Raw genomic sequence first — 135,000 nt, 5'->3', positions numbered from 1 at the left:
AGTGTCCCAATACTTTCGGGCACATAGTGTGTAACTCCTTTGCAGCAATGCAGTTTATATTTGCAGATAAATTCATTTTATAGAATATTTAATTTAAAATAATGTTATGATGAAAATTTTCTTTTTTCTTTTTTATTTTTACAATATCAATATTTTGGTGTGCGGCTTTTGTTTTTTGTTTGCCGTGGTTGGAATGAAAAGCTAAAAGAAATTTAATATTACAAAATCTTGCATGATTTTTATTTAGCTCTATAATAAATCTGGTATTTTTTTTTTATAATTTAATTGTGCTTAAAAAAACAAACAAACAAAAAAAAACGTGCCATTGTTGTGTCTTGTTCGGAAAAACATAAAAGATTAAACCTACAATAAATCAGAAATTGTAGAATCAAATTGTTTATTATCATTTCTGTTTAAAATATTTAGCAGTGTTTGGAGTTTGAAATAAAAGTATGTCTGCTCCATTTCTTTGATCACCTTGTTAGAAAATCAGTATAGATCAGTATAGAGAGCACAAAACACAAAAATAGTTCACGATCACGTCTCGGAGGAGTGGATGGAGAAAGAGCGTTGTTGTGGTGAAGGAAGCGCTCGAGTCGAAACGCACAATGAGAAAGTCCAAACTCGGCTTTAACTTCCTGTCATTGCACGAGGGTGCAGTGTGTCTTTGCACTTTGCTTTTAGTTTTCATTTTTAAAAATGACTTGCTTATCATAATAAGTCATACTTAAGTCATTGTTGGCTATTTGAGGTTTTGGTGTATATGTGTGTGGCATAGTTAGTGTTCCTGTTCTCTATGCTTCTAGATCTGTCATTTTGGTTTTGGTGCTTTCGTATATGCAGTGTAAAATGACTCGTGTGTATTACGGATAATAATAATTGCATTCATATTCAGAGTGTTCGATCGAAATGCATATGAAACAAGGAAAGGTCAAATTGACAGAAGCTGTAGGTGTATCTGTGTTTTACTGAAGTGTTTCCATTTGGTGAGACTTTAAACTTTAACTTCACTCCATTTCAAAGTCAAATATCTCATTTTTTTACTTACATTTTGCGAAATCAGTCTTTTTTTATTCGAGCGGATAAAAACGCATCTGGTCAAACACGCGCCAATCCACCAATCAGGGTCGAGCGCAGAACGCTCCATTTTAAACTTTGGCGCTTGGTGTATCTACTCATCACCAACATACAGTTCAGCGTCAGGTTAACAGCAAGCAGAACATTGAGAGAGGAATAAATGATGATGAAACTCCAGAATCAAAACAACACCCGCAGCCTCGTTTACACAATTCTTTTTTTTTTAAGTAGTTAAAGAAGGTTTCGGGCTCATGATCATTTGAATAGAAATCAATCAGTGTTTAAGTCATTAATATCATTCTATTAATAGATCAGTGTTACTGAGAGTCACATTTGAGTCTTTTCACATAAACTGAGTTGATTATGCAGAGTCTTGTTAATCTCAAAAATGATAATAGGAACATTATAGTTATAATAACTCAAGGGTTCCCTGGTGGTCTATTGGTTAGGATGCGGCGCTCTCACCGCTGCAGCCCGGGTTCGATCCCCGGTCAGGGAACCAACCCCAGCCATTAGGGTTGCACAAGCTAGTGCACTCTTAGTGCCGGTCCCAAGCCCGGATAAATGGGGAGGGTTGCGTTAGGAAGGGCATCCAGCGTCAAAACATGCGGATCATGAATACGGATGATCCGCTGTGGAGACCCCTAATGGGAGAAGCCGAAAGAAAGTTATAATAAATCATAGTACTTTGAATACTTAGGCAAATACTTTTGTAATTTTACTGTACGTGTAAAGGTACAATTTTACTTTTACTGGAGTCACATTTTACCGAGTGCATCTCTACTTTTACTCGAGTTTGTGGTTTGTGTACTCCATACACCACTGCCCATATTTTTTAAGATTTTCCTCCGAAAGAAAAAAAAATCCAGTTGGAGTTGGAGCTGCGTTAAAGATAAAAGTTGACAATATATCGTAATATTTTGGATTTACAAATCTCTCAGTTTCTCAATTCTTTTGTCCATATGGTGTATTTGGCTGGGACCTGGACATCAATTTATAGGCTTTCTGTAATTGCTCTGTAAATTTTGTGGATTTTTTTTTGTTTCTCCCTGCCATGTCAGTCATTTATTTATAAATTGACTATTAAATAAACTGTCATGTCCTCGTATATCAACTGACTTTCATTTCTAATTCTGGAGTTGTAGTGTTTAAGCTCTATGGGAGAAGGAGAATGAGAGACTGAAGGAATTGAGCAGTACTGCAGAAGTATTTAAAATGTTTTGACTCACAGGAAAAGTTGAGTGTGTGAAGAGAAGTGCATGCTGAGGCTTGATGTTATTCTTTTGCTTTCCCTCTCTCACACACACACACACACACACACACACACACACACACACACACACACACACACACACATAAACACACTTTTTTTCTCACTTTGTTTATTTCCTTCTTCCTTTTTTCCCACCAGCTTTATGCCAAAGCTCAGCAAGCCAAACTGGCAGCAGAAGAAGCAGGTGAGCTCATTTGCAAATCATTTACAGCACTGCAAAATAAGCACATGCACATTTCCTGTTTGTGTATGGAAATATATATATCTATATATACACACACACACACACACACAAACACTTTATTGCCAAAAGTTTTGGGTCACCTGGTCATAAGTACCTGTGATTTTTGAGCATTGCATTCTACATTTAGTCCCAGTTTGCTCTTATAATTCCCTTCACTCTTCTGGGAAGATGTTCCACTAGATTTTTGGGTGTGTTATGGATATTTGTGCTCATCATCCACAAGGGGATTACGAAAGGCAGGTACTGATGTAGGTGAGGAGACCTGGGGTGCAGTCAGCGTTCACATTAATCCCAAAGGTGTTCAGTAGGGATGAGATCAGAGCTCTATAGCAGGCCACTTTAAATCTTCCTCTCCAAAGCATGTAAAGCAGATCTTCAAGGAGGTCACTTAGTGCACAGGGGCATCGCCATGCTGGAACAGGTTTTTGGTTTCCAAGTTCAAGTGAATGAAAATTTTATTACATCGCATTTAAAGACGTCCTGTACAATTGAGTGCCTCCAGATTTGTTGTTTGGAGAAGAATCTCATATAGCAGGAAAGGTCAGGTGACCCAATACTTTTAGCATATATATACGTCTAAAATAAAAACCATTCCAGGTGACTACCTCATGAATCTGATGAATGCCATGTATAACCAAATGTAGCTATAAAACATATTCCTGGTCATTCAACACTTCACACACATTCACACTCCTTCACTGGTTTATTCTTTTCAACATTAATACTGAATACATTCAATCTATGAAAGAACACGCATTCTCATAAGGTCGTCACATGGAACGGTTTTCCAACAATTTTGAGGATGTTGATGGGTGTTGAGATCTTGTTGACTGCTTTTCCTTCACTCTTTGTTGCACCTCATCCTAAACCACCTCAAAAGGATTTAGCTCTTTAATAACCCGAAGGTGTGTTTGGGGTCTTTGTTGTGTTATAAAAAATAAAGTATGGTATCACTAAGTGCAAACTAGATAGAATGGCATTTCGCTGCAAAATGCTGTGGTAGCCATGCTGGTTGTCCTCAAATTTGACTAAATCACCAACTGTGTCGCGAGTAATGCAATACCACACCATCACACCTCCTCCTTCTTGCTTCACATTCCAGAAACATCTGTTCACACTGTGTACATCTAACAAAGACATGGTGGTTAGAACCCAGAATCTCAAATTTGAATCATCAAACCAGTAGATACTTTTCCACTGATCTAATGTCCTTTCCTTGTATTTCTTGGCCCAAGCAAGTCTCTTCTGCTTCTTGTTCTCCAGAATAATGGTTTCTTTGCCACATTTCAACCATGAAGGCCTGACTCAAGCAGTCTCCTCTGAACAGTAGATGTGGAAATATGTCTGCTACTTAAACTTCAAGAAGTCTTTAAATCAATCGGTGGTTTCTGAGGCTAATAATTTTAATAAACGTATCCTCTGCAGTACAGGTAGCTCTTTGTCTACCTTTGTCTCATATTTATATGAATATGAATATGAGACAATATATGAATATGAATATGCCACTTTTTGTAGTAAGACCAACGGGCTTATTGAATGACTTTAAGCTGAAGAGCATTTTAGAGGCAGGCAATGCTTTGTTTATAATCTTTAGCTATCCAGTTTTGTGTTCAGTCTGTGCCCATGATAGCATCAGATTCCCATTCATGGCTGACATGAGTAAAACCCAATGTGTACCTCTGAAATTGTAGTCTGTCCACCTCAAGGTTGGCTGTTCATCTTTCTTAGATGCCTTTCTTCTCATTTCTAACCAGTGATTATTATAAAACCTTTGAGTATCTGCATGCATACTGGTGACTAAATGAAGGGAAAAAAGTCATATGGACACACAAGCCACAAGAACAGCTTTAGTAGCCTTTGATTTTTCCAGTGTCCAGAACCGTACTAGATTAATGAACTCTTTAAGAAATGTCCTCTTAGTTAGTATGATGGTGGTGGAGGTTGTGGTGGTATTGGTGGTGCTGGTGGTGCTGGAGAGCACTTTAGCTGGATGATCCTTCACATTTATTCCCAGATCCGGTAAATTTAAAGACAACTGATTCACATTATTTTCAGCTTCATGAAACTATTTAGTGAACTCTCATGCCCCAGGGTCAGGGCAGAACCATTATGGAATGGACTATGCTCATCTGGATTGTTTTAAAGGGGATAGAAAAAAAAGGTTATCAGTCAGGAGAACAATACTGAATTGCTGTAAAATCTATCCAAAGTTTGGTAGAAAATCAAGAAATAAATGTCCCACCCTCACCCCCAAACAATATACTTTTTCCACTGTCATATATATATATATATACATATATAATAGAGTTTAATCTTGGGTGTGTTTCATGCAGACAGAGTTTACAACCAGAACATACTTGTGTTGGGAAAGATGCAAGATGAGTGGCTGAATGAGCATGTTAAAGCATGTGAGGTGAGAAACACACTTATACACACACACACACACACACACACACACACACACACACACACACACACACACACACATACAGTTCGGCGTGGTGTGTTGTGGTGGCATGAAACCGAGCAACTGTTACCACCCTAAATTTGATTATTTTCCTGCCGTGTTCTAATCTTTTTATGCTGCAGCACTTAGTCAGTAAGTAGAGATTTTAAATATTAAAGAAAGATTGATTGTATTGTTATTTTTACCCATTTATAGTAGATGGTGATGAGACAAAATACTATTTCTTTCTGCCGTACACAATATGCATCATGATATAGAGGTTTCCAAACAACCTGTCAACGATTAGCACAGTTACAAATCAGTCTTTGAAAATGTGTTTGAATTCATGTATGCAATCAAAATAAACAGACATTTTCTACCAATCTGTAAAAATAACTGACAATCGATAAGCAAATCTAGTGATATTTTAACTATAAAAAAAAAAGAAATTATATCCAAAAATATACAGATCACCGCATACTTGATCACGAAATCGGTATTATACATTCAATACACACCAGGAAAGCAAGTTCCTGTTAGCACTTATACCACAGCAGCTATAAACCGTCATCTTACCAGCTAAAACAACGTAAAAAAAAAAAATTAGCTTGTTAGTGCAAACTCAACAGTTGCTAGTTTTGCGGCAGCTCGGGAGATAATAAAACCTGGAAAGACGTTCACAGACGAAGAATATATGAAAGAACCATTCATTCAGCGCCACTCTCTCACAGCCAGGCAACACTCCCACGGTTTACCAGGGACAAAAAGGCATAAATTGCTAACATCTAAATAGAATAGAAATCACACTAGTGCCAACTAGTGGTGCAACCAGGCAACTACCTTACGTCTGCATAAAACAACAAATTGTTTTATATTTATTTAAAGGTCGAATATGTTTTGCGGCTCCAGGTAAATTATATTTGGTGGGAGAAGGGCTAAAAAGACTCTTTTGATCGTCAAGTTAACAGGTTACTGGGATAGAAACGCATATAGAATGAAGTATTCAAATGAGCACATACATATAAAGATATTCCTTGAAGTACAGCTGGAACTACGTTCAGAGCTGCTGTTTTAGACCATTAACATCCTCTGAATAATTATATTCAAAAATGTTATAGTGTTTTCCGATTCAATTTTTCTGTATTTGTGTTCAGATATTCGAGAAACAAGAAGTGGAAAGGATCTGTGTGTTACGGAACATCGTGTGGACTCACCTGAACCACCTCTCGCAGCAGTGTGTGACCAGCGATGAGGTAACACTATACATTAACACTCAACTGTGCATCATATTTTCAGTAATGTCCAGTGAATTGCTGTATCTGTTTTGTCACAATTTTGTAGGAGTTTATTTATTGGCCCAAAAATATCAAATGCATTCAACAATCACCTCATACAACCATTAGGAAATTTCTGGCATGTGCCCCTGCTCTTTATACAAGCAGCTCAGAGCTGCCGGGTTTTAGTATTTCTATCAACAGGAATTTATCAGTCACATGCTCTCCTTTATTTTAAAACAGCAAGATAGCAAAGTGATATATATGTAATACCATAGGTATGTAATACTAAGAATTTGCTTTTATTGTAGTAAATTACTGGATGATTCTGAGGCATCGGTAATTGTTTGGGACTGGTGCGAGTTCGTTTTGAACCCCTTACCATTAGTTATAATAGAGCAGCGAGAGTTCACTATAAAACCTTTTATAAGAACGCTGATAGTGTGAGTTCTGCACAAAGGAATTTTGGCGTCCCAGTTAGGACATGATCGTGTCCCGTATGCTAATTTCTATGAACCAGGGTTCAGCCTTATAAAAGAAGTCCCCAGGTGGTGTTGAACAGGCCACACACCAGAGAACATCAAGGCTGTTCGAGCTGTCATCATGTCTTGCCTCGCATCATCGCTGTGTTGAGCCGACAGGGTTTTTTCCAAAGATTTTGTACCCACGCAGACAGGGCATAATCATGACGTCCTAATGATGTCATGACACTGAAATCCCCTGTGCACAGCACTCCCACGAGCACCATTCTTATATTACAGCGAACGCTCATTGTGCACCACTCCGCCGCTCCATTATAACTGATGGTGAAGGGTTCTAAACGAGTTCACGCTGGTTACAAACAATTGCCGACCTCCCTGGTTTGCCAACTTCTAGGTCTCAAATGTCCCGTTTCCCAACCACAATGTATTTTTGGTTATCAAACGGGCTGGCAAAAATTATAGCTTCTTGACACGCCACCAAAATAGAAAAATGGTGCTCTGTAGATGACTGAATCATTGCTTTGTAAACACCCACACTTTTTCCATATTTTTGCCCATCTATTTTCTTTAGCATTTATTGGAAATTTTTTTAAGTTTACTATTTTGTGCTAAAGGTTAAAATATACACAACGGAAAAGCTCTCGAAAACTCTCTTGAAGGTGGTGAATGGAAGATTTTTCACTTATCTTTTGTTTTCCGTCTTTGGTTAACACTATAGGTTTCTTAGTAGACAAATTAATCAATGCATTAACAATTATATAGAAATGCCCCCCAACCCACATCAAGGTGTTTGTTCTCAGAAAAGAAAAGAAAATCTGTGGCTTTACTGTTTTTTAATATACAGTCAACCCCCGGTAATTTGCGGGTTATCATTAGGAACCTAACTAACAGCAAGTTGCCCTGATATGTCAGAGCAAAAGTAGAACCCCTTGGGTGATGAAGACCTTCGTCTAATCTCCTCTGTCAGTCATTGAATCAATTGTTACACTTGCACGAGTCTTTAAGTGCTTGTTTACAGAATGGGGCAGTGGTTTGCAAAGGCAACACAAAACTTCCAAACAGGAAATGTCTCAACATCCTGTGCGCTTTGTAGTACACGCTGACAATTGATCTGACACTATGTAGGCCTTTAGGTTTTGTGACAGTGCAAGAATGTGATGCAGATGCCACACACACTTTCTAAATGCTAAAAAAGCTGGTTAATTATGTGCATCAACCTCTCACCCTTCTTAATATTTACAATTCAATACAGTGTGTTGTGGGCAGAAATCCATTTAGAGCAGGGGTGGCCAACCCGCGGCTCGCGAGCCGCATGCGGCTCTTTGGCTGGTTTCATGCGGCTCTTACGTTCATATCGATTTTTGTGTGTTTGATTTTTAATGTGCGTGTTCGCTTTGCTTAAGTTCAATACGTTATTTTTAAGACTTAAATGAGCTTGCCCCTACTGGAAAACTTTGCGGTATATCAGACCTTGGCATGAGGCCAATCATAAATTACAGGGATGCACCGAGAATTTTCGGAAATACTCAAATCACTGAAACAACACGGCAGAAACACAATTGTAATGACGCAATAAAAAAGCGCAGCAGCACACTGTTATCTGGATAAGAGCAACATGTCTGCGGTGTGCGGAGAGCGATGTGCAAAACATGCAATGCTGAAATTTCAAGAGGGGGTGTATCTGCAAAGAGTTTCTCCAAGTCGGGTTTAATTTATCACCTGAAATTCAAACATCCCGATTGCCATTCTGAATATGAGAAGAACGCGGCGCAGAAAAGTAAAGTCAATCCGAGCATGCGTACTCCGTCTGTAGAGGATGTTTTTGAAAAGGCAGGAAAGTTTTCCAGTGATGGTGCCAAGGCAAAAGGCATAACACAAAAAATTAAGGATTTCATTGCCTTTTGAACTGAATTTTCATTTCGGTGCATCCCTAAAATATTATCATTGGTGTGGCCCTCTGACACAATTCAGGTTTCTCATGTGGCCCCTTAAAATTAATTGCCCCCCCCTGCGGTATATTCATCTCACGCACATGCGCATTTGACGAAAATACCGTATTGAACTCAAGCGAAGTGAACACGCACATAAAAAAAAACACAAAGTCTGTGTTTTCTACCCTGAAACACGTGAAATCAAAGCATCGATCTGTTCTGACTGACACCCACGTGTGGGAATTTTCAGCCAAAATTCCCACTAAGTAACATGCATAGTAAAAAAAAAAACGCTATTGTAAATTATTATATTTTTGTTTGTGGACTTGGTTAAACTAAGAGATTCTGTGTGTGAGACAGTGCAGTGTTCATTGTTGAAAATGACTGTCCTGTGGTCTTAGAACTGTAGGAGTCCATTTCTGTCATAATGTTGGTGTGTGACATTTACAATAAATCTGGCTGAGCAGAGGTGTGTGTGTGTGTGTATGTGTGTAAGAGGAAGGGATGGGTGATGTTTATGTGTGCCCATGTGTATGATGTGGCTCTTTGCGGTAACACGGTCAAAAATGTGGCTCTCTGTCTCTGACTGGTTGGCCACCTCTGATTTAGAGATTGGAATAAATAGATCTAAAAGTTTATTTCTTTATATTATTTTTCTATACTTGTAAACATACAAAATGACTTTAATGCATAGTTCTTTCATTTTTTTCCACACTTTTACTTTAAAATGATGAGAGACATATACAGTGATGCTGGCATCATTGCTTGTCCCTATAAAGAAAGTATGGCTCTGATTCTATTCAATGCCCTTTAAATAAGGGGGTCTTTAATCCCAGTCTTCATTAAGATGGCATTGTTTTAGTGCTTGTTAGTTCTAGAGATGGAGGTATGCTATTGGTGCAAGTTTAACTTTGGTGCTAGTAAGACTACAAGGAGGTGTGGTCTTGTTGCAAGTAAGTCCCTTGTAAAGGAGACATAGCCGTGATGCCATACAGGCATTGCCTCTTCGATCCTGTAAAGTAGGCAAGGCTGTGAGGTTTGTCAATTCCTATAATGGTGTGGCCTTGGTGCACATCAGTTGCTGATGCAGCATTGTTTTTTGTCAATACCTGTAAAAAAATCCTGTAGCCTTGCTGCCTTTCAGTCCCTTCTGAGAAACTGTAGCCTTGCTGCCTGTCAGTCCTTTCTGAGAAACTGTAGCCTTGCTGCCTGTCAGTCCCTGTTAAGAAAGTGTAGCCTTGCTGCCTGTCAGTCCCTGTTGAGAAAGTGTAGCCTTGCTGTCTGTGAGTCCCTGTTGAGAAAGTGTAGCCTTGCTTTGCTTCCTGTCAGTCCCTTTTTAGAAAATGTAGCCTTGCTGCCTTTCAGTCCCTGTTGAGAAAGTGTAGCCTTGCTGCCTTTTAGTCCCTTCTGAGAAACTGTAGCCTTGCTGCCTGTCAGTCCTTTCTGAGAAACTGTAGCCTTGGTGCCTGTCAGTCCCTGTTGAGAAAGTGTAGCCTTGCTGCCTTTCAGTCCCTTCTGAGAAACTGTAGTCTTGCTGCCTTTCAGTCCCTGTTGAGAAAGTGTAACCTTGCTGCCTTTCAGTCCCTGTTGAGAATGTGTAGCCTTGCTGCCTTTCAGTCCCTGTTGAGAAAGTGTAGCCTTGCTACCTGTGAGTCCCTGTTGAGAAAGTGTAGCCTTGCTGCTTTTTATTTACAGTAAGCTCCCATAAAAGAATTCCACAAAAGGATGTCAAAGCTTTGATGCCAATCTGTACTCATAATGAAGGTGTGGCTTTCTTTCCAGTCAGTCCCCATGAAGGAGACATTTTTTCCTAAATATAAAAAAAAGTCATCATCAATTGCAAAACTATAAAACTTTATATAAAACAGTTTATTACACTAACAAGTACACAGGAAATGCAAAGCAAAAAAACAGCAATGCAGCTGAAGGACATAATGTGTGTTAAAAGGTTTGAGCCACAGAGAGTTTTTAGAGCCTCAATGCACCTTGGAACACATTTTGCAAGTCTCAGGAATGGAACTGAATTGATGAGCACCGTTCTTGCAGAGATATTCACATAGTTGGGGGTTTTTCATGACGGTGGTTGGAAGGCGTAGTCAAGTGGTCGCTCTCTTTAGGATAGAAATGTTTCATCATATGTCAGAATAACACTGTATTGATTTGTACTGACATTTTACTGGAGTGAAATTCAAAGGAAATAAATGCCCTCCAGGGCAATTCATCTGTGAGTAACATTAGGCATGAATAGACAAAGTACAGTGAAATTATGAAACGTGTGTAAACAGTAAATGTAGCAGTGCAGACATGTTGGTTCAGCTGACCAGGTCGTGTCTTGCACACTCTACAAAACTTTTCTTTACAGTCTATGAGCAAAAAAAGGTCAAGGAAACTCTTGTTAAAACAAAGAGTCATCCCTGTGAAGGGTGTTCTAACGCCCTGAGGTTTTGTGAAACACTAGTGACTCGTTCCACATGTTACTGTTTCACAAACATCCATATGCAACGTAGTGCACTACACACTGTATGATATAAAAATATAGTCTGCTTTTGTGATATACCTATTGTATATAAGATTCTGAATATGTTTCTTTGGTGTGTGTGTATGTGTGTGTGCAGCTCTATGAGGAAGTTAGGAAGTCTCTGGAGCAGTGTGACATTCAAGAAGACATTGAGCACTTTATCAACTTGAGGAGGACTGGAGACAAACCTCCAGGTGATTCACACACACACACAATGCCCTCACACACAATTCTGCCCAAGGATTTGGTGAGCATGAGCGGAGTTCAAACTTGATCATCCAATCTCCCCTCTGATCTGATTGGTCCACAGCTCCCGTACCATACGAAAATTTCTACAGCAATCAGAGATCGTTGCCAAACAGACAGCCGCCGTCCGTCACCAGGTGAGTCGGCGTCACCTCCTGTTGTTAAGCTGCGTTCCTATTTAACTATAATCTGAACAATAAGTAAACAACTGGAATGTGTTGTGTTCTGCTTCAGGAGAGGAGCTGCACCTCCATTGCCCACCTCAGGAGGTTTAAAAAATACACACGTTTGTATTTTCTGATTAAATGCTGGATCATGTTTAAATCTTTTAATTAAAGCATAATTTTGATATTTTTCCTAGGTGATGTGGTGTATTCGACTATAGATGAGTCAGGATACAGCGTAATTCGATATTAACAATGCACAAGGTAAGACAGTAAGTAAGTAGACATTAATGAATGTCTCACTTAATGCTAATGCAATGGAAATAACCAGTTAGCAAAGTGCAAGCTACACGACTAAACCATTCCACAATCGTCTCAAGAGTCTTCAGGCTCATTTGTAGATGAACGCAAATCAGCGCAGCAAGCTAACATCGGATAATCGTAAAAGAAATGATTTAGAACCTGATAATCATAAAAAAGAAAAAAAGCTAATTAACACCGGATAATCATCAAGTTAATGACCATGAAAAAAAATTTATGAAAGAAACTAGTTAACATCGGATCATCGTAAAAAGAAGCTAGTTAACACAATCATAAAATGAGCCAGATAACTCTGGATTAATCCTAAAAGGTAGCTAGCTAACATTTAATAATCGTAAAAGAAGCTAGTTAACACCCAGATAATCATATAAGAAGCTAGTGAACACTCGATAATTGTAAAATAAGCTTTTTAACACAATCATAATAGAAGCCAGACATCCAGATACCACACAGATAACTATAAAACAAGCTAATTTACACAATTGAATTATAAAACAAGCTAGCTAACACTGGGTTCTTACTGAGGAGTTGTATGTAATGGACATGTTTAACTAGCTAAGTTTATATGCTAACAAATGAGTTTATAGCATGCAGACACAAGCAACAATGTAATGCAAGAGAATTCTACACCCTCTATGAGATTCTCTGATGTACTCTGAGTACTATGAGTACTAAGTACCTATGGCTAGGCCATAGCTTAGCATCATTTAGCAACATAGAATGCAGATCTATGAGTTTAATCATTTAAAAATTACAATTTTCCAATATGTAGGCGCATCGCTATCTACACTTAGTCCCAATTTGCTCATATTTTCCTCCACTCTTCTGGGAAGATGTCTTACCAGATTTTGAAGGGTTCTTGTGCAGGTTTGTGCTCAATCAGACACACGGGTGTTAGTAAAGGCAGGTACTGATGTAGGTGAGGAGGACCCGGGGTGAAATCAGTTTCCAATTCATCTCGAAGGTGTTCAGTAGGGATGAGATCGGAGCTCTATAGCAGACCACTCAAGATCTTCCTCTCCAAAGCATGTAAAGCAGATTTTCATGGAGCTGGCTTTGTGCACAGCGGTATTGTCACGCTGTAACACGTTAGGGTTTCCAAGTTCAAGTGAACGCCAAATTTTATTTTACCGCATCTAAAGACGTCGAATACAATTGTGTGCCTCCAGATTTGTTAAAACAGTTTGGAGAAGAACCACAAAAGTCTACTGTAGAAAAAAAATGTGAGAAACTCAATAACTGGTTCAGGAGAATGTATAAGGATGTAGACAGTTTGCACAATGCTGAACTGGCAGAAATATGCTTCATTAAACCAAGATGGTTATTTTTAACTGTAGATATCAACATTATTATAGTTTATTATTACGAGTATCAATGAGTAATAAATGTAATTTGTGTTTGTTTTTTTGTTTGTTTGTTGCAGATTATTCTCCCGGATGTGTCAATGTTAACTGATTCCTGGGTCGTTCAGTTGGTGTCACTTTGAAATCAGTCCTACCTTCAGCACATAATAATAATAATAATAATAATAATAATAAGCGAAAAGACCATAGAGCAACAGTAGAGTAAGAACATCACACTGTATTCCACTACACTGATCCAACAATTGTGTAACTTATTTACTTTTTTTTGTTGTTTTTATTATCATAATCGTACAATAATACAGTAATTAAACCACTCTTATGCAAATTTTAAATCATCTTCAGTAGATGTGATAAAAAATATATGATGTAAATATACACTGGAGTGTACTCTTTGGTAGGCGTGTGTTCGTTTGCGGGTTCTGTCTTGTTAGCAGGTTGTTCTGCGAGTGTCATGAAAGACACGGTTGTCTTTATTTAATTTATTTTTTTACTCCATACGATTATTTAAAAGTTGTCCCTTATTTGCTATCAGCTATCTCCGAATGGCCCACGTGGTAAAGCGATGTACAAAGGATCATTATCTGAAAAAAAACAAAAAAAACAAAGACATTCTTGAGGCTTTCTTCTGATACCATTTTGTGATAATATCGAACTAATGGATGGAATGTGTTATGAAAATTCCAGGAAAGGTTTTGCATTTATCTGTGTTACAGACGGAAAGTGGCGTGAACGATTGTTGTGATTTGAATGAACGCTGTGCTGTGTGTTGCACTGCCCTGTACTGCCTGCTTTAATAAAATCCGATTGTCATCGTCGTGTCGTGTCCGATCTCTCCTGGAGAAAAAAAAGCCTGACGTGTGTGATGGATTAGCGCCAAACGGATGCAGATAATCATGTAAGTGCAAATGTAGAAAATGGCGAAAATTCAAGCCAAAAACAAAGAGGAAGAAATACAGATCAGAACCTGAAGATAGAGCGTGAATACCATCTTATAATATACAAGTATAATATAATTATAATCCCGATATAATTAATGGAAATGGAAATCAGGAGTTACAGCAAAGATGTACAGTCGTTCTGTACAGTAGATGTACAAAATTAAATCAAATAACGGTTCACAAACTTTCTACCATTGCCCACTTTAGAGGGGGGGATTATCAAACTCCACCCCAAAACATGGTAATGAAATACTCAAAAATGTCTAATTTATTGAAATATCAAGTTCTAAATCAATAACATTTCATAGCATCAATTTCAAAAGTAGAGAAAATAAATGTGTAGTTGTGTTTGGTACCATAACTGCTGTTTTAACTATTTAGAGTGTGTTTGTGGAGGTTTGTGAAGATTCATTAAGCCATAAGGGTGTTAGTAAAGTCAGGTACTGATGTAGGTGGGTGTGAGGAGGCCTGGGGTTCAGTCAGTGTCCACATTTTTCGCAAAGGTGTTCGGTAACGTTTATAGATTTATAGCAGGAGATCTTCCACTCCAACCCATATAAATCTGTTCACAGAGCTGCTTTGGGAACAGATTTTGTGTCTCCTTGTTCAAGTGAAAGGAAATTAAACGCTACCTTATCCAACGACATCCTGAACAATTGTGTTGCTCCAACTTTGTGCTAAGTTTGGGCAAGAACCACAAATGGCTGGGAAAGTCAGATGTCAGGTATATACAGTTATGTAAAGTATTTCAGTTCTGTTCAGGAATCCAGAGGAACCTACAGCCTCCGTCCGGCGCATGCGACGTAAACGTTTTGCCATGAGGGAAAACCCGGGTCTGGACAGTACAGTGATCTCTGATGGATATCTTAAAAAAGGCACACTTCCCCTCTCTCCAGGGGTCAGACTTTGCAGACGGCGTGGCCTTTAAAACGTGTAAGCCGTGAAAGGACCCGAAAACCTGCACCGGCTCTGAAGCTGGATGTCCAAATGAATGATGCTGTGATTGTTCATAAACTTCTTGGTCCAATCTGGATTTTTTGTCTGGACTCTCTGCGGGACTGTCAGTGCTGCTCGGCCATAATTGTCTCTTCATGCCTGTGTTGGTGTGTTCTGACAGGATTGTGTGTGACCACTCCTCTTCCTCCTCTGGCGGTGTGTGATCGAGAAGAGACTCGAGCCATGTTGGTTGTAGATCCGTATCGAAATGCCATTCAGGAGACTCAGCGCACGGGAAAGAGTGTGAGTGTGGTGTGAAATCAGACAAACAATCAGAGGTATCTTCAGGCTGTGATGTAAATACCTTGAAATGGAAAAATAACATACAGGTGAAGTCACTGTAATTGAGGTGATAGGGCTAACTGTGGGAGTCATGGCGCCCCCTGGTGGAAATACCTCACTTTCTTGACTTCCGTTCATTTCTAAATTTAGCGTTATTACCAGAATCTATTCAAATGAGGCTAATCATTATTACAACAATGCAGATGAAGTCTACGTACATACAGTACCAGAGGTGGAAAGTAACGAATTACATTTACTCACGTTACTGTAACTGAGTAGTATATTTGTGTACTTCTACTTTTTTAAGTAGTTTTTAAAATAAAATAAATAAAAATATATATATTTAGCAAACAAAAATAATGCATATAGTACCAGTCAAAAGTTTGAAACAGAAAAGATAAGTCAGGCCAGAAAATCTCAAAAACTTTAAATGCATTCCCATCAAACGCATGATGAAACAGGAAACATCTCAGAAAAGGAAGACCAAGAGCTACCTCTGCTGCAGAGGATTTATTAGAAATACTCGCCTCAGAAACTGCCGATTCACAGCACCTCAGATTAGCGCCCACATAAATGCTTTTTAGAGTTCAATGGCTGACATATTTCAACATCTACTGTTCAGAGCACGTTCATGGTCATAATTTCAATGTCGTCAGTATTCATATTAAAAACAATCAAAATAAACCATTGAATATGAAGGTCTGTGGAAAAACTCACTGTTATTTGCAAGAAGCTAAAGAGAGAAAGTGGGAAAAAACGATAAAAGACAGAAAGATAAGAATAATAGATAACTGGAAAAAGAAAGAGAAAGAAAAGACTTTCTTACTATCTGTAAATTACCACTTACAAAACACCAGCATGTCATCGTTTATTATTTTACCGCACACTGCATTCCTTTTAACAGAACACTGGTCACATGGTCTTAATTTCTACTCCAAATAAATCACAGATACAATCATTAGCTTGCTCTGACTTACGTCCAGTACAGCAGCATAGGTCTCGGCCTGTTTGACCAACTCCTTCAGCTGCGCGTTCTTCTCCTTCAGGGCTGAGATCTCCTCCTGCTTCTTCTGCACGCAGATGTGGAGCTTTACATAGACAGAAAGAGGAAACCATTATTCAGGGGGAGACATGAACTCCAGAAACACCACAGGCAGATTAGAGGATCTTACCTACCCAATAACATCTCGAATAGATGCAATAACATCTCAAAAAGACCCAATAACATCTCAAATAGACCCAATAACATCTCAAATAGACCCAATAACATCTCGAATAGACGCAGTAACATCTCGAATAGACCCAATAACATCTCAAAAAGACCCAATAACATCTCAAATAGACCCAATAACATCTCGAATAGACGAGTAACATCTCGAATAGACCCAATAACATCTCAAAAAGACCCAATAACATCTCAAATAGACCCAATAACATCTCAAATAGACCCAATAACATCTCGAAAAGACGCAGTAACATCTCGAATAGACCCAATAACATCTCAAAAAGACCCAAAACCATCTCAAATAGACCCAATAACATCTTTAATAGATGTAATAAACTCTCAAATAGACCCAATAACATCTCAAAAAGACCCAATAACATCTTAATTACAGATAATGAGTGATGACATGTATGCATGTTTTCTGTTTCCAGTTTAGCATTGTCTTCCTGTCTGTCTCTCTCTGTCTCTCTCTATTTATCTGTCTCTTTCTCTAATGTTCAGTCTCTCACCTGTCTGTTCCTCTCAATGGCGTAATCCAGGTAATGTTCAGCAGGTTCCGTTGCATCCATCATGATCTCCTCTGCTAATTTAGATTGGATGGAGTCGTCTCTGGAATATAAACAAAAATACAAACAAGTGAAATAAAAAAAATAAATGTTTCGTCTTTTCATAATCAACAAATAGTTTAAAGACCCTTTCAGTATTCAGGAAAAAATTGCAAACACAAAGTAAACAAACAAGTTAGAGAAAAACGTGTCTTTCTTATGAATCAGTGGAACCAGAAACAAACAAATAATTTATATCAAACAAATAATAATAATCAATGAGCAAATATACAAATAAAGCAATAAAGCAAATAAAAACAATAAAGCAAAGAAAGAAACATACAAATTAAAAAGAAGCAAACAAAAATAAGTTAATTAATTTGAAAAAAGAATGAATGAAAACTACAAAACCAAACTTCGTTGTTACCTTATTGGAAAAGCATCTGTATGTGTGTGTGTGTGTGTGTGTGTGTGTGTGTGTGTGCGCGCGCGTGCTCGTGCATTCCAACAGACTAAACAGACTGTGATGATGACATTAGAGCTGCACGCGCTTCTTTTGGCTCCTCCCCGGCGGTTGAGAAGAGCGGCTGCAGCGCGCGCCGTGGCGGTTGCACCGTTGCCTGGTTGTCGGGTCGCCAGGCGCGAGCCCTTAGTGACGCCGCGCTCGAGCTCACTCCGCGCGCGCCTTGCGGCATGGTCCAGTCGAGTTTCGCGCTCACAAACAAACCAACAAACAAACAAGATCCCTAAAGAACCTTTCCGTAAACGTGTCACATATGACATCATACAGACGGTTTGGTTACAACTTTTTCTTTGAGATTGAATAAAGAAATGTACCGATTTGAGATGATTGAGTGTGTAATTTATTAGCAGTGGTGCACAGTAAAGAAATAAATTAATTCTTTATTGAAATTAAGTAGTTTTTCCGCGTATCTCTACTTTACTCATGCTGGGAGTAAAGTGGGCAATAATTTACACAGATCTGACCTCAACCCTACTGAACACCTTTGGGATGAATGTGAACACTGGCCTCCTCACTCCAGATCTCCTCACTCCAGACCTCCTCACTCCAGATCTCCTCACTCCAGACCTCCTCACTCCAGACCTCCTCACTCCAGGCCTCCTCACTCCAGACCTCCTCACTCCAGACCTCCTCACTCCAGATCTCCTCACTCCAGGCCTCCTCACTCCAGACCTCCTCACTCCAGACCTCCTCACCCTCACGTACACCAGTGCCTGACTTTACTAACACACTTGTAACTGAATGGATCTCCACAAGCACTCAGAAATCTAGAGGAACATCTTCCCAGAAGAGTGGAGGCTGTAGCAATTGGGAGTAAATGCAGAATGGGATATCATAAAAAAAAAAACACACAAAAAAACACATTTTGTCCATATAATTATTTGAAGATACACAAAACCAAATGTTTTGATACGTATTAGTACATCTATATCTTGTCGGACACTTTGAACCTTCTTACATGCTGATATAAGAAATAAATGTACACATTGCAAATATATTTAGTTTCATTTCTGCAGCCCAGCTATATATAAGGTTAAAAAATAAACAATAAAAGGGTAAATATATATAACACAAATCCATCCTACACAAGCTCAGTCCAGCTTGGACCCAATACTGGGTTTCTGGGGGGTCATTTTCCAACCTTGTATTATTTGTGTGCATGATTAATATGCAAAAGTTTGGAAACACCTCGTCTTTTATAGTTTTTGAAAGACACACATGTTCCCTTTGTTTCCATGCAACTTTATCTTTATTTAAACAAATATACAAATATGCATAAAATACAGCTTCACACACTCTTTAACAGGTTGTTTCAACCGAAATACTTTGCTATGCCTCATGTAAAACTTGCCAAAGGTCTTCTTTACTAGTTGGAGATTTCTGACTTCGTGATCCAGTTCATCCCAGAGCAGTTCATTAGGGTTTAGGTGCAGAGACTAAGCAGGAAATTCAATGATAGATATCACTCCAGACAGCGTGTACAGAGCTTGGACATGTGCTTTTGGCTCATCGCCTCATTGTTGTATGGTGAAGTCAGTGAAATTATTAACCATGAGACATCATGTGAACATGCCCCCCATATGGCAGATAAACTGATAATGTGGCAAGAAAAAAATGACTGTGTAAAACAAAAGCCACATAACCAACATATGAGCAAATGAAACAAAATTTACATTTCACAATTCTATCATGTGACACAAGAATTCAAGTGGTTGTGATTAAATAATGTAACCATGTAATTATTGTAAGAAAGGATTCCCATTCAGTTGTAATTCCACGTTTCACCACTAGAGGCAGACATGTATATATACAGTATTAGTTTGATAATCAACATTATTCACTATTTATTCACTTTTCAGTACGTAACACAAATAATTCATAAACAGAGATATCTTGTATTTGCAGACAGTAATGTATACATTAAAAGGAACGTCACATCAAGAATACTGACTTTTGTGTTAAAATACAGTTTATTTTCTATTCGGTTATATTTATACAACACTAGAAAATTTCCTTTCCAATCACTAGCTTCATGCTAATCCTCTTAGCACAGAGTTTAGCACCTTCACACTCGATCCTGATGTAAATGTTTTAAGTATCCATGCTGTTTTTATATACACACTGCTCATACACACACACACACAGCAGCTGAAGAGCTGAAGTAGTCTTTAGAGCTTTTTTTGGATTTAGTCCACTTTCTCAAGTCCTCAGGATGGACTGTTCAGCGTAGAAGTTTCTCAGATTTAATCAACTCCAGAATGATCTGTATGGTCTTCTCATCTGAAAAAAGAGCACAAAAATCTGTGAGGTGAAATTTTGACTTGTAAACTGTGCATGATTAAATACTATATTCATTCATTTCAATTAATAATACAACCTATTTATTTACTCCTTCCTGCAGGTGGAGCTGGACATAATCAAACCCTTTCTATATGGGGTAGAGACATCTGACTGTGTTTCAACTGCATTTGTATAGCTCTTTTAACAACAGACATTGTCCCAGATTAGTGAGAATGGACATTGGCCAAAATCGGTACAAATGGAAATTGTCCCAAACCAGTACGAATGGACATCGTCCCAGATTAGTAAGAATTGACAATGTCCCAAACCAGTAAGAAAGGACATTGTCCCAAACCAGTGAGAATAGACATGTCCCAAATCAGTAAGAATAGATATCGTCCCAGATTAGTGAGAATGGACACTGTCCCAAACCAGTAAGAATGGATATGGTCTGAGATTAGTTAGAATGGACATTGCTAATTGATTTACAATTATGTTCTGGTGAAAATGTATGCGAGCCTAAACATCACCACATGCCAACTCCGAGTTTCCAGTCTGAATAAAACCTAAACCTGGGATTATTTAAAATCAGGTGTGACGTACCTTCCAGACTGAGTTTAGGATTTGTTAGCTTTCTCTCCAACAGCGAGTCGAGGAGCCCACGCAGGTGTTTGAAGATCACACCGATTCGGACCGGGGCCTTGAGGGAAAGAGTAACAACAATTTTACTTTTTTAGATATCTATTATCTATATTTGAGTGTCATATAAAAAGAATGGGCTTCCCCTATCAAGTTTGCTTCCTCTTACAATAAAATTAAAATACGGAGAAAATGTAAGAGACATGAAGCCAGAACAAATTAAATGCAGGTAAAAAAAACACCCTTTCCCTCATACAGGATGATAGAATGAGCTCTGAAACTAGAAATAATCTTAACAAATAGGACGAGCATTGTAACGGTGAGACAGCACCCCCTAGTGACTTGCATACAACTGAAGACACAGTGATGGGGACAAACCTGGAAGTGAATCCATCCATCCACTGAGACGAGTCTTTCCCTGTGCTGAACGTCGATGTCACCCCCAAACAGCAGGAGAGGGAACGGAGACGTGAGGGTCGTATCACGCAAATACACCTTCGAGTATTTCACCTTGTGTGTCACAAAGCACAACATTAGTTTGTACATAATCAGCGTTGGAAAAGTGAATAAGTGTGTGTGTGTATATATAACACTGTATATTAGGGTTCTCCATAACTGAGGCGTTGCGATTCGCATATCCAACGATATGATACGTTAAAAGATACATATGAAGCGATACGATTCACCGCTGTTGCGATCCGGAGTGATCCGTTTTTGATTTGATTTAACACGATGCGATTTAATGGAAGAAATATGATGCATCAGAATGGTACACTTTTATTTCTTTAGTACAATCAGACAGCGAATCACGAATTTACTTAAGCGCCTTCTGACCTCTAACAGGTCTTTGTAGTGTGACAGAAAAAAGATGTAATAAAACCAGATGTTCTTTTCCTGTTGTGTCTGCAGGAAGATGCAGCTCTACCTCTGCCATGTTAATCTGTATTCTATGTGACTCAGGACACGCTGTTGCGATACGCCATGGTTAAGTATCAGCGGTGGTGCTGAGAGAACGCGCTCGAGAAACAGTTTCACAAGGAGGAATCGATTAAATAGTCTTCACAACTTATTGGTCACTTATTGTGACTTTGAGAGCATTCTGAGCAGCTGCATCACTGCCTGGTTTGGGAATTGCACCGTCTCGGATCGCAAGACCCTACAGAGGATAGTGAGGACAGCTGAGAAGATCATCGGAGTCTCTCTCCCCTCTATCATGGACATTTACACCACACGCTGCATCCGCAAAGCACACAGCATTGTGGACGATCACACACACCCGTCACACGCATACTTCACCCTCCTACCATCAGGAAAACGGTTCCGAAGCATTCGGGCCGTCACAACAAGACTGTGTAACAGTTTCTTCCCACAAGCCATCAGGCTTCTCAACACACAGAACTGAACAGAACTCACACACACTCACACACACTCACTTACACACGCACACACACACACACGCTCACTGTGTGTTACTGTTACTGAACTGAACTGTACAACCTGGACTAAACACATTCATCACTCATCTCGATCCACTCCATCACCATTTATATATTTATTATTATTTATACTATATTCAGTACAATGTTTATATTCAGTACAATGTTTACATGCTGTTTTTGCACCTTTTATACTACAGTATAATGTTTACATGCTGTCTTTGCACCTCCTTGCTGCTGTTTTTTGCACTACATTGCTCTTTCTGTTTGTATTTTCTCCTGGGTATAGTTTTTACATTCACCTCACACAGTACTGTATATGTAAGTATACAGTAGGTTTACTAGTCGGCGCTATACTTGGTTTTTGTCTTTTGTCTTGTCTTGTGTTGTCTGTCTGCACTCTGTCTGTCTGTACTGTTCTTTTGTTTGCACTGTTTGCACCAGGCTGCACTCGATGCACTTTATGTTGTTTTGTTGTTTTTGTGTAGCACCAGGGTTCCGGAGGAACGTTGTTTCGTTTTTACTGTGTACTGTGTACCACTGTGTATAGTAAAAATGACAATAAAAGCCACTTGACTTGACTTGACTTGACTTAATAAATCTATTCTCACTGTTTTGAGACATGTCTATTCTCACTGGTTTGGGACGATGTTGAGAATGGACATCGTCCCAAACCAGTAAGAATTGACAATGTCCATTCTCACTGGTTTGGGACATGTCCATTCTCACTGGTTTGGGACAATGTCCTTTCTTACTGGTTTGGGACAATGTCCTTTCTTACTGGTTTGGGACATTGTCCTTTCTTACTGGTTTGGGACAATGTCCTTTCTTACTGGTTTGGGACAATGTCCTGGTTTGGGACAATGTCCTTTCTTACTGGTTTGGGACAATGTCTATTCTCACTGGTTTGGGACAATGTCCTTTCTTACTGGTTTGGGACAATGTCTATTCTCACTGGTTTGGGACAATGTCTATTCTCACTGGTTTGGGACAATGTCTATTCTCACTGGTTTGGGACAATGTCTATTCGTCTAGTAATAAAAGTATAGAGCATCTACTAATAATTAGATAGAAATAGTTTGGAACTCCAACTGAAACTTATATACGTCGCCGGGCAAAAGTATTTAAAGCCTCTGCAAACTTTTTTTTTTTTGCAAATTTTTTTTAAACGTCAAATTAAATATGTAGAAATCGTAAGTAAGAAATGTGTATATTCGACTACGTGATTTAGATTTCTATATGGCTACTACTTATCGCTTGGTGTGATGCACGCTATCGTACCTTCTCCTGGTAGAGCAGCCAGCCGTGTCTCTGGAGGTTACGGTTAACGGAGGACGGATGGACCTGTGCCTTTCCCTGCGGCGTCTCCACAGTACAGGCTATGCGCTCCTCTGGGAGGATGGAGGGTACAGGCAGGATGCGCCCTACGTTATCATATACGCCCGCACTCAGAACCGCCACTACGACCGGGGCTTCCTGTTTGGAGTATAAAGGTTGAGAGGATCCACTCAGGCCGGTCTGCTGCACCATCCGGATGAGTTCCTTCTTCACACTCTGAGCACAAGGACATAGACATTTGTGATGTTTGAGAAGCTTCATTCTTTGGTATGTGGAATATAAATGATTAAAAAAAGGGACTCTCGTGAGGGAAAGACCTTTAAAAGCTGCTATACATTTGTGATATCAGGAACCAACTTGTTATATCATTATATATAGAGAGATTTTTACAAAAGCAATACATTATCAATACATAAACGCTGGAACTTCTGGCAAAAGAAAGAAAAGTGAGGATAAAAGGCTCAGGTTGTAATCCAGTGGTTTAGGCATTGGACTTTGGATCAGAAGATCAAAAGCTCAAGTAAAAGCTCAGAACTGCACACCCTGAGAGATGATTTATTCCTTATGCATCTATCAGGACACACATTGCATTATGAAGTGGCTGCAAACATCCAGAGTGTGTTTTTTGTTTGTTTGGTTTTTACCTCGATGGTGATGAGAGCGGTTCGGTTCAGGAAGTGTTTCCTGCAGTAGGACATTTCAGCACGCTGACCATCGCAACGTGCCTTTAGCCACCTATCAGGAAAGCAACCAATCACATCAAACACCGATCTACACTTAATGCTGTACTGGAGCTACAAGCGTAATGTAGCCTAGTCATTAAGGTCTATAAGAACAAGCGTACAATCTTCTGGTCTGAATCATGCAAAATAAAGATGTGGAGAATAATCCAGAAGGCAATACGTGCACAGACCCCTCCATGCTGCTGGATTTAAGAACTCACCCCTGGTAGGCGTTAAAGATGGTCAGGTGATCAGAGTTGGCTGTTGCTATAGCATCTCTGGCCAGGTTGGCCTCCTCCTTCCTGTTCATTGGAGTAGAGAATGGAGACTTCTCCGAAATGGCGGCTGCGATGGTAGCCTGCAGGTCCATGAAGAAAGATGTCATTTAGAGATTGGATTTCATACTTTCATACACAACACTATAGTTTCAATATGAGCTGGAAAGCTACAAAGACAGGAGGCTAAATTTAATTTTTACAAAGCAGAGTGGGCGGGGCTAGTGACCTCAAAAAGTGAAATCCCGCCAGTGATATTGACTATAGCTTAGGGGTCCCCACTTTTTTTTTTGTGTGAGGGCCACACATTTTTTTTCCCCTTTTAAAGGAATCGTCTGTAACAGAAAATGACACGGGTCGGAGTGACTACTGGTATTATTGTGGTGATTTTATTATGATTTTTAATGTATTTAATCAGGATCCTAATTCCAGATTAGTTTATTACTTTGTTCTGCACTGTACACACAAATAATCACTTTTCAAGAGATGCATCACCTATTAAAAGAACATTATTACGATCATAATACATTTTTTTTATATTCATTGCTATTTAAATTATAACATTTACTTATGAATATGGTTGGTGGGTGAATCAATCAAATAATTAGGCTTCTTCAATAACTAGAGGTCAACCGATTTTATCGATACTGATAGCTAGGTTGGAAGGTACTCGCGGATAACCGAATAATCCGTTAAATTTTATTTATATTTAATAAAAAATACAAACAAATAACACCGTGTAAATTAGTACTGTACTTATTTCCAAAAAAAAAAAAAAACAGTTCTAAATCATCAAAATGCGCTAAAAAAATCTTAACATCTTAATTAATAGATCTAACTATATAATTAATACATTATAAATAAATCGCTCTCCGTGCAGCGCGCAGTCTCGCATGCAAAAACAAACCGCACGTAATGTCGGTGATTCGCCTCTAGAGGCCGCTCTCGTAAAAACAGCAGACTGGAAAACGGGAAAACTATCAGTATGTATTTTTGCCGATAGACATTCGCTCCAGTGCAACTATCGCCATTGTTCAGAGGGCAGTTCCATAGTTTTAGGACCCCTGCTATAGATGGTGTAGAACGTAAGGTTGTGGGTTTCAATGGCCAGAAGCGATAAGTGTAGCGGTGTATTCTCTTAGTTTTTATATACAGACGTATATTTCACGTTTCCCTAAAACAGAAAACTTACAACCGGCTCCAGACAGCCCAGGATGGCACCAAAAATGAGCATCTTGCCGATCTTGGCGTTGACGGGCAGCGAGGCGAGGTGAAGTCCGAGCGGGGTAAGTTTGTAACTCTCCCTCTGACATGCCCCGATCTTTCGTAACATGCTCACAGCGTTACACACGGCCTGCTGGGGCGGCGCGTCCAGGGCTTGAGACAGGAAGTCCTCCGGTGAGCCGTACTCGCACTTCTAAACACACAAAAACACACAGTGGACCTTAACAGAGTTGAGAGACGAGTGAGTGTCGTTATAGATTGGGGGTGAAAATCAATTGGTGTAGAAAATAGCATCACGTAGGGTTTGTGTATAAAAAAAAACATTGGATTGTTGTTCACAATTTTCTCAGTTAATAGATTTGGTGAGTTTCTAATTTTTTGGCTTGTGTTTGCATCAAGGAAGCGCCGCCCTCAGGACTACACTGTTCCCACACCCTTTAAAAGCACCTCACAGGTCACATACATTTCAAGTCAGATGATCAAGTCATAAATCATAAACCCTGATAACGGATAGAAGAGTGTGATGAGAGTGTGTTACCATGATGTGAAGGCAGAGCTCCTCCAGTGGCACTCGGAGGATCTCCGGTTTGGAGTAATCGATAAAACCGTTAAACCTGCAAGAAAAAGAAAAACACTGCAGCTTCACTGATTATATATTATATTTGATCTGATTTATTTAACTGAGCAGGTGAGGGTTAAGGGCCTTGAGCATACCCCCCTGTCCTCTACATCTGCCTCTTTCAAACCAACTACCTGCATGTCTTCCCTCACCACATCCATGAACCTCCTCCTTGTTCTTCCTCTTTTCCTCCTTCCTGGTGGCTCCATCCTCAGGATTCTCCTACTGATATACCCCATGTCCCTCCTCTGCACATGTCCAAACCATCTCAATCTCCCCTCCCTCGCTTTGTCTCCAAAACATCCTACATGCGCTGTCCCTCTAATAAACTCATTTCTAATCCTGTCCATCATTGTCACTCCCAACGAAAACCTCAACATCTTCAGCTCTGCTACCTCCAGCTCCACCTCCTGTCTTTTACTCAATGCCACTGTCTCTAATCCATACAACATCTCAGGTCTCACCACAGTCCTATAAACCTTCCCTTTCACTCTCACAGATACTCTTCTTTTACAAATCACTCCTGATATCACTCTTTTCCACCCACTCCACCCTGCCTGCACTCTTTTCTTCACTCCTCTAACACACTCTCCATTACTTTGCACTGTTACCCCAGGTACCTGAACTCCTCCACCTTCTCCACCTCTTCTCCCTGCAACCGCACCACTCCACTGCCCATATATATATATATATATATATATATATATATATATATATATATATATATATATATATATATATATATATATATATTTTTTTTAATTATTATGTATATTTATGACCCTAAACCAAATTAAATGATTCATAGTTTAATTCAATTAAATTATGACCAGTTTGAAATTCCAATTAGTGTGTTTTAAGAAGAACAATGTTGTAGACGATCCTGATGTGTGCTGATTCAATGTATTTCGTCTACACATGCTAATCTCTCACATCCACACACACACACCTGGTATTACACACACACACACACACACACACACACACACACACACACACACACACACACACACACACACACCTGGTATTAGTGTACAGGCGGAAGCAGAAGCCGTTTCGGACGCGTCCCGCTCGGCCCTGCCTCTGAACAGCGCTCGCTTTACTCACAAACGTTTCCACCAGAGAGCTCATCTGACTGCCTTCATGATACCTGCACACACAAACACACAATATTTAACACAAAAAGCCCATTTCTGATTCTGATTCATCTTTTACCTTCAATTAAATGAAAATCTGCTTTGAATGCAGTCTCATCCTTTCCATCATCACCACCCACATCCTCCCTTAAAGCACCTAAAGAAACAAAATCTATCTTTTCCCGGCTGATTTCTAATCTCATCGTGTATCTGTTCAGCACGAGCAATAATTCCACACATTCTTTGAGTGTGGCAAAAACGTGCAGCCTTGCCGATTTTCTTTTGTTTTCCCCGTGTCGATGACAAACACCACGTCTGGGATGGTGACTCCGGTTTCGGCGATGTTTGTAGACAGAACAATCTGAAACACACACACACACACACACACACACCACATGTAAACACAAAACCCAAAACCATACACTGACCCCATACCCTTATCTGAGGGAATGTAATACCTTTCTGGTTCCAGCAGGGGGCACTGTAAATGCTGCAGCCTGCTCCTGAGACGAGAGCGTAGAGTGCAGCGCTACGAGTTTATACCTACAACACAATATCATTCATTTACAACTCCATAACTGAAAATAAAATATATAATATAGACTCATCCATCCATCCATCCATCCATCCATCTATTTTTATTTATTAATACCCCTAAGTAATCGATCACATAGTTTGTTTGCTGTAACACATTTTTTATTAAAAATCAGGATAATGGTTGGGGACCCGTTTTATTGTCAATTATACCACAGTGCTGACAAACTCTCAATCCTGACTGGTCTAAAGATGTTTATAGGTTTTCGATCACAGCAGGTCAGACAGTAGGATTTGCAGTAATTAATGAACGCAGCACAGTGTGAAGCATCACCTTTTCTTACTGCTGAACCTCTTGTCAGTGGTGAGAAGGTCATAGAGCTGCTGAATGTGTGCCAGTCCAGGCAGGAAGAGCAACACGGCGCCATCGATCGCAGCAAACTGGGGAGAATTATCTAAATAAAAAAAAAAAAATAAAAAAACATAACCACAAATATCCTCATAACATTTCTGCATGCTAGTAATGTGGTTCCTATTAAGATTTTAAAGTAACACAGTCCACAGTAGGGTTGCAAAATTCTGGGAATTTTCAGAAACTTTCCATTTGAATTAACAGGAATATATGGGAATTAACAGAAATAAACTGGGAATTTACAACATTGCGAGTCAGCACACATCAGGGAACTTAAATGTAATTGAAAGAAAAAAAATCTTGCAGGATAATTTTGGATTAAACAACCAGATCAATCACAAGCACACTTACTGAAGGGCAACTGAGACCACGCCCCCTACAGGCACTGTGCATTCATAACATAACACACTTCATTTTTTGAATCCTGCACACAAAATAATGTGTAATAATTACATCGATATTACATTTGTTTAAGTATAAAATAGTTTCTTTGGCTGTGTGTAAGTGATTGTGCAACTAAATATTAACAATTAAATCAAAGTAAAAAAATGGCATTTTATAAATGTATTAGTTTGCATGCATTTAAGTTTATGACCAAACAAAATGCTTGCTTGTATATAATACAGTTAAAATAAATGTCTAATTAATTCCCTTATATTCATGTAAATTCCCATAAATTCCTAAAAATTCCTGGAAAGTTTCCAACTTGGAATATTTAAGAAATTCCCAAATATTTAAGAAGTTCCCAAAGCCCCAAATTTTGCTGAACATTTTCCACCCCTCTGCAACCCATAGTCCAAAAGGTGTGCAGATATTCGCATGGGTGAGGGTTACCCAGGTATTGGAGCAGCTCCAGGATGAGCTCCATGTTGATCTTGTTGGGGTTCATGTGCTGCAGAGCGTGACGTGTTCGCCCGCTGAAGTGGTCCAGCTCCGGTCCCAGATCCCAGCACGCCCCGGGGTCCCGCACGACCGTCTCCTGATGACATCATACGCAAACATGCTTTGATTAACGTGTTTAAATCACATTTAAGTGGCACGTGATGTGAAAAGTGCGTGTTCAGGACGATTTACTATTTAATGCTAATTTATATTTCCCGTGTTTAGTTAATTCGGGTATCGACTTCTTTCCGAAGATCGATTAATCAATCAATCCACAATTTACACACACACACACACACACACACACACACACACACACACGCGTATGTATAAATATTAGGAATGGTAAAAATTGTGGAAGCTGTATGCACACACCTGATACTGCACAGCTCTTCCTCCTTTCTGCGTTACAGAGACACTGATCTCCTCCTCTTCCTCCACAAACCTCTGACTGTATTCAGAGTCCTGGTCTAACACATAACCTGTCACCTCCACAATGTCCTCCAGGTGGAACACCTAACACAAGAATGAGCAAACACACATCAGGTTTTAGAGATTGCTCTACTCTCAAATCAGCGAAAGCAGTTAATTAGCAGAGGGGACGTGGAACAGGAAGTCGGACTCACCTCTACAGGAAAAGTTTTGCCGGGAATGGTGACGACGGGACATCGGTTAAAGTAATGCGCGAACTTGTCGCAGTCCACCGTGGCGCTCATGAGGACGAGGCGCAGGTTGGACCGCTTGTGAACCACGTCCTTTAGGATGGTGAGGAGAAAATCCGACTGCACGCTGCGCTCGTGGACCTGCACACAGTGAACCAACATAATAAACTACTGGACACTTTATGTACTTTATACACTACATGGACCTCAAACTAGAACATTTGTGAACAATCCATTCTACATTTAATCCCCATTCACATTCACTGTTATAACAACCTCCACTCTGAGGCGTCCTGAGAGTCACATAGAATACAGATTAACATGGCAGAGGTAGAGCTGTAACTTCCTGCAGACACTACAGGAATAAGAACGTCTGGTTTTATTTCATCTTTTTTCTTTTGCACTACAAAGGCGTGTTTGTGAAAGGGCCGCGCGTTAGAAGTCAGAAGACACGTAAGTATGCGTTCACCTCGTCCACAATGATGTGTGTTATGGAGGACAGAAGAGCGTCTTCTTGTAGTTTTCTCAACAGGATGCCGGTGGTGCAGTAGAGGAGGCGCGTGGATGCACTAGAGCGGTTCTCCATCCGAATCTGATATCCACACAGAGAGTTCTGCACACACACACACACACACACACACACACACACACACACACACACACACACACACACACACACACACACACACACACACACAATGTTTTGGCATTACATCTACAAAGGGAAATGGGGAAACTGATATGACTGATGTGATTATCAGAACTGGTGGTGTCTATGGTTACTTTTGATTCCTATGAAAAGCTTCTCAACATGATGCGGAACAATGTTACGGCCCAATGGTCATGTTTCGCTTCTAAAAAGTCTAAGTTTTATATCTCAATCATCAATTTCCAGCAATATTTAAAATTATATTCCTTTAAAAAAATCCAGCATAGAAATTATGAAGACATTCATGCAAAAGATGAACGTTCCAGAATGCAATGCAGCTATTTGGCTCGACTAGTTAGCGCTGTAGGAGTCGAGAAGCCACAACGTTCTCCACAATGTTCTCAGCAACATTCTTCGCAAATTTCTCCACAACCTTCTTTACAACGTTCTCTATAACATTCTCTACAACGTTTCCCACAATGTTCTCCACAAATTTAGAGACAACTAATAAAACTAAGAAGTGGTTCTGATTTAGATTTCTTTCTCACCTTGCCCCCCGGTTGGTCTTCACTCCCGAGCTCCTGGTTCACTCTGCTTGCAAGACTCATGGCTGAGATCCTCCTCGGCTGAGTGACCACCACGTTACACTGTCCCGTACTCTCCTCTTTTCCCAAAGCCTCCTCCAGGATGAACTGTGGGATTTGGGTGCTCTTTCCGCTGCCCGTCTCTCCCGCAATGACCACCACACGGTGGCGCTGTAAAGCATCGAGCACCCGTACGCGATGCTGAAACACAGGGAGGCGCTGGCGCTCAGGTAACAACCTGTCGGAACGCACAGACCGCGATTGTTGGAACTGTTGACCTTTTAGCAAAAATCCAATACTGCTTTTTTAATTTTTTTTTTAATTTAAATAATAAAGTTCAGTACTATTTTACATGGCGTGTTATGTATGCAAAAGCAACCACCACCATGCTTTACTGTGTGCATGGTCCTCTGAGGTAGCCGGAGTATAAACTATAAATCAGATGTGAAAAATATTTTTACTATTAACCTGTGTGCCATCTCTGAGCCACGGAGCTGCAAAAAGAGCGAGCGAGACTTCTCTTCCACCTCTTTCTCTTTCTTCGTCTCTACTTTCTCTTCATCTTCCATGTCCGCCAGGGCTTCCCAAGAGTCCTCGGTGCAGCCGGAGTTGCTCGGACCTACAGGGCCAGGCTCGGGCCGGGGCTCCTGCTGTTTGACGCGAGCGAGAAGACGGGAGATAAACTGATCGCGTGGTTTGTTAATGGCAGAACGCGTGAGCTCCTCCCGCTGCTGCTCTCCGTCACGCCACTCCAACCAGACGTCCCGGTAGGGAGGAGGGAGCAGCTGATGGACCGACTGAGACACAGACAAAGAGAACAGGATATGGATTTCTCGCTCGGCCAAACATCCGTTGTTATATTTAAGAAATAAATCTACACACCTGTCCTTTCACCAGGTTATACAAAGCGAGTGTGGCTCCAAGATGCTGCGCCTGCATGCCGTCCTCCGTCAGGATGGTGGGACAAACCTCCAGCACATCATCGGGCCTCTGAATACGCACCCTGACACACATACACAAATCAAAATCGTCTTTCTGTGGATTGTGTTTGATTTTTTTTTCACTTTCAGGTGTATGGAATTAATAAATCACTCAAATTCAACTCACTTGCACTTCCAGTGTCTCCCAACTGGAACTTTCTGGAAGGACGGCGCCGGGCTTTTGGGCAGGTTCTTCCTGCACCAGTCGATCAGGAACTGCTTGGGCGACTTTCCCGTCCAGCTGCGCCCCATGTAATCGAAATCACGGATGTCCTTCGGCTCCTTCGTCGTTTTTTCAGCTGATACAGAGATCATGGAGTTTTAAGTTGAAAATAAATAAATAAATAATTACATTATTATGAATGTTTCATGGTTCAGATCGAATGCTTACGTTTCTCCTTCTCTGGAGGCGTCTGATTGGCTTGTTCGAACAGCTTGAAGTTGAGCTCCTCGTTCCCAGCTGCTACAGGAGGAGGTTTTTTGTCTACTTTAGGAGCCTCGGTCACTTTGATCGCCGGGTTAAACATTGGGTGAGACTCCAATGGCTTCATCTCTGAAAACGACAGCGATATTTTAATCGGCAATGGCGATTCGGTGGGGAAACCTGCCACAAAAGTGTCTGACATATGGCAATGATGATGTATTTGATATATTTCTCTATATTTTTATTTATGAATGATGAAACCTTGCTGGATGACCCGGATGCGGTCCTGTGCACTGCGCTGTCCTGCTTTGTCTCTTTTGGCTTTAGCGTCTGAGGCCATCTCCTTCGCATCGTACAGCTGTGCTGTTAGAGTCAGATAACGCTCATTCTGGAGACAAATGTTTCAAATATGTATAATCAATAATACAGTATATACACACATGTATATATTTTTCATTTTATATATATGTATGTGGACACCTGACTTCTTCAGCCATATGTGGCTTTTCCCCAAATTGTATATGACGTCTTTGAATGTTTGAATATTAAATATCCCTTTACGTCACTGCACTAGGAGACCCAAATCTGTCCCAGCATGACAAATGTCCCTGCGCACAAAACCAGATCTATGAAGATATGCTTTACATGGGTTGGAGTGAAAGATCTCCTGCTATAAAGCGCTGAGCCACAGCCCTACTAAACACCTTTGGGACGAATGTGAACACTGACTGCATCCTGGACCTCCTCATCCTCACCTCCATCAGCACTTGAGTTTACTAACAAACTTGTGGCTGAATGAATCTCCAAAAGAACAAACATCTTCCCAGGAGAGCGGAGGTTCTTCTAACAGCAAATGGGGACTAAACATAAAATGGGCTGTTCAAAAAGAAGTACATACTGGTCAGGTGTCCACAAAATTCAATTTTATATATATATAGACTAACAGGATCGAATTTTTTGTCAGTCTCTGGGGTTTGAGATCTATCTTCATTCCTCTCCTCTTCTTCTCCGCTGCTCTCCTCCAGATCCTGTTCTGCGTATCTTAGAATCCATTCCTTTACACTCCCTCCATCATCTTTCACCTGCAATAGTCCAGGTCACAGTTTGCTTCAGATATTATAATGATAATGATGATAATGATAATAATAATAATAATAATAAGTAGTAGTATTAGTAGTATTCCTGAATAAGCAAAATCTTTAAAACTAAATTAATTTTCACATTCTTGATATTAATATTCTTAATACTAAATAGAATTTGTATTTCTTTTAGATCAATATATATATTTTATACAATTAACTATATGTTTATTTTCAAATCTTTTTAAATCTTGGCCTTATATTTAGATTTAAATATTAGTTTCACTAGACCATGAATTCAATTCTAACCTTTTTTTAATCCTAATCATTTGATTGGGGTTTAGATTTAAATTTTATTTTTTGTCAATTCAACTTCCGTTGTTTGTGTTTGGATCAGAATTCAGATCATGATTTAAATGAGTTTTTTAATGAGGATCAGTATTTACATTTGACTCTTTCAGCATGCGGCTCAATGTTTATACTCGAATCTGTTCAGAATTGACCCTAAATTTAAATGTACATATCTTTGCCTTTTATTATGATTTAAATGTGATTTTTATTTTTTGCTTTTGGATCATTATTTAGATTTGAAACTATTGATTATTTACATTAAAACTTTTTTTTTTTACTTAAACTGTAACCTTTTTGTGTTTGAATCTGGATTTAAATTATTTTTTTTAAATCTGGATAGCTTTTTTTTTTCTTTTTTTCCTGAAACTGGAATTAAAATGAATTTTTTATTCAAAATTTTAAAACTTTTTTTTTTTTTTTAAATAAAACATTTATAAATCGGGATTTAGAATTTAGGTTTTTATTTTGTTTTTGTTTTTGTTTTTTATCTGGATTTTGATTAGAACTTTTCTGTGTGAAAAAGTGCCTTAATGTTTATACTTCATTATATCTGGTTCAAATTTGCCCCTAGATTTTTTATATCGTTGTATATTTGAAATTTTGGATTTCAGGTGGAATGGTTTTATGTTTGGATCTGGATATACACAGATCACTAAAATCCTGATCATAGTGATCCATCCTGCAGTAGATCAGTGACTAGGGTGAGGGGTATTTGGGGTTCTGGATGTAGGTGTAGAACCTTTGCTCGTTGCTGTTCCTCAGGTTTGGGGGTCTTGGTTTGAGGCACCGCTCTGCTTTTCTCTTGTTGCCGGTCCTGAAACTTGGCTCTGTTCTTGCAGTTCTCCTGTTCACGTAAACTCTGGCTGAATCCTTCTGGCAGCTCGTCTTTCAGCAGAACAATGAAGAAAAATGTCCTCTAAGAACTTATTCAGCTCGTGTGATTGTGTGGGACATTCATCAGAAGTACAGTTTCCTCTTAACCTGAGCACTCAACAGTGTGTGTGTATCAGTTGTTTTGTTGTGCACTTTACCATCTCTGAGATTGAGACACAGCCAGTCGAGTGCTGAGTGAAGATCTCCTCCGTACAACACGCTGCTCTTCATGGCCTCCTCGATGTGCTGCGTCTTAAAGTCAAACTTCTGCAGAGCCGTGTACAGATCCTACACACAGCCGAACAACACACATCACCATCACTACACACTCTCTCACACACACACACACACACACACACACACACACACACTCTCTCTCTCGCTCTCTCTCTCTCAGTGGTTGATCACCTGCAGCTTTTTAGTAGTGATTCTGCCTGATACAGGTCCCCTGTCCACATGCTCCTGTCTGTGATCATTAATCAGCCTGATGATTTTCTTTTCCAGCTCAGGATGAATGACGACCTTCAGACAAGAAACAGTCCAAAATTCAACACTGCATTACTCACTGAATATAATATAATAATATAAGAGAGAGAGAGAGAGAGAGAGAGAGAGAGAGAGAGAGAGAGAGAGAGAGAGAGAGAGAGAGAGAGAGAGAGAGAGAGAGAGAGATCAGGTTGTTCCTGACTTTGAGCACTGATTTTTCGGCAGCTCCGTTGTTTTCTCCCTGACAGACGGAGCTGCTGTTGGAGAGACTGTAGGTTTTTGGTGCTGAAAGGAAAAAGAACAGAAACTCTGTTAAGTCCTGCAAAGTGCACAGGGGTAGGGTACAGGGGTAGGGTACAGATATACTGCACAGGGGTAAGGGATAGGGTACTGGGGCAAGGGATAGGGTACAGGGGTAAGGGATAGGGTACAGGGATAGGGTACAGGGGTAGGGATAGGGTACAGGGATAGGGTACAAGGGTAGGGTACAGATATACTGCACAGGGGTAAGGGATAGGGTACAGGGGCAAGGGATAGGGTACAGGGATAGGGTACAGGGGTAAGGGATAGGGTACAGAGATAGGGTACAGGATAGGGTACAGGGGCAAGGGATAGGGGCAAGGGATAGGGTACAGGGGCAAGGGATAGGGTACAGGGGTAAGGGGTAAGGGATAGGGTACAGGGGCAAGGGGTAAGAGCAAGGGATAGGGTACAGGGGCACGGGATAGGGTACAGGGGTAAGGATAGGGTACAGGGGTAAGGGCAAGGGCAAGGGATAGGGTACAGGGATAGGGTACAGTGGTAAGGAATAGGGTACAGTGGTAAGGAATAGGGTACAGGGATAGGGTACAGTGGTAAGGGATAGGGTACAGTGGTAAGGGATAGGGTACAGGGATAGGGTACAGTGGTAAGGGATAGGGTACAGGGTGCAAAGGAAGGGTACAAAGATACTGCAAAGGGGTTGGGTACAGGAGAAGGGTACAGGAGTAGTGTATTAAGAACAGCATCAAACCTTTAGTTTTACTGCAGTGTGTTTTCTGAGGCTCTGGTTGAGGTTGTTGTGCTGGTGGTTTTTGAGGTTGTTGTTGTTTCTTTACTGTAGGGTCTAAAGCTCCTGTCCCTGAGTTGGCAGGCGCACATTTCTTCTTTTTGCCCCCCATGATGATTTCAAGCGCAGGACTCCGGAGTCACTGGTGGGCTGTAAGAATGAATTGTGGATGAGGATAGAACAAGCGCTTCGGGCTTCCACGCACGGCAATGAGCGGCGGTGTGAAGCCAGCTATTGTTTCTGTTTCAAAATAAAAGACTTCCAATACAATATCCAAAATGTGTGTAGATTATGTCATTGAGTGTTAAGTGTGAGAACAGAACTCCATCACACTGACACTGGAGATACCTTTTTTCGTCCCACAGTGGGGAAATTTCTATGTTACAGCAGCAAAGAAATATGCAAATATATATATATATAAAAAAATAGACATAGTTAAAGTATATACATTACAGTATATAAATACAAAAGAAAAAAAGACCTCCAATAAGTAGTTACACCTTCCAAGCATATACATGTGTAATATTGTACACCTTTAAATCAGTGTTATTGTACATTTTCAGTAACTGTTTTACTGGGAACAGCTCTGATTGTAAAGTCTAAATTTACACACATTTACATTTTCACCGATCATGAGTTATAGCTATTTTAGTGAAAGTGGTCCTGCCTATTTTGAACGTTGTGTATTATGAATAATACTAATACTAATACTAATACTAATAATAATAATAATAATAATAATAATAATAATAATAAAAAATCCCTACAATTATAAATGGGTTTCTATAAAGGAGAAGGAGGACTCTTATTATTAAGTGGTTTAATTCTTCTGAATATTTCCGGATCCACAAAGTTCGGGTTTTTTCTCCACCCCCTGTCCCGCGGTGCACTGTGGGATGTGTGTCTCCTGCAGGAGGAAAGATGGCGGACTCCTTTGGTGATGATTTATTCAGCGTGTTCGACGACGAGCAAACAACTGCAACTAAAAAACCCAGTTCTAAAGCCGAGACTCGGAGCGCGTGAGTTTAATTTCCTCTCAGTGTAAACTACAGAGCAGCACTTCCGCTTTATTCCTCTGTCTCTCTACTGAGCCGGGGAGCGCGTGCGTTAGCTTACTAGCATGGCAACCTGCCTGCTCCTGGTGTGAAGCAGCTGATGGGGAGAGAGAGAGGAGAGCGAGAAAGAGAGACAGAGAGACAGACACACAGAGAGAGAGAGAGAGAGAGAGAGAGAGAGAGAGAAAGAGAGAGACAAACAGTAGAGAGAGAGAGAGAAACAAACAAACAGTAGGACAGACAGAGAGAGAGAGAGAGAGAGAGAGAAACAAACAGTAGGACAGAGAGAGAGAGAGAGAGAGAGAGAGAAAACAGTAGGGCAGAGAGAGGGGAGAGAGAGAGAGACAGACAGACAAACAGTAGGACAGAGATAGAGAGACAGTGGAGAGAGAGAGACAGTAGGACGGAGATTGAGTGAGAGAGATAGAGAGAGAAGGACAAAGACAGACAGACAAAAAGAGAGAGATAGTGGGATAGCTAAAGTAGGACAGAGATGGAGAGAGACAAACAGTAGGATGGAGGGATAGAGAGGCAAACAGTAGGACAGAGGGCAAGGGATACAAATAGGATAAAGAGTAGGACATAGATAGGGAGACTGAGACAGAGAAGGAGAGAGAGTCAGACATGGACAGAAGGATAGAGAGACGGACAGAAAGATGGAGAGTGATAAATAGAAAGATAACACAGAGAGAAACAGTTAGAGATGAATAAAGAGAGACAATGTGAAAGAATGACAGAGAGAGAGACATTAATGGAAGGATAGAGAGAGGGAGACAGAAGGAGTGGGATGGATGGATGGATAGCTGGATGGATGGATGGATAGATAGATAGATAGATAGATAGATAGATAGATAGATAGATAGATTTCTTCCATAATTGGTTGCTTGCTCATGGGAACTTTTTCTCTTTTCTCCATGTTTCAGGAAAACAGCTGAAACCCACAGCAGAGAAAAGACCGAATCCTCGTCCGGGGCAAAAACGAAACGAGAGGCAGAAAACGATGGCGCTGACGAGGTCTCATTCGGGAAAAAGGCCAAACTGGACTCGATGTTATCAGAGGAGATCAAGTAAGCACACGTTGCATCACGTATTATTATTGTGTATTAGACGTGAAAAGGCACTCGGCAGCTCACGTACGCTTTTGTCATTTCCAACCAAACAGTGAAACAAAACAGCGTTCCTCCAGCACCATAATGCTTCAGCGGACAACGTCAATGAGCAGAAGATACCACAAAACTACCTGCTGCATGAAATACATTTATTTTCACTGAATTTAAAGGATCCTGAATATTATAATTAGTAGATTTTGACCGATAGTGGAGTTTAGCGATCGCTCGGTTGGATCGTACTTTGCCCATAACAGATTAATCAACCGGTGGTTTTTAAAATAGATACTGGATAAAATCCAAACATACATAACAGTCCATGTTAAATAGTACTGAACATTATTACAAAAATAAAAAAAGTACTAAATCATAACACTCCAAATAATTAAAGCAAAAAAAAAAGGACGTGGTTTCTGTAATTCACCTCTAGAGGCTGCTCTCGTGCTGTATAACGCAACCCGGTAAAACTATGTATTTTTGCCGATTATTCCAACAGTCAACTCTTGGTGCAGATTAATCTGCAAAACCGATGAATCAGTCGACCTTTAATAACGGACAATGTTGTGTGTGTTTTTTTTTTTTTTTTTATAATCACAGCACATTGCATGTCTGGTAAATCAACACGTACATAGATTTTCGAAAATATGCTCTTGGTTACTGTTTAAGCTCATTCGTTATAATGACAAAAGTTTGTGTACACTTGATCATGTGTGCTTTTTGATCATCCCAATCCACATTTAGTCTGTGTTTGAAGTAGCCTCCACTCTTTTGGGAAGATGTTCCACTAGATTTTGGAGATTTGTGGAGAGTCATTCAGCCACAAATGCGCTAGTAAATTCAGGTACTGAGGTCGACCGATTCTGCGGTTTTGCAGATTAATCTGCACCAGTTGACAGTTGATTGCTGGAACTATCAGCACAAATCCATACCGATAGTTTTTCCAGGTTGCTGGAGCTGCTGAGAAGTTGCGCTGGCATTATTTGGTACAAGAGCGGCCTCTAGAGGCGAATTACTCACACCACATTCTATTTGATGGATTTTTTTTATTATTATTTTCTTATTAAATCTGGATGTAACTTTTTGTTTGTTTAAAAGCGTAATTTATTTTCCTCAATAGGAAATGTGACAGTTTGGTAAAGAACCACATGTGGCTGGAAACGTCAGGTGTCCTTATTTTTTGGTCCATACTGTGGCTATTGTACCTTTAAAAATGATGGTGTGTGTTTCTTGCAGTCTTGCAGACTTGATGCCTAAAGTGAAAGTGGAGCAGGTTGAGACAGTGGAAGGCTGCACACATGAGGTAACCAGACAAGAGAAGTTTTTGTTTAAAGAAGTGTTCGATAATTACGGTGTGTGTACCGTATATTTTAGTGTTGCTTTTTTTTTTTTTTTTTTAATCTTCCATTTTGTCCTGAAGGTGGCGCTGCCGGCTGATCAGGAATACACCCAACTGAAATCACGAGTGGGAAAAGCAGCCAAGGTAACAGACTACTGTACAGTCATCAGTTTATTAAAGCTTCCATAACGTAATAATAATAATGTGTGTTCATTGTAACAGTGTGTTGCATGTCTTTATAATTGTGGTTAATATATATTACGTGTTTTATCGTTGTTTTTTTTCCTCTCTGTCTGCAGGAATACCCGTTTATTCTTGACCCGTTTCAGCGCGAGGCCATTCTGTGCATTGACAACAACCAGTCTGTCCTCGTCTCGGCCCACACCTCCGCCGGGAAAACCGTGTGCGCAGAGTGAGTCGAAAACAACGTGTTTTTATTTAAGCTTTTACGTTTTATAAAAACAAATATATGACAGAAGGAGGGAGAAAGAGAGAGACAGAAAAAAGGACCGATATAGAGAGACAAATAGAAGACAGAAGGACAGAGATTGACAGAAAGGGGCAGAAGGAAAGGACTGAGATAAAGACAGACAGAAAGGAAGGGCGGAGATAAAGAGAAGGAGACAGACAGAAGGAACGGACAGAGATAGAGACAGAAGAGAAGGAAAGAGATGGAAGAGAGAGAGACAGAAGAGAAGGAAAGAGATGGAAGAGAGAGAGAGACAGAAGAGAAGGAAAGAGATGGAAGAGAGAGACAGAAGAGAAGGAAAGAGATGGAAGAGAGAGAGAGACAGAAGAGAAGAAAAGAGATGGAAGAGAGAGAGACAGAAGAGAAGAAAAGAGATGGAAGAGAGAGAGAGAGAGAAGAGAAGAAAAGAGATGGAAGAGAGAGACAGAAGAGAAGGAAGAGATGGAAGAGAGAGAGACAGAAGAGAAGAAAAGAGATGGAAGAGAGAGAGAGAGAGAAGGAAAGAGATGGAAGAGAGACAGATAGAAGACAAAAGGAGAGAGATTGACAGAAAGAGGCAGGAGGAAAGGACTGAGATAAAGACGGAGAGAAGGGAAGGCGGAGATAAAGAGAAGGAGACAGACAGAAGGAACGGACAGATAGAGAGAGACAGAAGAGAAGGAAAGAGAGAGAGAGAGAGAGAAGGAAAGAGATGGAAGAGAGAGAGAGTCAGAAGGGAAGGAAAGAGATGGGGAGAGAGAGACAGAAGGAAGGAAAGAGATAGGGGAAGAGAGAGAGACAGAAGAGAAGGAAAGAGATGGAAGAGAGAGAGACAGAAGAGAAGGAAAGAGATGGAGAGAGAGAGACAGAAGAGAAGGAAAGAGATGGGGAGAGAGAGAGAGAGAGAGAGAGAAGGAAAGAGATGGAAGAGAGAGAGAGTCAGAAGGGAAGGAAAGAGATGGGGAGAGAGACAGAAGGGAAGGAAAGAGATAGGGGAAGAGAGAGAGACAGAAGAGAAGGAAAGAGATGGAAGAGAGAGAGAGACAGAAGAGAAGGAAAGAGATGGAGAGAGAGAGACAGAAGAGAAGGAAAGAGATGGGGAGAGAGAGAGAGAGAGAGAGAAGGAAAGAGATTGGAGAGAGAGAGAGAGAGAGAAGAGAAGGAAAGAGATGGAAGAGAGAGAGTCAGAAGGAAGGAAAGAGATGGGGAGAGAGAGACAGAAGGAAGGAAAGAGATAGGGGAAAGAGAGAGGCAGAAGGAAGGACAGAGATAAAGACCGACAGAAGGAAAAGATGGGGATAAAGAGAAGGAGACGGACATAGATGGAGAGAAAGAGACAGAGAGAAGGGAAGGACAGGTGGAGAGAAAGAAACAGACAGAAGGGAAGGACAGAAATGGAGAGAAAGAGACAGAAGGAAATTACAGGGGCACAGAATGATAGAGAGACAGACATGGACAGAAGGGCAGTTATAGCTAGATGGGTAGAAAGATCAGACTTAATGTGTTAATATACGACTAAATGTGGAAGGGGAAGCTCAAAACGCACATACGAATCTTATGGTCAGGTGTCCGCAAACCTTTGTCCTTGTAGCATATTACTTAGTGTGTGTGTGTGTGTGTGTGTGTAGGTACGCCATTGCTCTGGCTCTGAGGGAGAAGCAGCGAGTGATTTTCACCAGCCCCATTAAAGCTCTGAGTAATCAGAAATACAGAGAAATGTACGAAGAGTTCCAGGATGTGGGACTGATGACTGGAGACGTGACTATTAACCCCACTGCCTCCTGCCTCGTCATGACTACTGAGGTACACACCTCTCTCTCTCTCTCTCTCTCTCTCTCTCTCTCTCTCACACACACTTACTTACACACAGGCTAATAGCTGAGCTACTGAATTTGTGTCCATGTGAACAGAATAAACTTATTTCTTCTGCACTGTGATTCGTTCCAGATTCTGAGGAGCATGTTGTACCGGGGGTCAGAGGTCATGCGTGAGGTGGCCTGGGTCATATTTGACGAGATCCATTACATGAGAGATTCAGGTACGTGATCATGACTAATGGCGATTATCTTCATGCTAATGCCGTCAATTAATGTGTGATTTAAAGATATCAGTGAAGTATTTTTTTTTTTTTTGGTTTTGGATTAATTTAGACTAAAATCAAACGGGTTCACGTTCTTTCATTGTTCCTTTTTTCGCAGAATTGCGCTTCCTTGGAATGCTTTTTGGAAAAAAATCTCTCATTTGTTTATTTTTTATTTGCAGAACGTGGTGTGGTCTGGGAGGAGACCATCATCCTCCTTCCCGATAACGTGCATTACGTCTTTCTGTCGGCTACCATCCCCAACGCACGCCAGTTCGCCGAGTGGATCTGTCACCTTCACACACAGGTCCTCACGCCTTTACTACTCGAAACAGCCGTTTTAGCAGGAGGCTTTTTAACTTCTTCACCTCTTATTCCCTCTTTGCTTTTATAATAAGCTCAGGCTCTTTGTGGAGTTATTAATAATATTCCTTGAACAAACTTCACGCCGTGTCCTCCTGGAGCTTTTGGCCGTCCAGTGTAGTTAATAATGTTATTGTTATTTGTAAGAAATGTTATTGAACTTATTATTTTGTAGTGTTATTAATCAATAAAATGAGTGTTGGACAAAAAGAACACATACTGGGGTAGTTTTGAAAGACAGGAAAGCTTCCAAACGAGCTCAGATTTATAGACACTCGTGCTGTTTTTTTCCTGCCTTCCACAATAAGCAGTCAAGACCATGAATTTAATTTTAATGACCTGTTTTTTGTTTTGTTTCGAGTGCAGCCATGCCACGTGGTGTACACGGACTACAGACCCACTCCGCTGCAACATTACATCTTCCCAGCAGGAGGCGACGGACTTCACCTGGTCGTGGATGAGAACGTAAGTCGCTTTTTTTCTTTTTTCCCCTCAGTTTCTTAGTTTTTCTCTTCGCAGCTTTGGAGCCTTTGATGAATCGTTCTTAATATGAGCAAGCCAGTAAATGCGTTTTTATAAACGCCACGACACCGGATTTCTTGCAAAACCCTGCATTTTTCTCAATCATTTTTTTAATTTATTTTTTATAATCAAAGAAAAAGAAACATTGCATTTCCTTCAGATGTACGTCAGACACCATACAACCGAATTATTGAGTTGAAAATGCACCAGGCTGAATTTCTTCTGTACGGCACCTATGAATTTTAACAGCACGAATGTAAACGTTACAGTGTGTAAGATACGGACGCTGGCGTTCGTTTTTCGGAAGTTGAAATCCTGATTTGCTTGCCAGTCGAAGGTGGGCGGGATTTACCTTTCACCTCATTTAAAAAACCAGTCGATCGTTGGTTCGCCGTCATTTAAGATTCATCTGCGCAGTTTACAAAAGTTTTATAGGCATTTCATTGGCTATTTAATTATTATTTGAGCTTGATTATAAAAATTTAATGACAACCGGTTTAAACATTTTGCATCCACGGACTAATGAACTGATGCCTAGAAGCTTTATGGGGTTAAGAATTTTCAGATGAGAACCCGTTTTATATCTATGTATTGATATATAATGTAAACAATTGATGATGCAGGCAATTAATGAAATTAACGCACCGCAGCATTCGCAATTTGTTTAAAGTGCCGAGAAATTATTACGATGTGCACATTTAATTGCATGATGTGGCGGTTGAACAAGTCGCTTCATTTCTGAGAAACGCACCAAATCAACTGAAGAAACTTTTTTTTTTTTTTTGCAAACCACAGGGAGGTTAAAATCGACTTTACACTGAATCAGCAAGCTCTTTAACATCTCTGTTGTGTCAGTGAGGTCTGGAAAACGTTCGTGTAAAAACATCCAAGTCACGTCTGTAACGCTGAGAATGTTTTCGGATGTGACCGTGGATACGTTTCCACAGACACCTGATGTCCTTCCTGTTAATTATTCAGGAAACCCATGACTCGGCAGTCTGCCGCCAGGGTATTTCAAACACCGTGGGTCTTCTTACAGAGCCTTCCCTGTTAACGTCTCATGGGCCTTGCTCAGATTTATTCAACATGCACGATGTTGCCAAAAGTATTGGGACTCCTGCCCTTTCCTGCCTTATGTGGTTCATCTCCAAACTGCTACCACAAAGCTGGAGGCACACACTCGTATCAGACGTCTGTGGATGCGGCATAATGAAACATCGCGTTCACTTGAATGCTTTGGGTTGGCGTGGAAGATCTCCTGCTATTGAACACCTTTGGGATGAATTGAAACACTGACTGCACCCCAGACCGAGCGCAAATCTCCACAAGCACACTCCACAATCTTGTAGAACATCTCCCCAGAAGAGCGGAGGTTTTAATAACGGCAAATTGTGAATAAATGTGGATTGGGATGTTCATAAAGCACAAACCATACTTATGAGCAGGTGTCCCTAAACTTTTGCCAATTGTCTAGTCATGCGTCTCAGGTGATCCGATCCGATGTGTGGAAGTGGACAGCAGGGACAGAATATCTCACCTGGTTGTATTGACGTCTCGATCATGTGCTCACTGGGAATTGCAGCAGTAGAAGGGGTTGCCAAATCTGCCAAAGTGACAACTTTGGATGTAAATTTCTATTCTATAGAATATCTAAAATGAAAACCTCAGTCATGTTGTTTCGTCTCGTTTGTTACTTAAATGTATTATAAGGACAAAAGTTTGTGGGCACCTGGCTATAAGATGATTAGATTTTGGTGTGTGCTTATGGCTTACCGTTCAACCACAAAGTCATGTACTGATGTAGGGTAAAGAGATCTGGGGTGCAGTCAGCATTCCAATTCATCCCAAAGGTGTTCAATAGGGTTGATGTCAGAGGAGATCTTCCACTCCAACCAATGTAAAGCATATCTTCATGGAGCTAGCTTTGTGCACAGGAGCATTGTCAAGCCAAAACATGGTTTGGATCTCCTTGTTCAAGTGCCTCCTGTATCCAGAGATGTCCAGTACAGTTGTGTGTCTCTGACTTTGTGAGGAACGGTTTTGGGAAGAACCACACATGGCTGAAAAAGTCAGGTGTCCCAGTACTTTTGTCCACGGCGTGTTATTTTTCCGTGTTAAATAATGGAGCGTATCGTTGTGAACATCACCGTGTGATCTCCCGCTCTTTATCTTCTTCTCATTCCCCCTGTGTTAGGGCGAGTTCAGGGAGGACAACTTCAATACGGCCATGCAGGTTCTCCGTGATTCTGGAGACCCTGGAGCGAGTGGTGGAGGAGGGAAATGGGACCCTAAAGGAAGAAGAGGAGGAACCAGGGGTGAGATGTTTTAAAGACACAAAACACAATATTAAAATATTATTATTATTACGCTGGTATATTAAAATGACTCCTGGTAAGTTTCTGACTTGGAATATGTCCCAAATTCCCCAGATGAAGTTCCCGTAGAAAGTTTCCAGAAATGTATCGCCCTCTTTGCAACAATAATTACCATATCATTTGAAATATCGCTTATTTATGTCTGCTGTAAAAACAGATTTGAGTTGCCCTTGAGATTTGAGTTGCCCCTTCAATGCAAATGCTTATAAATGAACATGTTTATTTCTGGATATATAATTGTTAGGTTTATTTATTTATTTTTTTCGATCTCAGGTCCTTCCAACGTTTTTAAGATCGTGAAGATGATCATGGAGAGGAATTTCCAACCCGTCATCATCTTCAGCTTCAGCAAGAAGGAGTGTGAGGCATACGCTCTGCAGGTGTCCAAACTAGACTTCAATACAGGTAGCACAAGCGACAAGCGTTTTTTTTGACAAATACATCAGTAGAAGACGATGGGTAATAATAGTTTAATAAATTTTAAGGCTGAATTCTTTTTTTTTTTAGGAATAATCCAAGCTTATTTGTTTGAACCCACTCCATAACCTTGACAATTTTATTGTTTCAGTGTTTCATAGTCAGAACTGAGCTGGTTTTCCACCAGAACAGGCACTAAATACTTGTTGATTACTTCTCTTTGTGTTCTCCTGTGATGCTCTTATAAAACCTTTCCCAGGAAATTTAGAGGGGGAAAAAAGTCAATATAGTAATAGTCACAAGAGCAGGAAAAGCACTTTGTATATACTGTGGTAGGATATTGGTTTCCCACCGGATCCCAGAGCAGCACACAGTGGTATGAAGCACTCAAGTGTTACAGCTCCATTTTTTTTATTTTGTATTTGTATTTTCAGATGAAGAGAAGAAACTGGTGGATGAGGTCTTCAGCAATGCCATTGACTGTTTGTCAGACGAGGATAAAAAGTTGCCACAGGTGAGAAGACACACACACATACACACACATTCCATTGGTCTGTTTGCACTGTTTCTTGTAATGTCTCTGTTTTACTTTTTAACAAATTAATCATATAATAAATCGATGCTGATAGTCACCAAATTGTAGATGATAAACACGAACGCACGATTGAGGGACGTGCTCTTAACAGTTCTGACTTACTTCATGCACACGGTCCCTTTTAGACTCTTAACAACTACTAAATAATTTGCCTAGTCTTCAGTCTAGTCTTGCTCAAGCTCACTGTTTTTATTAAGTACATGCGTATCAACTGTGTTTAAGGCCTGGAACCAGGCTTTAGACTGTGGATCAGAAGGTTGAGAGTTCAAATCCCAGCCACACCAATCTGGGCCCCTGAGCAAGGCCCCTTAAACCCATAGCTGCTCAGCTTGTATGAGTATGAAAGATATATGCAAGTCGTTCTGGATAACGGTGTCAAATGCCATAAATGTAAATTTATTTACACCTTTCAGCTGAAAAAATCCAGCATTGACTTTTCCTTTATTAGGCAGGTTGGGTTGCACTTAATAGGAACTTGTAGGATTTATAAGAATTAAATAATAGGATTAAAATAGCATTTTCTTTTTTACATGCTGTAAAAGTCATTATATTACAGGGGTCTCCAAACTATGGCATGCTGTATTATATTTATTATTATTTATATTTATTAATGAATATATGCATATTTATGACCTTTAGCACATGATTCAGCACTGCATTCAGTAACCATTTCTAAATCTATCGGTTGATTAATCGGTTATCTGCAAGTACGATCCAAACCAGCTATCGGTATCGATAAAATGCACGTTCAGTCGGCTTCTAGTTATTAACATAACCTAATTCTTCTAGTTTCACCCACCAACTATATGCATAATTAAGTAAATGTTTTGATATCAATAGCAATTATTATGGAAAAATGTCATTATGATGGTAATAATGCTCTTTTTAATAGATGATATTTCTCTTGAAAAGTGATGCTCATGTGTGGGTACGGTGCAGAACAAAATAATAAACTAATCTGGCATTAGGAGGCAGAAATAAATACATTTTCAGACCTATATATATATATATATATATATATATATATATATATATATATATATATATATATATATATATATATATATATATATATAATAAAATGTGTGTGATAGCATTTTTTTCTTTTCATACAACAACCATGAAAATCCACCCTCGATTTTTCTTTATCATAAAACAAAAAACTTGCACTGAATTAGCTTTAAAAGTCTCCTTCCTCTCAGGGTTCTCGCTTCTCTTCTTTTCCTGACCTTCTCACACTTCTGTCTCCAATCAGGTTGTTGCAACACACAACTTGCATGATTGAGTCACAACAGCTTGTTCAAATGTGCTTTTAACATCAGTTCCGTTCCTTTTTTTTAAATATAAAGTTCATCCGTCTTTCAGCTGGGAATAGGTTTGTGTTGTAACACAGCTGCTTTGAGTGAGTTTGAGGAGAATTTCCGAAAAGTCATCGAGAGAGAAAAGGAATTGTGTGTGCGTGTGCACGTCTGATGCAATAATGCAGGATATTCATAAACCAAGCAACCAAACATTACGAAAGGAACGTTAGGCGGTAAAGACTTTAATTCGAGATTGACACAAAAACTCCTCTTCTCTCAGTACTTTGCCACTCGTCACACTTGCAGGATATTTTCCCACGGTTTATATGGTCCAATCTTCAACTTAGATTATGGCCTTGTTGCCTTGGTTTCACTGGTATCCCAGGCTCTGGTCTCCTAGCTCGTATCTTAGGACTAGTTCCATGTGGCCATGTAAATGAAATAGCTGCTACATGTCATCTGCACATTTTAGACCAAAAAAAATGTTTATGTACATTAAACATGACCATTATTTCTAGAAACTTCTCTGAAACCTCACTCATCCAGCAAATCCCAACTTTTTTTTACATGCAAGTTTGTTAAGACCCACTCACAAGTGCGCTTTTGGAGCATCGCATTCAATATTAAGTCCCACTTTGCTCTAATAACAACCTCCATTCTTCTGGGGAGATGATTAGACCAGAAGAGTGGAGGTTACTATAGCAGCAAATTGGGACTAACTTTGGGATGTTCTTTATATACATCAGATATACATCTTGTGGACAGGTGTCCACAAACCTTTGCCCATGTATTGTATTTCAGATATGGTAATGTGTGTGTGTGTGTGTGTGTGTGTGTGTGTGTGTGTGTGTGTGTGTTTAGGTGGAGCATGTTCTGCCTCTGTTGAAGAGAGGAATCGGGATCCATCATGGCGGACTGCTGCCCATTCTGAAGGAAACCATTGAGATTCTCTTTTCTGAGGGACTTCTGAAGGTCAGACACATTAATTTGCTTATTCATAAATATGAACAATCTTTTATTGTTAATATTTAAGTGCGATTTATTTCTTTATGGGTTTTTTTTGCAGGCTTTGTTTGCAACGGAGACATTTGCCATGGGGATCAACATGCCTGCTCGCACCGTACTCTTCACCAGCGCACGCAAGTTCGACGGCAAAGACTTCCGCTGGGTATACACACACACACACACACACACACACACACACACACACACACACACACTGCAGTTTAAAAGAAATTGTCTTATATGGATCAGCCACATGTCTTAAACCTGTCAGATGCTTATACTGTAAGGACATTTGGGTCTCCACAAAAATGCAAATCATTTAAACCGTCAATATCAACAACTGTATTGTATCATTATACATCCATCGTTTATGTTTAATTAAATTAAAAAATATATTTGGGCTGATAAAATAGTAAACCGAGGTGATAATGATATAGAGATAATAGAGATTATGCTCTTCTGGTATATTCCCCCAAAAATTGGGTTGTTGTGCAAAATGTTAATAAAAACAGAACAAAGAGATCAAATAAGGTAATTTTATATTTGATGGCTGTAACATGTCTCATAAAAGTTTGGATGGGGCAACAAAAGTCTGGAAAAAGTGTGATCTTCAAATTAAACAGTTGGAGAAACTTTTTGCAGCTGATAAGGTTAATTGACAACAGGTCAGTAAAATGATTGGGTATAAATAGTGTCTTTGAAAGGCAGAGTCTCGCCGAATTAAAGATGGGCAGAGTTTCACTGATCTGTAAAACAGTGTCTACAAACTGTGGAACAAATTTCAGATTCTGGAAAGATCGGTGTTCAAGGGACAAGGGTTAACATTGAATGGCCGTGATTTTCTGTCCCTTAGGAGACACTGCATTTAATGTATGCGTTAATATGATCCAGAAGTGGCGAATATGAGCTGCAGAAACGTATCCATCCAGAAAACCTATTTTTCAGGGAAGGCCTTGCACATTTGAGCAATACGATTATTACTGCATCTATTACAATAGCATGATCCTTAGTAGAAAAGTCTGGGTGCTGACCTGCCTGCCTGCAGACTCGACCTTTTTTGCATTTAAAAACACATCATGAAATGAAAAATACAACAAAGGAAACCCAGAACTGTTGCGTAGCTAGAATCCTGTATTAGGCACATATGGGACAACATTTCTCTCCCAAAACATCAAGTGGTCTCCTCAGTTCCCAGATGTATACGGACTGACTGTGGGACATCACGTCATGGTAAACAAGGCCCTGTTCCATTTTTTTAAAAACCTGTTGCAGCCATCAAATTAATTTTTTTCTTTAAAATTGTACAGTATATCCTCTCACTTTATACATTTAATATGGATTTGCAAATCTTTGCATAGTGTTAATTTACATGTTGCACAGCCTCCCAATTCTTTTGGAATTAGTTGTAGATGATGCACACACAATTTAAAATATAAAGGGTCCTTTGTGTCGTTTTGACAAATTTGATTTCATAAAGCAACTATTTTTCTTAGTCAGTAACTCTCCGAACGGCCACGTGTCATTTGTCTGAATGACTCGAGCTGTTGGAATTTACGGGAGAAAAAAAGAAAAGCGTTTGGCCTCTCAGTTTTGGCACACGCCTCATCGGACGCTGCCATCCAAAACTCTTTGTGAAGAACATCTGGAATCTCTGTGTGAAGTGAATTTAAGTGTAAGAAAGGCGAACTTGCTGCCATGTCTCCTCTGGATCCCCGGGCTGCTCAGGGTTTTTTAAACCGACAGGATTTAAAGGCTCTAAATGAGATGCAGAACAGCGTGGTATATGCTAGAGACAAATTTAGATTTTATATACATTTAAAATCTGAGTTCCCTCACAAATGGCAGGACACAAGTTTGTTTCGTCTCCGCTTCGCACTTCAAACGCAGTGTCACTTTTTCTTTTTATTATTAAACTTGAAAACATAAACAGCAATGGCAGGGGTATTAAAAAATAAATAAATAAATTGTTAGCGCAGTGTCACTCGCGTTAGAAATCACTGCCGTTTTTTTTACCCACATTTTAGTGATATGGATTATGACCATATTCAAGAATTTTTTCATTTTATTTAATCAATTTAATTGATGCCAATTTAATCGATATAATAAAAAGGATGTATTGCATTCATTTGATTTATAATTTTTTTTATATTTTATTTTTATACCAAACATGATTAAAATATGATTATTAATATTTTTTGATATTTAACCATGCAGGCATTTCATAGCAAATTTATAAATAAAAAAATGTAAACCGTTGTTCACAAATGCTAATAATAATAATAATAATAATAATAATAATCTGCACAAAAAAAAAAAAAAAAGTTTTGTTTGCAAAACAGTTTTGGTTTGCATTTCTTCCCCCAATTGCACCGAAATTGAACCGAGCCATAAAAAAAACAAACAAACGGGGGTACATACCGAACCCTGAATTTTTGTGTACTGTTACACCTCGTATACCATGTAGTTACTATAGAAGTAACATTGATGGTTGAGGTTTTAAAAGCTAAAGCGAGCCGAAAGCTACCAAAATGTGCAAGAACCCATCACTCGTTTAACAGGCTGCTACCGTAGAAAGGTGCCATCTTGAATTTTCTTTTAAACGAGCTACCGAACGTTCGCATCTCCGAGACGAGTCGTCGTGAAACGCTTGAGCCAATAGAGCAGCGTTTGTTTCCTGTGTCGATATCTGTGAGGAAAGAGTTTAATGAAAACCACATGGTTCTGACTAAGCGCATGAAATCTCTTCCAACTGGACGAGCGAGAGTCGGTTCGGAGAACACTTTGGACCCGATTTGCATTTGCTTCTGACCTCGTTTCACTTTTTTGCTCGTCTGTGCGGGGGTCCTGGAACACGACTCGACATGCTGGATGGAGAGTGAAGTCGATCAGTGAAAAATACGTACACGTCAGTGGTATTTGGTAATGTTGAACGCAAGCTGTTTTTTGTTCTGATGGTGGTGCTTTTTACTGTCACTTGTTTGGTCAGTGAAGCAGAGTTCAACCACAAACCCATTAAACTGACCTTTAAGTACAATGTAGTGATAACGCAACATTTACAACACCAGCCTACCAAGAATTTGCTTTTGTGGCCTAAACTTTCAAGGAATCTGGAAAGATCTCTGTGCTCAAGGGTTACTGGTTGGCCGTGATTTTCGGGCCCTCAGGTGACACTGCATTTAAAACGGTCATGATTCTGTAAATAAAATCACTGCATGGGCTCATGAACACCTCCAGAAATCATTTTCTGTGAACAGTTTGCCATGTTCTCCACAAATGCAGGTTAAACCTCTCATCATGCAAAGAAGGTATGCGTAAATATGATCCAGAAATGGCGAATATGAACCGCAGAAACAAATGTCTTTTTCTAATCAATGCTGAGCTTCTGGTATCCTTTGACAAGAACTGCTGGAAACTAGGCGTGTAACCGTACACAAAATTTACTGTTTGGTATGTAACTCGTTTTTTTTACGTCACAAGTTAACATTTTGTGAACATCAACCGTTTCCATTTTCAAAAAATGTTCAATAAAAACGCTGGTTTAAATATGTCTAAAAAGAAAAAAATGAAATCAATGCAACACACTTTTTGAAGCTGTGGTCAGAGCGCAGGGTCACGCATGATCTGGCACCCTTGGCATAAGGTCCTTGCTTCAGGGCCGCAAGAGTGGCAGCTTGGCGATACTGGGTCTTGATCCCCCAATTTTCCGGTCAGTAACCCAGAGCCTTAGGCTGTGTCCACACTAATGATTTGTTTGCAAACGCATATATTTCTTCCCGTTTTTGGTAGTCAGTCAACAAAGCGTAGCTTTTTGTAAACGCAGTACAGACTGAAAACGGAGGCTTCGAAAATACGAAGAGCGGAACTGACGCAGGTTGAAGCTCTTCGCGTTTTGCTCGTGCGCAGTACAGGGACGTGAGCGTTTTCAGATGTTTCGCTGTGGATGAGCAACTTTTGGGAAATGTTTAAAAACGAAGGTTTGGACGTGGAGATTGTTTTAGACTGAAACACTGTTTTTAAACGTTTGCAGATTAGTGTAGATGTAGCCTGAGCTACTGAGTTACTGTTTCCCTTGAGAGTGAAAGTGGAACCTGGTTTGCTCTTCTGCTGGAGCTCATCTACCTCAAGCTTGGAAATGTTGCTGTGGGTATGGAAAGGTTATTTAAGGTTCTTTGAAGCAGTCTGGCCGTTATTCTGCGAACTTCGCCCAGTTACGAGTCGAGCTCACATGGTTTTATTAAAGTCTCGGTCTGTAGTTGTGATTTTCTGCATTGCACCTCTGATTGGACAATTGCTTCGTGATGAAATGTTGTTGAACCTGTAGTTAGTGGGAAGACTTGCGGTTCAGTCGAGATTTGCTCTGCCAGACAGGTGGTTCACATTCCCTTCACAAATGCAAAAGAAGCCGTGATGCTGTGAACGGATTGTTTGGTGGAACTGACTTTGGTTTCGTGTGCTGGGTTCACATTCTGTCCATCATCGGCTTGCTCCAGAACAAGCAGCTTACCGTACCATGTAATCACGCATTTTCTTCTGTCAAAAACCATGTCCTCTTGTGTGTCTTTATCAGATCAGCTCCGGAGAGTACATCCAGATGTCTGGCCGAGCCGGGAGGAGAGGGATGGACGAGAGGGGGATCGTCATCTTTATGGTTGATGAGAAGATGAGTCCAGCTGTGGGGAAGCAGCTGTTAAAGGTACAAATAACCCAAGGGTGCTTAAACAAACTAGAGAACATTTAAGGGTCTTGCTCAAGGGCCAAACGGTGGCATCATGACGACGCTGGGGTTCGAACCCCGACCTTCTGATCAGTTACCTGAAGCCTTGGCGCTGGGATGAACAAATGCTCCAGACGGGACAGATTTCCTAATGAACTCTACCATAAATTTGTGAAAGTATTTGAGATTTTCTACGATGAGGTAAAGGGACTGATGGTCCATGCTCCATCTCTTCCCCTCCTTTTATAGAGGCTGATTTGACTTGCTAGTGCGTCATCTGTACACTGTATCTGGGTGAAGATTCGGTCTCTTAGCTATCATAGGGACGCATCCCAGTTTCTCCTTGCTTCAGTCGTTTCATGATGAAACCAGAGCAGGAGATGGGTATATTAAATTTTTTCCTCATGCTGATTTTTTTATGCGAGTGTGTGCACAGCTCAAATGAATCAGCAGCCACATATGTCCACTGTCTCCCCTTTTTTATGATTATTTATTTTTTTATTTTTTTGGAGCTTTATGTTCAGTTTGATCGATGGCTGCCGTCGGCTGAATGTTTCTTTCCTGTCCGGATGCTGGCTCTCACCGGCGGCGCGTTTAATCATTTCACGTGCAGTTACGATGTGCATATTAGCGAAATGTTTTGATTGGAGTCTCGCCGCTTTAAAAACCAATCCATTATGGATTTTCAGGTCCAAAAATCCAAGGCCACCTCTAAGAACTGTTTTTACTTCAACAGCTCATGCGCTGTTTTATTGAGACGGACCCAATGGTCAAAAAATCGATGAGTTAAAATTTTGATTTATTTATTTTTTTCTTCCGGGGGGGATTTTCAAGGGTTCATTTGATCCAGCTGGTGGGAAAGGAGATGCTGGAGCTGAAGTCAGATTGCAAAAGTGTCAGATTGGTCTACTCGAGTTTTACGCCTTCGTTCACGAGAAACTTCATCACCACACGCTGTTCCATCCACGTGCGTCTTGATTAGCGGGGTCTGGCCCGCGACACGTGAGCCTCCTTTCAGTAATAGGACACACTAGCTACTTACTACTGCGTGTAGTACTGCCACGCTTGCATCCGTTTTTATACCTAGAAAATTAAAAGTCCCGGTTTGACTTAATCGGCCCTCGAATTATTAACATTTGAGTCTCGTGCCTGCTCCTAGCTCCTAGCTCTAGAGCGGATCGAGAGAGTACAGAACACACATGGTGTTTTTCCTCAGTAAGCACGCATGTAGACTTTTCCAAAAACGTGTCCTAGAAGATGATCCTGGAATATTTATAGATTGTAACATGAAGGACCTCATAACTACTGATTTTTGCGTCAGCTGAAAGCGTGTAAACTTTCTGTTTGCTGTAACATCCTGCATACCTACCATGATCCTGCCTTGAGAAATACCCATTGGTGCTGGCATGGCATTCGAAAGACCAGTTTAAAAAAAAAAAAAAAAACACACATGCCATGACTCAAGTGTCAAGTCACAGCTAGAGAAAATGTTTTCCCCCCCCCATCGACTTGTGGAAAAGTTCACAGTTGGTATTTTTGTGCATGTTTTTGTTGACCTTGCTTCTAGAAACATGCAAAAGATGTTATAAATCGAGCAAAGCAGCCGACGCAAGCAACTTGGCTGAATATCCGGCTGGCACATGCTCGCTACGAATCGTCTCGCTGCTGGGGAGATTGTGTAATTATGAAAAAGTGTTATGGAGAGTTTAATGGTTTTGAATTCGGGGAAATGGGGTAACTGCTTTGCTGTGCTCATAAAGTCGTGACAACTGGGATACATTCAACCAAAATAAAAAAAGTTTAAAAGTGTAATATGTCAGTGTTCAAACAGAATTGGGTTCATTGTGACTATAAATTACTATAATATAAAAGTATTACTATCAAGTAGCATTTAATGTTGTATGTGGAATTCTGTGTGAATACCTACAGATATTGTATATAGATATTATATATATTATAAGGGTGTAACAATACACTTATTTGTACTGTACAGTTTTGGTTCAGTGCCAAATGCAATCTTTTTTACATGCGGAACATCGTTCAAGCCCGAGTTCCCTCATGAACTTAAATGGCGGAACACAAATTTGTTTAGTCCTTGTTTTTTTCCTTATTTAAAAAATTGTATTTATTTATTTTTTTGTCTAATTAATATTATTAAACTTAAAAACATAGACAACAATGCCAGGGGGATGTTTTGTTTAGCGTTCAAAAAGGTTTAAACGGAGAAAATCCTGACAATTCTGCATATCGAGGGAGTGAATAAATGAAGGGTGGAGGGAATGAAGTAAATTTGTACATTTGTAAAAAAATATATGCTGAAATAAGTAGAACAGTTAAGATCATATCTTTAGAAAATTAAAACACACTTAATCAATATAAGTGTATTGCATAAATGTTATTTATTCGATTATATATTTTATTTTTATAAAATATTATTTTATTATTTAACAAAGCAGGTATTTAATTTAAAACTTAACAAAAATGGTTGATTTTCACAAATATTTATAATAATAAACTGCAATAATTAAAAACGACTAGCAATATATATTTCTTTCTGACGCTTTAACAGGGTTCTGCTGACCCTCTGAACAGCGCCTTCCATCTCACCTATAACATGGTCCTGAACTTGCTACGTGTGGAGGAGATCAACCCTGAGTACATGCTCGAGAAGTCCTTCTACCAGTTCCAACATTACAGAGCTGTCCCTGGTGTAGTGGAGAGTAAGAGCCATACAAACATTTATTTAATTCTGAGTTTTAAATGTTTTTTTCCTCATAAATATGCTCATCGGAAATGATCCCCAACGCCACTCTCTATTTGAATTTTTTAAATACCTAATGGCTTGGGCTATTTTATAGCACACTTTGTCATTGGTAATATTACCAACGTAGAACCAACGTCTCCTCGTCCCTCCAGGGTCTCCGATTCAATCCTGTGCTTAGAGTGGTGTCGGAGAATTTCTTTCTGGATCCATGTAGTTTCCTTCAGGGTTATTCAGTTTCCTCCTGTCCTGCTCACCCTAACACATCCATAAGTGTGTGGAATTAGGGTCACATAGGGGCGGAAATGTTCTATAGGAACGTCATTTGGAGAGGTTTGGAATAAACGGGAATTTTTAAGAATTATTTCGAAATTTGGCAAAATTGATTCAGTTTATATCATATACAAACAGAACCATTTGGTTTGGTCATTTATTATTGTGTGCAGATTCAAGAATTGAAGTGTTTATGAATGCACAGTGCCTGTAGGGGGTGTGGCCTCAGTTGCCCTGCAGTAGGCTAACCTGCAATTTTGTGAATTCCCTGTTTATTCCCAATAATTTCCACATATTCCTGTTAAATCCCATGGAAAGTTTTCAGTCTTAAAAAGTTCCTGGAATTTTGCAGTCCTATGTGTAATGCCTTGTGAAGACCTGACCTTCCAACTAGCCTGGTTCTGACTCATTCCCAGAAAAAGTAGAACCAATTAATTGAAAAAGGGAAAAGGTTCTCAGACTTTTTCCCCCTCAGGTCCTCTATATTTAGCATAGTTTCTGTTACTGTTTGTATTTTTTTTTTTTTTTTTTTTTTGAGCATTACATATTATTTCTCTTTGGTGTTCCCAGAGATGCAGAAGCTGGAGGAGATGTACAACAGCATCGAAATTCCCAACGAAGACAGTGTGGTCACTTACTATAAAATCCGACAGCAGTTAGCCAAACTGGCCAAAGAGATCGAAGAATATGTGCATAAACCCAAATACTGCCTGCCTTTTCTGCAGCCTGGCCGCCTGGTCAAGGTACCTTCTCGCCTTTCACGCAGCCTTATAGGAGTCGGGATGACCTTTGGCCTCGTTTGTTACTCACCATTTCCACGTCTTACATTTACAGGTGAAAAAGGACGAGTTGGATTTCGGCTGGGGCGTCGTCGTTAACTTCTCAAAGAAAGCAAATGTCAAGGTAGGCTCCAGCTGTGGCCAGAAGTCCATGGACACCTGACCATCATATTTATGCTTGTTAAAGACCCCATTCGAATATAATCAATAATCAATATATTATTGGTCATAAAGTGATCAATATATGACTGTAATGTTCAGGTGCTCATAAACATTTATCCATATGTGCTGTTTATTAAGTTAAAGATGTGTCCAGCTCATACTGCAGACTTCACCCTCACCCTGTGTGTTTCTTTTGGAAGGAGGCTGCATCAGTAGGCAGCATTTTTGTGGGCAGAGGTGAAATATTTATTGTCTGCCGTTATTAATTAACCACAGTGCAAAGGGATTTTATGTTTCAGCAATAAATCTAAAGCAAATACCCTTTTATAAATAAATACCCCCATCATTTAGACAAATGGCACTTGATTTATTGATTTATTTTTTAATAAGGAAAAGCAGAACTTTGGAAAGTTTAAACTATTATAATGAGACGAGCATTTAATGTATTATTGGTACATACGTTTGACCCCACAATAACCAGAATCGTGGTTTGCTTTTAAATACTAATCCTAAACCTAAAATATGTTTCACTGTGTGTGTGTGTGTGTGTGTGTGTGTGTGTGTGTGTGTGTGTGTGTGTGTGTGTGTGTGTGTGTGTGTGTGTGTGTGTGTGTGTGTGTGTGTGTGTGTGTGTGTGTGTGTGTGTGTGTGTGTAGGCCAGTACTGGTGATCTGGATCCCCTGTATGTAGTGGAAGTTTTACTACACTGCAGTAAGGAAAGTGTAAAAAATGCTGCAACAGAAGCTGCGAAACCAGCAGCACAGAGTGAGAAAGGAGAGATGCAGGTGAGGACTCGCACACTCTCTCTCTCTCTCTCTCTCTCTCTCTCTCTCTCTCTCTCTCACACTCTTTCCAGAAGCAGTCTAGGTCTTAATGTTTATATTTTGTTGATGTAATAAATATTTTTTTAAGACTTGCTTTCTTCTAATGAATAAAATAAGTGTAAAGTACGGTGCAATTCATCGCTATGATCCTATTGTATTTAATCAGGTGGTGCCAGTCATGCTGAATCTCCTCACCTCCATCAGCTCTGTGCGGCTCTACATCCCCAAAGACCTGCGGCCCTACGACAACCGACAGAGCATGCTTAAATCCATACAGGTAACACACACACACACACACACACACACACACACAGGAACTATATATTGTTCTATTTAATAGGATAAAAAAAGTGTAAGAGTATGAAAAAAAAAAACTGATGTTCTGTATATTCTTCAGTAGTAGAAAGAAAAAAATGTGTTTTTTTTGTTGTTGTTTTTTTTAGGGTCCCTAAAGGGTTTGTAGCTCCCAGAAAATAAGTTCTGCTTTGAACAGCACACTACGGGGTTCCTACACATTTTGAAAAAGTATAAAATATATAGACAAGCATGGAATTTGTAAAAAAAAAAAATGAGTTAAAAAAAGTGTTTTCATACTATTGCCCTATTTGCCTTTCAAAAAAGATAAAATGAAGGAAAAATTAAACAAAGGCTACATCTAAATTTTAAACTAAAAGGAGTCTAAAAACTCCACAAACGCATCATTGTTTTCAAATGTATTCACTTTGGAGGGCGTTTCCAAAAAACTACGTTTTTGTCGACTATAAACGACTGTAATCGACTCGGTGTGGACGGAAGACCAAAACGTAGAAAAAATAACGGCCTAACTCTGTTTTATCAAAAGATCCACATCTAGATAGACCGGATCTGCTCAGCTGTGATTGGTCGTTCTGTTGTGAGTTATCGGTTACCATGACAGTACAGCGCCCCCTACATGCGACTAAATGCACGGAGAACATCACAGATTCTGATTCTGAAATGCACAGAGAACACGTGTTTATAGTTGGAATTTAGTTTATTATTTCAGATGTTAAATATGGCTTTAAAAATCTTGAGGGAATTTTGAATTAAAAAACGTGTAGGAAACCTGACACTAGTGTTCAGCTGAAGAAGAAATTCTGTATGCGGTATGTTTTATTCTGTATGTAGCTGAATTGTAACCGCTTTCTCTCTCACATGTGTGCGCACACACACACACACACACACACACACACACCAGGAGGTACAGAAGCGTTTCCCCGACGGTCTTCCCATGTTAGACCCAATTGACGATATGGGAATTAAAGATTCAGGGCTGAAGAAAGTCATCCAAAAGGTGGAGGCCTTCGAGCACAGGATGTACACACACGCACTCCACAGCGACCCCAGCCTCAGCACGGTCTACACACTCTGCGAGAAGAAAGCAGTGGTGAGTCTTCACAGACACGTGTTCTAGATTCTGGGTTTTAGCAAATATATTTATGTTTAGCAAAAGCGATTGTTGGGATTCTGTGAACAAAAAAGAAAAGTACACAACTCATTGTGACACATGGTGGTCTAGCATTGTGTTGGGGGGCGGGGGGACAAATATCAGAATCCAGAGGAAACAATCGGAGAAAACCAAACTTACATTAGAGATCTAGACTTTTATGGGTAAAAACAACTATAAGTAGATCATGTCATTGAGTCAGCAAGTGTTTATTTATTTATTTATTTATTTGGGATGAATTCACAATATAGGATTTAGAAAACTGCCGCTCTCGCACAGATCTGAGCCACGTGAAAACAGATCACGTTTGACATGAGTCGTGTGTCTACGTGTAGGTCTGTAAATATTCAGTCTGAACATGACCCTGACTACCGTATTTCCACATTTCTCTTCTTCGTCCTTTAGATAGTTTGCGTTTGCGTCTCGTGCCATTTCTATCCGACTATATGAGACTGGATATTAACCAAACTATCATGTTGTTGAAGATTGCAGGTGACATCAAAGCAGCGAAGCGGGAGCTGAAGAAAGCGCGCACCGTGCTGCAGATGGACGAGCTGAAATGTCGGAAGCGCGTCCTGAGGCGTCTCGGGTTCGCCACGTCCTCTGATGTCATCGAGGTGAAAGGGCGGGTCGCCTGCGAGATCAGCAGGTAAATTGGCCAATGGTGGCAGACTATACAAGAAGAACCAGTAACTATTTAAATATAAAAAAAACAGATTTATGGTGTCATTAGATTACAGGATGATTCGAAGGAAGTGTTATTTATATAAGACACTGCATGTATTGGGGGTGTGATGGTACACAAAATTCACCGTGCTCTCTCTCTATATATATATATATATATATATATATATATATATATATATATATATATATATATATATATATATAGTATAAAAATAGACTTTTGGGAAATATTCGATCTATTCAGATTACTGTTCGTGTCTGTGTGTGTGTGTGCGTTACAGTGCAGACGAGCTGCTCCTGACCGAGATGGTGTTTAACGGCCTTTTTAACGATCTGACTGCGGAACAGGCCACGGCTTTACTGAGCTGCTTCGTCTTCCAGGAAAATGTAACTATACACACTTTACACTGTTTACTGTAAAAGTGGTGAAACATGAATAGGAAGGGACACTTCGATGGTTACAATGTTGGACTTCTGATCAGAAGGTTGAGTGTTCAAATCCCTGCACCACTACATGACCACTGCTGGGCCCTTGAGCAAGACCCTATCTGTCAACTGCTCAGAGGGACAGGAGTTTAAATCCCATCACCACTAATCTGCAAATGCTGTGTCCTTGAGTCCTGCTCAGTGTATATGTTTAAATGAGATAATCGTAAGTCACTCTTTATAAGGGCATCTGCCAAATGCCGTAAATGTAAATGAATACAAACCTGGCTGTCTTGAGTAAACAGTCCATTAGCAAAATTCATGTTTTATATTCTATAAAATATGGTTTCTTTATTAGATAAGGGTGTAACTACTGAATGTTCTGAGCTGCACTGTAAAACACTTCAGTGCTGTTTATATGAAGAGCAGGTTTGATGAATTCCAGTAACACTTCCAATGGAAAGTGTGTGAACCAGAATTAAGGCCAGTTCTCACGTCACAGAGAAACCTGCACGAGAAACTTCACGAACAGCATCTCGTTCCATATCAGCAGCGTGTCAGAGACATGCGAAATGTGAGCCCACTGCCTTTTCTTTTTAATCGGCCCCTTTTTATTATTTATTTTTACACTAATTTTGGAAAGTGAAGCATAAATTCCAGAGTAGTACGTATGATCGTTTTATTCACAGGGTTTTCGTGGGGTCTAAAGTCTAATAAAAAAAAATATCTTTTTCCCCCCGATGTCTCTGTAACGCTGCCTCTAATGCTCTTTGAAATGCTTTAGAATGTTGGTTTTTAGTTGTTGGTTTCCATGGGGTTGAAGTTCTTTCTTTTGCTAGTCCAAATATAATTCACTGTATTACGACTTCAAATGAGACCAACATGCAACAGCCAATCAGCTTTCTGTTATTGTCACGAATCTCTCACGGATTGTACCTCAGACCTAAAACGGATTCATTTTTCAGCTATTGGGGAGTAAAAGTTTAGCGATACTTGACTTGAAAATATTTTATTTAGTTATTGGTTAAGACCAGTTGCTAAAAACTTGTGATTTTTTTTTTTTTTTTTTTTGTCATGATATAGGCCTTAAATGTATTTCTTAATGGTCTTAAGTCCATTAAAAGATTTAACTTTAAACCCTGATTCGTTTTTATGCTCATGGCATTTCGTGCAGTTGGAATTGAGCTCTAGCATGTAGGTTTAATCTTTAATATCTAGAGGTTGACCGAATTTACCGATAACTAAAGCTAGGCTGGATCATACTTGCTGATAACCAATCTCGAAAATGTGCTAAGGAAAATAAATGTGAATATATTAATTAATAAATTAGAAATAATAATTAAAGCGCTCTCCGTGCAGCACGCAGTCTCGTTAAAAAAAATAATAAAAATACAGCATGTAGTGTCAGTGATTTGACTCTAGATGCCGCTCTTTTGTAATAATAGCGAACCGGAAGCTGGAAAAACTATCGGTATGGATTTTTGGCGATAATTCCAGTGATTCCACTATTGGTACCTCTTAATAACTAAGGGACATTTTAGTTTAAAAGTTAGCCTTCATTATCAAATGCAGATGAGTGAAAAAAATATATTTAAAATTAAATTGTATAAAAATGTCTCTAGCAGTGTTCAGAGAGCCGTTTCAAATGTGGGGGCGGGCCGTAGTTTTAGTGACCCCCGCCATAGTAGTTCAGTTGCAGTAAGAAAACGACCGACAAACGAAAGAAAAACAAAAGAGAGAGAAAATAAACATTACAGTTTTAAACCAGCTGTTTACACAATTTCTTAATCGTTTGTTTAGTGTTGGCTTTGCTTGGAAAAAGGTTTGTTTTTCTGTCTCCAGCACCGTTTTTCTGACCAATGAATAAATAGTTTGAAAGCTTTTTTTCAGCCCTTTATTTTTTAACGAGTTTTTTTGAGTAATTGGTTCATTTTATTACTTGCAGTGTGAAATCAAATCAATCTGTACAGGGTCTGGAAAAAGCATCACTTTTGCTCCGATTCTGACACGTCGAAAGCGTGTAAAAACACTCTTATATAAGCAGCAAAAGACAAATAGGTTGTTTATTCGGTGTCCCACAGCCTCATGTGCTGCTCTACAGAGAGAGCTGTGGTGTAATTCCAGCTGGCCCGACTCTATCCGGACCCATCCTGCATGCTCCATTTTCTTGATTAAATCAGTCATGCTGCTGGCACTTAGGAAGCGCTTGTGATGTAGATCAGACGGAGCGTTCCCGTTAAGACTGAAGTGATAAATGTGTTGTAAATAAGCATCAGAAGTGTGCAGTTTGTTATGGAATTGTGGCTTGGTGAAGAAGCTTGTGGTGCTTGGGCAGGGGTGGTTTTTGTTTGGGATGTTTGGGGGGGAAATGTGTCAAACAGCTGGTGCTGCTAAGACTTTATTCTCGTGTTGCTACAACTTTATCATAATTTATTTTCTTAATCTATACTTTATTCTCGCATTGCTACGCCTTTATTCTCTTAATTTCAACTTTAAAAACTTTTCCAGCAAGAACAAATGTACATGGTTCATGGGGAAGCTCGGTGATGAAGGCTCTGGGTTGCCGATCGGAAGGTTGTTCGGGTCAAGCACTTGTATCGCCAAGCTGTCAGTTTTCGGGGCCCTTTAGCGAGGCCCTTAACCCCTTTTGTGCTCCCGAGGTGCTGTATCATGGCTTCCTAACATGGCTGGTGATGTACATGTGACAAAGAAAAGGCCTCTTTACACTTTTCATCTTCTGAAGGAAAAAGTGAACCAAACGCCTTTTACTCGTCTCATATGTGACCGAATGGTGATCCTTTGGTCGAACTTCTCCAGATTATTGCATTATTATTTGCTCTGGTTTCGATTGTAGCCCGGTTTCTGATGTCGCAATGCGAGCGCTCTCTCTGGATGAGATCAGAATACGTAAATACCTTGGCGTTAGTAATCGTTTTTTCTGCCAGTGATCGTTCAGTAAATGTTACTCCGGTGACATTGTGCTCTTTTTATACAGTTCATAACGCTGCAGAGAGACGACCCACCGGCTCGGGTTGCACCCACTCGGCTCTGATCGCCGTTAAGGTGAACGATTGCTCGCATATTTCTAGTTGAGAAGTGTGAATAAGGTCATCTGGACCTCAGAACATTGTGTAGACTGCTATGGAATTGAAATGATGTGCAGGTCGACACGAAAGCACCACTTTAAGATCCAAATGCATGCAGATTTTGTCCAGTATAAAGATATTAAGTTGTAACGTTGTCCAAAAAAAAAAGGTTGGTTGTGCAGCCGGGAGCTGTGTGGGAGATGTGTGTGTTGTGGTTTGTTGAGTTGGTATTATGGGAAAGTGTGTGTGTGTGTGTGAGAGAGAGTTGGCAGCTGGTTTCTCTCCTCTTTAAGCTGTCATTTTGAAGTATTTCCACCTGTCGTTTCTCTCTCACACACATGCTACAGAAAACACAGCTCATGTCTCATCTTCTGAACAGGATTGTGGCTGAAATCGCTCAGGCATTTGTCAGAGGTCAGAAGGTCACTCCCCCTGTCACACACCAGTGTTGTGAATCTTTTACTGACTGTTAAAACCTTGAAGTTACACGTTACTAGATGTCTGGAAATAGGTAGTGTAAAAGACAATGTAATCAGCTTCCATGTGAGAGGCAGTAGAGGCAGTTTCCTCAAGCCTTTTGGTGGTTGTAAAGGAAGTAGGCTAAAGCGTCCCTTTTTTTTTATACCTCTTCACACTTCTTTGAGGTTTCCATGGAAGCTTGGCTGCTCCGAAAAGAAATTCTGCTCAGTTGGACTCATTCCCAATGAAATTCTGACCACTACTCTCTCCTAAAAAGAATAATGACCACTACTCTCTCCTAAAAGGAACTCTGACCACTACATTCTCCTCTAAAGGAACTCTGACCACTACTCTCTCCTCTAAAGGAACTCTGACCACTACTCTCTCCTCTAAAGGAACTCTGACCACTGCTCTCTCCTCTAAAGGAACTCTGACCACTACTCTCTCCTCTAAAGGAACTCTGACCACTACTCTCTCCTCTAAAGGAACTCTGACCACTACTTTCTCCTCTAAAGGAACTCTGACCACTACTCTCTCCTCTAAAGGAACTCTGACCACTACGCTCTTCTCTAAAGGAACTCTGACCACTACTCTCTCCTCTAAAGGAACTCTGACCACTACGCTCTTCTCTAAAGGAACTCTGACCACTACTCTCTCCTCTAAAGGAACTCTGACCACTACGCTCTTCTCTAAAGGAACTCTGACCACTACTCTCTCCTCTAAAGGAACTCTGACCACTACTCTCTCCTAAAAGAAATTCTGACCACTACTCTCTCCTCTAAAGGAACTCTGACCACTACTCTCTCCTAAAAGAAATTCTGACCACTGCTCTCTCCTAAAAGGAATTCTGACCACTATTCTCTTTCCATGGAATTCCAACAAATCCTGCCCACTACAGGAGGAATGCTGACCAATTTCACCAGCCCTTCTGAAGCATCTCCAACACATCCAGCTCTCTTAGATAATAAATCCCACTGAATCCGGATTTAAACAGCAAGTGACCCTCAGCATTCTACAGCTGAATGGGGGGTAAATGAGTTGCGCAGCTCCCGACACGGACATACCTGGACTTCCCTGGGCTGTTTGTTTGGCCTCTGTACACCCGGAGTCTCGTTTAAACCCCTCTAGTCCACAGCACATGCCCTGATCTGGAACATCTGACCGCTTGAGAAAGAGCAGACAAGGTTTACGTGACTGAGTCAGTAAGCCGAGATTCTTCCTCTTCCTGATCGGATGTCGGTGATCCGCATAAATATTTTTCCGCCTCCCTTCTGCAGAGCCTGGAGTTTCTCCTCCGAGCAAATATTTAATCGAAACGGCTTTCTGACCTCACTGAATCTCGCTGCAGCTTTAATTTGAAGTCTCTGGCCAGTTCTGGCTGCCCCTCGGCATGATACCATGGTTGGAGAGTGTGGAGAACGCGGCCTCTACGCAACTTCTTAAATCCCGTTACACAAATATTCAAATATGAGTCGGCGGAACCCATGCAGCGTGGGCATTTGATACCTGGGACAGAGTGCGCAGAGATGTTTATTACGTTTCTGACTCGGACGTTCATTTTCCTTTTATTGTTGTGTACTTTTGTGGGGGGTTTTTTTTTTCGTTTATTTGCACTGTGTTTTGTGCATCGGGTCAGTTTTAATGTAAGTAATCTCTCTCTCTCTCTCTCTCTCTCTCTCTCTCTCTCTCGCTCTCTCTTTCTTTCTTTCTTTCTTTTTGCAGGCTAACGAGATGCCGAAACTTACAGAGCAGTTAGCAGGCCCTCTTCGACAGATGCAGGTAACACAAATTCAGAGCTTTGAGTTCAGATACCGGTCTGTGTTTGCTCCAGTGAAGAATCACGCAGTCATTCCTCGATTAAGAGAAAAGGTCATAATCAGGCAACCTTTTTTTTTTGTGGAAAAGGGCTTCTATAGATTCAGACCACAAAGAAAATGATGCAGTTTCCAAAGTTTGGGATCATTTCAAACTAAAACCATTTAGAAAACACAGTACAGTGCATTTCCTTATTTTTTATTATTATTAAATTACATTTTATTTATATATATATATATATATATATATATATATATATATATATATATATATATATATATATATATATATAGTCTAAAATGTAATATATTTTTATGTAAATTTTATTTATTAATACATGCCCTTAAATGGGTTCAGTTCTCGTAGATATTCTTGTGTGCAATTTCAACAATAAAAATTTGAAAATATTTCTAAAAAGGAAACAAATTACTTGTTTATTTTAAGAGGCCCGCCTTTTTTTCTCTTGTATATTTACTATCGCACTTTATTATAGAAAAAGGACTTCTTATTAAACACTGAAATATTATTATTATTATTACTGAAATAATGGATAGCTACAGCCCTCACATCTGAACCATTTATCTGAACCTGAATCGACTGTTTGTGGTTGACAGGAATGTGCCAAGCGCATCGCTAAAGTCTCAGCCGAGGCGAAGCTGGACGTGGACGAGGACGCCTACCTGAACCAGTTCCGTCCTCACCTCATGGACGTAGTGTACACTTGGGCCAATGGAGCCTCGTTCTCCCAGATTTGCAAAATGACGGACGTTTTTGAAGGTGATTACCTCCACTATAAGCGACGTCTTGCATCTGTTGTGCGTATGCATATTTACATGTAGTCCCCAACGTACGATGGTTTGACTTGTGGTTTTTAGATCTGACGATGATGATAGAGAAATTTCTTGTATCTCTTTATTAGCTCCATCTTCCACTCGTGAATCAGCATTCACCCCACACACACACACACACACACACACACACACACACACACACACACACACACACACACACACACACACATATATATATATATATATATATATATATATATATATATATATATATATATATATGTATGTTTATACAGTACAGTACTGTAAATTGCTGTTTTGCTAAATTATGTACTGTTAAATTATTAATAAATGACAGTATACTACCCCATACTGATCTTTAGGACTCCTGGGTACGCTGGGCCATGTCTCAACTTACTACGGAAATGCGTTCTGATGACCCCATTACTTTAAAATATCACAAGTCTGGGGACTATGTGTATGTGTGTCTCTCTCTCTCTCTCTCTCTCTCTCACTGTGTTTATATTTATATATAAATATATATTCTTGACTAAAAGACAGGAGGTGGCGCTGGAAGTAGCAGAGCTGAAGATGTTGAGGTTTTCATTGGGAGTGACGACGATGGACAGGATTAGATGAGTTTATTAGAGGGACAGCGCATGTAGGACGTTTTGGAGACAAAGTGAGAGGTCAGATTGAGATGGTTAGGACATGTGCAGAGGAGGGACATGGGGTATATCAGTAGGAGAATCCTGAGGATGGAGCCACCAGGAAGGAGGAAAAGAGGAAGAACAAGGAGGAGGTTTATGGATGTGGTGAAGGAAGACATGCAGGTAGTTGGTTTGAAAGAGGCAGATGTAGAGGAAAGAGATGCCCAGTTTCTGAAGGGAGGGCATCGTGGTTTGCTTTAGAATGTCACAGTACATGTTGGAATCTCAGCACTTGTGGATCCCTAGACCATGATGATGCCACCACCATGCTTGATTGTAGGCAAGGCACTATTTTTTTTTTTTTTTTGTACTCCTCATCAGGGCGTCGCCACACATGCAGTCATGCTGGTGTGGCCAGGAAGAAACCTGAAAACACAGGCACACTTTTTTTTCACTTTTTCCTCCCCAGATTAGTTGGTTGGTGAAAGAATAGGAAAGTTCTTCTAAGAAAAAACAAAGGAAAAAATAAAATTGATGTGTAATGGAAGGTACGGAGTGAATTCGAGAAGCACACCAAGGCCAGAACGTGACCTGATTCGTTTGGTATGCAGTGAAGCAAGAGTGAACCGGGTGCATGTTATCACTCCGTAGGGAGGACATGGAGCGGTTCTTCTTGTCTCATTCTCTCACACTCTGCAATTTCAGGCAGCATTATTCGCTGTATGAGACGCCTGGAGGAGCTTCTGAGGCAGATGTGCCAAGCAGCAAAGGCCATCGGGAACACGGAGCTGGAGAACAAGTTCGCTCTTGGTATGAATCACTTTTAATTATCATGAAAAAAGCTACATTTAATGTAGAGTTTTTTAATAGAAACTCGAACTTATTTATATTATTATATTAGGATCAAATCAATTGATTTCAAACCAGGTTTAAAAAGGAAATGATTGACGGCTCTGACACTTGGGCTGAATTTTTGACCCGTGTGAAATTCACGCTTAGACGTTTGTCACGCTTTGAAACTCACCTTTTTTTTTTCTAATTATTTCTTTTTTGTTTTTGTTATTTTTTCTTTTTCCAAACAGGCATCACGAAGATCAAGCGTGACATTGTGTTTGCTGCCAGTCTTTACCTGTGAGGGACGAAGCAGCTGCTTTATAAAAAATCAAAAACAAAACAAAAACTAAATTCCCTTTACTTTATCATTTGTCTTTCTTGTTCCATAAAGACTACATGAAGATGGTGGTGATGTGAACGTTTATTAATGTTCAGGTTCACTATAATAACTTCATTCTTTTGTCTTCGAACTGCATAATGCATTTTTTTTTGTACATAGTGTTTTAACATAATTTTAATAAAAAAAAATGTATAGCAACAGGTATTTTTCTTTAAAAAAAAAAAAAAAAAAAACATTGCTAGATGAGCAAATCTGTCAGCATTATACACAGAAAAGCAGCATCAACAGCCCAGGGGCATCATGGGACAGAGTCTGGGCATAGCAGAAAGGGAAAAGCAGGGGGTTTACATTCACAGGTTTCCACCTCAGTGGTCCTTCCTGACAGTCGTTGCACGCTGACGGCCCGCGCCGTCGGAAACGCCAAACCTCCTGGCAGCTTCAGTTGGTGACGTCGTAGTGGTTTCCGTTGGTCGGCGTCTCCTGTAGGTTGGTGTGCACCATCTCGTTATCTTTCTGCTGAGCTTCCTGCTTCTTGAAGAAATCGGACACAAAGAAAACCTGAGGGAGAAACATTAAAGGTTGAGGAAGTGCGCTCAAACCGGGCTACGTGAAAAGCAGGAGGAATTCGGCAGATGAACAGTTCTGCATTTGATGATGATCTGCTCTACATGGTTCGGAGTAGATCTCCTGCTATAGAGCTCCAAACCTAATGAACACCTTTGAGATGAATGTGACGGTACCCAGGACCTCCTCAATTTTTTACCTCCATCAGTACCCAAATTAATGAGCATAAATCTCTACCAAATCTAGTGGATCATCTTCACAGAAGAGTGGAGGTTAATAAAGCAACTGGGGACTAAATAGAAAAAAAAAAAAAAAAAGGCTCACCACCAGCAGGGCCATGACGGCTCCCTGTATGAGGCCCGTGAGAACGTCACTCCAGTGGTGTTTATAGTCGGAGACGCGGGACAGTCCTGTGTATATAGAGGCAGCAATCAGGAAAAACTGGACTGTGGGCCGCAGGAGTCGAGCCCATTCATCTTTCATCCGAGCCTGCAGATAAAGCTGAGAAAGAAAAGAAAAACATTAAGATAGTCATAGTATATAATCATGTACATTTTGCCTTTCATACTCCTTTAAAAATTAACAGTTTGGCCACAATAAAACGTATGAAACGAATCAGCTCAGACGTCCTTAGCGCCTGATCTTTGCCTCCTGAGATGTTGTGGTGTATAAATGTGTGAAGATGAAGCCTCATTGAGATGGATGAGTCTCATCCAAGGCAGTGGTCGTTCAGTGTTTAAGGCTCTGGGTTACTGATCATCAGGTTGGTGGTTCAAGGCCCTTGAGTTGGGCTCCAGGGGAGCTGTATAATTCCTTCCTAACAAGCTGGGATATGCAAAGACCAGGGGGAGTGGTAGCATAGTGGTTATAGTTATAATGAACTCGTTGGAAGGTTGAGGGTTCAAGCCCCAGTATCTCAAAATTGGTACTATATGGGGCCCTGAGCAAGGCCCTTAAACCTCAGTGCACCAGGGGGTGATGTTTCATTGCACTCTGACCTCAGCTACAAACATCAGTGGGATATGCAATGAAAAAATTTCACTGCTGTAAAAAACATGTAAACTTTCTTTCTTTCTTTTCTAATGAACCTTCAACTCCTAAACCTTAAACTGAGACGATGAGCTATGTTTAAAAATAAATAAAAGCCTGTTTAGTTAACTTTTGGTTCCTTCAGAAACAAACGGGCTTTGTCGATCTTCTTACAGACCCGATTAATTGTTGATGCTCCAGAGCACCCGCGGCCGGACAGCAGCCAAACCCGCTGAAGTGCCTTCAGGCGTCGCTAAGCTTAGTTCAGGGAAACACAGTGTGTCTTATACAACAAATACACACGAGCTCAGAAAGAGTTGTGAAGAAAACTAGGTGAAGAATAATAATGGAATCGGAAGACAAATCACAAAAACCTAGTTAAAAGGAAAAGGTTTTAAAATCAAGATCGATTGATCCAAGTGTGTGATGGTGTGTTCCGAATGTTAAAGGGATTAAAAGTAAGGGGTTTCCACGACTACTGATTTACGTAGTCAAATCAGAATCAAGTCTATTCACGTGTTTGTTCTGGGGGATATGGGCTCTGCAGGACAAGGACACCGGGACGTCAAACGATTCCTCGTGACATTTTAAATCCACGATAAACAGAACATCAAAGATGTAGAAGAAAATGGATCAATAAACCAACCAACACTTAATTTCCAGTATTCAACTAGAACAGAATGAACATTTACAGAATTTTCCAGACAAAGATCGAGAGTTTGTAAAGAATACCAGCGAAGGTGGAGGTGATAAAGGAATTGAAACGTGAAGAAATCTGTAGTTGCTGGTTGCAGTACTCGTGGCAGAGAAACACACGTCTGTGTTTATGCTATAATAACAGTGTTCTTCAGGGATGGGCAGATTACCCTCACTCTGATTACACCTTGGATGGCATCTGACCAGTTTCTATATTCAGCCTTGTTGCACACGAGCTACAAAAATCCTCACGTCAGCATTGATGACAAACTTCTCGATAGCATCTCGAAGTGTCCCATAATAATAACGCTGAGGTTTGTGTTGTCGCTTTGGGCTGGAACAGTCTATAGACCACGCGACCCAAAATACCGCGTCAGCCGTAACGAGGACAGCCGTATAGCAACGACCTTTAGATCGGAAAACAAAAAGCACACAAAGCCTTGATGTCGATTTTTGTTTTTAAATGTTGTTTTGTGTTGTTTGTAGGTAAAAGGTCAGAGTCAAAAATAAATCCAGGACGAACCCAAACAACGATACGAAAATGTTCTGCCTTTCTTGGTGTAACCAGAGGCGGCAGCAGTGTGTTGTGGAGCAGCAGCAGTCTCTCTCACAGCTCTAGATGAAAGTACACTATACAGAAACCTGACTGTATGATTCATGTGCTTTTTGAAAATCCTATTCCACATTTAGTCCCCATTTGTTCAGCCTCCACTCTTCTAGGAAGATGTTCCACTAGATTTAATTGAGATTTTGGTTGATTTAGAAAGAAGGGTTAGTAAAGTCAGGTAGTGATGGTGAGGAGGTCTGGGGTGCAGTCAGCATTCACATTCATTTCATAGGTGTTCAATAGGGTGTTGAGCTCTACTGCAGGAGGAGATCTATTCCAAACCATGTAAAGCAGATCTTCTTGGAGCTGGATTTGTACACAGGAGTATTGTCATGCTGGAACTGGTTTGGATCTCCGAGTTCAAGTAAAGTGGAATTTCTAGGGTTCTGCCATCCAGGGGGTTCTGCCATCCAGGGGGTTCTGCCGTGCATCCAGGGGGTTTTGTGGTAACAGTTTGGGGAAGAACCGCATGTGGCTGGAAAGATCAAGTGTCTATCAATCTATCTGGCAATCTATCACTCACTCACTCTATCTCTCTATCTACCACTTTGTCTATCCCTCCCTCTCTCTCTCTCTCTCTCTCTCTCTCTATCTATCTATCTACCACTCTGTCCATCTCTATCTTATCTATTTATCTCTCCAACTATCTATCTACCACTCTGTCCATCTCTCTCATCTCTCTTTCTATCTGTCCATCTTTCTATCTACCAGTCTCTCTCTCTCTCTCTCTCACTAGATAGATAGATAGTTTGTGCAAAAAAGGAAAGGAACTTGTTCGATTGTTCTGAACTAAATTGAGTTTTTGTTGAGGTCAGCACACACCGCGTGACGTGTACGTTCTTCAGATGAATGCAGGAAACAGACACGTGTATATACAATGGAAAAACCTGAGCTAAAACTAGTCTTTATTTGGTAATAAGACACGTTGAACCAGAGATGCGTGAGACGAGACAAGAATGTATCATATACCTCATACTCACATCCTATAGACAAAGATCCTATAGACATTACACAGACACCATAGGAATGTGTGTTAAGAGAAACAAGTGTCCCTCCCAATACTAACAGTAATTAACAAAAAGAAATAAAAAGAAAAACCTACGTGTCTAGCAAAAGGAAATGTTTTTTTTTTTTTTACACTGTAGCTTTTTTTTCTAGAAAATCTATAATATTTGAAATATATAAATAGCTTATAAAGGGACATCATGCTTGCTTGTCTTTTGGATTTTAAATATTTGAAAAGGTTCGATGAAGTGTGTTTTATGTGAAAGTATTTCATCTGAAATAAATGAAGCTGTCAAGTGTTTTTCCTTCTAACATACTCATGCTGCATCATCGGGCGATGTAACACGCTCCAAGAAATAGAGAGAGAAGACAGGTATTGATTGAAGAGAGACATGATGCTAATCCCTGCCACCGAGCCAGTTTTGGATTCTTGACCACGGACGGCCGTGTCATCAACAGAATTCGCCATCTCCAGACAATAGATTGAACATTTTTCTGTTGAGTCACTCATAAGCCTCCTTTCCTTTAATTCTTAAAGTTGCAAACAAGTAATCTGAAAGGTAGACCATGTTCATTATAGACACAGCTTTCATTTTATTCATCCTTAGTACCTGCCTGGTCAGTTTTTATATACAGTGTCTCCTCATTTGGAAGAAACTGATTCAGCCTTAAAAAAAAAGTCCCCAGGTGGAGTTAGAACGGCCCACACATACACACCAGAGGACACTGAGGCTGTTTAAGCTGCCATCAAGATGCGCCTTCACTGCTCCATTCCACGACACGCATCATTGCTGTGTTGAGCAGTTTCTTCGAACACTATCATCGTTCTTCTAAAAGTTTTTACAGCGAACGCTCGTTGTGCACCACTCCACTGCTCCATTATAACTGCTGGCAAGGGGTTGGCGGTTGTACAGCGCTTTTAACAATCAACAGTCTCAAAGCAGCTTTACACATAATGCGGTGATAAAGAATGAATAAAATTGTTCTTTATAAGTGTAAATCAGTACTCTGTGTTTCCAGGATTGACCCAGAAGACTATTTTCTTTAGATGATGAGGTGTTATCAGTGAAATGTTAAGATGATATAACCCATAATACTACTGAATGTTTTTTTATCTGCCTAAGAAGGTTTTTGGTTTCACATGACCTCCATGTTGAAGAAGAGCTCAAGACTTGTTCAGTTAATTATTAGGACACAGCCCTAACCTGAGAAAAGCTGTAATCTTCACTGTATATTATTAAAGGTCCACCTTTAGCCATTCATTTGAAGAAGGCTTCTGTGTTTGAATGTGTTATTAAGGTGTTGCCCAGCTGTTTGAAGAGGCTTTAGGATGAGGGTTTATTTTTTTTTTTTTAAGATATAAATAGGTACTTACTGCCAGGAAGAGCATACAGTACATGGAGAACGAGGAGTGGCCGGAGTAGAAGGATAGCCTGCAACACATGCAGAAAAACAGAAGGGAGGTCAGCAAGGCACTGAACAGCTGACGGCAAGCCTTTTCACTGCAACGACATGAATCCACAATCAATCTGTCCTTCAGTTTCACATACGCTGTCCTTCTGAGGTCCATTTATTTGTTATAGTTTTGTACAATAATACAGACATCATTATTATTATTATAATCATTTTTATTACTTTGAATAAATCAGTATTACTAACTATTTAATAATTAAATAATACATTTGTTTTGAATAATATATATTTTTACTAGTTAATATGAATGGTATAAAGATTTACTTTGACCAAACAAATATATAAAATGTCCACAAGTTCCACTTTATTTCATTGAAATTAGCATGAAGAACAGCTTTACACACACACACACACACACACTGCATTCGGACACTTAATTTCTCCAAGCGTTCAGCTAAAATCCTTTGCCATCGTGCTTTTTGTCAAACTTGCCAAAATGTTCTTTACTAGTTAATGTTTCTTTCTTGTGATCCTTGATAAATATCACTCCAGACGACTGTTGGCTCTCTAAATAACGCGTAAAGATCTCAGAAGTTTCAATGAGTCGCAGTCCAGATGGAACTGCATGGTGTTGAAGTATGGAATGGTTGCCATTCCATGGTTGGTTCCTTTCACCTAGAAAAAAATTTCAACCTTCCCTGCTCCAAAACAACCCTAAAAGCGTCCACCTCCATGTTTGACTGTAGGAGTGAGGGAGTCTGATCACATCTTCTCTTTAATTCATTTACATAATCATTCATCTGTTAGAGACAAATAGGTCAGATTTGGACTCACCTGCCCACAGAACTTTTTCAGTCATTCAGTTTTTTGCCTTTTAACTAGTTTGATGCAAATGAACAAAACGTACATTCACATGTCTCAAAAACCATAAAAAACTAGGTGTTTAAAGCCTTTTAACAGACCCTGTAATTTAACAAGCACATAAATCAAGATTTAAAAATAATGATTCATTATAATTAATAAATCATAGTAAAAATAGTAATAATTGCACAAAAAAAAAAAATTTGGCCACTGGTGTGATACTAATTTGTGTTGATGTTCGGTGACAGAGGTGTGTGTGTGTGTGTGTGTGTGTGTGTGTGTGTGTGTGTGTGTGTGTGTGTTAAAACAGGTGTGTTACGATAGACTACACACTAAGACCCACTAGGAGCATCATGAAACACTTCGGTTTTTACGCAGATCTTTTGTCCGGCCAAACTGAAAGACATCTGCAAGTCCTTTACAAATATACGGGGCTTAAATATACAAAGTGTGAGTTTTAGCAACTGGCTAGAGACTCGGGAACAATGTGCACACACCCTTTTCCGGGTGAAAAGGGCAGGCCGAGAGTGACGAGTGTGGGGGGAAGTGTGTGGATGGGATCAGCAAAAAAACAAAAAAAAACACAAAAAAAAACAGGGTGGGCGGAGTATCCGGAGGGATTTTGAGTCTTCCTGTTTATATTAGCCGGAGGCTCGCTGTACAAAAACTGCCACCAGGGCACGGTGACATTAGTGCTGAATACACAATGACTGAAACAAACACAATCACGCAATACTGTATAAATATACACCGTGAGCCAAACGACTAATAAACCCTGATTACTACAGAGTGAGGGTGTAACGTTATACCGCTGCGACAGCAAGGCTTCAGATACACTATATGGGCAAATGTTATTGTGGTTCTTCCCCAAACTGTTATCACAAAAGCTGAAGGCACACGCTTGTATAGCACGCTTTTGGATGCGGTGGCATGAGATTTTCCCTTCAATTGACCCAAACATGTTCCAGCATCACAATGCCCCTGTGCACAAAGCAGCTCCATAAAGATTTGCTCTCCATGGGTTGGGATGGAAGATCTCTTGCTAGAGAGCTCTGACCTCAACCCAATGATTGAGGTACAATGATGAATGTGAATGCTGACTGCACCCCAGGCCTCCTCGCTGCACCTAAATCTGTACCTGACTAACACCCTCGTCGCTGATCTCAACAATCTCACTCCAACAATGAAGTGGAAATGTGGTTCATCTTCCCAGAAGAGTGAAGGTTACAGCAAATGGGGACTAAATGTGGAACGAGATGTTATAAAAAAAAAAAAAAGCACATATATCTATGTGTCCAGGGTGAATTTGAGATCAACCCTTTAACATCACCATTGAGCAATATTCTAGTTTCTCAAAATAGAAGACTGAGTCAAGATTCTGTCTTCTACTGGTAATAGATGACAGAATAGAATCTTATATACTCTTAAAAAAAAAACATCAAATCTACACGCTCTGAATCATCAGTGTGTCAGTTACCAAGAATGGTAATGATATGTAAGGTTTTTCCCTTTTTCATTAATGTAGCTTAAATCATTTTTTGACATGAGTATAAAAGCTACCGCATCATGCCATTAAACCTGTTATATCTTGAACAGTTATAATCTTACTCCTAATTTTAAAAAAGGAGAATATTTAACATCTCAATTGGGTTTGTTTTTAGTTAATTCTTCAAGTAAAATTGGGGGGCAATGTTTTTTGTTAGCAGAGATCTCATTTCATAGATAAATGGACGATCTGGTGTTAAACAAAGGTTTAATGGATGGAGTGGACATATGGAGAGGTGGTAGGATGAGTGGGTGGGGGTGAGGGACGTATAAGTGGTTGCGATGGACTTTGTGGGCTGGAGGAATGTTTGGGTGTGATGGATAGGGCAGACAAATGGAAGAAGGAATAGGTGGGTTTGTATGGTGGATAAATAAATAAGATGGGATCTTCTGTTAACTTTTCAGAGACAGAGATGAAGACTCAGCTGATCTTCACTAATCGAATAAATGATTAGCGTTGGATAACTGATTCTATTCTTAGAAGCAATCTTAGACCTTTCGACCCTAATCTCAATTTTGCATCATTACATTTTATCTTTGGGGTTGTCAGAGGTTCATTAGGCCCAAGGTTGCGTGATTCCCAGGTTATTTTATAACTCTTTGATCAGGACCATGTACATTAACCAGTCATTTATCTTCCAAACATACTTTGAAGTGAGGCCATATGTCCCATGAGATCAAATAATGGAAGGTGATTCATGATTATTCTTGGCAACCCACTTCCCCATTAGCTTTATTTGTTTATGTTTATATATATATATATATCCGTCTCCTGGGAAAATCAGTGGATTTTGTCCAGCTGAGTGCTTTTCTATCAGATGCAGAAACCACACCTACTGTTAATGAGAAAGGTCTGAATCAACTTTCCTGACTGGCCTTGAGTCTGGCCCAAGAAACCACGCTGAAACCTTGAGCGTCGGACTCTTTGTCCCTGTATGTGTGGCCTCTAGCAGCTCACCGCAGTGCTGGAATACACCCGAGTGTGTGAACCGAAGTCTCGCCACAAAAGCTACGGCGAGCCAAACCCTTGTGGGGAACTGGATTTCACTTAAAAGGCTACTGAAACAATGATCAAAGCCCTCACTTTTGGTCCTCCAGAAACAATCAGAAAACTGATTCAGGATCCAAGAGGGACTCTAATTAGACACCGTTTTGATCGGATTGCATGTCGAGGACTGCAGCGTTCTTATGAAGCTTGAACCATTGTCACTGGACCATTCAGAGTCTCCTGTGGCGGTGTTAAGCTTCTGACCTTGGCACTGGCCGTCTGAGAGATCGGAGGGCGCTTAGGAAATCACTGTGCATGGTTCAAATACAGATCTTACATGCTTACTTGGTCGGAAAACAAAAAGCCTCCCAGACAGATGGAACCACATGAAAGTAGCTGTAGTAGAGTGGAAGGGCATAAATGTTTTACATGCTCTTAATTTCCACTTCAAAGCCACTCGGGAAGTAGACCAGAGCGCTGATGGTTCGCTGTTTGACTTTAAGGGCGTCGGGGATCCAAGAAATTCCCGGGGAGCATTTTAACGAGCTGAAATTTCTCAGTTGGCTGGAGAAATTGCGCAAAAGGCTTCTTTCTTGCATTCTGGCTGCCTACATTCTATCTTTAATGTCATGGTTTACACAGGTGATTCATAAATCCCCGTTCGTAGCTTGTAGAAAGAAGCCAAGGATTCTGGTAAAAGGCAACACAAAGCAGACTAAGCCAGTGGTCTTCAGCGTTTTTTTCAGGTGGAGGACCCCTTAGGCGATAAAGACATGGGGCAAATGTGTCAAACATAGCCACGGATATTAAAAGAAACCAATCGCATTACGCTAGTTATATTTTGTTAAGATGATTAGAACTATGTAGTTGTACATGCATCATCGTCTATATATTTCCATATCTTTTAAAAAGATTTATGGAACAGAAAAAACAGATATTTTGCAGTTAAAAGCACAATTTATCAAGCACAATTTACTAATTTGTTTAATCGATTTGCTGTTTCACACGTTTTCCTTTTACTATCACGTAGACTATTATCAATTTGCACAAACTTTAGCTTTCATTTGAATAGAACTTTAATGTAATATATTTTTTTTACTAAATGTTTTATCTTTGATGTTTTTACCCACGTTTATTTATTTATTTAGAAAAAGTTTATATGTGATTCAACATTTATACCCTCTAGTAGTCACGGACCGCCTGGTTGTATAACCCATGAACTAAGCTGTCCAATGTTTTGTTTTGTGTTTTATCCTGGTGTTTCTACTGGTTTCTAGCAGCTATAAATGAGAAATAATGACTGTGATATTACTAATGACTTTAGAGGGTCCTTATCAGTACCAGAAGAAATAACTATTAAGTAATGGTCAAGGTTTGGATGGTTTTGGTTTGAAGAGGTTCAAGAGATTTTTGGAAGAAAACATGGTGAAGAAGTTTTTGAAATATGTATAATAGCAAAGATCATTTAGACTGTTAAGATGAAGAGGAGTTGAGATAAATTCTTAGTGTGCTCTTAAGTTACCCACCTGGCTTCGTTTACTGTCTTCAGGTCGCCGGTGCAAGTGAAGTTCTCGATGTAAGCTCCGCTCGAGCAGTTGATCTTCGTCCAGTCAGGCTTACACACGTCCAGGAAGTGAGGTCGCAGCCTGCCGATGGAGTACTTGCCGATGTCGGTGAGGGACTGGCTCATGGCTGCACCAAACACGAAGGTGCCGATTGCTTTGTAAAGGCACGCTACGTAGCAGTTGCTGAAAAACGACTTTGATTTGATACGTTTTAGATACACCGAAACGCATTCGCCGACAATCATCTGCGAGGGAGGAAAAGAACAAAAGACACTTTAGTAGCCCGTTACATAGTAGACTGTTTAGTATCACTTAAACAGATTCTGATGAGGATGTCCACTCAAATTATCAGAAGGCAAGATAGAGCAGAAGTGCTAGTCGACAATGCAACAATCACTGGTCTGGAATCCAATTCACTTGAACCTCAATGTTCTGATTTATTGACCGGATTAGTTCCAATCTCACCTTAGAGCCTTTGTGTTCTTGAGCTAATCGAATTCTGGATTCTGAATCATGTGAGTCAATTTAAATGAACCTAATAGTTTTAAATATATATTTTAACGCACAACGTAGTAAAAATGCTTTAGGTCTGTGATCCTGTTCTGAATTTTAGGAATAACAGCTCACAATATAAGATGGAATTCTGAGCCTCACATCCCGCATGGTTTTTCCTCATGTTTCTTCAATTTGCCTTTATAGAAATATCGGATTTTCCTCTTTGGCAAGTTTGCTTGCATTATGCATTCACATTATGCGAAGCTAAATTCTTTAAATACGACCTGTTCCTAAAATAACATTCCTTTAATCCACAAATCGAGGCTATCTAAAATCAGCCAGCATGCGCCTCTTCCCACTTCCCAAATCCAGTCTGCGCTTCAGGTCATAGAATCCGTGGTTGTGGGTGCATTTTTTTTCAGCTTTAATACCATATAAACAAACTCAAAGGGTTTATGTGTCTATGAAACACAGACATTCTTTAATATCTTAAGGGGAAAAAAAACATGGCAAAGTGCAAAATTTTTCATTGTTGATGAAGTGTTGCCAAGTATCTGAAAAAGCTTAACCTGAATTTAAAGGTGTACAATTTTAGATGCCTCAGCAAACATTATCTTTATATGTTAATTTTATGTAGTGGAGATTTTTGCATACCGTAGAAAAAAGATCTGTTGGAAATTCTCAGAAGTAGGAGGCATGTGCTGATGATATCAGAGACAGAAGTGACTTGAAAAGAAAATTTTGAAACAATTCTGTGGAATTTAACCTCCGCCAAGAGGTGTAACTGAACAAAAGGCCAAAGGGTATATCCAAATTCCTATAAATTATAATAACCCATAAAATGAGTACATTTCGAGCAGACTAGAGCTATTAAATTATGACGGGGATTTCCTTATGCCCTGAGAAACATGCTTCTGTGGGTTAGAATAAGTAGGCATGCGGTTTGTGTGACACATTCTTTCCCCCCATGTGAGATCTTTTGAGCCGAGCTTTTGTTTGGTTAAAGGTCAGGATCCACAAAGTGGTGCTTTTCTTGAAAACGGTCAGTTTGAACAGTCCTGCAGTGTTTTATTTATCGATGTATTAGAAAGTGGATGATGGCAGACCACACAGATGTGAAGCAAAGGGTTAGGCCTCAAAGCAACTCATGGCAGCCAATGAGCTTTTAAAGCCAGAGTTCCCGACTCCAGTCCTGTCTATACTGTATAAACCTTACACTTTAGTGCTTCACCTGCTCTGATGGAGCACTGTTCATCTTCAGACCTTTTATTAGATGAATCAGAGCTGTTATTCGATTAATTTCTATTTGTAGAGTGCTTTTAACAATAGACGTTGTCTCAAAAAATTATATATAAAAAGTATGAAGTGTCTACGTTTAAAGGTTTGTTCCTTATCATTGTACGTTTATCCTTTAAAAACACTAATACACTAATATAATATATTTTTTAACCAGTAATGGAGCAGAAATTAAAAATATTTTATTTACCTACAAATTTTGCCCTTAAAGATTAATACATCTTAACTGTCGTCATAATTAAGCGAAATCACAGTTTAGTTTCGATCATACATTTTTGTATAATTTTCATATATACTAAAGTGTATGAAAATGTGATTTTTATAAATGTATATATTTTTTTTAAAAAACATTTCTAATAAACAAATGACAACCAAATCCTAAAAGTCAGCAATACACACTAAAATCTCTTTAAATATAATGTTGGTTGGGTGCAACACAACTGGCATTGTATAACCTACGAAACTCAAATGCTTTGAAAGTCTTTCTTGGATAATTTTTATGTTAAAATGTTATGGTTTTGTTCATGAGTAGGTTATAAACATGAGATCCTACATATATGAATATACATTTTTCTATAAACTACATAAATGACATGAAATTGATTTAAATGCTGATATTAAATGTTTAACAAAATATAATTAGTTATTTTATATTTTGTATAAACCAAAGTCTTTGGTTTTTATTATTGTAAAATGTTATTGTTAAATAAGGAGCTCTTTTCGTAACAAATACTCTGTATAAAAGTTGTTGGTTTTTTTCGTAACAATTGTATTGACAATATGTCATCTTTATCCATTTGTTTGGAAAAATCTGTGTGCTGATGGATATTTAAGTGCTGCGCTTTCACACTAAACGGTGCAAGGTTTATCCCTGCAGGACTGGAACCAGAAAAGCAAAACTAAGAAACAGAGAGTGAGGTTGAAACAGAGGTCTGCATGAACAAAACGAAGTGCACTTACAGTAAGCAGTGTGACCGGTATCATTACTCCTCCTAATAACTCATAGGAAATGGTGTCATCCTTTAGAGGGTACTTGATCGAATCATCGTTACAGAAAAATCCCCGTTTGTACGGTGAGTGTCGAGGTGTGAGTATTGCGAATGGGAGTCCAACTAACAAACAAAAAGGAAACACAAACAAAGCAATGGGAGAGAAATAAAAACAATGACAGCAGTGGGTTAAAAGAGTAGTCAGCACATGACGCGGGGCCCAAGACAACACCAAAAACCAAACACACATTCAAACATACATGCTGTGGATGGAGAGCAAACATGAGACAAGTGTTTAAGTAACAGTTTAGAAGGACATGTGAGATGACAGGTGGTGTTTAGCAATGAAGGGTGAGCTACATGACATTAGACATAGTGACAAAGCATCAATGTATCACCATATGAATGTATCATTACATCATATATAAATATAGGAAATAATGTGATTTTGTACTATCGCATAGTTGTATAACTAATAGTTTTACTTAGTAGTGAACAAATACAGGTTGAACGATTAAAATGAATTGGGAGCAACACTGTTGATGATGGATCGTATAGTTAATATAAAACTACAATAATTCACTTCACAAGTACATAGAACAGTAATTAGCGTTACTAATTATCTGTATATGATTTAAAACATTGAAGTATATAAGTAACTATACTACTATACTATACAATTATAGATAAATCTATAACAACTATCATGCACTGTATACATATAAATCCTTCAGTTATTGAGTAATTATATTATTCTACATTATAAATATAACAATTTTGATTGTACAGGTTAGTTTATAATGCTACATATCCATGTATGTACTGTGTAGTGGTTTATCAGTAAATGTTTACTATACAGTATCGCTCATAGAGTAACACTGATATACAAATAGAGATAGTAAAATCTTAATATTACTGATAATATTCTGTACAAAGAGACAATTTATCATTAATTTGTAACACCGCACTATACAAATAGATAAAATATTAGTAATAGTGTATCTACTTTACAAACATATAGATTATAAATAGTTAATAAATATACTAATCTACTGTACAATTGTAAAGCTAATACAGAAAATTATGGATTATGATATAAATCTAATGTACAATTTAACATCATACTGTTAGTTACTAATTATATAGTTTTATGTAAAACTTTGGACCTGGAGAAACTGTGTATTATACAGCATATGGCTGAAATGACAATAAAAGCCTGCTAGATGAATTAGATTTGAATCTATTACACAAATAAAGATGAAACAGTTAAAATTCTAATATTGTGTAGCTACTACAAATATATTTTTATATTTAAGTAGAACTAATACTGTATAAACTGTGCAGATCTCTAAAGTTAATAAGGATTCTGAAGATACTACTTCCAGGTAAAGTCCAATTTGTGTTTGGTCTGAACCACTTCTGCGTTTCGGTGTTAAGGAACTTTCAGCGTTACAACACGTGAAAGTTCACACTGAACATCTTTATTTCAGCAAAAAAAGTGTGTTTTTTTTACTGAAGTGTGATTACTCGAGGGGGGCTAAATTGTGTTATATTATATATAAATTATTTATTATTTTTATTATATTATACAAAATAGAACAAATATCTAGTATTAATGTTGTCTTTTGAGGAGAAAGCGTTAGGGCTCGCTGATGATGTAAGGAAGTGTTATAGGCGCATCATTAACCTAAGTAGTGTTGTTAAGAGTTATTTGAATCATTTTTGCAGTAGAATTTGCATTTTACAGCCTAAAAATTGAAAACAATATAAAAAATAAGAAATATATACTGGTGAGTACCCATATAGAATTGTTTATATTAAAATTATGTAGGTTTAGGAATATTGAAAGTGTTTAAGAGAAGAGGACAGTTTTATAAGAGTGTTGGGACGGTTTATAAAGCCTTAAGATATACAGGTATTCTGTATACTGCAATGTATACATATTAGGTTGCCACTTCATGGATTTGTCGTCTGGAACGTAACCCCCTGCGAAAGGCGAGGAATTACTGTAATCTGAAACTCTCAAAGAAGCTAGAACCTCTTTGAAAATGTAAAAAGTATTGGCTGTGGTAAATAATGCCCTGTTGGAATATTAGGTTTTTAGGACCTGTTTTTCTGAGGTCTCTTCTCTGTAGTAGCTAGAACCATGAAATGAAGCATCCATAGATATTTCATCATTTTCTTGTATCGCTGAAAAACTCTGAGTGAATATGGGTCACATACAAGGAAACTGAATATTGAAATTAAACGTGGAAGATATCATTACGTTTTTGTTTATCATTTAATTCTAAACTAGCCATACACTACACAATTTATTGCTGAAGTCATTTGAATTTTACTTTCCCTTTCGTTTTTTTACACAGCTTAATTAGTTTGTTTTGACTCCCTAGTGGCTTTTGAGGTCGGCAAGGGAAAACTGCTCCGATCGAATATAGCATCAGACCTGGAAAGATGTAATCATGAAGCCTGTTTCGAGGTCTTTTTTTTGCCCATTTATGACTGAATGGTCAATCTTCCCGGACAGATGGGTGTCGGAATACCCGCATTTCACAAGTATATAAAAAGAAATTGAACCGGGCATCTTATTGACTTGTGCTTTTTTTTGCATTTATTTTCCATTTTATGCTCTGTAAATACAAGAACCGAGAAAAGCATGCGAGCTCCTGGCGCAAACACACCAATTTCTCAGTAGTTATGGGTTTCCTGCAAACCAACACACAAACACACACACAGGGTTATGAGAATGAGGTTATCCTTCAGGAAACGTCATGCATTGAAACGTCACGTTCCGTGTAACTGCTATGCAAAACTGCAGCATATTTGCATGACTGTGAGTCAAATCGATGTGAGTCAAATCGATGAGGCATCGGTGTGTCTATAAAAGGATCTAGCTTTGGCATTGCCGCTTTCTGAGAGGACAAACATCTGACAGGTCTCAGTGTAAACTCAAACTCGGCATCAAATTTCTTAGTTGTGATACATGAACATTTATGATCTTTAACTAGGTTTCTGAGAATTATCCATGGGCTCTGCACTGCTGATTAAGCACAGTGATGTACGTGACGCCCTTTCTGACTTTAGGATCTGCTGCGATGTTCAAATACCTCTCATTACATTTTGGTTTTCCCTCCACCATATCCAGACCCTGGTACCTTAGATGACAAGCCCCGTTTTAGTGCTTTCACTACCAAACTAAACAATACTATTTCTGTGTATGGAGTCTGGGACCGATTTTCCTTTTCTCCACAGCCTGTTTTTTCCCCCTGTGTAAAATGTCCAATGTCCAAATTAATTCATTTCAGATTAAATTGTTACATCACATCTATCTATCTATCTATCTATCTATCTATCTATCTATCTATCTATCTATCTATCTATCTATCTATCTATCTATCTATCTATCTATCTATCCATCCATCCATCCATAAATCTACCAATCCACGTCTATCAAGGACAACTGAAATCCTAGTTTAGCATTTTTTAAACCTTTCTTGAATTAGAAACCATTATAGATTGCCTACGAGATCATTTTTCATCTGTCTGATCACTGACTTGTCTGTCTGTATCCCTCCTTATCTTCTCTTTTTTGCGACATAAACTGTGAAAGGATTCAATTGGCGTCCACATGTGAAGATCCTTCTGTTCAGGTTTCTGATGCAATCTTGTTTTTTTTTCATTCATGTGCTTTGTAGAGCTTCGCATTTGTTTTTAATGCTGCGAACAAAATTTTCTAACTCCTGTGTTTCCTGTTCTCCAGGTTACTGGTCATGTGTGTTTTTTTTTCCATCATCTTTTTCTCATCAGCATATTTTAACTATGACTAAACCATTAACTCTGATGAACTTAATGAAAAATCTATTTTTTTTTTTATATCCTCTTCAGTTTACTTACTATCATTATTATAATTATTATTATAATTATTATTTTAGTATTTTAATTGTCACTTTTTTAAATCCCAGAGTGTAAGTAATTATTTCTATTAGTAGTATTAGTAGTAGAATAAATATTATTATTATTATTATTATATTATTTACAATAATGACAACAATAATAATCTAAATATGTGCCTTACGACCTTAAGCTCCACTGACGCTGGTGTGTATTTCCTACATAAGTCAAATGTTTTTTGACTAATTGTTCCATCACATGCTTACTTTATTGGGGACCATAAAATTCCTTTTAGGGCTGTCAAGTTACTTTTAGATTTAACCACCTATAATTTTTATTCTGCTACGTTGGGCAGCTATAGTTTACTGCAAGTAATGATTTTTTTTTTTAATGTACCACAGTTTAATTTTTATTTCAAGATCCTCATAAAAAAAAGAAAATCCAACTTGTATTAATGCATTTTGTAACCCACACAAAATCCAAACGCTTTCCGATTCAATCTCTAAATTCACTATGATATAATATTTGATATAATCCCTCACCTACTGCATCACATGTACACAATGAAATCCACTACTGACACGTAATAGCATTTTCAGTGCACCCAGTGAAAGTTGCATCGTCAACTTTCATGTTTCAAATATATCATATGGTGAAACAAGCGCACGCACGCACGCACGCACACACACACACACACACACACGCCCACATTCTCGCTTTGTCATACATGTGGCTTTCGTATGGTGATAAACCTGCAGTTTGTGAGGTGTATTAATGGCAAGCTGACCTTTTCATCAGAGTAAGGCTCTTATAAAGGACACACTGAAGTCTGATGCATATAAAACCCACACATACACAACACCCTGTCCCTAAATCACCTTTCTTTCCAAAAAAAAAAGAAATACGGAACAGCTGCTGTAAATCAATAGTTAGTAACAGCGGCCAATCGGGACACTGAAGACGTTCAGGGAAGCGGTTTCATCTATTAATCTATTCATCTAGTCGTTGTGCAAAAACAGACCACGTATATTTTCATCTGTGCTCCAGAACAGTGATCTGATCCAAAACAATCTTCTCTTATCCTCCAGAGCGCTTGATGCCCCAGATGTCTGGAACCAAAACTTCCGGCTTTTAATTGCATTCAGTGCCTATTTATACAACAGATCGGATAAACAAAATGATGACGGTTCATCTTTCTTCATGACAATCTATTCCCAATTGGGAAAGTTTTTTTTTTTTTTTTACGTGTTCCCGTTTACAGGCTCTGTTTTCCAAAATTGAAGCATTTTAATGAAAACCACAAACTGATTCATTTGCATACATGGCTACAGATGGCGCATTAACAAGTTATAAGTATTCACCAATGGTTTACGGTATATTACTGACTAACATTGAGTTGACATCCTCGGCTTTTTCCATCCTCTTTTGCAAGCTAAAATTTGTAAATAAAAGTCAGACGGCATGCCCAGGGAATCCATTCAAATAAGAAAATACATTTGAGAACCTTTTTGCTTTTCACTTTCTGAATTTTTGACCTGAAGTTTTATGATTCAATCAATTGAAGTGGTGCCAAAGGAATTGATCGGTAATGAGCACAGAGTTAAGTAACTGCTACACTGCTAACATTACACAAATTCTCTCCAGCCACTTTTATTGTTCATTCTTTTGAGTTTCAATTCAAAGTTGAGCACTCGAGTAGAAACTTTGACAAAGAAGTTGTCAAAAATCTCTTTTGTCAAACAATTTATATCTGCAAGTTGAGTCTTTCTTGGACGACTGTGACATTGTGAGGATTTTAAAAAAAAATAATCTGCATGACTCGAAAAAAACCAATCAAATAGGGGGAAAAAAAAAAGAAAAAAAAACCTTGAGACACAAATACGTTCAGGATTCAAAAATACTTTTCTGAGTCATCTTGTCTACACTATAGGATGTTCTCCCACAAGATCCCCTGTTTTCCTTTGGCCAATCAAACCCAATAAGAACAAGGGAAACCCTGGGCATGTGAGCGACAGTGGCTAGCGTTACTTACACTACAGATAGGCAGTGTGAAGCCCATCGTGTACAGCACAGTGGAGGTGATGGTGCTGGAGTGAAACGGGTAACCGATGCTCTCGTCGTTACAGAAAAAGCCCCTCTGATAGGGCTTGATTTTACCCAGGTTAAAGGACGCCAGAGGAAGCCCAGCTGTGAATGGAAAAATGGTTAACAAAGGATTAACATCTCAGCACTCTCAGCCAATCAGGATTGATGGACCAGTGTATTGAGCGTGGCAGCTTTGTGCAACTTATACCGCTATAAACACTAAACACAGTTATCAGTCCCGAGACTTGGGGTGATCCCATTAAAAATTTTACTGACAAGCTTCAAAACAGGTCGTGTTTGCAGCTGAATCGTTTTACTGTAATCTGGTTTGTCTTGGTCATGCTGGGGAAAATGGAGCTATGACAGTAGAGCAATTATAAGAAATGCTATAAATGTGAAGCAAATATGAGAATTGCTATAATGTTATTTCAGAAGGAACTGTACAGAAACACATTTTGGTTCTGTAATATTTTATTCTGTAGTATGTGATTTGTAAATACTGAACCCTACCTACAATAAAATACCCTTCGAATACACTTGGAATTGGTGTTTATTACTCAGGACTCTAAACTCAGACTCTGTAAACCTGAGATTGTAGACTATAAACTGAGGACTCCAAACTCAATGACTAAACTCAAGAAACAAACCCTCCATGATTCAACACTCCTTGATTCACCACTCAAGGACTCAACATTTAAGGACTCAACACTCAAGGACTTACTACACAGGGACTGTAAACTTAAGAGTTCTATTTCCAAATTTGTGAGACATTTTTAAAACTGAACATCGAGGTTTTCATCGAGCTGTTTTGATATATTCTGTATTTGTGTACATAAACAAAACTAATGAAAATTAAGATTTGTGGCTAAAAAAGGGATGTGGTAACAAGGGACAGCGGTGGGCTGTTTGTACTAAATGAAGCGAGTGATTGTGTGTTTGGCTGGCGATCCTTTTAATGATGTCATTGCTTAGCGTTTGCAAAACATTTGGTTGGAAACGCAGCTTATGAGATAAAAGTTTGTTTGCAATAACAAGCTCGGTTTGGAAATCACAGTCGAGTTGGAATAGCCTATGACGGTCTTCTTCTCCAGAGGGTGACATCATCAGGACCGTGTCTAAGGCAGAATAGTGGCGGATGTTATGTTTGGAACGTGTCTGTTCGCGTTGCTCAACGTTTAACAGTGTCATCAATGTTTTCCACTCCGTTCCCTCGGACTAATGCTTTCCTTGTGTAAATTATTGCTGCAATCCGGCCTCTGACCCCAAAAACCTCGAGTGAGTCTTATAATAGTGATGTTTATCAGGCTAATCGTAGGACATTACTCTCTCCCACATGCTGACAGGTTAAAGTCTACCTTGTGAGTCTTAAGCTTTTGTTTCAGGGACACAAAGACATTTCAATTCTTGTGAGGACCTTATTTTATTTACAAAAATGTATGAAATGTACCTTCATACTTTGTGCACAGGGGTATATCATGTTGGAACAGGTTTGGGTCTCTTAGTTTAAGTGAAGGGAAAATGTAATGCTAGCACATCCAAAGACGGCCTGTTGGATTGTGTGCCACAGACGTTTTGTTGAACCACATATAGCTAGAAAAGTCAGGTGTCCCGATACTTTTGCTCATATTGTGTATTTTGTCCGGACTAACATACCAAAACATGTCCACGCATGCACGGCCTCATTCAATACAGATTGATGTTCCATGTCAACAGAGTCTGTTATTGACAGACAAAGCATGTGACACACGTGCACACACACACACACACACACACACTCACAGTCAGGCAAGCATGGTGTTTTAGCATGAACATGAGCACGTGTGTTCTCAGGCTGTACTGTATACTGAGTAAACGAGTTGAAAGTTTTTTCAGAGGGGCGTTTTCACACTTCCACCCTGAATACCTGAACGAGTTCACACCCAGGACCAGTTTCAGGCCCAATATAAAGAAGGGCAGAACGTTCGCAGGTTCACTATAAAGTCTTAAGCTAGACTGTTAATCAAGAATGTGTTGATTCAAGTTTTTGAAGGTACAGGCTTTACAACCTGGAGACTAAAACCCTCAACTCCTGATGAAATTAACGTTCTGATTCTCCACCATTATGAATTCATCAGTGATTAAAAAAGAGTAAAGGAAGCTGAATATCATATTTTTTCACTGATTACTTTATTATCTCATCTCCTCAATGCAAGCAAGTTATTTTCTCTCTTCATTCCAACTACTTTTAAGGTTTATAGCTGTACATGCTGCACTCTATCAATATACATTTTTACTTTTGTCATAATTCTTTTACAAATAAAATAACTAAAATGTATGCCCTAAAATCCTTTAATTAAAAAAAATTGCCTATTTTAATTGTCATGTTTTGACAATTAACTGTTTGATTTTAATGTGAAATGTTTTGTTTAGGTTGTTTTTGCCCAGATAAATAGACATTTCCTTACATAAAAATAAAAATATATATATAATATAATATATATAATATATATATATAAAAAATATATATAAAAAAAAAATAAAAAAATTATGTACTCTCGCAAATTTTTTTCGAGCTCCTGATTAAATTCTGCACAGGTAATATTTTAAAAACAGATGTGCGTGATGTTTCAAAACACGCATAAAAAAACTAAAGCGGGAGGCAACGTGACAATATAAACCAATCATGTGTTTGTTGAGAGGTTCATTTTAAGTACCTTTTTGTTGAGGAAAAAAAAGAGAGATCAGGTTTCTGGACAGTGCCCGGGTTGGGGGAAAAAAACGCCCAAAACCTCAAGTCCACATCTGGATATTTTTTGTTTAAACTAAGCGAACCTACACCTAAACTGGATCTCTTTGATGAACTAAATTACATAAAGAAACTGTATTTCTGTACTGGCGTATTACTGACTCGGTTAAGCCTTTTCTTTCATCCAATAGCCGCCCAGTTGTTTTTTCGTGGTTAGAAACATGATGTGGGTGGAGCTGCATGGCAGGGGGGTGTGGCGTTCAGAATCTGGTATTTACAACCCACTCTGCTCCGAAATTGCATTTATGTTGCCGCCTGATAAAGCCTCGTGCTGGTGCAAGATCAAAACAATTTGGAGACCTTAAGTTTGAACTCAAATAAGTGGGAAGTGAACTGGGCTACGTGTTCGAAGCTCCATATAAGACCTGCTCTGAATCCCCGCTGTATTTTCCATTTCAAAGAAAATTGCACATCGGCCTAGAGTAATATTCAGACATCTTCTAGACATACAGTATGTCCATGTCAGACAAATGGGACAAACCCATTATGCAAATGAATTGCTTTCACTTTCATTATAAAAACTTTGCAAGGTTGTTGTTGTTCATGTTGGTTATTATCAGGTAATAATACAGAAATGATGAAAATATACTCTATATGATGAAAATATACTCTATATGGACATCTGGCATAAGATATGTGTAACATCCCATTCCACATTTAGTCAGTAATCTCCATTTTTCTGGGAAGATCTTCCACTAGATTTTGGAGTGTGGACTTACTATAGCATCTTCCACTCCAACTCATATAAAGCATATCTTCACGGAACTGGCTTTGTGCACAGGAGCATTGACATGCTGGATAAAATGTTTGGGTCTTGCAGTTCAAGCGAAGGAAACATTTCATTCTACTGCACCCAAAGACGTCCTATACAATTGTGTCGTTCCAGATTTGTACTGAAAGTTTGGGGAAAAGAAGCAAAAGTCGGGTGTTCCAATACTTCTGTCTATATATTGTATATGTAAGTTATAACACTAGACATAGTGTTTGCATTATTAGCTAAATAATCTAGCTCTATTCAGACTGGATTAGTTTTACATGATAACCCAGTATGTCTGGGATTTCTGTTTCTCAATTTGTTTAGACTGTCCTTGCATGGCGTTTCACTTTTGTTTTCACTACAGACAAATGTACAGATTCTTTAAGGTATTATACATACTGTGAGAAAAAGTTTTGCTTTTCTTCTCCTGTATGAAGACAACAATCGCTCTTTTCTATCGTCTCTAAACCTAAACAAAGTGCTGGCCGAGTCTATTTCTTTGTTGAATTCTTCGGACAGTTAATACATGGTTTGGTCATTATGTGACATACTAATGATTAAGCACGTGCACTACAACAAAAGGCTTATCATAAGTAAATGAGGTGTCTAGTAAGAATGACAAAAAAGTCATGCACACACGAATACACCTTGGAGACTCGCCCAGCTCAGTAATTTACCCAGACATCGCTTAATCGCCCGTAATTGTTACAGGCGTGACTGGAAACGTAATCCTGCCCAAACACTATGAGGAAAAAAAAACGATGACTAGGATTAGACAGTTTAGATAAAAGAATGATTTAAATGGATTTAAAGCCAGAACTTGGAATAAACTTCTCATATGTACAGTTTACTTCACAGGACTGCGGCTAAACTGATCAGGGTCGGTTCGAATTATAGCGAAAATACAGCAAACAGATGGAAACTCCTGGCCGAGGCAGAGTCACGTCAGGATGTATGAGGGAAATGAAGACGGCGTTTCTTCCTCAGCCAGGAAATAACAGAGGCTCCAAACAAAATCAATCAAATTAGCTGGGGTTTAATTGGTTCACGGTCGTCTATTCAGGAACGTTAATGCGTTTAAATGCACACGCGCACACACACACTCCTGCTTTTTCCTGCATGACACAATGACAGTGCAATTTTAGTCAAATATTATATAAATGACAAACTATACACTTCCAGTCATTTTATTCTTATATACAGATTCGTATTTGAAATACACACACACACACACACACACACACACACACACACACACACACACACACTGGTGCTGATGGCTGAAATGGACACAAGATCCATATGAGCAGCTGCTGCCTTCCTGTCAGTAACATGAGCTGCAACTTCAAACCAGCACACAACACACCCACACACACACCCTTTTTCCTACACACAAATAATAAACATACCTTATACTACCAGTATGTTCACATTCAGAACAAACAGGATCGTAACAACTTCAACATGAACTCTTCCTCACAAATTCGACGAACCGCGTTGTTCGTTTCTCGCCGTATTTCCGTATCATGCAGTTCAACACGACAAAAAAGAACCATCATGACGCCACGTGTCGTCTCAATACACACTTCATTCAGCCAGCAGAAAGCATCCACATACCATATGGATGTAATAGAAATACATGATTTCTAGTGTGACAAAAAAAGTGTTCTTTTCCCATCAAAAATTCTCAGGTTTGAATAATTTTCCATTCGTTCGCCTTTAACCTAATTGTAATCATCTTTTTTTTTTTTCAACAGGGTAAAAAAACAGTCTCTTTTACGTTCCGCTGTTGCATAACGTTACACAAGAATGTTTTTTTAATTCTTCCTGATTTAGTGAGTGAAAAAAAAGGAACACCATCAGATTGCAGTTGATTTATTCATTTGTTTCATTGTGTGTATTTTTTCCTTTGAAATGGAAATCATGCATGAACTAATATTTCATGTTAGCTAGCATCAATATCTATTAATATTATGCTTTGGGGGGAAAAAAACGAATTGTTCGAGTAAATTTGTTTAAAGCTGAAATCCCATTCGCTCGTCAACAAGCAGCCGCTATACGCTTTAAAATGTCTAAATTAAAGGATTTCAAACTCAATATGCGGCTTTTGTATTTTTTTAAGTATATTTTCATATATAAATACCCTGTATTAGGGTTTTATAAAGTTATAATAAAAATGTATAAAAAAAAGTTATATATATGTATATATACACGTTTCAGTGCTGAATTGTTACTAAGCTACCAATTTCACAAGAACAATCAGTCATGGAAATGCCGTAGATAAAAATGAATGTTTCCTCTTCTATTTTTTGGCCGTGTCTAACAATCATGTGTGCGCTCCGATTCCAAAAAAAGACATCGTGCTTCCATTTTAGTGATTATTGCGCAGATCGTCCGCCTCGTTAGACACGAGAGATTTCCATTCCAACATTACCTCAGATGATTAAAAATGGATTCAATGTTGTAAACGTAGCTAATGAGGGAGCGCCAGAGCGCTGATGAGACGCACAACATTCTCGAACAAACAACCGTGTAATTATACTCTGATTTCTAACTAAATCTAAAACAATGCATTGGATGGTCTATTATTTTTGCAACACACCTGCAGTAGGATGAAGATCTGTGTGTGTGTGTGTGTGTGTGTGTGCGCGTGTGTGCGCGTGTGTGCGCGTGTGTGCGCGTGTGTGCGCGTGTGTGCGCGTGTGTGTGCGTGGACTAATATATTCCTCATATGCATAAGAAATAAAACGTGTAATGGAGTAATGGAAAACGTTGCACACCAAATGGCTTTGTTGTTTGCGAAAGAGAGATTAAAAGTGTGTGTGTGTGTGTGTGTGTGTGTGTGTGTGTGTGTGTGTGTTTTCACAACATAACATCTGGTCCTTCTTTCCTTTTCTGCCCAGGTTTTTATAATTGTGATGATGAAAATGAACGATCTGGTGGAGCGCCTCGACTGACACACACACACAAACACACACAAACACACACACACACAAACACACACACAGACTTGAAGCGAATTATTGTGTTCATGAACACAGGTATAACTAGTAGCTTATAAATATGCTAGCTCTGCTATATCATTCCAAGCTTTAGATTTTTTGCGAAATAAATAAATTCCTACGTTTATCTGTTGCCGTGACGACGGCGGCGACGAGGAAAAACTCCCTGAGAACATATGAGTAAGAAACATCGAAACGAACCGGAAATCAAAAGGGAACCCGTCCTCATCCGAGTGACGCCGAATGTTTGGTATCATTTCATTTTTGTTAAAGTTTATCAACTATTCACTGATGGACACTTGAATGCGAAACTCTTCACAGCCCTGAGACATTGACTTTTTTTATTTTTTGCATTAAAAAGAAACAGGAACTGATCACTGAGTGGGGAATTGAGAATCATCTGACTGTGTCTGTGCATTAAATATACGGACCAAAGCATTTGGGACACCTGATTTTCCTAATCATGGGTGGTACCTGCTCCAAATCAAAGTTGGAGGTACACTAAAGCATAGCATGTCTTTTATCCCTCACCTGTTCCAGCATGACAATACTCCTGACAAACAAAGCAAACTTGAGTACGTTTGATTTTCCACAGCGATCAGGGCTGCACACCATAAACATCATATTGTATATATTTATGTTTGTAATTATAATTCCTACAATGTTGTACTTTTTGGGTCGATTTCACACGAGCCGATTTTTCTATTACTGTTATACGTGTTCTATCATTTATTTATTACGTGTATAATAAAATTGTAACAACACATAATAATACAGAATCAGTGTGAGCGTCGTTTATCGGTTCATGAGAGAAAAAAACACTGCGACTGAAACACGTGGGGACGTGGTAGCATAGTGGAGAAGATGTCAGCCTTCTGATTGGAAGGTCATGGGTTCATATCCCAGCACCACCAAGTTACCACTGCTGTGTCCTTAACCCTAAATGTTGCAGATGTATAACCGCGATATCTGTAATTCACACTAAAAAAAATGCCAAAATGTGTGAAAGCTAATAAAATGGAAATAAAAACACAAAGTCAAGTTTTTGTTCTTTTCCGGTGGTTGGGGAACCCCGATCTGGAACGATTTACGTATACAGAATGATATATATCACACACACACACACACTATACTGCCAAAAGTATTGGGTCACCTGGTCATCATTTTATTTTGAGCATTGCATTCCATATTTAATCCCAATTAACTCTCATAATTCCCTCCACTCTTCTGGGAAGATGTTCCACTACATTTTGGAGTTTGCTTATGGATATTTGTGCTCATCAGCCACAAGGGTATTAGAAAAGGCCTGGGGTGCAGTCAGCGTTCACATTCATCCCAGGGATGAGATCAGAGCTCTATAGCAGGCCACTTAAGATCTTCCTCTAAAAAAAAGCATGTAAACCAGATCTTCAAGGAGCTCGCTTTTTTTATTCCATTGCATTTAAAGACGTCTTGTACAATCGAGTGCCTCCAGATTCGTGGTATCGGTTTGGAAAAGAACAACATATAAGCAGGAAAGGTCAGGTGACCCCATACTTTTGGCGATATATCGGTAAGACGAAAGCCGATACTATCGCGATGAATGGAGGGTGATATATCGTGCAGCCCCGAGCAGAAACCAGAGGGAATATAGGAAGATTTGGAAGCATGCACGCACGCACACACACACACACACACACATATACACTTGTACATACCAAGGACCAGGCAGGCGATGTCCAGCAGGATGAAGGGAACCCCGCGTGAGTCAAACATCTTCTCGGCGTACTGGAGGAACCAAATGCTCCTGAGATCGTACTGAAGCGTTCCTCGGTTTCAGCCTGAAGACCGGCAGCTCAGACAGTAACACTTAGTCGGATCTGCTTCAGTCTATCAGCGGCATCGGACGACCTTATAGCGACTGACGATCCGATTAATAATAATAATAATAATTATAATAATAATAAAATCACCCGGAAGTGGACATATTAGAAGACCTGCCCTATACGTTAAAACAGCACAAGCATTTTGTTAAATAAAATGTTAAGAAAACACATATGCTTTTAATAAAATCCTAACAGCACGAGCAACAGACGGACAGCCAGAGACCGTCGCGCGCAGGCACGCGAGCCGTCTTGTTTGCTCGGTTGACGACGTCACAACGGCGCGTGAGAGTGCGTGTGCGTGTGTGTGTGTGTGTGTGTGTGTGGACACGCCTCACGCCCATTGCCTGAAAAAATAAATGAAAACCACAAGACGAGATTTTTTTTAGATGAAGGGAACTCCCACGTGTTTTCTTTAAAAAAAAAAAAAAAAAAGATATACAAGCGCTATAACCACTTCCGGGTTGGTCACGTGGTTGTTGTAAATTTGTTCAGACAATTCTAGAAAAAAATGTCCAGAGATTATAATAGATAATAGTTTTTTGTTTAAAAACTCTACCTGAAACTTTCTTGATCATAATTCTATATTTGATATCAAAACAAATTATGCTTGTGAAAATACAGATATATATAATTAATTACAATACATTTCTTTCCTAAACTAAATTTTCTTTATTCATCTTTAAAACATTACATTTTATAATTGAGTGTTACTAATTAAAAAATGATATTTTGTGGAATTATAATTTTCTAATAATAATTTCATTCGGTTTTATTTGTATAGCTTGTTTTTTAACATTGGAAGTCACAAAGCAGCTTTACATATAAAAAATATGTACATTTGTTCCTAATGAGTAAGAAAAGGAACCTCCCTGAGACAACATGAAGAAGAAACCTCAAGATGAACCACAGTCAAAAGGGATTACCCATCAGACAGAGATTATAAATCATTTCCTTCTATGGCTGTCGTCATGAAGTGCAAGTTGTGTAGCCTGAAGGCTCTTTTGTTGAGGTTATCAACCGTTTGTATCAACAGTATCCAAAACCATTAAACCATCCACAGTACCATCCATATCATCAGCTGTGGACGAAGTACAAAAATCATGTACTAGAGTAAAAATAGAGATACACTCTTTAAAATATTACTCCAGGAAAAGTTCTCTTTTTTTTCTCTTATTTATTATAGCTATAATTTTCCTATTCAAATTTTATCACTAAACTTTTACTCATTGAACTATGTGAAAGACTCTAATGTTACTCTTAGTGCACCAATCTATTAAAAGGATGATATTAATGAGTCAAACACTGAAATCTTTTAAAATGATCATGGGGCCTAAACCTTTTTTTTCCAACTACTTCAAGTTTCTTCCATCATTTATTCCTCTCAAAATGTTCTTCTTGCTGTTGAACTGACACTGAACTGTATGTTGGTGATGAGTAGATACCACCAAGCGCCAATCAAAACAGAGCGCACACTCTACCCTGATTGGTGACTTGTTTGACCAGTTACGTTTTTATTCGCTCATGAATGCAAAGGAACGACTGATTTCATAACATGTAGTTGAGAAAAAAGTAAGATATATGACTTTGAAATGTAGTGAAGTTACACTAAAAGTCTCCCAAAATACTTCATTAAAGTAAAAATGAGTGAACGACGACTTCATCACATTAACGAATAACATTTATATTCCAACCCCTGCATCTCGTGTACCTTTGAACTGTACATACTGTATATAGGCATTCCCAGAAGCAGGAAATGGTTTGAAGGTGATGAGAATTAATACAGATTTGGACATAATCTGGCTGTCAGGGAAGTATGAGCTACCATAAGACCAGTTGATAAGATCTTGGACTTTTGATTAGAAGGTCATGAGTTCATATCCCAGCTCCACCAAGCTACCACAAACTGCTCAACCCTCAATTGCTCAGCTATATTTATGAGGCAATTGTAAGTTGCTCTGGATAAGAGGGTCTGCCAAATCCCATAGATCTAAATGTCTTGTATTGGGACAATGTGTAATTATAGGGTGTTCTACAACTATGAACATTTGAGTAAATTCACCAAGTCGTTGTTACAGTTGGACATCAGGTTGAATGCATTGAACTGAAAGGCATGAATATAATTACAAATTGTGCAATTATATATATAAATATATATATATATATATATATATATATATATATATATATATATATATACAGTACAGACCAAAAGTTTGGACACACCTGCTCATTCAAAGAGTTTTCTTTATTTTCATGAATATGAAAATTGTAGATTCACACTGAAGGCATCAAAACTATGAATTAACACATGTGGAATTATAAACATAACAAAAAAGTGAACTGAAAATGTCATATTGTAGGTTCTTCAAAGTAGGCATCAAGAGAATGCGAAGAGTGTGCAAAGCAGTAATCTAAGCAAACGGTGGCTACTTTGAAGAACCTACAATATGTATGTCTATAGGTCTGTACTGTATATATATATATATATATATATATATATATATATATATATATATATATATATATAATTGCACAATTTGTAATTATATTCATGCCTATATATATATAAATATATATATATATATAAATAAGATGTTTAAATATGCTAACAATGTGATTTGCCCATAATACTTAAAGCACTTAAGTAGTATTTAAAGTCTTTCTCATCATGTGCTACATCACTGTCTGTATTCTATAGAACAAAATTTTACAGTAGGCCTACCACCAATTTCACACAATGTGGACCATGTGTTAGTTGCATGCCTCTTAATTGTATTGTGTAGTGTTGTATCATAGTGTTATAACAAACACTTGAACCGTTGCCGTGTGATTAAAAAATTTGACACTATTTTTGGAAGGAAGTCAGTGGTTTTTACACCCGGATTCATCTGCACCAAAAAAACCTAATTGAAACTAAAGGTTGCAAGATATTTCATTCTAAAAAAAAACCTTTATGTGGTTACTATACATTTACAGTCGAATGCAACTTGATTCGAGTATAAACCTTATACAGGGGTCATATGAATTATCTGAACAGCTTTCACTATTTTAATTTAACAATAAGACATACACTTATACAGGTGTATCTGGATGAAATCCTTGAATAAATGAAATCTCAGTACAGTAAACACTCAGACTGATAAAACGCGCCACTGTTTATAATCCCGATAAGAATGTTAATCCTCATAGCAAATAGAGTATTTGATATTTTTAGCTGGCTCACATGCTGCTTTTGGATTTTGGATTTTTTTTTTGAACCAGGAAGTGAAAGTTTGTGTGTATGAGTATACACAATGGAGAGCTGTAAAAGAAACAATGAATGAAGAATTTATTTATGTTTAGAAAAAAAAAAACCAACACTTTCCTCTTTTTGTTTCGAAGGTCACTGCTGTAAGGTCGGCTTTTCTTTGTATTTGTTTTTCTTACTTTTCTTTCTTTTCTTGTTTTGCTCTTCAGGGTCATGTGTTTAAACAATAGTTGAATTGAAATCCGAGGTTCGAAACACTGGCACGGTCTCTACAACACTGTTTTAAGGTCATCAAAGTTTGATCCTGAGCTCAGGTTAATAAGTGTGGAGTTTCACTTGTTCTCACTGTGTTTACCTGGGATTCCTCTGGGTTCTCTGGTTTCCTCCTATTGTCCACAAACATCTTGAGTTGTGAATTGGCTTTTGGGTGCGAGCGTGTGAATGTGTGTATATGGTCACTTGTGATGCACTGGTATCCCATTTGGGGAGAATTCTTTTATCCTGAGCCCAGTGCTTCTAAGATCACTGGATCTAAAGAGTTAATAATGAATGAATTATAATTAATGATATTAACTTTCTTTCGGCTTCTCCCATTAGGGGTCACCACAGCGGATCCTCCGCATGTTTTGATTTAGCACATGTTTTTATGTTGGATGCCCTTCCTAACGCAACCCTCCCCATTCATCCGGGCTTGGGACCGGCACTAAGGCATGTGCAACCCTAATGGCTGGGGTTGGTTCCCTGACCGGGGATCGAACCCGGGCTGCAGCGGTGAGAGCGCCGCATCCTAACCACTAGACCACCAGGGAACCAGCATAATTAATGATATTAATTATATGAAATAATAGCTTTAGCTCTATTCTGTCTGTGTTGGATTCTAAGAAACAGTAGACGTATAGATTGTTAAACAACTACAGATGGTCCCGAAGTTGCGATGGTTAAACTTACAATTATTCGAACTTACAATGACAATAGTATGGAAGCCTGAATACCGGTGATTACCACCTGCTGACCTCTGCCCCGAGAGTAGTATCCCCCAGCCTTTTGTTCCCACATCTAATTTACATTTTAAGGATAACTCCGGTCTATACTTTAAAGGGAAGAACAATATAAAATATCTTGGCAGAGTTTGCTCTGGGTTCTTTCTGACTCAGATGAACCCAAAGTGCTTCATGTATTTTGTCACTGCTACGCTGTTATAAACTTCTTCATTACGATCTTCGTTGTCCTCATCATTTTTTCTTACACCGCCAATAAAAAAAAGTGTTACTGCGACTTTTTAATCTCACAATTTTAAAAATGTTTCTCAGAATTGCGTGATAGAAACTCGCAATTCTTACTTTCTTTCTCAGCATTGTGAGAAAAAAGTCAGAATTGCAAGAAAAAGAGGCAGAATTACAAGTTTGTATCACGCAATTCTGAGAAAAAAAAGTCAAAATTGTGAGATTAAAAAGCCGCAATACCTCTTTTAAGTGGCAGAAATAGGCTTACATACAAAAAATTGTAAAAAGATTTGAAGTCTAACATAGTAACAGCGAATGCTCCACCCTCCACTCGTGAACCGGCACTTGGCCACGTGTTCGCACAGATGCTCGTCCACGTACGTTCCATCTGCCACATACATATACTGTGTAGTTTATACAGTACGGTACAGTAAATTGCTCTGTTTTGCTAAATTGCTGTACTACAGTAATTTGAAAAATTATTATTACACAGATGATTAACAAATCACAGTGGACTATTCTTTTAAGACTCCTGGGTAAGCTAGGACATGTCCCGACTTACGATATTTTCAAGTTACGACGGGGTCATCGTAACGAATTTTTATCGCAAGAATACTTTTACTTAAAATAAATTTTGTTCAATTACAGGTCAGATTTTCAGTAAGATTAAGATAAATAACCACCAAGACAATTAGTCATAACCCTTTTTAAAAAAAAAAAACATTTACCAAGGGTGCTCAATAATATATGATATTCTTAGGGTGCTATATAATATATAATATACTATATAATAATGTACAATAAGGAAGATATTCCTATATTATTTATATACGTTATATATTCATAACTTATATATTTATCATCTATTTTATCCTTTTTTCTCCTTAAATCTCATGCATACATAAGTATAAATATATCCTGAAGTTAAATTAGCAGTAACTAAAATCTTTCTAACTTTCCACCCATATTACTTCCTAACAGAGTTTTCAGAAGGATGCTATTCTTAGTCTGGGACCTAAAAACAATCAGAATGTATTTATTGATAGACTTCTGTAAGTCGCTCTGGATAAGGGAGTCATCCAAATGCCGTAAATGTAAACGTATGTATACTCTGTATATTTATGTCATGCTTTAAGCACAGATGTTGCCAAATGTGGTGTGTGTTGGTGTGTTTTGGGTGTTTCTCTGCACAGGCGGTGACCTGGCGGAAACTGTATTTCACAGAGATTTTCTGTAGATAACCAGCTTTATTGAAATGTGCTGTATTGTCGCTTTGCCCATCTCGGCGAAGGTGTGCCCATTTCTGCCCAGTTCTGGCTACAAAAATAACAAATGGGTAGGAAATTGGGGAGAAAAAAATAAGTTCACACCCAATCAAATAAGCAACGTGCCTGCGTGAAAATAAATCCCTTACTACACAGGATGTCATGTGAGAAATTTGACAAAACCTTGTAAACTTTATAGTTTATAGTTAATAATAAAGAAATTGATTGAACTTTTATGGCTGAACTTTGTACTGTAAATCAGATGTTTTAATCATCAAGTTAAAGGAGATTTTCATGGACAATGTTTAGTTCTTGTAGTTCTTGCTGGTGGTGGTTTCAATATTAAATAGGTTAATAACTCAATTTTTTTTTTTCAAAAATTCAGTGTTAAAAAAATGCATTTTGCGTTTAAATTAGCAGCCAGTTTGAAAATAATATGATTAAGATTTTTATTTTTGCATAAAGTCATCAAATACACAAAATATGCTTAACTAGCATTTCCATTCCCATGCCATGAAGACACTGAAACGTTCAAATAAAAAAAACTTTTTATTTGTTTTAATTAACAATTTACTTACTAATTTTGTTTGTTTGCTCCAAATGTCCTCCCCAGAGAATTTCACAATGCTTCTTCACATGATCTTTAGGAAATTCACATGATGCCATTTCCTGTTGAAGGTGACTTGTGACTTGTGGAGGAATTTATATATATATATATATATATATATATATATAACCAATTCTTTTTTACATGATCATCAGAAAATACACATGACGCTACTTACTGTTTTTACTACTTACTTGTGGAGTTTTTTATATACTGTATATTAATTTTATAGTTAATATCTTTTCTATAATCTATAATTGATGTTTCATTGATTAAGTCTTGAAAGTATAAAATATTACAATGTATTTTGATCACTTAGATTCAAGGTAAAAATAAAAAGTGCTAATTTTTTTTCTTTTATTAATTAATTAATTAATTTATTCGTAATTATGAATTTATTTATCTGTCCATGGGTTGTTATAAGGAACTTTTTGTAAAATGAAAATGTATTCTATCTTTACTTTGAGTTCATATTTCAGTATAAAATGTTAATGTAGAGCAAGAGGGACACCTCAATCATGACATCTTGACAGGTAGCAAAGTTCAGCAGATATCCTACTGGACTTTAGATTCTGCTTTCATTCTGCAATCTGATGAAGCTTTAGATCCTGTTCCAGTGCTTGTTTTTGACTCAGCAGTTTAGATTTTTTGCCCTGTCATCATCTTAAAGGCTGTTCTTTAACTTTAACAATAGGGTTGTTAGATGACCAACCCAAGTGTGATGTGATGTAGGTTCATCTTTTTATAGCACATTTACCATTTCAAACTTCTGTCATTTACTTTGCAGTATAAAAATAAAGTGTTCTAGCCATTATAATAGAAAACCTCACTTCATTTATACATTCTTCTATTTGTACTGATTGAAATGTTCTTCAAGGCAGTTCTCATCTCCCAAGGATGCGTTCCTACTAATTCATATTAGAAAAATAAACATCCACATGTTTTCAAGGCTAAACATTTCTCTTTTTTCACCAAATGAAATACTGTATATTATAGGGATCTACAGTACATTTAGAGTGTTCTGACTTGTTTTTAACTGGTTTGAAATTTTAAGACGCTTATATTCTCATGGTTCGTCTATAAACACTTTGTGTCCTAAGCAGATTCTCTCATCTTTACATTCGCCGCAACAATCACAGAGTGACATTTTCAAGAAAAGAACCCTGAATATTTGGTATCCCTAAATATATAGTTTTATTAATAATTGTATTGTTCTAAAGTCCAAATGGCTTAGTCTGCCAGGTCTTTATATTGCCTGAATAATCTAGAAAATAATCATACAGTATTTTGGCAGATTCTTATTATACAGGGAATCCATTTCCTAAATTTTCTAGAAAATGAACAACTCCATAATCAATAAAGCCACAGAATTTCACTCATTTGTTGTCTAAAAGCCTCAACATTCATACCACAGGTATTTAGTATATACAGGTATTTAAACTGTGCCAATAAAATGGGTTGTAAATCATTTAAAAAGTGTGTCCATCATTCTGAAAAGCAGGTACATGTAAGAATGTTTATTGTACGTGTGGTATAACTTTAAAAAGTCACGCTTGTTTGTCACTAAGTCACCCTTAATGAGTCATATAAAGGGAAAATAGAACTGAAGAAACATCATGAGAGTCATGAGAGCATGTTTTCCAGGCTTGAGCAGACTCTAATGAGTACCATTAGGCCAATAAAGCAAGACGAATGGCTAAACTTAATAAATAGCAGAATGCTGCCATCTACAGGCGAGAAGTGTAAACGCAGCTGATCAGACATACTGACTATTCCAGTGAACTCATGCCAGCAGAGGTGTAAAAAGTACCTAATATCATACTTAAGTAAAAATCTCTTACTGCAAAGTGTACTCCATTACACGTTAACACTAGCTTTACTAAACCGGCGCAAATTTGTGTAAATTTCCTGGACCTCACACCTAGTAGCACCCCTGCTGAGATTTTCACAGGCCTTCAGCTTCATTGTTCTCCTGCTTTTGTTGTGCAAACACACCAATTACCTGTGAGGCCTGGCACATTTGCAGAGAGAGAGAGAGTGATGAGTATATGTGCTTTTTTACACATCAGAAAACATTGTAGCACTGGTGTAAAATTATACACACATTCACATACGTCCATGTGGTTATAGTCTGTTATCGTGTTGGGTTTCCTCTTTCTGCCGTCACCGATCGTCACGTCTTGGTGCACAGTCTTGTTTTTTTTAGGTGAATAAATTGTCAAGGAGACACTGCCACTTCTAAGCAGTGAAGTGGAGAATACCTCTCGCCGTGCAGTGTCTTTTGCAAGTTAAGGAAGTTTACGATCGGACTTTATTCACCGTGCCCAGTAGCGTTGTTTTGCGCTGGAGCAGTCTGTGCGACAGTGACAGTGAAGTAAAGAAATTGTCCGTCGTGACATTTCTCCCATCATCCAAAAATGGCTCAATCAGATTCATGACCACGTTCTCTGCCAGCCTCTCTCCCTTCTGACGACTGGGGTCCTTTCCCAAGTAAGGAGATGCATTGCAGACATATTTGGTCTCCAAATCCGTGGCCATCCAGAACTTGATCCCAAATTTGTCTGGCTTGGTTGCGATATACTGTGTGAATGGACAACGAACCTTGGTAGGGAACAGCTGTTCATCTATGGTCATGTGTTCTCCTGGAGTGAAACTCTCAGCACAGTTCTTGTTGAAGCGTGTCCAGATGTCGGAGATCGCAGCAAATTTGTCTGTTTTCACCCGTTCTGCCCGCGTGTCCTCGTAATCAAATCGAAGGTGTTGCATAATTAAAATGAATCTATCTTGGGACATTGTCTCTTTGATTACTGGCACCAAAAAGCTTTCTGACCAGCAATCCACAATGGCACCAACGGGACACATGATTGCTCTTACAAACAGAATTGAAATGAATGCCATCAGTTCATGAATTGCCAAATTCCAGTTCGGCTCTGTTCTGCGGGCTTGATGGACCGTGCAGTCCCTGATGGTCTGCAGCATTCCCACGTCTAACAGGCAAAGAAGCTTTGGAGCACGCTTGTAATTTTACGCTGTCGGAAGATAAACAAATAGAGAATGGTAAATTTACAAGAACCTCACTCTAAATGGGTTTATATAAATATCATATGTACTATGGCAATGACAAACCTTAGCAGACTCTGTGGGTCCAGCTTGCGCAGTGAAGCACGAGTGATTTGCTACTGCACTGCACTGGGCAGTATCCTCCTCTACCCACACAGTGCCGTCCTTTGCCGTCTGGCTCAGACAGGGCTTCCCAGTACCACGGTGCATCTTCCGTGGAGGCATGTTGGGTTCTTGTTCCGTCTCCTTTTAGGATTCTTCTGAGGAGGTATCAATGGCCTGCTGGACAAATGAAATCTCTCCTCCATCAGAGTCTGCTTCGTCCATTTCCTGAAGCCAGGCCAAAGCCTGTTGTGCAGAGAGGTTCTTCCTGCGTGGCAGTGATACAGAGGCCATCCTGATGTGCGTTCTCAAAAATGCGAAGAAGAAATGATTCTCCCGCCTGGGTCGCTCTGCTTTTATGCACAGCACTGTGCTGTAGTCATGCAATGCCACTCCCTTACATACACAGTCACAATGGACAGAATCACGACCAATTGTTAGGAAGGTTTCCTATCCAGCTCGAAGGACAAAATGTTAGGATTTTCACTATCTGGTGTGCGCTGATCAGGGGATTGTACTCGCCCCAGCGTGTCAGTCAAAACACGGTACAGGATTCAGAACACTGAACTTTACTGGGTATAGAACTGATCGTATATATATGAGGTGATTCTTGCTATCTTAGCTGCAGTTCAGTAGGTTGCGTGATGCAGAATGCATGCTGAAAGGCCACTGCTGAGTGACCACTGCTGAATGGTCAGTGCTGAGTGACTCTGCTGAATGGTCAGTGCTGAGTGACAGGTTGCACGATGTCGAATGGCCACTGGTAGTTCACACCGTAGTTCACCATCTCCCTCAGAGTCTAATGAGTTCAGGAGACCCACGAGCTTGAATTTGAGGAGAACAGATCAAAACTGGCTGTATCTCCAGGCTACACTAGAGGCAGACACACAGTTTACCAAGCAATGACAAGCTGCCAATGACATCACAGGAGATTTCACAGAAGATAAGGCGGCCATTCTGAAGGAACTCCGACAACTTAGGGTCCTTTACAAGGATATGCAGAATTTAACAGTAAAGCTGAAGACAACTCTGCTAGTTCAAGCTCTCGTGGGTCTCCTGAAATCATTAGGCTCTCTCAGTCTCAGTAAACAAATGCACATGTGCCAGGCCTTACAGGTGTTGGGTGGTTTGCACAACAAAAGCAGGAGGAGAATCGAGCTGAAGAACTGTGAAAATCTCAGCAGGGGTGAATAACACCTCAGGATGTGCACCAGAAAATAAAAAGTCAGTAATTCTCTTCCTTCCTTGGACCACTTTTAATAGATACTGACCACTGCAGACTTTGAACAGCCCACAAGAGTTGCAGTTTTGGAGATGATCTGACCCAGTCGTCTAGACATCACAATTTGGTCCTTGTCACACTCTATCCTTACACTTGTCCATTTTTCCTGCTTCTAACACGTCAACTTTGAGGACAAAATGTTCATTCGCTGCATAATATATCCGACCCACTAACAGGTGCCATGATAAAGAGATAATCAGTGTTATTCACTTCGCTCATTATGTTATAATGTTATAATGTTATGCCTGATCTGTATATATGCATATCTTCTTATTTCGGCTGCTCCCGACAGGGGTCGCCAAAGCGGATTATCCGTCTCCACATTACTCTGTCCTCTTTATCTGCCAACTACCTGCATGTCTTCCCTCACCACATCCATAATCAATCCGTGTATATGCATATGTCTGGCAATATATATCTACTAATACACTATATGGTCAAAAGTATTAGAACACTTGACTTTTCCAGCCATATGTTGTTATTACAATCTGTAAAGAATTGTAAATCAGTAGCAGTTAATTCCCCCCCTCAGAAAAACAAACCTGTACTAGCATGACAATGCCCACGTGCACAAAGCGAGCTCCATGAAGATATGCTTTACATGGGTTTTAGTGGAGGAGCTCTGAGCTCAACCCTAATGAACATCTTTGAGATGAACTTGAATGCTGACTGTACCATTTTATTTCAATGTCATATTTGATTCTTCTATAATCTTTAATTTTACTGTGAGCAAATGCAATCAAACAATTTCCCTATAGGTATCAATAAAGTATTTTGATTGGTATTTGGTAATATTTAAAGCCTAGAGAACACCACTTCTAACAACCACAGTAGATTTCTTATAATTTGCATGACTGGTGTGTTCATTGACCAGTTGGGATTTCTTCAGTGCTTTAGTGTGTATTCTTTCTATTTTAACAGGATGTTTGAGATGTCTTCAAATCTGCATCAGCCACATTATGAGACAATGTGAAACATAGAATCATTAGGATTCATGTTAAGTAATAATATATGTGTGTGTGCATGTGTGTGTATGTGAATCTACAGTCAATCTGCTGTATTACTAAATACTAAAGCTAAATTTAAAACACAAGACGAGACATTTTTATTAGAACGTTTTCATTTTAATTTTATTCCTATGTCTATAAAAAAAAACAAAAAACACAAGCTTACAAATTCATGAAATTCATTTTACAAAATCTATCCCTATTATACAAATTGAATATCAGATCATTCGGCCATAAAGTTCTTTAAACACAGAGACAGAGCTCAGTGTTTTCAATATAAAAACATTCAATTGTATTTTTATTGATACAGCATCTTCATTTTTAATGTTAAATCTGTTTCACTTTTTTTTTCCTCCAAATGCAAAAACATTTATTAAAATATATTCTGAATATTTTACACACACACACCGATAGCTTGCAGATTTATCTTTTCTTATGTCATCTGTGCAAAGTTTTTACCATTTGTTTTAAAACATGGTTTAAATTAAGAATAATGCAAAAGATAAATAAAGGGAAGAATCTTTAAAAAAGATTAAATATGGGATGCTAATATTTGTCTTATTGCCTAAACCTTTGAAAAATCCAAAACCATCCCTTTTTCTTCTTCAAGTCTGTTCTTTCATATCCAGTTCTGAAAACAAGCTAAAAACATTTAACTTTAATAAAAGTAAAAACAAATCCTGTATAAATGAATTGATCCGAGACTCAATCTGTGTCTGAGAACGTATCTAAGTGATACTAATAACATTAAATAAAGCATCTGGTTTCATTTAATTTTTAGCAATTCTTTACCCAAAAGAATATAAATTCCAAATCATAGTCACATAGCATATCACAGACACAACATCTACAGTAATACCTCTTAAAATGTTTAAAATGCTACGACTTTGAGGTACTGCTGTATTTATTAGGCAGAATATTTTATCTGAAATCTGATCAGTTTTTCTTCCTGCCACTAGGTGGCATTGCTATCACACAAAAAGAAAATCAAGGTAGTTCTTAAAACGGAAAGATTTGCCACTTTAATGAAGAAATTCAGTATCAAAGGAGAATGGGTTCACTTTTGAGTATGGTTCCTTTCAAGGTTTCTTGAGCACCATTTTTCACTTTAACACAATCTAGCAGATGAGAAGATCTATCTACTACCAGCTGCAAAATCCTGAACCACAACCCCAATGTAAAGGAAAAAAAAATAGTCGTAGTTCGTCGAACTACTCGTCATACCTATGGCAACTGGATTTCCATCCTCTTCACGTATCATTAATGCATTTAACAATTTTTTTTTAATTCAAAACAAGACACAGTGTCTCAAGGAACAATTCGCATCAGGAACCATCAGTAACATCCAGTTTAAAACACTTCAGGTAGAAACCATGGCATCAAATTTTCCATTTTTCATTTCAATACATCAAAATTAGTCATTAAAAAGCGCTTGTGACCTTGACAACATGTGATGTGATATGAAATCTGTTGTTCATAAAACTGAACGTCCTCATGGTTATGACTGATCAAATTGATATAAACATGAGTCAAAATATAAAAAAAGGTTGATTTCAGTCTTCTGATATTTCTGCCTTTCTCTCCTTTATAAGACGATGGAGAAATACATTAGTGGCTACTAAATACTTATATTTAAACAGCATTTGGATAAAATAATAATAATAATAAAAAAGACATTTTGACAGAAATTCAGTCTGTCTATAAACAATAAATTAGGAAAGATGCACATTGCAGAAGCAAAATGGAAGAAATATAAGGAATCCTGATGATAAAGCATGGCATAATTCTAGTCCTCTTATTGTACCAGAAAAACACAGACAAGTATACTAACAATGTGTTTTATAAAATAAAAAGTAAACAAAAAAAATGTATAATGATGCCTGAATGTGATGGAGCTATAAATCAGTACGTAAACATCAGGCTGTTACTCATTTGTATGTGTAATAACATCTTACTGTACTGTACTTAAGTGCTTTTTTTCTTAAAAGTACCATTACTTTATTAAATAATGGATTTTAGAAACATAATACCTTCTATACTGTACTTGGCCAAGTCACAATTCTCCAGCATGTCAATAGTTGTTATTAAAGTGATGATTGAAAACAGGATTGTCCAAACTATCTGGAAAAATCAGCAAAACACATGTGGCAATTCTTTCAGTAAAAAAGTTTGTAAAAAATACCAAAGAACTACTTTCTTATAAATTTTGAACCCTTAACAATCCTTCTGGTTCCCTCTTAGAGCACTTTAAAGAGTTGGATGTAGAAACCCTGCAGCAAAAAAAAACAACCCAACAACCTTCAAAGAAACCTTAAACTCCAGCTTTTTCAAGAGTGTGTGTATTCATTGTGATACAGATATTACCTTCTCAAAACCTCCTCGCACCTACCAGACATTTCTTTATAATTAACCTAAGACGTTTCTTGGTACTTTGTTCTATTCTTTCATAAAAAAGGCTATAATTTAAGGTTCTTTTCTTCCTAAAAAGGTGTTTGAGTGAATCGGAAAAACTCACTCGTAGGTCTTAACATTGAACCGTTGACTGCTGGGAGGAACAACTGAAGAAACCTTTAATCAATGATCTTATAAAGAGTGTATAATAATTTAAATACATTCAAAAGCATGTTTTTTTATTCTTAAACAAACTAAATATATAAATAGAGGATTTTGTACTTTTGATTAATTTTATATCAAAGGTCAATAATTTAACTACAAGGTGCAGTTTGTACTGAAAACGGAACAAAACAACCCTGATAAACATTCTGGCATTCTAGCTAAGAAAACGTCCAGTAATAACATAATAATAACAAAAAAAAAAAAATATATATATATATATATATATATATATATATATATATATATATATATATATATATATATATATAAACAAATTATTTACTCATTGTAAAGACATTACCCTTGTTTTCCTGTGTATCTAACAATTTAATTTGGGAATATTTCACAAAGTACCTCAGTGCTTTTGAAAAAAAAAATTCCTCTCAAATTGCTGCAGTTCCTTCAGTGACCAAAAGGGGTCACCATAACATAGCTAACTAATGAGCATCACTTTGTTTCACTTTCAAGTCTTATCAATTTCAACGTCCAAAAGGTAGTGTTTGTGAGATAACATTATTTCATGTCACTATAAATGGATAAGAAATAGAAAATTTTTCGATCGTTTTAAGGAAAAACCTTGTTTATGTTTGCGATCCTGCTGTGGCGCAAAAGGAATAAAACACCTCAGGAATAACTTTAGTGTGGTCACGGTGATGCTGCTTTATGACTCTGTCCTTTCACTATGTATTTCCCTTTGACAGCACAGCATGGAGGGTTTTATGTCTTGCTTAGCATGTACTTGCCGTATAACTTTTGAGGAGGACTTCGCTGCTGGGGGATGTTTCTCCTGACACAGCATTCTGAGGGAACAAAAAAAACACTAGACAAGATGTCTAGTTAAAAAAATACACATGTGACTGTCAATATGGCAGACCCTGGAGAAATGTATCTTTTTGTCACAATGTCACAAGATTCATGGAAGTTCTCGAGGTCCTGATGTCACGGAGGAAGTCAATAAGTGTGGCACATAGAATCTGGGATTCCCACACATATGTGAGTGCCCCTGGATATCACCATGATTGACGATTCAGGTTTTCTTGGGGGCACCACGCTGCTTCTGTCTGCGCAGATGTGCCTCGATTTCATGCCGGAAGAGCAGCATTCCCAGCTGGCCGTGCGACGCCTCGTTCATAGCTTTGCTCTGCATGCACATCTTGTACTGCTCGGGCAGGAGGTCGTCGGCGCAGTGCTTCTCGTGCCACAGGTGGAAAAGGCTGCGTGATGGAGCACGGATCACCAGCAGGTTACTATGCAGGTACTTCCTGTAGAGGTGCACATCCTCGCCGCCCCACCCTTTAATATCCACATCAAATCCACCTGAGCACAGAGAACACAATCATCAGCAAGCAGGATGTGCGATACATGTAACATCTATGTTACAGCTTAGTAGCTAAATGGCAAATTATTAAGTGTAAATAAAAAAAACACACTCTGCTACAAACTTAATCCATATCAATGGTCATAATATGATTTTATATTTTATTATTATGTAGACGCTGGTAAAATGACAATTCTGATTGGCCAGGAAGCTTTTTATATAAGAGCATCTCTGAAAATAGTTCTAGCTACAATGTTCTGTTATATAATACGTAATTACTGTAATTTCCGGACTATTAAGCGCACCCAAATATAAGCCGCACCCACTGATTTATACAAAGATTTTTATTTTGAACATAAATAAGCCGCACCTGTCTACACTGAAACTAATGAACTTTACACAGGCTTTAATAAAAGACAGTGTCTGTAACACGGCTTGTATCTAAACAGTAGCCTACCATGAAAGTCATTGTTCACTGTCTTCCTCCTTCCTTTCACAACTATTTCTCTCGGGAGTTTTTCTTTTGGCATCGTCATGCATTTAAAAATCACCATCGTTGAAGCTTTTCTCCCGATGCCATGCAGCTCAGAACACGGGTGAAGTGCGTTTTTTCATGCCCGGTTGTTTTCAGCGTGACGAAATGATTCGCATTTCCTGTTGACAGCCCGAGTGAGCGGCAGGTCAAACGTCAGAGGAACATCATCCATATTTATGGTGTGGTGCGGCCCGATTCAGTGGGAGCGCATCTGATTTAATATAAAGAGTTTCATTGGTTCACCTGAACCTGTTCGGCAATTTCACTAGTCTAATGTTAGGGGGTTCAGGTTTTTGGCTTGAAGTTTGTAAAACCCGGAAAAATCCAGTAAAAATCCATTAATTAGCCGGTTGAAAGCGTGGGAAAAAAGTAGCGGCTTATAGTCCGGAAAATACGGTAATGTAATGGCAACTTTCTTTTTTTCCCCATAACTGCTTGTATAGCAAAAAACAACCTTACACATAGCTATAAATGGATAAAAATATATCTTATCATAGAATGTGCTTGTTTTATCAAACACTTTGCTGTTGATATGGAACTGCTGTGGTGTAAGAGGAATATCAAGCTCTAAGTGACTGAATTATTGTATCCATAACCAAAAAAGGCAGCACATTACTAACTCCAAGTACATTTACAGCATTTGTTGGACAACTTTATCCAGAGCAACTTACATTTATCTCATTTATAGAACACTTGAGGGTTAAGGGCCTTGCTCAAGGGCCCAGCAATGCCAGTTTAGTGGTGGTTGGATTTGAACTCAAGACATACTGTACTGTATGAGGGACACAAACTGATCAACAAACCTACATTTTACACAATTTTTCCTATCAGACACTAATTTGAACTCTTTTTAATAAGAAAACGAGAGGAGCTGATCTGGACATCTCAGAGATATCTTTCCTCGTATATTCTCAAGATGCAGAGTGATCTGATGTTTTAGATTAGACATTAGGACTGTGTGTTGTTTACAGTGTAGTTTTTACCTATGTTGATGAAGTCGGATCTGTACTGACAGGTCATCCCGAAACCAAAGTCCCGCCAGAAGCCTGTGTCCTTCTTAATCACCTGCACAGGAAACACCACACAATGACTTCCTTATCCTGTTTATTACAGTATGCTCTGATTCTACACACACTTTATTGGAAGCTTGTATGTAAACTATTTTAATTTGAACTGGGCAACAAGGTTCATGTCAAGATTATGGATACAAATAATGCCTTATAAAGACAGACAGACAGACAGACAGACAGACAGACAGACAGATACATGATGGATAAAAAAACATAGATAGACACAAAAAGGGTGAAAGTACAGGATACCGACTGACAGACAAGCCATAGAGAACTATAAACAAATCAACACATCCTTTCTCCATTCTGTTCCAGCAGTAAAACAACGTGAATAAGCTTCTATCAGCTATTAATTCTTTTCCTGTTCATGCTATCCACGCTGAGCTGTAACAGCTAAAAGAACACGTCTCTAACAACTAGCGGCATGTTGATGAATCCGAGGTTCATTACCAGCTGTTGCTCCACAGGAGGGACGTGATCGCTGCCTCCATAAATCACTGCTGGATTGTACTGGCTGAACAGAATCGGATAAAACACTTTCTTTCCTGCAAGAGACAGATACAAGGATTTAAAAAAAAAAAAGTATGTTCCCTCAATCTCGGTAATAATCGATATAAACAATCCAGATGCAAACAGAGATGCAGAGTCCCTTCATGAATTTAGGGATGTCATGAGTGGAAATATAAGAGCGATACGATGCAGCACAGCAACTATCCATTGATCCATTCATTTCTGTTTCCCTGAACAGAACATAAGGGTTAATTTCTATCAATAGCTCAGTGATCACTGTTAACACCTGCATCTTGTGCGCAAGCACACAACAGCATGGGCTACATTATCTAACAAAACAAATATAATTGCTCAAGTGTACATGGTTTGATCCTGATTTTTACAACAAAGCTCCCACCACCATGCTTCACTGCAGATATGAAGTTTAGAAGAAGACTAGAAGAAGTTTTTATGAAGACTAACATATTGCTTATTTCTTATTCTTTTTTCCACCCATACTCTGTTACTGACCCGGTTGTGTGTTTAGGCGGCAGCTGTTGAGAAAGTCAGCAGTAAAGACGATGTCAACGTCACAGAAGAACAGCAGAACGTTTCCTCCTTTCCATGCTCGGGCTCCCACGTCGAGACCTCGGCCTCGGGAAAACTCCTCGTTCAGGTGGATCATTGTGAAGTTACGGAAATTCAGCTCTCTGAATGATAAGAACATAAAGACAGAGATTTACATTGAATTTATTCAGGGCAGAACACAGACTTCTTTCAGTGATCATGAAGGTCGAGCAGCTCTTAGAGAATGTAATATTCCTACATTTTTTTCAAGTAACAAATTCAACAGCTTATGGCCCACAAAGGAAAATGTACATGGTCTAAGGCAATAATTTTGAATGTTCTGATTTGAAAAGCCCACCTCACAGATGTCTCAGATTAAATGTTTTCAGTTCTATTTTTGCCAAATGTAATCTCTTAACCCATAGGCACATAGTTTTATAGGGTTTTTTCAAATTCCTTTTGAAACCACTAATTCTCCAAAATGAGCCAATAACAATGTAGACAAGGTTGTAATCAGGGCCGTTAGAATGGAGCCTGGCAGATTTACAATGTGTGTGTGTGTGTGTGTGTGTGTGTGTGTGTGTGTGTGTGTGTGTGTGTGTGATTCAACCCTGGCTAAAGCAGACTGCAAATATTTCCTTTTGCGATACTGGTTTGTTTTCGAGAGAAGGGGACTGTCTATAAACAATTTTTTCCCTTTTGCTTCAAGTTGTTTTTTTCCCACTGTACTGAAGCTCAGTGCCAGTTACACACACACACACTGACTGTCAGTCGTCTCAGTGAAGGAGGCGTGATCTCTGTGCCTGTCAGTCTCAGTGAAAGAGGCGTGGTCTCCATGCCTGTTAGTCTCAGTGAAGGAGGCGTGATCTCTGTGCCTGTCAGTCTCAGTGAAGGAGGCGTGGTCTCTGTGCCTGTCAGTCTCAGTGAAAGAGGCGTGGTCTCCATGCCTGTTAGTCTCAGTGAAGGAGGCGTGGTCTCTGTGCATGTCAGTCTCAGTGAAGGAGGCGTGGTCTCTGTGCCTGTCAGTCTCAGTGAAGGAGGCGTGGTCTCTGTGCCTTTCAGTGTTAGTGAAAGAGGTGTGGTCTCTGTGCCTGTCAGTCTCAGTGAAAGAGGCGCGGTCTCTGTGCCTGTCAGTCTCATTGAGAGAGGCATGGTCTCTGTGCCTGTCAGTCTCAGTGAGGGAGGCGTGGTCTCTGTGCCTGTTAGTCTCAGTGAAGGAGGTGTGGTCTCTGTGCCTGTCAGTCTCAGTGAAGGAGGCGTGGTCTCTGTGCCTGTCAGTCTCAGTGAAGGAGGTGTGGTCTCTGTGCCTGTCAGTCTAAGTGAGGGAGGTGTGGTCTCTGTGCCTGTCAGTCTAAGTGAAAGAGGCGTGGTTTTCATGCCTGTCAGTCTAAGTAAAGGAGGCGTGGTCTCTGTGCCTGTCAGTCTCAGTGAAGGAGGCGTGGTCTCTGTGCCTGTTAGTCTCAGTAAAGGAGGCGTAATCTTGTGTCTGTCAGTCTCAGTGAAGGAGGCGTGGTCTCTGTGCCTGTCAGTCTCAGTGAAGGAGGCGTGGTCTCTGTGCCTGTCAGTCTCAGTGAAAGAGGTGTGGTCTCCATGCCTGTCAGTCTAAGTAAAGGAGGCGTGGTCTCTGTGCCTGTCAGTCTCAGTGAAGTAGGCATGGTCTCTGTGCCTGTTATACTCAGTAAAGGAGGCGTGGTCTTTGTGTCTTTCAGTCTAAGTGAAGGAGACGTGGTCTCTGTGCCTGTCAGTCTCAGTGAAGAAGGTATGGCTTTTGTGCCTGTCAGTTTCAGTAAAGGAGGCGTGGCCTTTGTACCTGTTAATTTCATTGAAAACTTTTAAGAATAGCATGAAAGTTCATAATCAACAATCTCAACTTTCATTTTTTTAACAAATTGGAAACGAATGTTTGTCAGGACAGTAACACAATATGAAATCACTGAAAAAGAATTTGCCAGAGGAACTCAAAATGATATCTATAAATAAATAATACAGTTCCATAGCGCAAGAGGTTTTCATGTTCATCTACAATTCTGAACTTCACCAGGTAAATAGGAACAGCCAACTTCGCAACTGCAATTACTTTTCTTTGGCTCAGCATAATATCATTCTACCCTCAATGTGCAAAACTGGTGTGTAAAAGTAATGAAAATGATTATAATACATTTCTAAACTGAACTTAGACTTGGCGTAGCGAGACTTCATTTAGAGAGTTGCATTATTCTACAGCAAAAAATATTATACACACTTTCACACCCCAGAGCTGAGATCCAGAGATTACACTATTTACTTTACTTTCTGGTTAATGTCAGTTAAAACACATGCTTAGTTTTACCTTCTAAAGTTGAGACATTCCATACCATTATGGAGACATACCATAAGAATTATTATTATTAACATCTGTGAACGTCAGCAGTTAACATTTATAAAACAATTTTAAATAAAATGCTTGGTTAAATATATAAAATGATAAATTTGTCACAAATAGAATAAATACAAATCAAATTTAATAAATCAAAGTAATGCAATACATTTTGTAATTATATTTATTACATTGAGTAATTGATTAAATTTAATTTGACCCTTCGTGTGTATATATATATATATATATATATATATATATATATATATATATATATATATATATATATATATATATATATAGTAACTTGCAAATAGAAAGCAAATAAGGACTGGTATTTTTTTGGGCATTAATATTCTGGCTGAATTAGCTGCCGTGTGCATGCCGTCTCTTCTCCATTTCAAATTAACACAAATTATTCATGGCTATCGATTCGCAGATGTGTGTTCAGCTCGTTTTAATCCGGAGACCAAAAGTTTCCTCTAAACAGACTGAAGATCACACAGAATACAATATAAAGGCTTCAGAAGAGAGGAGGGTGGGGTCTAACAGTGTGTGTGTGTGTGTGTGTGTGTGTGTGTGTGTGTGTGTGTGTGTGTTTGAGCGCAATAAATTAAACATAGACAGAGTGTGTTTGGTTTTCTGAATAATGTCTGAGTATGTGGGTGTCAGACTTGAGGTCAAATATTGACTGGCAGACCTTCTCTAAGTTCCTACAATGGATTTTATGGCACTTACAATCAACGCACACACATATTAGCTGGTGTGCCATGTCAGCAATTAGACTAGTCTGCGTATTTATTAGCAGGTTTAAATGTGATTCTAACATTCACACAATGCGTATGTGCAGATACATCACAGCTTCTTGTGAATGCTTAGCTTCAAGTTCCTTATAAAACATAGAGTGAGGTCGTGTCAATGAAACATTAATGTCAGTGTTATTTAGTATGAATCAAGGATAAAGTAGGAAGAATGAATTAGTTACCACTCCCGTCCTATAGTGGTGTCACAGAAGTAGCAAAAAACACAACTGCAAAAATCCATACCGGATAGTTTTTCCGGGCAGCGTTCGTTGCTGCAGCGGCTTCCGGTCTGCTGTCATTTAGAGAGTGGTTGCTGTTTGTTTTTACACAGTAGACTGCATGCTGCATGGAGAGTGCTATATTCAATTATTAATGATAATTTATTATTTATAAAATGATATTTATTAATAGAATTGATATATTCATAATTATTTCATTTAGGCACATGTTTATGATTCTGTGTTTTTTTTACTTTTATGAATAAATTAATTCTATTCTGTGAAAAATTCACCATTTCAACAATCCGATTACATGAAATACCTGTCCCCATGTAATTTTTTACTATAGAAATAAATGTGTTACAATGAATGCATTAATTCTAACCTGAATTTTGCAGTTAAAATACGATCCGAGCTGCTGTTAAAGAAATCCGATCAACACCTCCTGACCGATCAGATTTAAGCACTCAATATAAACTGTACAAACCTTTATAATACTTTACAGGGTGACTAAGTATCACAAATTTTTTTGTGTTCATTAGAAAGCTTGGGCATATAGGGGTTAATACAAATTATACAAAAAGGTTCATCAAGTAAAAACGAAAGAGAGAGAGAGAGAGGCAGAAAAAGAGGCATGAGAAGCATGAGAAGGCTGAGAGGTATGTAGAGTTCATCTGGCAGAGGACACCATCATTTTCTTCGAGGTCAAAGATCACAGCACAAGTCTAACTTTGTGAGATCTCCACCCGAAACTCAGCCCTGCAATCATGCACCGCATACACAAAGGCGACAAATGTGTGTGTGTGTGTGTGTGTGTGTGTGTGTGTGTGTGTGTGTGTGTGTGTGCGTGTATGTGTGTGTGTTTGCGCGTGTGTGTGTGTGTGTGTGTGTGTGTGTGTGTGTGTGTGCCTTGAAAAAGAAAAAGGAACTATTCAATCAGCTTCCAATAATTACTATTCAGCTTTGCTCATATACATGTATAGGTATGTACGGTACCTGGATGTGTTCTCTAGTATTCCTTTGACTTCGTTCATCTGGTCTTGGCCGAAGTAGACAATGGTGAGATGTACTCGTCCATCTTGCTTTATACACACCTCTCTGAAGCAAACACAAAAAGCAAATTTTATGTGGCACAGAAAACTAAGGGCTTCATAATGACTACCTGTAAATATGAGACCCAAGGAAGCATCCTGATCTGTAAGAGTTCTTCTTGAGGTTTGGAACAATGTCGCTATATATTTCCTATATCTCAATGTTCCAAACCTCTAGCAGAATTCCTATTATAAACCTGAACCCGATTGTTTTCCTCTCTACCAGCACGTCCCAAAATGGTTTATTTCTTTTATTATAATATTCACTTTCAAACAATTCAAATTAAAGGTGTTCTGCTGATACACCAAATCTCTTTTAATTCTTTCTGTTCAACTGTTCATATTTTAATACCTTCCCAGTATGCTTCAGGCCAATTTCTAAGCATTAGAATCCCTTTATCCTGTCTTTATACCACATTTTGAACCACAGATCTATTTAAAATGTGTAAACAACATAGACTTGCATTCATGGTTTCCCTAAAACAATCATGGTACTTGACTTGACTCATACATTGGATCTAATATTCTTTTCATTAAACATGGGAAAAATTTGAGAGTTTGCAAAAAATAATTAGTGTATGTGGAAAAGGATCAATACTTAAATAAATATTTTGGTTTATTAAAAAAATTTATACTTAAAATGTTTTATTTGGGTTTTTTTAAACTGCTGTCAAGTCAAAATTGGTCAAATTATTACAGTATATAAGGGGTTAAAATGTACTGAACTGTAAATAAAAGGCAAATTATAAATATAAATATGAGGTTTTAATAAAATGAAAGATGTTAGTTTTTTTTATTTAAAAAAAAAAAGAGTAATTGCAAATATAGACTTAATTGGGCAATTTTATACCGTATATATAAAACATTTTTATAGAAAGAGGCTATAAGATTGTATGTGTATGTAAAAAAGTAAAATGCATTACTGAATTGTATTCGGTAAAATAGTGTGTGTGGTGTTTTATCTCTGTGGGTTGGTAGATCCTATCACATGAAAACAGAAGCCAAACACACACGACACACACACACCACACACACAAACAGTGGTGTAAAATTCCAGCAGTTGGACACAGACACATTCTAATAGTCAGACGCCAAAAGTTCCAGGTTTGTGCTGACTTAGCATTTTTGTCCTTCCGTTTTTATCTGCATAAAAAAAATTAGTTTGAAGCAGTCACAAGTCACAGTCACAAGTCAGATCAAATTTAAACCTGAGCACTCAGGAAATTGCTGTCTACCCTTTTCCAAATACAACAGACACCCATGACCGGTTAGTCTACGGTGCAGTATTAGCCATGGATGGCTGACGGCTGTCCATCATTCTCTCATGGGTTCAATCTTGGGTTAAACTCATGATCTCCTGACGATATGGGAAAGTTTTTTGTGGTTACAAAGGTTTAACTGCAGACACAACATTAAATCTGCTCTATCATTATATTAAAACAAACATCCCTCTATTCATTTATATGCTTCTGATTTATTAATACAGCAGACACTTTTATTAAAATCCCTAAAGTATTGGTTTTGCTCAAAAGACACAACAATGGCAATGAAATGAATTAAACCTTCCAATAAGTGGTGAAGTAACCTTCTAATTCAGACCTTCAAATAATTTTCCCTAGTCCTCATTCTTTTCTTTTTTTTTTTTTAGGAGTTGCAAACACCTATATGTACTAAAACTCCAATTTCTGTTAATCATTCAGTCATTTTTTTTTATACTTTTTTGAAATTACTGCACTTCCTATTATTTTCACTTTATTTATGTAGCGACCTGAAGACAAGTGTGCTCACTGAGCCACGTTAGAGATAAAGATGAACCATTAAAGAGTCTGAAATATAAAGAATAAAACTATACGATTCTAAAATAAACAAAAGTATAAAAACTCATCCCATCTTCGGTGTAAGAAAACACGCAAACTACCTCTTTAGTACAAATAAATCGTGCTGTTAATAATCAGAGGAGGCTCACAGGAAGCTTATAGATGGGTTGAAATCCAGCCAACAGTTCAATTTATTCTCAAATGTCATGTACAAACATAATTAGGAAGAGATGCATAATTAAAGACAATGCAGTAGTCTGAAAGGCTTTAAATGCTTCCCCTATTAGAGTTTCCATCAGATAATGTATAAAAAATCCCTCCCTGTCCTGTGTGCACACTTTAGTGACCTACATTCCTTTTTATAATCTTATAAAGCTATTGGTGTCTGAGACAGTACTGCTATTCCCCTTAATTTAACTATTAGCCAAAGTTGCCATTAGCAATGAATACTTTTATCCTGATCTGAAACCGGTTTTCAAATCAATTATACAGTATGTCAAATGTTAATTTTCCAGCGTTGCTATTACCCTGCTATCTACTCAGCACTTTCTGTAGCTGCTTTGCTTTATATGACATACTGAAATTGTTTAAAAATCATAATTATAGAACAATCCTGCAAAAAAAGCCCCGGTTTTCATCATGTAATGGAAATTGGTATAATGGATTCCATTACATTTTTTAAAATTTCCATTATCGGCCTTGTGTGGTTATTTTTATCCATCTCTTGGTACAATTAAAAAATGTCCTTCTGACAAGCAGCTATAAACAGTTGTTTCCTCACCAGACCCTCACTATGATAATAGGACAAAAAAACAAAAACTACTCTTGTTACCAAGAACCCCGAAAGCACAAGCTCGTCTGTCCTGAAGAGTTTTAGGTGACACAAAGCACTGAAACTGGAGACTCCTTCCATGAATGTTGCATAAGTATCCGCTTACAAAGAAAAACCATATACAGTATTAATGTATAAGGTTTTAAATATGTTAAATAACATAATTTAATGTTTAGTATATGATTATATACAGTACTGAATCATGAAAATGTGATAAATAAAATAAATATGGATATATTTTGATCTAAATATTGAGGGAAAAATAAAAGACATGCCGTCAAACTGAAACAAAAATGAACACTCCAAATAAATAAAAACATTTACATTTAAAATGAATAAAGTCGATACTCCAAGACATCAGTGATTCACCTCTAGAGGCCGCTCTCGTTTTGTATAACGCAGCCTGGAAAAACTATAGATATGGATATTAGTTTCAGCAATAATAACTATATAATAATAATAACTATTGGTGCTGATTAATTGGCAAAAACGATGAATCTGTCGACCACTAATATGTAGCACATACAGCCAGAAAAAGACCCTGCTAACGAGACGACATAATGATTTGCAAACCATTTATATTATTGGTCAGATTCAGGTGTTGATTTATTTTCTATAACAGCAGAATAGGTGATATTACCTGCTTGATCTTACACATCATATTCTCTATAGAAATGTGGGACTTTTATGGTGGATAGTGTATGTAGGTGTATCTGGCGATCTAATTGGTAAAGCTTTACCGTTTTAAGAAAGAACTCCCCAGTGTCAAAGTTTATTTTAGTTTTTCAACAAAGGAACAGAGAAGAACAAAAAAAGTCCGCAGTTTATGATTTACTGTAGATGAAAAGCTAAATTAATTAAAACGAGAAGCTGGTAAGAGGAACAGCAACTACATTTCTAGCAACCATAACATATGCGCTACCAGGAAGTAACTTGTTTTCAAGCAGTGCTTCGGCTTGAACCCCTGAATTCAGTAACCCAGACCCAGAGTATATGAGGAAATAAAACATTTGTTTTTGGGATATGTTGCTATAGAAACTAATCAGCTTTGGTATGGTGACAGTAACACCACCTTGCTAAGTGCTGCATCACTTCACACCAGTGTCTAATATTTTTATTTACATTTATGGTGCACACTCATCCAAATGAAGTACAATTATCTAATTTATAGAACTGAGCTTGAGTGACCAAAAGTGGCATCTTGGTAATGCTGGAATTTGACTTCCAATCAGAAGTTCAATGTCAATACCACTAAGCTATCACTTCCCACTTTCCTATAACATCAGATGCTAGTGGATTTGGCAAGCCTTGAGAATGCTCATCTTACATGACAAATCTAGAAAATGTTTATGTGCATAAGCCTATAGAATATCTTTAAGTTTGTGTGCTTCGAAAAGTAAATCCTGCTGATGGTGCAGCCGTGTCCGATGGAAGTGTTTTTACCTGAAAGTGTGCATGAACTGTTTGAATTTGTCGGCTCTCTGCGAAAGCGGTACGATGATGTTGATGGTGGTGTAAGACGTTGCCACGCGTTCGTTCGACACCTTCATCAGCGGGCCAAAGGGACGGAACAGAACGAGACGCCTGAACTCGTTTTTCCGATCTCCACGGAAAGTAAGCTCATACAGCGTTCCTTTATCCTTCTCTGTTCTTGCTAATCCTGCAGGGGGAGAGAGAAAGAAAGAGAGAGAACTATTACTTGTAGGTAATAACTTCTTGACTTATCATCATTTAAAAAATTTCATGCTGCTACGATCTCCACTCAACAGCCACCCTCTCAATCTCTTTAAATAACAAGTCTGCATTTGACTCACATGAACAAATATGAAAAAGCACAGGGCAAAAAAATGCAACAGGATGATCAATCTATTGTGTCACAGGAGCAGCCGCACGACTAAAATACTTCAGAAACATTTTGGTTGGTAGCAGAGATCAGACCAGCACCAATTTTTCACCTCATACCACTCAAATCGTCCAACGCTGGCTACTAATGTGCGTTCTGTCAGTTGCCAAGGATTCACAAGCTAGCCGCTGAACCTATACAAATAACCATCCATTTAATCTCACCAAAAATACAGATTCTGGACGGATGCATGGGTGTAAAAATGGGTGTGAAATCAATTCAATTCATTTTTATTTGTATTGCGCTTTTAACAATGAACATTGTCTCAAATCAGCTTTACACAGATAATGTGGTGATAAAAATGAATAAGTTGTTCTTTATAAGTGTAAGTTTGTCCCTAATTAGTGAGCCGGTGGTGACTGTGGCAAGGAAAAACTCCCAGAGATGGCATAAGGAAGAAACTTTGAGAGGAACCAGACTCAAAAGGGGAACCTCATCCTCATCTGGGTTGCACCAAATGTCCATTTAAAATCATGGTCAAATCAAAATAAGCAAACAAAAAAAGAAAGAGAAGAAAGGTTTTGCTTCTCAACGATTTTTTTTGCCTAATGACAGGCTTACGATAATTCATGTACCCAAAAGAACCACAAAAAAAAAAAACAATCACACCGAATCTACTAACTAAGACATATTGAGACAACAGAATTGTAAAGGGAAAGCTGTCAGAGGTAAAACTGTAACTTTTCTGAAATAACAAAGTTCGTGCTTTTTGGCTTTTTCAATCAGTTTCAGAAAAGAGAGGCTGCACAGCTAGCTAGTGATTGATGGTGTATCGCTAGTCAAATGTTTAGATATTATGGTTACGAAAGCCCTGAATGCAAGGTCAAAAACACTGGATTTCAAAGAATAGACACATACTATGACATATTGACATATTAGTTCCAATTAGCAAAAACAAATGGGCAACTAAGCCAAAATATCAACTTATTAAGTCAAAGTAATTACATGGTGAGTCAAAATAATGACAAAGCTATTGGAAATTTTTACACCTTGTTATATGGTGAAGTTGGTTTCAATAAGCCACAGTCCAGACAAAATTGCATTGGGTTGGACTATGGAAAGGTTGATATGTTGGTTCAGTTTTCCTTTTACTCCACCCTTTCCTGCTCCAAAACAACCCCAGAAAATTAAGCCTCCACCTCCATGTTTGACTGGGGGGTGAGGCAGTTTGCTAACATCGACACTCCTATTCTCCGTCTTACAGAACTTTTAGAGACATAAATTTCCAATTTGGACTCATCTGTCCACAGAACTTTCTTCTAGTCATTCACTGTGCAATTTACTCTCTAGTATCATGCATGTGTTTCAAAAATAATACAAGATTAGGTGTTTCCTAGCATTTGACCCCCACTCTTCATCACTCATTCTGGCCTCATGTCAACATTTTTAGGTTGAGAAACAGCTGGAAAACTGTCACGCATGGGGCCATGACAAACAAGATTTATTTCATTAAACGCCTAAATCCAGTATATACCCGTGTAATTTTCTCACAGCTACACAACAAAAGCATTTTTACACATCTGCATTGAATTTCAGCATGGATTCTATTGTGCAGACTGGAAATCAGAGTCACTGACTCACTGACTCAACTCTTGAATCACACAAATTTTGCACAAAAAACTTCCAAATTCAACTTCACTTTCACCTCAGCTGTTGGGGAAATTCTGACGATATCTAGAAAAGGAAGAAAGATTGACTCAGAACCTGAGAAGCTGCAAACTGCATTACAATTAATATGGCTGGTTTCTAATCGGTTTCTCTATTGAGGTTTGCGGACGCAATTTGATCAAAAACACACACCTCCCACAATGCCTTTTAGTAGAAACAGGATGAGTAAAAAACACTGTCTCAGTCATTATCAACTACCCACTGTGGTGTAAATTCTTTATGAATAAGCTATAATATCAGAGGTGTGAATCTCCCACTAACTTATAAATGAGATATATTCCACATTTCTGAGGAGGTTTATGGGTAAAGAACCTCACTGCATAGATTGCTCAAAACCCTCCCACTTGCCAAAGCACCAGTTTTGGAAAGCCCCTGGTTGGGCAGATATCTAACAATAGATAAAAGCTAGCTCTTGGGCAAAGTGGGCTCAAGGGCTTGGCAGAAACCTCATGTCAACCAAAGCCTTATACTGAAGAGAAGCTCTATAATGGACAGAAGCCTAATGTTGTACAGATTCTTCCAGCTTGTTCCAATTTGGAAATAGCAGAAGCCGCATGTTCAAGTTAGGTGGGAAAACGCCACATGGTAGGCAGAAACCTTAAGTTAGTAAAGCCCAATTTTTGAGCAGAAGCTATGAGTCCACAATGTGCAAAAGTCTCCAGCTTGCCCAAACTACAAGCACATAACATATGCCCCTGATTGAGGAGAAGACCCTGGAAAGGCACAAGACTATGCTGGGCAAAAATGCATGATGATGCAAAATGTCTTTTCCTCAGAACCTTCATATTGGACAGAAGCTCAATGTTCCAAAGATCCCTCTTCAAATTAAATCTGATTTTATTTATAATAATTGGTAGTCCTCAAATCTAATTGTATATATTGATAGTCCCCGAATATAATTTTGTTTATAATGTATATGTTGGTAGTCCACAAATTACAATGGAGATGCCAATTACCCCATAATAACCTGAAAATATCGTAAGTAGACATGGCGTAGCCTACCCAGGAAAAAGGCTGATCGGTATGGGGTGATATATTGTAAATTTTTTGATTAAATTAACAAATTACAGCACATAATTTAGCAAAACAGAGCAAATTACAGAACAGTAACAGTTATTTAGGTGGCACTGGGCGGGTGAACGAGCACCAGTTTGAGAGCGGAGGGCGGAGAAGAAAGGAATCACACCTGTAGCTGATAATCTTGATTATGTTAGGAATCGAGTATTCTACCGATTATTCCATAGAATAAATCAAATAAGTGTTTTTTCTTTAAAATACAAGAGGAAATAAGACAGGTGTCTTAAAATGAACAAGTAATTTGTTTCCTTTTTAGAAAAATTTATATTTTTATTGCTGAAATTGCATACTCAACTTTGGCAATTACATGCACTAAACCATTTAGTGCATTTAATTGCTATATTTAATCAAAAAGCACATATACAAAATATGATAAAAAAACTTCTTTTAAATGACTTTAATTATAAATATATATATTTGTTTATTTTTTCATGTTAAAATAAGAGCACAAGGCCACTCAGTCACATGAAATCAACAAATTCCTACAAAGACTCTAGGTCGGCCTCAGTTAAAGGATGTCAATAACAGGAAATAGCGATGAGAAAATAGAAATCTTGCATGCTGTGACGGCCCCACTTCCTCCTAATGCCACCTCCTTTGATACAGGAACAATACAGAACATGCAGCTTTGTGTGATTGACTTATCAACTTTAGCACTTCATTTCCATTTTAATTGATTTTACTAGTTATCAGTCAGTAGTGCTGAAGGCAGATGTTGCATTGTATAACTGTACCATTATACAGTTTGAAAAATACAGTCTGGGGGAATATCACTGAACATTAGTTGACCCTGAAGGAATTTTCTGGAAATCATAGATCAAAGAAGGAATGTCTTTGAGTGTGATGTGGAATTGTTGGACTCCTAGGCTAAATAGAGTTCATAAGATAGAAGGCTTTGAAAGGAAGTCAATGCTGTCATGAGGGCATGTTATTCATTCATTCATTCATTCATTTCACTTAAGTAAGTGTGTTATTCTGGTCAGGGCCACTGTGTATCCAGAGTCTATTGTGGGAACACTGAATGTAATGTGGAAATACATCCCAAAAATGGGAAGCAAGTCTATTACAGGACACAATGCACACACAGACAAGCTTATTCATCCACTGATTCACACCAATGGTCAATTTAGCCTATTTAGTCCACCTCCTAGCATGTTTTTAGACATAAATTCAACATTTTTACTGTGAATGCGAGGCAGATAGCTACCTTTAGCTCATTTAAAAGAATATGTGAGTGGATTATTATGATATATTCACATATATGAATGTTCATACTCTTCAGTGCTAACAATACCTAGTTGGCCATTATGTAAGCTGAAAGGATTTTTACAATGTTCACTGCTAATGCTAGCTCTCTAGCTAATCTGAGAGACAATGTGTGGCAACTGAATCATATTTATAAAAGCTGATTATCTTTTCTTTTAACATTAACTAGCTGACATGAATGTGTGTGACAGGATTTCAGAATATTGAGTAGTAGTGCTTAATACTAGCTGGCTTGTCGACTAGTCAAGATTATGTTATCTATAATCACTTATAATTATAGTGGCTAACCATCAAACTAGCTAACAGTTATATTCATTGCTAACTCTAGCAAGCTAGGTATAGCTATCTTGGATTTCTGAAGAAGATTTACTGTTTTGAGTGTAAATTAAGCTATTTTTTAAGACAGAGACAAATGTACTTTGTGTAGTATAGTTAAATGAACAGTTAAAGGATTCAGTGACATTTTAGTTTCATCACAAATCCTTCTTTGTTAAGAAAACTGGAGTGTTTTTGTGGTGATAACCACCAAATCTCATTATTGTGTGTGTGTTTGTGTGTGTGTGTGTGTGTGTGTGTGTGTGTGTGTATATAAGAGAAAGGTTTTCTGTGGACGGATATTTCTGTTGTGTGTTTGTGACCTTTGTATGGAACATTACCTCACTATGTTTATGTGTAACTCTGTGTGTGTGTGTGTGTGTGTGTGTGTGTGTGTGTGTGGGTGTGAGAGAGAGAGAGAGACAGAGAGAGAGAGAGAGAGAGAGAGAGAGAGAGAGAGATGGCTCAGCTGTGCACAATAAAGCAGATGGTTTTGTTTCCTACTACTTTCTCACATATACACACACACACACATATGCTTTCTGTATCACAGGATTTCCTGAGGGGGAACTCGAAACAAACCTGACATTTGTGTTCCATAGACACTGCAATCAAAATGTGTTTTTAAAATTTATCTGGATTTTTATATCAGTTAAAGCAGGGGAAAAAAATCTTAGAAAAATTATGTGAAAGGGAGATAAAAAAAAATAAAAATTCACAGTGAGTTAATTTTATTTAGGTGACCTTTGGTATTAAAGAAGGACTGGGTACAATATACTTCAGTAACACATTCTGTGATACTGATGTCCAAAGATTGTAAAAGATTATAGATTGTAAAACCAAACTAGATGAGGTTCGCACCCAGATGAGTCTAGTTCCTCTTTAAGGTTTCTTTCTAATACATCCAGGGAGTATTTCCTTGCCATTGTCATCTCTGGCTCGCTTTTTGGGGATAAACATATAGGGACTAATTCATACATTTAAAATGTACATTTGTATATTTGTGAGAATCTTTGAAATAATTTTTTACCTTTACAAATAAGAAAAATGGTATTGAAATAAAGGGAAAATTGGCTCAGTTAGCTAAAGTAGTTGGCTTCAATTAGCTAGTCACGTGTGCACATCTGTATTTCCAAACACTGAAATTACTTTCGCAACCGATTATTTCTTCTCCTCAATGATAACTAGAATTATGCTTCCTGACAAACAATTATTCTTGTAAACACTTTGAGAAATCGTCTCCTTTGCCAACAATGTTGCAGCAAAATGTACAACCGGCAACTGAAATATACTTTTGCCCCATCATTTTCTCAGTCATTTGTTGCTCATAGTTTCCAAAACCCAAACAAGGACCCATAATTACCAATTCAGCTGAACCACACTCACCTTCAATGAAGTCAGCCGTGCTGTACACTTTGTCTGCACTAAATTTATCGCCCAGGTTGTGTTTGTGCGAATTCAGTGTGTGCACGGCGCTCTCCACCACTTCATTAATCTCATCCCGTCTATCTTTCCTCGCAGGTTTTTCCTCAGGATGCCGTGTGAGTCCCGTCTCCAGCTGATAGACACGCTGTAGTGTGAAGCTCTCAAACGGTATCACGGCGTACTCATTTGGCAAGCGGACACCAGCACTTATCTCCGCTCGGCCTATTTGGGTGCGAAGAAACTCATTGAGATCGGTCGCTCCAGTGCCCGTTTTCTCCTGAAGCTCCTTTGGCCTCTCGACTTGCTCCTGAAGGGCTTCCTTTAGCTCTGCGATTTGCTTCTTCAGGCTGGAAATGTGTTCCCGTTGCTGTTCGTCACGTTCCTGAAGCATAGCTTGGTAGTTCTCGTGGCTCGACGAGCCCAAGGGAGGGCCACTGAGCAAGCCAGGAATCCCGGGGCCTCTCGGAGAGCCCGGTGCGCCCAGCCGGGGCACCACCAAGGGGTCATCGTTATGAGGGTTGCAAGTGATGACGTAGAGTAGGGAAAGACAGCAGCAAACAAGGACTAACACTCCACAGACACGAGAAAGCCACAAAAACAGGCCTCTTCGCAACATCTCGGACAAAATTGTATCATATACATGCGTGTATCTTCATATCCATTACGTATTTTTTTTATCTGATTGTAAGCTAAATGAGGGTTCTTGCTGTCGTAGCTAGTGCTAGAATGGAGCAGTCGTGTCCGGTTTAAGTTGCTAAAGCTGTCGGCATTTCGACAAATATATAGTGCGAGTCACAAATATATCGATATCTATATATGCACGACAGTTTGTGCTATCCCTTTTAAAACTATCTTTGATACGAAGCAAGAGTGTAAAATATAATCTGATATGTGACGTATTCTAGTGTTTATCCTAGGCATGAAATTCTGACAAACGAAAAAAATAATACACAAGATGTAACAGCTATTTGCTAGTATTGACTTTGATACAAAATAGGGAACAAGAGGGTTTGTGTGCATTAGCAACACTCTTTTACTTAAAGACAGTGAAGAAATGTTTGGTCCAAAACAAATCCGATTGCCCCTGGTTACTCCTCAATCGCATGTTCTTTCTGGCTCATTTCGGTCCTGCTGGAGAGCTTCCAATTTGCCAAAGCAGCTGCTGCTGAAGATCATTTCCTTCGAGATAAGGAAACAGAGGCTTCTGTTTGGATTGAGCTGGCTACAAAAAGTGTCCTACTTCTGTTTCAAGTCATGTTAAAGCCCATCCTTTGTCTTTTCTAATGTGTTGGAAATCCATAAGGCTACTTTAATGTGAATTTGGTTGTACCCGAAACAGTCCTGCTGTGATGACTTGAACCATGCCACTCCACGTTTAAGACTCTCAGACTTTAGTAATAACCTTTTCTTTGAGAACGGTTCACTTATTAATTCACATGTCCAGGTCCATATCATTCTCCTTTGAGCTTAAATCAGAGGAGTCAGCGTTCTTCTGCTCTGGATGAGTCTAACAGAATGGGACACGTTGAAAAACGTTAGATGTCCAGGAAGATTTTTCATTTACCCGAGCAGCCACTTTTCATATTCCCCAGTCAGCAGTTTGCATCTATGCTATCTTCTGTGTTTAATATAAGCCTCCTGCATATTTCATCTGCATTGTGTTACCTAGAGTGAGGGAATGAGATAAAAAGAGAGAGAAAGAAAGAGAGAGAGAGAGAGAGAGAGAGAGAGAGAGAGAGAGAGAGAGAGAGGAGGAATTAATGCAAAAATCCAGACTGTCTAGAATTAGGTCCAAATGTGAGTTCACTCCAAAGAAACCTTAATGTTTTTAATACAGCAAGATATCTTGTTCTATAATGGATTAATAGCATACCCATTTAATAGATTTTAAATGTGGATTTTGTGGATAACAATGACTCCAGAGGGCAAATCAACTGCAGGGTCAATTAAGGGGTGGAGCTAAGTGGATGGCTTGAAAGAATATAGACTAGGTTGAAGTTTCAGAGATATGAAAAGGTTTGGACAGGTGTATGGCGTTGGGTCAAGTCACTTCATTTGGATTCTAAGATACGAGGACAGAGCCAACTAAAGGGGTGGAGCCAACAGGCTCCAGAGATATACAGGAATGGGTCTAGGTGTATGACTGCAGAGCAGTGATGAGCCGTCAAAGCCAGCAAGGCCTTCTCTGCTGGCCTCAACACATCAGAATCATTGACTTACAATATAAAATTATTATTATTTTTTTAAATATTTATTCAATTATTCCCAATAGCCTATTCTCTTAATTTCAAAGCTTTGCTCTCGGTTGAGCTGCTTCCAGGAGTGGATATATGTTCATATTAGAGTTTCTATCCATCCATGTATATTTTAGCCGTCACCTGTTCCCAGGTTTAAAGTAATCTGACGTGAGGCCTTCAGAATCAGCAATGTGGCTGCCTGTAGAGTAAAGCACATATTGCTTGAAACTGATGCTTTAACCAATCAGATTTCCAGTTGGTGACACCAGGGCCATCTGGCAGGAATACAGTACCGTCGCCATTTTCACGTCCTATGATCAGCTGTTCAGAGAGCGCCCTAGTCATTGCTTGCAAACCGCATCTGTAGCAAACAGCACAAACTCAAATATATTCATGTGGATTGAATAGCTGTTTTTACGTTACATAATAGCTGACAGAAGAGAAGAAAACTATTTGGTCGCAGATATACTTACAAGGACATGTACAAGACAAACCTTTCAAGAAAAGCTGGACACTGTGAGGAAAAGTCAGCCAAAACTGTTAAAAGCAGTTGTAAAGCTTTTTCATTAACTGCTTATACATTTTTGCGTTTTCTTTTCTGTAGAATTTTCACAAAACCACAATTTGTCAAATCCCCAGGAAAACTGTAATGCACTGGTTGATAATATTGATATTTTCTATAGCCGTGGTGTCAGAATGAGGGTATTAAGAGGTGGGTTGGTTCAGGTAGGACACCACTATAGGGTTATGTGTGAAATGTATGGACTGTCACTGCTGCAGAGCGATGGAAAGGGAGACGAGTGGGACAGTTAAGGTTGAGGCCATGCGGAATGTTCCTAAAAGCTAAGTGAGCAGGACAAGTGTAAAATGTTTTGTATATACTGACTGTGTGACATCATATGAGCAGCACACTTTTTTTCACAAAATTGTCTGGTATGAATGAAAAATCTGGCATATGATGCCCACATGACTTTTAACTAAAGCTGTAATCCTTATAGTTACCCTTCTGCTTAAAAATGAAAACTGCTTGAGCAAAATATTCACGTCCATGCAATACCAGCTTGACTGATCGAATAGGTGTATAAAAAGAGAAGTAAAAATATACCGCGTGTGATATTTTTGAAGCAGAGAAGGGCTCGAGTGTGAAAACACACACCGCTCTTGTTTCAGAAACGAGCTACACGCCGGCGGTGATGCCGAACCTGATGGGCTGGACGATGTGTGAAAGTGAGAGGGCAGTGTTAAAACGACCTCAAGAGGGAAAAGAAGACGTGTACTGTGAGGTGAGCAAACACACGGGAAAAATACGAGGCATTCACACACACACACACACACACACACACACACACACACACACACAGAGGCAGTGTTTATGGCCAAACAGAAAAGCCCTGTTGGTAAAGTAGGTGAAATCGAGAGGAGGTAAAGTGCATGTGACTGCCTGTCACATGCATGTGTACGTGTACGTGTACGTGTGCGTGTGTGTGTGTGTAATGACTCCCACACAATCAGCTCTTTTACAAGTAAAGGCTCCGTTCGAATGAAAGGACTAGTTATGTTAGCCCTGAGCCCTTATGTTAGCCCCCTAACCCTAACCCCCCACACACACACACACACACACACACTCATTAACCCAAATTTAGAGCAGGTAGGAGAGTTCACACACCATTTTGAGTAACCGAGAGGAACTATTTCTACATCTCTTTCTCTCTCTTCCTCCTTTTTCTTGTTTTTCACTTTTTTCTTCTGCTCAGCAAACTTTTTTTTATATCTTTTCTTCTTCCTGTTACTCTTTTATTAACATAGCCTCTTCCCATCCCTCACCTTTTCTGCACTTCCTCTGCTCTCGTTTCTTGTATCTTCCTCTCTGATAACCTCTCTTTTTCTCCATTTCTGTCTTTCTTATGTCTCACAGATCTGTTTTTTTTCTCCCTCCCACATGAAGCACAGTTTTACTTTCTGAGATTTCTTAGACACAGGATATAGACTCATAATCTTCTGGAAGAAACTTGGAGCTGTTATTAAAATATGGTGGGTTGTTTGTTTTATGATGTGGCTGGATTTCATACAATGAAGTAGGATGACGTTATGGCAGATCCACCAGCTTCACCTCTAAGCCACTACAAATACGTTTGCAAACTGAAGCGTGGAAATAAAATCTGTATAACTTCATCTACAACCAATTATTGTTGCTTGGAAGTAGAGAAATAGAGAAAGGTAGCAAATTTACAGCATCAATGAGCTGAATAACAACAATATAAGGTCTATATATAATGTATTCCCTAAACTATAATTTACATGATGAAATATAATAAGCTTGAGCCTGATCTAGAATATTCTCTAGTGTAGCAGCTCATAAAAACATGCTGTTATCAGCTTTGGACTGGTTTCAGAAACTTCCAGAAGACTTTCCAAGTCTTTCAAACAGAGTAGTTTATAATTTCTCTGCATTTTTGAATCTTAATAACTTTAACAGAGAGAAAAAAGACAGGCTAGTGAAAGAACGACTGTTTTCTGTGATATAAATATAATTGAGAAAAAGGAACTAGTGTTTTGAAAAAGTTTTCCAACACATTAAACGGCTAAAAAAGCATGCCGTGACATTATGCAATAACTAAATAAGTTGTCAGTGGTGTTTAATTGGTGTCGTACATAAGGAATAAAATATTTCCAGACATGATTTTGTATTAAAAATGATCTAAGTCTGGGTAGCTGGGCTTCATGTCGGGCTGCACTGCGCAATCCAGTCTTTATGGTAAAGTGGCAGTGGTGGACAGGGCGGAAGTACCGTATTTTCCGGACTATAAGCCGCTACTTTTTTCCCATGTTTTGAACCCGGTTTTCCGGTTTTTCACGGTTTCACAAACTTCTAGCCAGAAAAACCGAACCCCATAACAATAGACCAATGAAATTTCCGAACGGAAACGAAAAAACGCACCTCACCTGTGTTCTGAGCTGCACGGCATTGGGAGAAAAAAGTAGGCTACTGTTTAGATACAAGCCGTTGTAACGCGTTGA

General features: G+C 38.8%; 6 protein-coding genes across 7 annotated transcripts in view; 2 read left to right on the top strand and 4 right to left on the bottom strand.

Moving 5' to 3' along the window:
* The window catches only part of pstpip2 (proline-serine-threonine phosphatase interacting protein 2), a 39,603-nt gene extending 25,449 nt beyond the window's left edge, over positions 1 to 14,154 (top strand). Inside the window, exons 8-15 of the mRNA XM_046861366.1 lie at positions 2,489 to 2,534; positions 4,928 to 5,007; positions 6,195 to 6,293; positions 11,343 to 11,439; positions 11,556 to 11,628; positions 11,726 to 11,760; positions 11,853 to 11,919; positions 13,400 to 14,154. Of these exons, the coding sequence (XP_046717322.1) occupies positions 2,489 to 2,534; positions 4,928 to 5,007; positions 6,195 to 6,293; positions 11,343 to 11,439; positions 11,556 to 11,628; positions 11,726 to 11,760; positions 11,853 to 11,908 (486 nt within the window). The 3' untranslated portion in view covers positions 11,909 to 11,919; positions 13,400 to 14,154. The remainder of the gene's footprint in view (positions 1 to 2,488; positions 2,535 to 4,927; positions 5,008 to 6,194; positions 6,294 to 11,342; positions 11,440 to 11,555; positions 11,629 to 11,725; positions 11,761 to 11,852; positions 11,920 to 13,399) is intronic.
* Positions 14,155 to 14,472: 318 nt separating this feature from the next.
* On the bottom strand, positions 14,473 to 17,946 carry LOC124393796 (multicilin). The gene is made up of 4 exons (XM_046861818.1): positions 17,754 to 17,946; positions 17,291 to 17,390; positions 16,534 to 16,644; positions 14,473 to 15,578 (listed from the first exon to the last, which is right to left on the bottom strand). Exons 2-4 carry the CDS (start codon positions 17,351 to 17,353, stop codon positions 15,027 to 15,029), a joined length of 726 nt encoding a protein of 241 aa, XP_046717774.1. The 5' UTR covers positions 17,354 to 17,390; positions 17,754 to 17,946; the 3' UTR covers positions 14,473 to 15,026.
* Positions 17,947 to 19,800: 1,854 nt separating this feature from the next.
* Positions 19,801 to 36,713, bottom strand: dhx29 (DEAH (Asp-Glu-Ala-His) box polypeptide 29). Its single transcript, XM_046861890.1, has 28 exons — positions 36,447 to 36,713; positions 35,637 to 35,719; positions 35,357 to 35,470; positions 35,107 to 35,236; positions 34,815 to 34,960; positions 33,590 to 33,727; positions 32,907 to 33,033; positions 32,613 to 32,774; positions 32,349 to 32,520; positions 32,124 to 32,244; positions 31,710 to 32,038; positions 31,206 to 31,479; positions 30,478 to 30,621; positions 29,973 to 30,149; positions 29,722 to 29,862; positions 29,299 to 29,443; positions 28,387 to 28,507; positions 27,977 to 28,061; positions 27,791 to 27,879; positions 27,404 to 27,532; positions 26,302 to 26,377; positions 25,732 to 25,956; positions 24,486 to 24,622; positions 24,187 to 24,277; positions 23,486 to 23,758; positions 21,147 to 21,278; positions 20,733 to 20,829; positions 19,801 to 20,129 (listed from the first exon to the last, which is right to left on the bottom strand). The coding sequence occupies exons 1-28, from the start codon at positions 36,592 to 36,594 to the stop codon at positions 20,071 to 20,073; spliced, it is 4,065 nt and encodes a 1,354-aa protein (XP_046717846.1). The 5' UTR covers positions 36,595 to 36,713; the 3' UTR covers positions 19,801 to 20,070.
* A 631-nt stretch (positions 36,714 to 37,344) lies between these two features.
* Positions 37,345 to 69,176, top strand: mtrex (Mtr4 exosome RNA helicase). Its single transcript, XM_046861960.1, has 27 exons — positions 37,345 to 37,501; positions 38,461 to 38,604; positions 39,877 to 39,943; positions 40,061 to 40,123; positions 40,279 to 40,391; positions 42,056 to 42,230; positions 42,375 to 42,465; positions 42,690 to 42,814; positions 43,237 to 43,335; positions 45,587 to 45,707; positions 46,041 to 46,172; positions 46,619 to 46,698; positions 48,942 to 49,052; positions 49,147 to 49,248; positions 53,653 to 53,778; positions 56,369 to 56,519; positions 57,404 to 57,576; positions 57,668 to 57,736; positions 58,431 to 58,559; positions 58,765 to 58,875; positions 59,815 to 60,003; positions 60,549 to 60,712; positions 61,032 to 61,137; positions 66,444 to 66,500; positions 67,151 to 67,313; positions 68,683 to 68,787; positions 69,060 to 69,176. Exons 1-27 carry the CDS (start codon positions 37,404 to 37,406, stop codon positions 69,110 to 69,112), a joined length of 3,117 nt encoding a protein of 1,038 aa, XP_046717916.1. The 5' UTR covers positions 37,345 to 37,403; the 3' UTR covers positions 69,113 to 69,176.
* Positions 69,177 to 69,214: 38 nt separating this feature from the next.
* Positions 69,215 to 96,886, bottom strand: plpp1a (phospholipid phosphatase 1a). Of its 2 annotated transcripts, none has more exons than XM_046861962.1 (6): positions 96,419 to 96,886; positions 82,176 to 82,327; positions 79,386 to 79,669; positions 74,428 to 74,485; positions 70,040 to 70,216; positions 69,215 to 69,709 (listed from the first exon to the last, which is right to left on the bottom strand). In XM_046861962.1, the coding sequence occupies exons 1-6, from the start codon at positions 96,474 to 96,476 to the stop codon at positions 69,590 to 69,592; spliced, it is 849 nt and encodes a 282-aa protein (XP_046717918.1). In that variant the 5' UTR covers positions 96,477 to 96,886; the 3' UTR covers positions 69,215 to 69,589. The 2 variants fall into 2 exon arrangements, with proteins under 2 accessions (XP_046717918.1, XP_046717917.1); XM_046861961.1 differs by lacking the exon at positions 82,176 to 82,327 and adding an exon at positions 88,125 to 88,279 and having other exon boundaries at positions 96,419 to 96,883.
* Positions 96,887 to 111,282: 14,396 nt separating this feature from the next.
* The window catches only part of csgalnact1a (chondroitin sulfate N-acetylgalactosaminyltransferase 1a), a 31,478-nt gene continuing 7,760 nt past the window's right edge, over positions 111,283 to 135,000 (bottom strand). Inside the window, exons 2-8 of the mRNA XM_046861921.1 lie at positions 129,707 to 131,410; positions 123,535 to 123,751; positions 119,348 to 119,449; positions 114,939 to 115,117; positions 114,369 to 114,463; positions 113,832 to 113,913; positions 111,283 to 112,312 (exon numbers count right to left, since the gene is read on the bottom strand). Of these exons, the coding sequence (XP_046717877.1) occupies positions 112,023 to 112,312; positions 113,832 to 113,913; positions 114,369 to 114,463; positions 114,939 to 115,117; positions 119,348 to 119,449; positions 123,535 to 123,751; positions 129,707 to 130,361 (1,620 nt within the window). The 5' untranslated portion in view covers positions 130,362 to 131,410 and the 3' untranslated portion in view covers positions 111,283 to 112,022. The remainder of the gene's footprint in view (positions 112,313 to 113,831; positions 113,914 to 114,368; positions 114,464 to 114,938; positions 115,118 to 119,347; positions 119,450 to 123,534; positions 123,752 to 129,706; positions 131,411 to 135,000) is intronic.

This window comes from Silurus meridionalis, chromosome 11, assembly GCF_014805685.1.
Source record: "Silurus meridionalis isolate SWU-2019-XX chromosome 11, ASM1480568v1, whole genome shotgun sequence".
In the NCBI taxonomy this organism is placed as follows: domain Eukaryota; kingdom Metazoa; phylum Chordata; class Actinopteri; order Siluriformes; family Siluridae; genus Silurus; species Silurus meridionalis.
Note: the sequence above shows the minus strand (reverse complement) of the source record. Positions and strands in the feature narration are given on the sequence as shown.

Excerpts from the sequence above, each read along its gene's own strand:
- LOC124393796 (XM_046861818.1), bottom strand. The coding sequence starts at position 17,353 with ATGATGGATGCAACGGAACCTGCTGAACATTACCTGGATTACGCCATT. Across the intron at positions 16,645-17,290 it reads CCATTGAGAGGAACAGACAG|CTCCACATCTGCGTGCAGAA; the intron begins GTGAGAGACTGA and ends GTCTATGTAAAG. Across the intron at positions 15,579-16,533 it reads CCTATGCTGCTGTACTGGAC|GTATTTACATCACAGCCTGA; the intron begins GTAAGTCAGAGC and ends TTCCATTTCAAG.
- dhx29 (XM_046861890.1), bottom strand. The coding sequence starts at position 36,594 with ATGGGGGGCAAAAAGAAGAAATGTGCGCCTGCCAACTCAGGGACAGGA. Across the intron at positions 34,961-35,106 it reads GTGTCTCAATCTCAGAGATG|ACGAGCTGCCAGAAGGATTC; the intron begins GTAAAGTGCACA and ends TTCTGCTGAAAG. Across the intron at positions 30,622-31,205 it reads AAGACCAACCGGGGGGCAAG|AACTCTCTGTGTGGATATCA; the intron begins GTGAGAAAGAAA and ends GTGTGTGTGCAG.
- mtrex (XM_046861960.1), top strand. The coding sequence starts at position 37,404 with ATGGCGGACTCCTTTGGTGATGATTTATTCAGCGTGTTCGACGACGAG. Across the intron at positions 45,708-46,040 it reads AAGAAGAGGAGGAACCAGGG|GTCCTTCCAACGTTTTTAAG; the intron begins GTGAGATGTTTT and ends TTTCGATCTCAG. Across the intron at positions 68,788-69,059 it reads GGAGAACAAGTTCGCTCTTG|GCATCACGAAGATCAAGCGT; the intron begins GTATGAATCACT and ends TTTTCCAAACAG.
- plpp1a (XM_046861961.1), bottom strand. The coding sequence starts at position 96,476 with ATGTTTGACTCACGCGGGGTTCCCTTCATCCTGCTGGACATCGCCTGC. Across the intron at positions 88,280-96,418 it reads CATCGCCTGCCTGGTCCTTG|CTGGGCTTCCTCTGGCGTCC; the intron begins GTATGTACAAGT and ends TTCCATTCACAG. Across the intron at positions 79,670-88,124 it reads TCACACTGCCTATCTGTAGT|ATGATTGTCGGCGAATGCGT; the intron begins GTAAGTAACGCT and ends CCTCCCTCGCAG.